General features: G+C 41.3%; 1 protein-coding gene across 1 annotated transcript; it reads right to left on the bottom strand.

Annotated features, from left to right (window-relative positions):
- Positions 1-67,488: 67,488 nt before the first annotated feature.
- On the bottom strand, positions 67,489-135,637 carry WIF1 (Wnt inhibitory factor 1). The gene is made up of 10 exons (XM_016199700.2): positions 135,475-135,637; positions 134,856-134,995; positions 95,238-95,346; positions 84,955-85,095; positions 83,897-83,992; positions 82,302-82,397; positions 77,833-77,928; positions 72,233-72,328; positions 71,662-71,757; positions 67,489-68,344 (listed from the first exon to the last, which is right to left on the bottom strand). Exons 1-10 carry the CDS (start codon positions 135,620-135,622, stop codon positions 68,223-68,225), a joined length of 1,140 nt encoding a protein of 379 aa, XP_016055186.1. The 5' UTR covers positions 135,623-135,637; the 3' UTR covers positions 67,489-68,222.
- Between the last annotated feature and the right edge of the window lie 8,542 nt (positions 135,638-144,179).

Here is a 144,179-nt window from a genome sequence, read left to right as displayed (position 1 = left end):
ACAAAGGAATAATTCTAGAAGGTTATTGAGAGAAGGGTCAGATGGCCTTAAGAGGAAAGGAAACAAATACTCATCACATTTCTCAACAGCAACACCAGATGCAAGGAGGCAGTGAAGCAATACTCTCAAAGCACCAGAATGTTGCTCCTGGGTTTTATACCCAGATAAATTATCATCGAAATGCAAGGGGTGAAATGAAGACATTAGATATATGAGGCCTGAGAATGTTTACCTTGCAAAGACATGCTTTGATATGCTGTTGGAGGATGAACAATCATTCTAGGAGGATGCTAAGAATATCAGTCAGTTCCCAGTGAGGAAAACAAATCACTTTAGATTGTTCAAGCTGAGAGGGATTTCATATAGGGAGTTGATTATAGAGAAGTCGGAAGGCTTGGAGGAGGAAAGGGGAAAGGGTATTCTCCTCAGGGCTCAGGGACCTGCACCTGGGGTGGAGCCTGAGTGCCCACACTTGCTGTGGCCACTGCACCGCCAGTGCTGCTGGGACCACGGAGCCACAGGCACTGATGCTACTGGAGCCATGGGGCTGACACTGAGCAGGAGCCACCACTACAGAATGGCTCCGACCTCTTCATCTGATAATTGAGTGCAGGGGCCTCTGGCAGACTGCATGGTGTTCTCTCATTATCAGCCAAAGGGGACAGAACATTTCCCACTGAATTAACTCTCAGAGTCACAGTGATGCCACTGCAGTCACTGGGTTAGACCTGCCTATATGTGGGCGGCAGCTCTTATCCAGTGCAAGCTCTCCCCACCTGCCCTTGGTCACATTTCATTTACTCCCTTTCTCCCTGGCCTCCTCTCTGGGTTCTATTAACAAAACCAACTGTACAAAACCCAAGAAAATCACTCCCATGCTGATCACTTGTTAGTGTTAGTTGCTCCTTCGTGAGGACCAGGGCCAACAAAGCAGACCCAACCCTGTTTTGTCCCAGCCTCTACCCACCTCACCCCTCATCAGGTCATTCTCAAAGTCCCATCTTTACCTGAGGCTAGATGCATATGAGTTATGTCCATTTGCAACACCACATTGTGAATGCTCCCATGGAAAATATCTCTGAAGCAGGAAATACACAGTATCTCTGAAGCAGGCTTTTTAACCTTTACTTTATAGATTTCTAAAGCTATAACATGAAGGTCTGCAGGGATAAGATAGGGGCCGCCGGAGGCTCTGTTGGTGAGCTGTGTGCTGTGCTCTTCTTTCAACGTCATCCCTATTTTCCCTTTAGAATCGGTCCTTACTATGTGTGTTAGTTAGTCATTGCTGGGTAACAAATCACCCAAGCCTCAGTAGCTAAAGCAAGATTTAGCTCATGGCTCTGTGGGTTAGGAATCTGCGTGGTGGGGCTTAGCTGATTCACCATCTCTTGTAAGGCTACAATCAAGGTGTTGGCCAGGGCTGGAGTCATCTCAGGATTCAGCTGGAGTAGGATCCGCTTTCAAGTTCACTTGTGTGGCTGTTGGCAGGACTCGGGTCCTCACTGGCCAGAGACATTAGTTCCTTGACTTATGGGCTCAGTAGGGCTGTTTATAGCATAGTAGCTTGTTTCTCCCAGTGTGAGAGATGAGACAGAGATACATAGACAGAGGCCAAGACAGAAGCCGTGATCTTTTATAAACTAATCTTGGATGTAATGTCCATCACTTCTGCCTGTTTTCTAGAAGCAAGTCACTAAATGCAGCCCACACTCAAGGGGGTTGCAGTGGGAGGGGGTTACACGAGGAAGTGGGGATCCCTGGAGGCCATCTTAGAAGCTGCTTGAAACACCCCAGAGGATGTTAGAGACACAGAGCACAACCTCCCAGTAGGGAGTGGGGTGCACATGAGTTGAGAGGGGTCACAGGAGTTCTTAAGAGAAAGCGTGTTGTAAGCAGAGTCACACATGCACTCATAGCACAACTCAGATGACTCCCTTCCTCCCTGGCTTCCTCTCCGTTCTATTTTATTTACCAAACCAACCGAACAGAGCCCAAGAAACTCACTCCCATGCTGATCACTTCTCCAAATTTCAAATTCCATCTCCCTCCACAACCCGTCTGCTGTTGTTTACTTTCTAAAATCTGCAGTAGTTACGTTTTATATTTTGTCCAGAGTTTACAGGAGCTAACAGTGGAAAGGTTGTTCTGTAAGTGGCTCACACTGCCACAATAGCCGTGGAACTCTGCATTATTTAAAGTGCATTGGCTAATGTTTGAAAATATGTTGCCCTGGTGACAGTGGGAGGGAAAGGAATTAAAAAGCCTGAGGAATCACTGGGTCAAAACAACTTGTTTGGACTTCAACAAAAGACTGTAAGGATTCGAAAATACATATTTCTTTTCTTGGAGTAGAAAGATCATGGACTACAGAGCTTGACAGGTCTGGTTTAAATTCTAGTTCTACCATTTACTAGCAGAGTGACCTAATGAAAAGGAATTAACCTGTGCTTCAGTTTCCTCATCTGTAAAAATCGGGTAATGGATTGTACAGGGTTAACTGAAGCAATACATGTGAACTACGTACAGTGTGTTGCGTGGTACACAGGCGGCCTTCCACAGAGCTCTGTACCCTTCCCTTCCCTTTATCATCCAGTTATCTGCTAAGTGAATGGTGCCAACATATTTTGGCATTTGCTGGACCATTATTCAGAACATCCCAGTGTGAACGGAAAGCAAACAGCTCAGCGAGAATGGCCATCTTTGTAGGGAGAGTGTTGGGGTGTGTGTAGGGCTGGCTCTTTGCCTGGGATGCAGGGGTCAGTGGGGCTGCCGCCAGCCGTCTGCAGTGTTAGCCAGGGAAATCTACTCACAGCCCTGCTGGCACCTACTGCTGGACTCGGGTAAACATAATTACAGCCTTTAAAGAGAGAAGAGGGAAAGCAACCAAGATCCCCACTCACCATGTAAACAGGATGTCCACTGAATGGCAGCCATGGAGATGTTTATGTTCTGTTCAGGGGACAATTGACAGAGGCCTCTGGGAGCCTTTATTGCTGCCTAGGGCAGTAGTCTGCCAGCCGGGCTGGTGGCTGGGTTCTTCCCAGCAGCTTTGTCTGCACTGTGAATGCTGAGCTTCAGCTGAGAGCTCTGGGTGGTGCTGTCTGGAGCCGGGATGCAGTCCTTTGAGGTGCTGAGTCTGCTTATCTGCTCAAGGCCCTTTATACATAGATAAGGGCCTTCTGGTGTCTGATGCTGTTTCTAGGTCGCCTCCTGTGACCCGGAGGCTGGCTGGTTGAGGCCTCTATGAAATAATAATCTTGACGATAACTACTGTTTACTCAGTGAAGGCAGAGGGCCAAAGACCTCACATGGGCTATTTCATCTGACCTTCACGATAAGCCTCTGTGGGTAATTTTATTGTCCTCATTTTACACTTGAGGAAATTCGGCAAAGATAAGCAACTAGATTTGAAGTCATATCAGTTACATCCTCAAACCTGTGCTTAAGTAATAATCTAGGTGAAGGCAGAGACTGTCCATTAAGTTTAGCAGTCTATCTCTATGGCCCAGCATTGTATCTGAGAAACCATTTGTTGAATGAGTGATTAAAAAAAAAATTCTAGCCCTAACTGGTTTGAGTCACTGGTTAGAGTGTCAGCCCGCAGACAGAAGGGTCCCGGGTTCAATTCTCGCCAAGGGCACGTACCTCAGTTGCAGTCTTGATCCCTGGCCCTGGTCGAGGAGTGTGTGGGAGGCAACCAATTGATGTGTCTCTCTCACATTGATGTTTCTCTCTCTCTCTCTCTCCCTCTCCCTCTCCCTCTCCCTCCCTCTCTCTCTCTCTCTCTCCTTTCCACTCTCTCTGAAAAGCAATGGAAAAAATATCCTCAGGTGAGGATTTAAAAAAATATTCTACCAAAATGACGTTCTCCACTGATTTTCTGGGGTGCACATTTTTCCCCGATGAAAAAAATAGCAGGAGTGTGTTGCATGGTTTACTCCACACATTCCTGCTTCTGTCCCAATGATCCAGGGCACTCACTGGTCAGTGCTGGCTGCAGTTGGGTCTTGGGTGCAGGCTGAGGCACCAAGGAAGTGACTAATTGGCCAAGTATCTAATTAAGAGGCCAAGTCCTGCTTTCGACCTGTCTTCTCTGGCATTCTGGGCAGGGAAAGCATCTCCTAAGGCCATCCAATCCAGCCCGCTCCCAAGGCAGTAGAAACCGTGAAAGCAGATGCTGTCTCACGCAGCAGGCTTTGTCTCTGGTGCACAATCCCCGGCCAGTGGTTTTGCCGCCCCTCCTCCAGGACACAGGTGGGTTTGCATGGAGTTGTGGAGATAGGCTGAGCAGATTTCCCAGGAATGCCAGGAGGTGGTCCCTCTACTTTATAATTCCAGGTAGAATTGGCAGAGACCCAGGAGCCCCTTAATCTTCTAATTCTTGAATAGCAGTGAGGGGACGTGCTTGCTCTGCAGCATAGGTTAGGACGTTGACATGCCCAGATTCAGAATAGAGAATGGCCTTTATCCAAAGTCTGATCCTTTACATTAGAGAGAGATACAGCCTTCTTCCTTGCTATTCAGGTCTCCTGCTGGGAAGGCACATGGGTGGTGGCAGGCCCTCTATGAAACTGATCATTTCCCTGCCTGGGGCTGGGGCCATAACCACCCCAGGACTGTTAGCCAGCTATTGTTAGCAAAAATGGGTTCTTTTCTTTGGGTCAGCACTTGTTAGTTTAAAAAACATGGGGCATGAAGATAATGGTCCAGGTTTGGAGAACTCCTTTCTCACTCTCAACATTTCTCCTTTCAGTTGCTGTTGGATTCATATTTTCCATCACATTTCAGAGCTGGCTCCAACTTTCCAGGTTGGGTTTGACTGAGCCTCTGCTGAGTGTCATGTTGGTCTGGCAGTAGGAGTCACAGAAGCTCCAGTTGAATGGACAGTATTTAAGCCATAGGCCTGGAATTTGGGATGTGGGAATATCAGTACTTACTTTTGGTGCAGGTGGCCTTCATGATCTGGAATAAAGCTGTATTAGTAGCAAAGTGATTTAGAGTCATATCCTCTCAAGTTACTCTTTTTTTTTTTTTTGCCCAGATCACATCAGCCACTGTCACACGTGGAACCCAACCCCTGATTACTTTTTATTATTGTGACTGGGAATTATGATCCCATCCACTGCACCAGCCCACTCTGCCTGCCTCATTGGCCTATTGCAGCCTACTCAGGTGTGTGGCCAGGAAGGGCTATGCCCCTTCCCTCTGGCTTCTCTTTCCCATAGTTTCCACATGGCTAATGCTGCTGCTGCTTCCACTGAGCTCTGCTGGGCTCTAACACCTTCCCTTTGGCTGGGGCCTGGCTTCCGCAGGGTTTCTGCTATTCTGGATGGCTCCAGAGAGCCCCATGCTCCTCCCGCTAAGCTTGGCCAAGAGCTGCAGTTCTCTCCAAATCAAATTGGAAGGACATTTTTGTCTACCAAAGTGACAGGTCTTTCAGCCAACTTTAGAGCAGAAATATTAGCTTGATAATTCAGTTGTATAACTAGAGAGACCTAAAGGAGCACTCTAAATGCAGAGTAAGCTCAGGTTCAGTAAACAAAGCGAGATCATTCAAGTGTCTTGGGTCTGAGGTCCTATTATCAGCCTCAAAGTTTCCTTTCCCTGTCTCTCAGGGACTCTGGAGCCCTTGTACAATCAAAACTTTCTTTGGTGGTCTTCCTGGACACTCCAAGTGCCCATACATATACACAGAACTCTCATTAGCAGCATTTTCATTCACGTGGACATCAGTTGGGGCCCATACAGATATTTTCTAGGCTAGACTCAGAAATATTACATCTTTTGAAAATAAAGGTATTAGCTGTAGTTATATTTGAGAGGCAGGAAACATTTAAAAAATGTTTTTCTGTGTTTTCCACTCTTTAAAAAAAAAGGTCAGAGTAAGATTCAAAGAACGCTGAAGATGTTTATACTGTTAAACCTGAAAACATTTCTCAATTCCATTTATTGTTACTTGTCTCACTTAAGAATCTGTATAGTGAGAGTCACATTTTCCAAGGGTCTAAAGTGTCTTAAAATTTTTCCTGTTGGTTATTGCTTAAATAAACACCCAGAGGTGCTATTTTACAGATCATAAGACATGTCAAATGGGGCCTTTCATTCTCTGTGTTCCACATGGCTCCTTGGCCCTGGCTTTTGGAGCTGAGCTCAAGTTCTTTGTCAACCTGAGTTATGGCAGACAGAGCTCTCAGTCCCTCTCTGCTAGAGGGAGCCAGTGACAGTTGTAGTTCATCTATGGGAGATTTTGCCAGGATCTGGACCTTGACCTGCTGGGCAATGGGTCAGGAAGGAAGGAAGTGCAGCCACACAGCTGGGAAGGCTATAGGTTCTGCTGACTTCACTTGGCTCATCAATAGAAGAACAAACATGATAATCAAATGGATGCTCTCATTTGATACGTATTGATAAAGAACCTTGGTGGAGGCTGTGGGAATCAAAGGAAAATGGACTAAGATCTGAATAGAAAGAGCTTGAAAACAGATTCAAATTCATAGGGTTGCTGCTGGAGACTTAATGATTCAAAGTGTTTCTTTGGATCAGAGTCACGAGGCTCTTTTAAATTGAGTGTTTCTTTATAAAAAAAATAAGCTAGCAGATTCTTAAAATATATATAAATTGGGCTTTGGCAGGAAACCTGCTTCTTCTTGCCATCAGAGAGTCATGCAAGTCTCAAGAATGGCAAACATCTGTTTGAAGGGCATCCCGACCTTGGCTTGGCAGAGAACGCAGAAGAAACAGCATTGGGATTTGATGTTTAGTTTTCATTCAAGATAGCAAGTGTGCTGGGTAGCAGTGTGGCCAAGTATTAAGAACAGAGCAACTATTGAATAGGTATTTACCAATCGCTCATTATATGCCAATTACTATGCTAGGTGCTTAGGATACAAGTTACTAGGACAAATCTAGGACCCAAATAGTTTATTACTTCACACAGATGCTGAGATAAAAGTTCACAGTGTCTTGTCATAAATATACTGTACCTTTACTGTGGTTCTTTCTTGTGCAGCTTAGAATTCTGTGGGCAATTATGATGCATGTAACATCCACTATTGGGAGGGGCTAAGCCAAGTTTGCTATCAGGCATGTGAATTGGATAGCTAGTCATTTTTTTCCTCTTGACCCATTTACTCATTAAAATATTGGCAGGTTGTGTTAATATTAAAATTATTCAAATAGCCTGAGATTCATAGTGCAAGTTTACTTTTGCAAACTTAGTGCCAGATATTTTTCAGAATTCATCATTTTTCTTACTGACTGTAGGTAAATGGTACATATATCATGTAATACTGCCAATGGGTTCTAGAGCAATGTCTTTTAATGATGCATTTTAATATCCCTGCCATTACATGGATATGTATGAATATTGACACTAATGTGGTAAAGACTATAAGTAACCTCCTATCACTTCAGGTCAGGAAATGAACCATGAAAAAAATACAGTTTTCAAAGATTTTTTTAAAATTTCACAGTTGTAAATAAGGAATGATGGACTTATAGTATTGATGAAGATCATTCAGTATGACCTAAATAGTTTACTGCTTCACGCAGACCTTGCAATAAAAGTTCATGAAATGTGTTGCCATGAATATATTATACCTCGGCTGTGATTATTTCATCAGATTTACCTGGAAAACAATTTTGACTTTTCCCTACAAACAAGTTCAATCAGAGGAAAAACGACCCTTCCACCCCCTGAGGATCTCCATGTGTGTTGGGGTGCTTTCCCCGGGCTTCGAAGCTGGCGTTCTGTTGGACTCACTCTGCTAGCTGGCTTCCCGTGAACTGTAAAGTGAAGTGGAAAATGGAATTCCACCAGCGCCACACTGGAGCCTCTGAATTGGAGCCAGGAAGTATTTTATTTGATGCACTAAACAACATAAAGCCAATATCCTGGCTCATGGCCCCCCCGTGGCATGGGCTTCAACGGCTGGCTGGAAAGCAGGGGCGGGCAGGATAGAAGGCTGGTGAGCGTAACCGCACTGGCCTCGTTTCTGCGTCTTGTGCACTCCAACTTCTTCCAAGCCCAGGACCTTTAAATTTCCTGTTCCCCTCCTTGGAACACACTTCCTTGCAACTTTTGTAAAACTAGATCCTGCTCATCACTTAGGCGCCCCCTTTAACGGCCCTCCTGAGGGGGGCACTCTTTGACCTCCCTGCTTAGGGTTGTCTCCTCCTGTCCCGCTATAACATTACCCCACTTTATTTTCTTCAAAGCACTCCTTACGAATGACCTCGATATTTGTTTTACTTACTCGCTTGCTTATTAGTTTTCTCCCTCACGAAGCAAAGACCTTTCTGACTTGTAGACAGACCCTTAGTCCCAAGAGCAGTGGCTGGCATGCTAAGGGACTCAATAAATATTTGTTGGATGCTTGAATGCCCTCTGCGCTACCACTAGTTCCCTTACTTTATAATGCCTCCTGCTTCTCCCATCCCCAAATTCCACTGTCCCTTTTGTGACAAATGTCCCAGAGGAAAAAATACTGCAAATGTGGGAAACGTGATAGAGCATGAAGCGTGGTAGAATATTAAATTAGCTTCATAAACTGTGAATCATAAATCATGGCTCCATCTGTTCTGCGACAGTGAAAACAGCAAAATTTTCCACAAGATAGAAACTAAAAACAAAGAGAAGCAGTGAGCTACGACTCATGGACAGCCTGTTACTCTCATTCTGGATCTTCTCTCTCCCCCTGCTCCCAGGCAACCATGTTAGTCAGGCGGTGCCTTCCCAGAACAGACCCAGAAACCTATTCAAAGGAGATACCGGCTTTCTCTGACCTAAAGGTTTCTGCCTGGCACACAGAAACCACTCAACAAATACTTGTTGACCATGAATGGTAAATTCCACCATTACAGATTTATTCTCGAGTCAACTATGTTTTTTCTAAACTAAAAATATCCTTTAGGGGAGGGAACCTATGATAGGAATCCCTTTCATTCACAATCTAGTATTAATTAGTGTATTTCATTGAAAGACTTGATGAGGTATAGAGTTTTTGAGCATGGGTCCTTACTTGGGCAGGAGAGGTCTGGGTGAGGCATGATAACAGGAAGAACAAGGCCGCTGCTTGTCCTGAGAAGTGATGGGACATGAGGGGGGGCCACAGCAACAAGGAGGAATTTCCAAGCCAGCGGTTCCCATTGGGATTCTGAGTAAGGCCAACAGGCTGGAGGACGCTGTGCTGAGAGAAGAGGTACCTTCAGACTGTGCCTGTTGGCTACGGTGGGAGGTCACCAGGACATCCGAGGATGGACCAAGCCAGTTTTGTTTAGGGAAACACAGATGACATTCCTAGACAGGCTTACTGAGAAACCGATAGCCGTGACTGCCTCTAGAAAATTAAAATTTTCTAGAGTTTTAATTTTTCCCCATGACAATGTATTGATTTCACAGTTAAAAAAGTAAAAAATCTAAATCTTTTAAAGAGTTTATAATATTAAAATGCTAGCTAAATAAAAATGAATATAATAGCAATTGTAATAAAATAAAGGAGACTGTCACAAGGCTCAAATTAATACATTGCTATAAGAAGAAAAACTTGGATCTGTAAAATACTGTTATTCATGTATATTTTTTGGTCTTCTCTGTAAAACATCATTCCTCTCAAGACATAAAAGCAGCTCCAGCAATGGTTCCAGAATACAGACCCTTAGACTTACTTCTTTGGCGTCCTGCCCCTTACTCTACTCACTCTACTGTCCCCATGACCCAGTTCCCTTCTCTCTCTCTCCCTCTCTCTCTCTCTCTCTCGATGGGAGTAGTTTTCTAGGCTGCTTTACTTCTCTTGCATCTTTATCACAAAATGCAGTCAACTGAGGGCATGTGCAAATGCACCTGATCTTTTCAACCGAACGTTTCCAACACACACCTTCTGCACTTACAAAACTCCCAGCGCTGCTTTCTTGCATTGATAGCGCACCCGAAAGACTGTCAAGCTCTCCTCTGCAGTCCTAGTTCGTTTCTATTCAAGAGAGGGACTCTTTTGTCGTGATCCCCTTCTAGAAGGAAGGCTGTCTAGGTCATAATCACACATAGGGGAAGAGGGTTTGCACCACAGGCATGAAGGTGCATGGTCTATTGCCGTCGGGGAGTGAAGGATTTCCCCGCTGCCCTCGCTTCTGGAGCAGTGCACCTCCTTTAGCCTAAGGCGCTGAGCGAGCGGGCACTGTGCTTTAGCCAAGCATTAGTCAAGCCCTTTTGATCATTGAGGCGTGTGCAGGAGAAGAACTTTGCAGAGCCTCAGTGATGTGGGAGTTGCATCCAACAATTTCGGAGGTTTTCTCTCATTCCCACCCTTCCAGGTGAGGGTCAGAGGGGAAGCCTCCCGTGCTCTGTTCTCGTGCCCACCCCCGCAGTCCAGACCCTCATGCGGCCTCACGTCTCTCTCCAGAGATCACCAAGGGGCTAGGTTGTGACTGTCCCCACACAGGTCCTCATTCTGTTCATGCACATGTGCGTGCATGTACACACGTGCTCCTTACTCTGCTAGGCATGTGGTTGCGCACAGCATTCATTTATTCAGCCAGTTAGCAAATTGCCCTGTACTCTGTGTCAGGCGTGACTCGAGTGCCTGGGTACACGAGAACCCAGGCAGGAAAGGTCCCTTCCCTCTTGGAGCAGACATTCCGCTGCGGATATAGACGTAAGCAAATGCACACATACTGTACTGTAGAGTGGCGGTAAGCGCCTTAAGGAAAATAAAGCCATGGGGGGCTAGTGACGTGGGTGGAAGATGCAATTAGATTGGTCAGAGAAGGCTTCTCTGTGGACGCTACTTTGGCAGAGATTTTGGTGAAGTGAGGGAAAGAGCTACGTGAAGTGTGGAGACAGGTGTTCTGGCTGAGGGGATAGTAAGTGCAAAGGTCCTGAGTCAGAAACTCGCCTGACTCCTGCCCTCAAGCTGCTCCCACTCTAGTGAAAGAGACAGATAAGTAAACAGGCAATTGCAATATTGTCATTTATCACTTAGTATTTATAACTGTCTAACCTTTATGGCATTTAAAAAAATGTGTGTTCTCTATTGTCTGTGTCCCCCAGTAGAAAATAAGCTCAATGAAGGCAGAGGTTTTTGCATTTTTTTGGTTTGTTTACCACAGTATCTCCAGGACCAAAAACAGTTTCGGGCACATAATAGGTGCTCAATATTATTTAAATGGATGAAAGAATCCCTCATCTGTCCCTCTGCTCTCAGTTCCTCTCCCCAGAGGCAGCCACTATTATTAGACCCTGGAAGACTGTGTTATTTAAACAGACCACCACACTCTCCACCCAGCTTTCACCTGGGGGCTACAGGCGAGTCTCTGAGTCTGCCAGGAGGTGGACCATGTTGTGCCCCCAGCTGTCAGGTGGGCTGCAGTGGACACTGGCCCTCTGAGGCTCATAGGGACCTGGGTGTCCTCCTGATTAGGGAGCAAAGGAGAAATCAGGCAACTTTGGCTAAACCTTGGATTCCACATTCAGGCTTTCATGGGGACTTGACACTTAGGAAAGTACATGCCCGCTGCTCCACACAATGAGGCCCACTCCTTCGGTGACGACACAGGGGATCTGGCAGCAAATATAGTTTCTGTATGTGAATGTGTAAAGCCAGAGCCACATACAGCCCTCAGTACCGCCACACATGTCGGGAGCCTTTACTTTTGCGGTGGACTTGACGTATGACCCTTAAGCAGGACCCTGTCCTGGGACCAAGTTGGGGTCAGGGACTTAGCTCCAATCGCAGAAGAGGCTTCTCAGAAATACTCATGGATAAAATCATCCACACAGTTAATCTGTGGGTTAAAAATGAGTTTCCCATCATTTCTTTCATAGACAAATAAGACAAAACTATCCCTGAGTTTTATACTTGGGGTAACTTACAACTTACAAGTATCAAGGAAGGAAGGAATGAATAATTACTGAAAAGCCATTATCCTTGATAGATTAATTAGAAAACTATGGTTCAGAAAACTTAAATGTGCCCAAGACCACACAACGAGTAAGAGGGTGGTTACTTTTTATTAGTTTTAGAAAATTAGAGCTGGATTCCTTGCCTCAAAGCCAATCTCCGGAAAGGCAGTTTCATTGTAAGTCCCCATTCAGGTTTCTCTCTGTTTCTTTAAATCTCTTGGGTCAAGACACCACATCTTTGGATTTTGAAACACTGACCACAAAGCCTAGCACATCACAGATGCACTAAATGTTTGTTAAGAAACAGAAGAAAATACTTAATCAGTCACTAACACTTTGTCTGAATTAGAATTAATCTATTAATTATTTTTCCTTCATATGGGAATAGCATATTCACTAATTGTAACAGTTACAATGGCTGCCCCAATTTCAGTTACAGGCCACTGAATTCTTACATTTTCTCAGTCCAAAATCCCCAGTGTCATCTTTGACTCTTCTCCTCTCACACCTTACCTCTGATGTGCCATCAAATCCTTTCTCCCTTCAGGAGATGTCTCGATCTGACTAATTCCTACTATCTCCCCTGCTACCAGCCTGGTGCAAACCACCATCAGCCCCTCTCTGGATTACTGCTTTGACTTTCTAACTGGCGTCTGGGCTTCTGCCCTTGCTCCCTCCAGTGTATGCCCCAAACAGCGGCCAGAGTGAACCCTATAAAAACGTGTCAAATCACATGACTCCTACATGACCTGTGCTCCTCTCCTCAGCTCCATCCCAGAACTCTTTATCCCCCCAGTGTTAATGAGATGTGATTGACATGTAACATTGTATATGTTTAGGATATACAGTACAATAATTTGATATGTGTATATATATTGTGAAATGATTATCACAGTAAGTTTAGTTAATATCCATCACTTCTCGAAGTTACAATTTTTCTCGCGATGAGAACTTTTAAGATCTACTCTCTTAGCAACTTTCAAGTATATAATACAGTATCTTAACTATAGTTATCATGCTGTACATGACATCCCCAGAGCTAATTTATCTTTTAGCTGAAAGTTTGTACATTTTAACCACCTTTACCCATTCCCCAGTCCCTTCACCTCTGGAAATCACCAATCTATTCTTTGATTCTACAAGTTCAGTGTGTGTGTGTGTGTGTGTGTGTGTGTGTGTGTGTTTAAAGATTCCACAGTATTTGTCTTCCTCTAACTTATTTCACTTAGCATAATACCCTCAAGGTTCATCCATGTTCTTCCAAATGGCAGGATTCCCCTTTTTAAAAATGGATGGAAAATATTTCATAAAGCACATTTTTTAATCCATGCATCCATTGATAGACACTTAGGTTGTTTCCACATCTTGGTCATTGTAAATAAAGCTGCAGTGACCATGGGGGTACAAATATCTCTATCACTTGCGAAAGTGATAGATACTAGAGAATAGTGTTCTAAGGAATATTTGGTGAGACCATATTTTTTAGGAGCAGAAGGAATTATACTGAAGAAGAGGGTTAGTAATTTTTTCCCCCTTGACTAAATTGACCCATAATGTCTTTCTCCTGGACTAAATTGACCCATAGTATATTTTAGAGAAAAAACAAAAACCTTTCTGTCAAAATCTTGTTTTATAGTAATTGAACCATAAGTCATTCCTAAAACAGCATAAATCTATGTTTCCCGAGATGAAAGTATATGCCACAAACCACAGCTTGACATTTCATATATTATAATGTGGTTAGCCTCTGCTTTTAAACTTTAGTCATCATAGTGATAGAGATTTTCCATAAAATACTATGGGTATGTCAATGTGGATGTTTGTATAAAAGAGAGAAAGATTACAGAAAAAAATGGGAAAGGGATTGTATAAAAAAATCTAATATCCAAATATTTTTTGTTATGGGCTTAATGTTCACGTCCCCTCAAAAGTTATATGTTGAATCCCTTATCCTCTGCGTGGCTGAATTTGGAGATGGGGCCTTTAAGGAAGTAATTAAGGTTAAATGAGGCCATAAAGTAGAATCCTGGTCCAGTAGGATTATATTCCTTATAAGCAGAGACACCAGAGACCTTGCCCTGTCGCCTCATGACTACCGACGGAGGAAAGGCCATGTGAGGGCATAGCAAGAAGGCGGCATCTGCAAGCCAGGAAGAGTTCTCACCAGAAACTGTGTTGGCTGGAACTTTGATCTTGGACTTCTTGTTCCTAGAACTGAGGGAAAATAAATTCCTGTTGCTTAAACCACCATTTTTGGTATTTAATTATGGCACCTCTAGCAGACTAAAATACACCTTTAGAAGAGTGTAGGTGACTGTAAAGACATGAAAATGTAATTTTTGTGTTAAAATTCCCAGTCTCTAATACTGTGCCAAAGCCTTTTATTGAAGCTCATCACCAGAATCTTAACTGGCGAAAAAGTTTAGAAAACAGGGTGGAATTAATATGAAACAAAATTTTTTTCTAGATAAAAAAGCAAATTAGTGCCATCCACATGTTAACCTATTAAGCTGGGTTATAATATTGCAGAAAGAAAATGGCTACACAGACGTATGGGAAGCTGTGGGTAGAATTGCTCCCCATGGCAGAGCAGATCCATGGTTGGTAGACCAATAAGACTTTTTGAATAATAAAATTAAAATAATTAGTATAGTACTTTTTGTTTATGCTTAAAGTAATATCACCTATACTACTTCTTCATTTATTTTAAATTTACTCGTCTTTCAACCTTTTTTGGTGAATATATTGTAATTCCTTTTGCTACCCTTCACAAATCTAATTTTCCAATTTTTTTTTTTTTTCATGTTTGGTAAATAGCTTAAAATAATGGTTAAAAATTCAGGCTTTGTGGGGGTTTCTGCCTCTGATTTTGGGGAGAATAGAAAAGGACATGAAAGACATCTCCCATTGAAATGAGAAAACCTAGAAAAAAATTGTTTTTCATGGGGCCGGGGAGGAGTGGTATTCACCCAAGGAAGCCTTGATTAGCTGAATTCCACAGAGAAAGAATCTGTTATAAGTGAGCAGAGAGCCAAGCCAGCTTCTATATGTCAGGTAGCTGCCTCATCTGGGTATGGGTAGGTCCGATAAAGAGATAGAGAAACTTTACAAGGTCAAGGGGAAATAAGTTGGGCTTTGGACCAAGTGAGACCATCAGGATAAATTAAGAGTCTGAAGAGCCCCAAATCCTGGACAGACTACTGAGATCAGCAATTCTTCCCCCTCTGCCAACCCTCCCCTGCCATGAGTTTTGTTAAGAAAGCAACAGCAGAGGAAGGGCTGGTAGGAGGAAATTGCTTAGGCCTATGAATATACGTGGTGTTTGGATTCCAAATCTCTGACTGGCGATGAATCTAAAGATTCAAAATATTCCAAAAATATCTGAAATTGCAGCCAATCTCACAGCTCAGCTACTGAAAAAACCTAAGAAAAATTGTGATTCAAGAGATTAGAAGTTGGGCTAATCACAAGTGATTTCAATCTAATTAAAGCTGTAACCCAGATCCAGCTCAACTGCACTCTAAAAGAAATATGAACGATAAGCTCCAAACACTACCTACCAAATAGAGAAAAGGGTTGTATTCACTGGAAAACAAAACAGAGTAAAACAAAACAAAATATTACACTTCAGTTATCACTATTTTTATACACAACTTCTGAAATATAATAAAAGAACTATTAAGCATGCACAGAAACAGGAAAATAAGATCTATAATCAAAAGAAAAGATAGTCAATAGAAACAGACCCATAGATTACTCAGTTATTGGAATTAATAGAACTTTAAAACACCTACTACATACATGTTTTTAAAATTCACAGGAAAAGATGAATGTAATGGGTAAAAATATTGGGTACTTTAGAACACATACGGAAAACTGAAAAAGAACCAAATAGAAATTCTAGAACTAAAAATTACAGTGTCTGACTCAAACACTCATTATATGGGCTTAACATTAGACTGAACTGCAGAAGTGAGCATCAGTGCACTTGAAGACATACAACTAATGTATCTATGTTAATATCATATAAAATAAACTTTAAGGCACTAAGCCTTAGCAAATGAAAGAAGGATATTTTATAATGATATCCTTAAAGGAAAAATCATCAAGGGGACAATAATGCTAAATGTGTGTGAAACTCAAAATATGTGAAGCCAAAATGGAAGGGAGAAATAGTCAAAGCCATAATTATAGCTGGAGATTTTAATACACTCCTCTCAGTAATTGATAGAATAAGTAGACAAAAAATAAGAAAGGATATAGAAAGTCTGGACCACCCTATCAACCATATTAACTTAATTCACATTTATAGAACACTGCATCAAACAACGGCAAAATACTTATTCTTTTCAATGGCACTTAGAATATTTACCAAGATAGAACTCATGATGGACCATAAAGAGAGGTCTCAATAGAATTCAAAAGACAGAACTTATACAGAGTATGTTCTTGGAACACATTAAAAAGCAACAACAACAAGATATCAAGAAAAATTCCCAAATATTTAGAAATTAAACAACATGCTTCAAAGAAGAAATCTCAAGGAAAAGAGGAATTTTTAAAAATATATATATATATCTTTTTTTATTGATTTCAGAGAGAGGAAGGGAGAGGGAGAGAGAGAGATAGAAACATCAATGATGAGAGAGTCACTGATCGAGCCCGCAACCCGGGCATGTGCCCTGACCGGGAATTGAACCCCAATCACCTGGATCCCAGGTCGACGCTCAACCGCTGAGCCACGCCCGGCTGGGCAAGAGGAAATATTTTGAACTGAATTATAACAAAAACATATCAGAATTTTTGGAATGCAGTGAAGTAGTGCTTAAAGGGAAATGTATAGCTTTAAAAACTACATTAGGAAATTAAAAGGGTTTACAAATCAATACTCTCATCTTCTACCTTAAGGAGCTACTAAAAGAAAAGACAAATTAAGCACAAAGTAGAAAGAAGGAAATAATAAAGAGCAGAAATAAGTGAAAGTGTTAAAAATGAAGAGAATCAACAAAGCCAGAAGTTGGTTCATTGAAACAATGGATAAAACTTATAAACCTTGAACAATACTGATCCAAACAAAAGAGAGAAATGCAAATTAGCAATGTTAGGAGTAAAAGAGGGGCATTGTTGGATACCCTGCAGACGTTAAAATGATAACAAGGGAATAACATGGTCAATGTATGGCAATAAATTCAGTGACTTAGACAAAATGAACAAACTCCTTGAAAATATGAATTAACAAATCTGACAGAAAAGAAATAGAAAATTTCTATATTTGCTACAGAAATTATATTCAAAATGAAAGACCTTCCCATAAAGAAAATCCCAGCCCAGATGACTTCACTGGTGAATTCTCCCAAACATTTAAGAAAGAAATAATGCCAACTTTACACAAACTTGATCAACATTAGAGGTTGTTATTATGATCAATATGGTTTTTACAAGTCTCCTCCCTCAGTTTTCATAGCTTCCTATGAAACAAAGAGTACAGAACTTTTTATGGTCTTTCAGAAGAAGTCTAAATTCAGTGGGAGCTTACTTTGTAAAGTAAATCCTACCTGTCTCTGTGTTCCTTTGGCTTAGAATGGCTGTGGTATTCACAAAACACTCTACATTGCTGTCGCCTCTGACTTTAATCTTTTCCAGCCTTTTTACACAAAACCAGTTGTTCCTCTGTAACTTACGAAGAAGGCCTGCCAAGCAGTGTGATCAAAAAACGTTCAGGATCCTATCGTGCCTGGGGTTCTGGTGATCTTTTAATAACAACTAAAACTCGGTTTACTTGTTTCTTCAGTTCTTTTGTGTAAGACCTTTCTGGAGAATGACAAAGAATTGTTAAGATCAAGTGTTTCCTGCCTTAATTTGGTTTCATGTAATGGGCTGAGATTAGAATTTGTATAGTGGGTGGAAAATTTGCAAGCAATCACAATAACGGCTGGAGGAAGCTTTCCTTTTTTCCTGTCCTTCCTCAGTAATACTAAGAGCCAGTTAGACTAAATCCTTCAGAGTCATTCTTTATCACTCTTGTTTGATGTAGTTCCAGCCACATCAAACACAGGAGGCATCCAAACTTCTCTGAGTTGAAATGGCCAAGGCTGCATTTTCCAAAGATCTCAGGGAACTAGTAGTATTGACTAAGGAGTAGTCACAGTAAGAATGTCTGAGTGACTAAGCATTTATGACTCACTCAGTGAGGAGGACCTGCTGCTCTAAATATCTCTTCTCCCTCCCCTACTGGTTTCTTTATTATTTCCCCCAGCAGTAGAAAATGGAATTATTTTAGATTTCCAGATATCTGATCTCAGCAAAGCTTACTTTTCTGATGGACTATGCTATTCCATTATATTAAATACAGACTAAGCTGCTGTAACAGAAAGATTCTAAAATACAGTACTTTTAGTAAGGTAGTAGTTACTTTTTTCTCTTATGTAACAGTTAAGAGGTAGGTTGGAAATCCATGGCAAGGGCCCTGCTCCACAAGGTCATCCTTTTTTATTATTTTTCCACCATTCCCAGGGCAAGGTCTTAACCTTAGATCCATGGGCCCTTGGGAGGCTGTGGACAGAATTTAGGGATTCTGTTGAACTTGGATGGAAAATGTTAAATCTTTATTTTCACTCAACTCTGAATAAGATTTAGTGTTTCTTTCACTTTTAAATATAGGTAACAAACAACAATGATTTTAGCAGTACCTATGACTTTGCCATCAATAGAAATTATAGGGAATTTTATATCATATCTGTTACAGTATCTTAAAATATTACACTACATCACTACTAACAGTAGGCCTGCCTCTAGAGCTTGCTATTTAAAAGGTTAATAAACACATACTTATTATATTAAAACTTTTAAAGATAATTTCTAGAAGTGTATTTTAATATATGTTCCTTTTTAACCTATGTATTTTATTTTATGCATTTATAATCATTATTCTATGAAGGGCTCCATAGGTTTTTACCAAACCACCTAAGAGCTCCACAGCAGAAAACAGGATAAAATCTCTGCTCTGAAATGTTTCCTTACCCTCAGTGTATAATCTTGCTTCTCTGCTCAGCATCATTCCATTCCAGTCAGAAGAAAGGGAGAAAGGGGAAGTGGGTTCAAGTTCTTATAAGAACATGACCCAGAAGTTGCATACATCCCTCTGCTCATAGTATGCTAGTGATAATATGGTCAATGGCCACATCCAGCGGCAAGGGATGCAGGGACTGTAGTATCTGACAAGAGGCCATGTACCCTGCTAAGTACGGTGGTGGTGGTGGTGGTGGTGTGCTCTAGCACTAAAATGAGAAGGAGAATATATACAGGTGAAAGCTAACAGTCTTTACTGTTCCCACATAATTTCTATTTGGATTCTGAAATCTGTTTCATTGATGCTTTAGCAAAACCTATAATTTCTCCTGATCTGGAGAGTCAGGAACATTTATATTTAGGGTGCCTTTACACACTCTCTCTCCAAAAAGTTCAGATCACCTTCTAGACACTTTTATAAGGAATCGGTCGGCAAGGTTTTCAGACTGATGCGTGTGTAGGCTAGAAAAGCATTATAAACATAGAAGGTGCTTTTCTTGCCCCAAAATGGTTAAATGGGAAGATCATACAAATGCAGATAATTGCATCCAATATTAGTTTTAAAAAAGCATGGTTCTAGATAATCCATCTGTTTGTGAAAGACCTTTATATAGAGTTAAAAGCTTTATTCAAATTCTGGGTTCTTTTGTTTTGTTTTTGTATTTTTGAGTAAACATACTTTGAATGTTTATTCTGGTCCAGGCAGGATACTGGGGATTCAGCACCAAAATAAATAAGGCAGTTTTCTTATTCTCTAGAAGCTCAGGGTCATGGTTGAATGTGGAGAGGAGAATGGCACAGGTAAACAAATAAATTGTAAGTGTGATCGTTGGTAAAAGAAAGAGAGAATAAAGGTGTAGTGGAGATAGAGGACAGATAGAAGAAAGTGAATGTCAAGAAAGGGATGGAAGATTAATCTTCAAAGAGATGAAAGTACTGTTTTTACTCTTACACATGTAACCAATAAGCATCTGTCCCTGAGATGTATCTCTGTTTCCACCCTCTCTGACTTGAAATATTTCTTTGCAGTCATCTTAAAGAATTTTCTACCATCAAAACACAAGCCAGCAATATTAATTTTGCTGAATATTTTATAAGGGATGAGGGTAATTGACATTGCTCAGTTCTATGTTAGTTCACTCCAAATTAGTATTTCAGTTCAATATTACTTCACTTCAGAAAGTCCCTTTAGACCTTCCTCTTTTTCAGTCCCTCCAACGCTGAAGTCAAATAGGCTTTATATTTGCTCTATCGCCAGGCATCATCTATTTTTTCTGTTCCCATTTCCCTTATACCCTCTCCCTGCCCCACAACCAGCCTTATTTCTTCAGAGCAACTTAGTTCTGCCCAGCAACTACAAACCGGTTCCTCTATATCCATAGTTCAGTAGTGTCTTTTACGTATAGAAAAGGTCATTCATTTCACAAAGAATTAAGATGCTTAATTTAAAAAAATGTATTGCTACACCCAGAACAGTTTAGAGCATTGCTTGCTTTAGTTAAGGGAGTGAAGCAAGATGCAGTGGCATAGTGCTGAGGGAGTAAGATTGGGTATAAAGTGGCTCATTTTAATGATTTTGTTCCTTGTGGTTGCCTATAATTGTACACATCAGCAACTCACATTGATAGAAGCCTCCAAAGGGGCTCCTGAAGGCCTGTTTCTTCCCTATTCCTTAATGCAGTGCACTATTTCCTGGAGAAATTAAATATGGGGCACAATTTGGAAGGAAAGGAAAGGCATGAACAGGGAGGAGGCAGGAAAACATTATAGGTTGGGGAAAATGGCAGAAATAATACCAGGACACTGGGGTGGCAGTGGCGATGGGAAGAATCCAGAATCTCTTCATCCAACACCATGCTCCTAGCTCCCTAAAGTTAATACAGCCAAACATGAGCTGCTCATTTCTAGTTCAGAAGGGTAGGATGGGTCTGGCTTCCCAGCTGCCTCTTGCAGGGTGAGCTCCTGCAGGACACGTGAGCGAGCAGTCACCCAGAGGCTCCATGTCCCCCAGGCTGCATGCTGAGGGGGGCACCCAAAGGGCACCCTGGAGGGAGGTAAGCTTCGGGGGAGCTACAGGCCAGAGCGGGGCAGTGCCCTGGGAAGGGGTGGGTGCGAGTTGGAAAAAATGGGTGAATTGAACTGGAATCAATGAAAGAGAAAAAGGCTGGAGAGAGCACGTTATGACAGGGGGGAGAGATACTAAATATTTCTTCCGGTGCAGAGAGCGGTGTGGAGAGGGCTGTGTCATTATATCTTCATCAGTTAGTTCACTTTACGGTGCAAGTATTTACTAACCTAACACGAGCTTCCTTAAACAGAGATTTTAAAAAAATCCTCACCTAAGGATATGTGTTTTTAAAATTGATTTTTAGAGAGAGAGGAAGGGAGAGAGAGACATTGATCTGTTGCCTCCTGGATATGAGGGGGCATTGAACCCTCAACGTGGGCATGTGCCCTGAGCGGGAATCAAACCTGCGACCTTCTAGTGTCCAGGATGACGCTCCAGCCAACCACGCCCCCAGCCAGGACTGAAAAACAATAGGATTTTTATTAGAACATGGTTAGATAATAGGCTTTGGGCTGAGACTGCTTGGGTTTGAACTCTGGCTCTAACATTTGTGATCTTGAGTATGTTACTTAACCCTGGTTTTATCAGTTTCTTCATTTTCATTAAATAAATTCCTGCAAATGAAATTAAACGTATTAATAGATGTAAAGTACGTAGAAGAGGGCTTGCTTTCTGACACACTTTCAATAAAGGTAACTGTCGTCTGTTATGATTATGTTGGTAAAACCAACCTCCCAAGCCCATGAAGTCAGTTTATGGAAGCCTGTCAGGCAAAAATAAGTAATAAGATTCTTTACGTTGCTGTAGTTCGGTATACTTAGTATTTAAATCATTAGATTCACAGTGCCCACTACGCCATTGTTTATAGGAATTAGGGCTCTAATCTGAAACTGAGTTGACTGCGTGTGTAGTCACTTTCGTGGTACAACAAACCTAAAACTATTTAAGTGTAAATTAGGATGATGACTAAACACAGAAAAGCTGTAGTTACCGGCGTCTCCACCCAAACTGAGTGCACGGGATGAATAACTGGGTAGCCGTGTAACGGACGTTCCTGAGGAACAGGCCGCTGCTGCTGAGACCTCCCGTGCTAACTAAGTGCCCTCCCAGCTGGAACGCAGAGCGGCGCTTGGACATTGGCCTCGTGGCTTTGGGGGGCAACCCACAGCTGGTCACTGCGGGAGTGGGGTGAGCAGCAGGGAACTTCCCTCAGACTGCTGGTTAACATACTGCCATTTTCATCCCTTCAATCAATAAACGGGGGAGAGAAAAAGAAGTCCAAACTGCAACTGGAGGAAAGAGAGAAATAAAGGAAAAATAGGAGAAAGGATAATATTTATAAAATGCCTTCTTTGGACCAGGTACTTTCCAGGGACTTTTGAATATAATTCTCATGTCCACCCTGTGGGAAAGATATTCCTATCCTATTTGTAACAGACATTGTTGGTTGCCTATATAATAACTATTTCTCCCCACCCCTTTCTTGGTGATAAAGCTTCAATTTTTTTGAGTGTTCATCTCCCTCACATGACTTAGGTCTTCACATGTCCCTGTCCCTCAGCAGCAGGGATAATCCTGATAGGTCACGGTTTCCCCATTACCCAAGCAGGAATTGTCTAGCCATGGGTAAGAGAAACAATTCGAGTCTATAAGAGGTGATGAGAAGGCTGCTGGGAAAATTCTGAGATTTCTTAATTCTTTAAAAGAGATCCCAGAAGTAGAGAGTTTTCTTTTGCGGCTGTACATGGTTGTGTCTACACAGGACGCGTGAAAGCGTGGGGAGCTACGTCATGTTCATGAGAGTAGCTAGCTTGAGGGGAAAGGAGACGTACCGAAGTGCCTCCTATCTTTGGACTTCTGTGCAGTTTAATCCTCTCTGGGGATGGGCTTCTATTACTTGTAAAAAAAGGCATCCTGATTACCATTTTCCATACTGTGAGAAAACTGAGGCACAGAAAGATGAAGAGAATTGCCTACGTTAAATGCATAATAAGGAATAGAGGGAGCAGGTTATGCGTTCTCGGAGGGAGGTTTGTCTCTTCTAAACAGTGTGTGCATGTGTGTGTGCGCGCCCACACACAGACACACTCCAATCGGACAGTTTCTATATTTGAAGTGTCAATCTTGTCCATTTACACTTATTGTAGTTACTGATATATAGATCTGCTTTCTATTGCTTTGGTCATTTTTAAAATTTGCTCCACCTTTTCTGTATTTCTTGAAAATCTCTTTTTTACTTAAGAAAATAGACACCTATATCTTCCCCCAACAGGTTGAGAAGTCTACATATGCTTATGCTCTTAAAATTTCATTTCTCCACCTTGATCTCACTATCTCTACATTATCTAGCAATCTAATAAGGGGTTATTATGTATATATTTTTCCTTTTTTAAAATTTAACTGTTTTAAATAACAAAAATTCTATTAAGATATTTATTCATCTGTCTATAAATTTATCCTATATCAGATTTCATAATATTTATTCTGAGCCAATCAATGGGCTGATGAGTGGCTTAATGTTGGTGTCCAGTATGTTAAAATTTGGAATATCACACTTTGTAGTGTGTATGATGGTTGTTTAACTGCAAATTTTTAATTCCTTTTAAAATTTGTGAAGTTTGAATCAAGCATTTGTGTATCCTTTGGAGTACTCAGTAGAATATCTTATTTTTTCTTACCTAAGATTTAGAAATACCTTTACTTCATATATGTCTAATCTAAAGTAAGCTAAGCTAATTTATTCTGCCTTTTGCTACAGTTTTGTAGGTTGGCTGGGCAGTTCTCTTACAAGCGTCCTTCATTCTCCTTAGTCTGGTGGGCCAGTCTGGGTAAATTCTTCCCATGGTAATGGAGAATGCACTAGGAGACCAGTGGAAATATATGAGGCTTCTTAAGGCCTAGGCTCAGAACTGGCACACAATCACTTCTGTCCATATTTCTTTGCCAAAGTAAGTTCCATGGCCAAGTCCAAAGCCCAGGGTGGGGAGGCATACTCTGCATTTTGTGAGAATTACAAACGTAAATTCGGAGGGAGTGAAAAATGTTAGTTCTCCACAGCAACAAATGTTAGTTTAGGCACTATCAATGTCTTTTTCACCAATAGAAATTATGGATATTCTGATATTTAATTACAGTAGTTTCAGATATTTCTAAGTATTATGTATCACTACCCTAAAATTGTGATTGTTATTAAATCTGCCAGTAGATTGCACAGGATCAAAGTCTTCCTATCTGCAAATGTTCCGGTGATATAGTTGGCCAACAATTGGGCAGATCTCTATGTAGTGGTCATTCAGCCACCAAACACTGTTGGCTGAATGACCACTAGACATCCATGTTGCAGAAAGAGTTAAGATAAGGACCACCCCAAAGTTTAATATTCCAAATAAAATAAAGACCTACAGTCTTCACACTATTATGTCATTAAAAAAATTAAACTTAAGATTAACTTGCCTACATTTAAATGTATTGTCTTTTTATTTAATTTATTAATAAAGAAGCCCATCTATTACTAAATCATTTGTTTCATGTTAATGTTTTGCTGACTATATTTCAATGTATTAGGTTTCCTTTGCAATCCTTTATTTTATATATCTGAAAACATTATTCTGACAAGGGGTTTCACAGACTTTACCAAAGTGCCAAAGAGTTCCATGACACAAAAAATTTAAGTCTATATATATATATACGCTTAACATCTAGCTCCTCTCAAAGTTGTCATCTTCAAACAAACAGATCTGTTCCAACTGTGCTACAGGCTGTTGAGGGAAGGGTGACTTGTGTACATATGAGCCAGAATATTTATTAAATGGGCAGGAACATGGCCTGACTCCTCACTGGTCACCACGGTGTGAGACATCCCCAAGGGGAAAGTAAGTTTGAAAGAAGAGTGCATAGTAGAGGCTTTCTGGTCTTCTGCCACAGCCACACAGAAAGATTCTCTTGCAGAAATAAACTTAAAAAATTTGGATATTTATTATGAAATGGGACAGTTTTCACTTTATATTTCTACTCTCTCAGCAGCTCACCAGGGCCAGTTTTCATAGCAGGGCCCTGTAGCTCTTCCTTCTTTACTATCTGTCCTCCAACAAGGCAGATATCACTAAGACACTGGAGTTCTCCTTGCTGCAGAGCTCAGACTCTTTGCCTCCAGCTCCTTCTCAAAACACAGCTCCAGGCAGCCGCCAACACTGTTGTGGAGGGCTGATGCACTAGATAAAGCCTGTATGTTACCCCTGCTCCAGGCATTTCCTAACTTCCCTCCAGAAGGAAACATACTAGTGCCCTGCTCATTTTCTGAGGTGCTCCCTTCCCTAAGGTGTGATGCTTCTTAATGGGTTGGCGTGTTGTCCTTCTAGGTAATATATTTCTATTTAAAGTGTCAAGAATGTATCAATGTGAAGGAATGACCCTGACGCTAGAAGTGTCAGTCAAGTGAACAAGACCGCATACTATGACAAAAAGAGTTTTGCCTTTAGAGGCACTCAATAAATGTTAGTTCCAGTTTTTTTCTCGTGCTGTGTGCTTCCTGATTACCTAATGTGTCAAAAACCCACAGAGTTTAAGATATGGACCTTATTTTTTTTTTTAAAGAGAGAGAGAGAAACATCGATGTGAGAGAGACACATCAATTGGTTGCCTCTTGCAAGCACCCTGACCGGGGCTGGGGATCCAGCCTGAAACCCAGGTACATGCCCTTGAATGGAATCGAACCTGAGACACTTCAGTCCACAGGCCGATGTGCTAACCACTGAGCCAAACTGGCTAGGGTGATATGGGCCTTTTTTTAAAGAAGGTTTTATTTATATTGATAAGATGGTATGGGACCTTTTATTTCTTTTCAGCTACTATTATGTTGTAGGCAGTAGCCTGGCCAATACAATTGGTTTTAAATTTAGAAAGAAAAGGAAAAGACCATCAGTCATCTGCTGTGCTGTCTACATAATCTCAAATCAGCAGCTGAGGTTTTTTTGCTTAACTCTTTTGGGTATTGTAAGGCATACGAAATACTTTACTCGCTGCCCAGCAACTTGAAGATGGAAAACACATCTTTTGATTAATTAAAAGCAAACTGTTGGAACTCCTTACCTTTCCATTCTTTAATTAACGAAGCCCACAGGCCACATGAGGAAGTAATAACACTCATTATGCTGTGATGAAGGACTGTGATGATGAGTTAAGTCAGACGGGACTCCAGGCACATTCTCTTCAAGGCTTCCCCAAGATGTTGCCCCAGTGTAGACAGATCCTTACTTGCAGAAGAATTCTATTTCACCAGTCCCAGCACATGCTTCTTGGGGGAGTGCATTTCCTTTTGTAAGGGTAAGAGCCCTTGAAACAAAGGGTTATATTTTAATTAAGCCTAGGCATCCTTTCTGGAATTTCCTTTATTGAAAGAACACCTCCTTTGATTTGTATCTGTTTGTGTGAGGCTTTGGAACAAAAAAAAAAGATTGATCCCTTCCAGGCAGAACTGTCCCATCTGAATGATCAAAAGCTGTGTCAGCTGACTTACAAACCAACAAATTATTTTCTTTTTGTCCTTCAAGTCTCCCAGGAAGCCCTTTTTGAAGATGGTCTCTATTTCTCATGCTTTCCTCATCCTTCATGCCTGTGGGTGGTCTCCAGGAGTCTGAGGAACTGACAAACACCCATTCTACTAGTAGGTGGGAGCCCCAACCCCACCCTCCAACTTCCTGCAGAGCCCTTGGCTTCAGTGCTCAGACTCTGAGACGTTTCCCTTGCTGTGTCACCAAGGCACTACTGAAATTTTTAGTCAAATGGCTCCCCTTTCATGGGGAAATTGGTCTTTAAAATATCCATGCTGCTCATTCAGCTACAGCAGAGTCAGTTAAGATGCTGCCTCCACATGATCATGAAAAGAGAGTGAAATAGCCCCCCAGGCGTGGCTCAGCAGTGGAGCAACGACCTAGGATCCAGGAGATCACAGTTCAGGGCACATGCCCGGGTTGCGGGCTGGATCCCCAGCAGGGGGCGTGCAGGAGGCCGCTGATCAATGACTCTCCCATCGTTGATGTTTCTATCTCTCTCTCTCCCTCTCCCTTCCTCTCTCTGAAATCAATAAAAATATATATATATATTTTAAATATATCTTTATTGATTTCAGAGAGAGGAAAGGAGAGGGAGAGAGAGAGAGAAACATCAATGATGAGAGTCATTGATCGAGCCCGCAACCCGGGCATGTGCCCTGACCGGGAATCGAACTCCAATTGCCTGGATCGTAGGTCGATGCTCAACCGCTGAGCCACGCCCAGCTGGGCAATAAAAATATATTTTAAGAAAGAGAGTGAAATAGACTCACTTTCTCAAGTATCCTTTTTTTCAGTCACTCTGATGGGACACCTATAGACAATCCTTCTTCACAGATTTTTCATTCACCTGTTTGATTGTGTAACAGAAGTCACCATTTTAAGTTAAATGGATTCTAAACTAGAATCCATTTACTTACATTTCCATTTTTGCTTTTCAAGACCTGAGTGATGGGGTCTATGAGGGAAATTTAGAAATTTTTTTGTGGCTAAGTTTGCATTACAATATTTCAGCAAGTTGTAAATTTTATGACTCTGGAAATACAATGTTAGCAATGGAAATGCTGACACCCTCTCTGATTATAGTGGCACAAATAGCAATGTTATATCTTTCTGTCACTGAAAAAAATCTCATAACACTAAAACCTTGAATGTGATCTGAATTATAGAATATTTTAAAACTAGCTGAGGGAAACCATCCCAAATTCCATGCCAGTGCTCATTTTCACCAAGTTGGTTTAGCTACAGGTACGGAAGCCCTCCAAATATACTCTCTTCTTCTTTTAGATCTTGAGGTACTCTTAGGATATGAGGAGCCCATCTCCACAAATGGGCAGGTGGGATCTGAAACTTGAAATCCTTCATTAAATCTGGTATCTGTCATAACTACTGTGAATGTGAGTTGACACCACCCTTCTATAAGACACCACTAACTCTTGCCTGGCTTATTGATATTATCTCTTATCTGGTCTACCCACATCTACTCTGACACTCCTCCAGTCCATTCACACAGCATGTGAGAGTGATCTTTCCAAAATGGCAATCTGATTATGAGTTGTGTTAGTTTGGGTCCTCTGAGAAGCATATGCCAAGATGTGCAAGGGATTTACTGGGGGAAAAGGAGAGGAAGATGAAAGAGATGGGTTCGTCTCAGCCTATTGATAGTGATGCTGTTGGCTTGAAATGCCTGGCGTCCCTCAGCTGGGCCTGTACTACTTGTGGTGAGGCCCACAGACATTTCCCCAATAGCAGCTAGCATTCCGGCTGGACTGGCCCCATGGTTCTTATTATGATTGCTAGATGCACATCAGCAACAACTATCAGGAAACTGTGAAAAAACAAGATTTATAACTCACAGGTCCTGGAGTGCGGCACATGGCAAAATCAAGCTGTCGGTCAAATGGTCAGTTTTCTAAGTCAACTAGAGCTTTCAAAAACAGGGAACTTCATGGGAGGGGAGGCCTGGTTCTTTATTTATTTGTGTAGCTGGCAATGTGTTTATTTGAGATGGTTGTCTTTGAAGTGTATGCCTAGGCAATCCAAAGTTTAATGTTAGGTACTTACGGTAATATCAAAAAGGCTGACAGTTGCTTACACTAAGAGATGCTGGCCTGATCCCTCTGAAGGAGAGAGGGAAGGAAGAAAGGTTGGGTAGGTAGAGTCTCAGACTGCAGTGTAGTTCTAAAAAAGTTTCTCCCTGGCTGATAAGCAGTCTGTGAGTCAAAACTGCCATCATGTCCCATGTCTCACAGGAATGGGCCTGTATTAGTATCACTACTATACTCTGTCGTTGGCTGGGAGCAACTGTGGGAAGTGTGGCCTCAGAGTAGACACAGTAACAGATTCAGAGCATAGCATGTGGGACCATCTGTCAATTACTGTCCCCACAGCAGGCAATCTGAGAGTGGCATTTTCATGACAGCCACCATAGGTGTACTCTGGAGACCTCTGGCTCCTTCCCAATACCATCCCCAGAGCTGTATCAAAGAAGTAGTCTTAACAGAGTTCAATCTCTGCAAATTGAACTCAAACATTGGCCTTCCTTTTCAATCAGATTGTCACCACCCAGCATTTCTGAAGAGAAATTCTGAAACCATCTCTGGTGTCTCCTTTGTTGGGATGGTTAATTTTATGTGTCAACCCGACAGGGCCGTGAGGTACCTGGATGTTAGTTAGATGTGATTTCTGGGTGTGTCTGTGTGGGTGATTTTTGCTGAAATTAGCATTTGGATCGGTAGACTGAGTAAGGCAGATTGCCCCCTCTAATGTGGGAGGGCCTCACTGGATCTATTGAGGGCTGAATAGAACAAAAAGGTGGAGTAAGAGAGAATGTGATCTCTCTCCCTGACTGGTGAGTTGCAACATCAGTCCTCTCTTGCCCTTGAACTGGGATATACACCATTGGTGCTCCAATTCTTGGGCCTTTGGACTCAAACTAGGACTACACACTCGCTTTCCTGGATCTTCAGCTTGCAGGTGGTAGACTGGCAGATTGCGGGACTTATGTAATATATAATATATGTAATTATATATAATTATTTATACAAATTATATATCATATATGTGATTATCTATCTATGCATCTACCTACCTACCTACCTACCTATATCCTATTGGTTTAGGAGAACCCTACCTAATACACTCATGCTAAAAACAGTGGTTTTCTGTTCTTAAAATAAAGCTTAGCATTCTTTTAAAAATCTGTAAGGACTTCATATTCCTGTATCTAGTTTCATCTCAAGTCTCCCCCTCCCCCTCTGTGCTCCAGCTACAGTGGGAATCTTTCAGTTCTTGGAACTCTCTAAATTTCCTTTCACCTCAGGGTCTTTGCACAGCATGTTTTCTTTGACTCAAATACTTCCCTCTTCATTCTCCAAAGACAAATAACTAGTCCCTGCCTTCAGTGAGCTTTCAGTCTATACAATTGGTCTCAACCTTGGCTGCATGTTAGAACTACATGGAGAGCTTTTAAAAATCTTGATGTCTAGGCAACACCCCAAATAAATTAAATCAGATACTCTAAGGGTGTCAGGATTTAGTAGTTTTTAAAGCTCAACAGGGACATCACAAGGAAAAGCATGATTAGGAGTCAAATGAATGACACACCCATTAGTTGAGAATAGAGAGATTGCTTTGATACAAATTATGATTGGTACGTTTTTCTGAGGCCCTGAAATTTAAGGTGCAGGAAAGGGATTGACAGGTTTGGAATAAGTGAATGAATGACCAGCCAATGTCCTGGATGGAAACACTTTCTCTCTTGATTCTGCGACAAATCATTTGACTCAATGTGATGAGTAGCAATAATAGCCAGGATATATTCATTGTTTACCAGGCGCTGTTCTATGCTCTTAAATAGTATTATCTCATCTAACCCTCATATCCAAGGTGACAAAACTGAGGCACAAAGTGGTTAGGTAGCTTACCCAGGTCATCACAGCCGGTGAAGGGTAGAGCCAGGCTTGAACCAGGAAGCCGAACTCTGAGCTGAGCTTTATGTTCTGATGAAGGTCAGAGCATTGTGCCGTCAAGCACATAGTAACTGTTCAAACATGCTGCCGCCTCCCCCCCCCCCCCTTCGGCTTCATTCCTCTCCCCTTTTCTCTTCTTTTTCTCAGTCTCATTCTAACAAGGGCTCTACTCTGCACCCAATTTCAGAATTGAGTGTTCCCGTGGTGTAACCTTCTTGTACTTCCGACGGGAAAGGTGTGTGAGATCTGATATTCTTCCTCACATCCACTTTGGCTATGCCATGAGCGTGTGTCAAGGGATGGTGCTGAAGAGTCACATGAAACGGCGTGCATTCCAGAGTCCATGTTTTAGATCAGACCAAACTAAATGTTTATTATTTCTATGCTAAGTTGAAATGAAGTGTGCTGGTCTGTCAGTTGTTCCCTGGTCTCCTTCTGTTTTCAAGTATTCCCTGTGAACGTTAGAGGGATTCCCACCGTTTGAGAGCCACCATCTTCAGCTTGCCAGATGTAAATTTGGGAAGAGGAAAGAGTGGAAGTTGAGGGGTGGAGACAATGTAGAAGAGAAATAAAAACTTAAAATAAGTCTCAAAATTTTGGTCCAGGAAATTTACAAATCTTAAACAAGTTATGGAAATCAAAAGAAAGAAAACATTGTTTCAGTACATAATAAACTGATTGAAAGAAAAAGCCAAACCAATTGAATGTCAAGACATTTTATAAAACTTGTCTTCACCGAGGCCACTCTAAAGAGACTGTGTGGCTCCCTCATTCTCCAGGTAGCAAAGCTCTGCCAACAGGCAGTTACTCTGTCCAAAGCCCTGAGCCCAGATCAGCTTCCTGCCATCTAACAACCATTTGATTTCACACTCTGTTGGAATGGAATCTAGAAAAGAGAAACCATAAAATTCTGTATTCTCCAGTGTAATGGCAATGTTTGAGTCTATAGCAATGAAATCATTGCCTTGGGTTATCTGTTAATTCCCCTGGCTAAACATTAAGCCTGGAAAGTCATCAATTACAAAAGAGAGGGGGCTTGAGTAAGACATAAAAATAAACAGAAAAGCAGCAGCTGGACAGGCATGAGGCAAAGCTCTCCAGAGCTTAAGATGCTTGCTTCTATGTAGTAGCCAACTCTGGTCTGTAAAACCCAGTAATCAATTGTATGAGACTTAGAGGAAATGACAGGCCAAGGATTCATCAATGCCATGTGTGTATTGCCATGCCACAGTCAATGGTTTGGGAACTGTGTGAGGCTGTTTTCTAGCTGAACTGGTTTATGGATTGAAAAACTCTTTTTTGTTTGTTGCAATATCCAAGGAGGAAAAGACCACCTTTTAGACTTCCCCTTGTGATGATGGACTGAGAAAGCCTGTGAAGTTGTTGGATTTGGTCCATGGGACTCTCACCTTTCATGCCTTTCCAACATCTACCCTCAAGATAATGCACTCCCCAGTCTCAGCTATAGAACCAGGGAGACACAAACACTTCCTAGCAGGGACAACTTCTAGGCTTTTTCAAAGTCGCCAAAGATCACGAGAAGAAGGGAACATGAGAGAGTAGTATAACTATCTAATAGTGTGTTTAAAAAGCCACAAAGTTCATCATGAAAGAAAATAAATGTTAGAGATGACAATTAACTAAGGGGAAAATGAGTTGCAGAATAACTGCACTACTTGTGGAATTGAAAGTAGTTTGCTGTCTTGGAGCTAATGGACAGAGGATGATCTAGGAAATCAGGCTATATTATGAGTTTAGATCTACTGTTGATAGAAATTATTATATAGAATTTTAGTTTGAATTCTCTCCTATGCTATTGCTTTTTCTGTGTAGTTAGCCAAAGCAGCTGTGATAAGGACCAGTGAGGTAACTATGAAACTGTCTCCTCTAGAAGATGATTTGTTCATCGAAGCCATGGTGCATGTGTGCTGGAAGGAACATTAGAGTTTCTCCAGCACACTGTTCATATGAGTGAGATCCAGAGGGAATAATGACTTGCCTAAGTCACACAGGTAAAGATTAATGAAACAGGATTCTGGATTCTGTGTACAGTGTAGGAAGCTGGAAAGAGCATCATTCTCACTCTAACAACCATAAAAAATTCCAATATGCAAATTTAAAACTTTCTTGAACCCATCAGAGCACTGAGGTCACTGGGCAATCAATTAACCTGAAATCTAAAGAGAGACAGGTACCTTCGAGGAGCAATGAGATTCAAGCACTTGTTTACAGGGGCAGACCCCACTGGTGAGTAGAATTTGGATAAGATTTTTAACAGATTGCTAAAGACTGAATGTAGGCTAGTTAGAGAATATATAACCTCATGGGGCCACAGACACAAGAGGAATTCATAGCTACTTTGGGGCTTTTCTCTGTGGACCTCACTAAGCGCTCACAAAGAAGACTGGGGCGAGGATGAGAATCCTGAGAAAGTCTCCATCATGGTGCAGACCTGGGGATGAGGGACAGCTGCCATTGTGAGAACGGCACCAGTCCTCCCCTATCCCTCATATGGAGCACATACTTAAACCACTACACAGATGTTATTAGGACACTGAAGAAACTCATGGTAACTGTGGGAAGGGGACTGCAGAAAACCTCTACTCCTGGGGAAGGGGCAGGAATATGACCTGATCCCATACCCATAACCGAGAGTGGAGTAGGGTCATTGAGATGGCCCTGCCCTGGAGATCCAGAGGACATAATGCCTGTCTGAGACTGAGGATTAAGTGAAACAGCGGAGATATTCTGCTCTTGCCCCCCCTAACCAGGCTTAAAAATCCAATTGTATAATTAAGTAAAATTGTACTTGTACAATTAACATGTAACAGCACTGAGGTGTAGACATTCAGGAAAAACCCTCTTATAATCCAGCACCCACCCTAAACACTAGGTAATGATGACTGTAGCAACAACAAATGACAAATTCAATCCTGCATAGATTGATTCTACTTCCCCACACTGGAGATCTTGCAGAATGAAATGCACATCCATATGCAGGCATAATAACTAGTATCCTTAGTGTCTACTGACCTACGTAAGATGTCTGGCCTTCAACAAAAAATTACAAGGCAGACAAAAGCAAGAACACACACACACACACACACACACAGTCAGGAGGCAAAGCATTTAACAGAACCAGACTCACATATGACACAGGTGTTGGGACTATCTCACAGGGAATTTAAAATAGTGATGACTACTGGTGAAAGATGGTGGCAGACTGAGTGGAAGCTACACTGACATGCTCCCAGGAACCAAACAGGAATTACAACTAAAATATAGAAAAATCATCCTGAATAATAAACTGCAACTGAAGACGAGCCGGAGAGCACCCTCATAACCAAGGAGGATAAGTGGAGACCACAGAGACTGGTAGGAAGTGCGGAGGCGAGAGAGGGCTGGCTGGGCTCCCACAGGCAGCAGCTGAAGGTCCAGGAGGGTATCTCAGCTGTGGGAGGTTCCCACTGAGGACCCTGGGGCCTAAAGACCAGGCTGGGCTTCCCAGCCAAGAGTACCAGAACTGAGAAAGTTGCCCACATAACACTTGACTGTGAAAAGCAGCCAGATTTCTGTCTGCCAGTGAGAGATGGCTAGAACTACAGGCACCCTCTTAAAGACCCAACACACAAAGTTTTGTGTGCAGCCACTCACGCTGGGCTCTGGTAGAGGTAGGGCAGAGTGGACTGGAGCGGTGTGAGGAGAATCTAGAGTTGTGGGCTCTGGAGATAGAGCTCAGAGGGCACCCCCTGGATTCTTGTGCTGAGTCATTCCTCCATACTGTAGAGGACTTCTTTCACACGCAGATGTTTACCTTCCAAGCAGCTTTTGCCTGAGAGGGAAACAATTGCCCCACCCTGCTGAAAAACCTCTTGCCCTGCCCAGAGGAGTTTCTACAGCCGGAGGCTCATTAAGAGGCTGATAACAATCAACTGCCCCACCCTACGGAGTTTCTACAGCCTGCAGGCAGAGGCAGACCTCAGAGTGCTTTGAGTCTTTGCCTGATCTGCTTCTGGGCACCGGCCTTGGAAAAGCAAACTTTGGTGGGCATCTTGGTCCTGCCCAAACCACCTGAGCCCCAACAGAGAGGACCTCAAGCCGTGGGTTGTTGATAGCTCCGAACAGAGTATTCAAGGCAAGTCACAAACAGCATCTGACATTGGCCTGCACCAGAGACCTTCCAAAAAGACTGAGAGTCCTAGCAGGCCTTCCTAATACATAGAAACAAACCCAAATAGGCTGCCAAAATGGGGAGATAAAAAAACAAACCCCAAATGAAAGAACAAGAGGAGTCTCCAGAAAAAGAGCTAAATGAAATGGAGATAAGCAATTTATCAGATAGAGAGTTCAGAATACTGATTGTAAGGATGCTCAACAGCATGAAAAAAGATGAAACTATGAAAAATGACCATTCAGAAATGAAGAATGACATGGCAGAAATAAAAAATACATTGGAAGGAATAAACAGCAGATTAGAAGAAGCTGAGGATGGGATCGGCAAATTAGAAGACAGGGTAGAAAAATCACTCAATCAAGACCCAAAAAGAAAAAAAAATTTAAAAATAGGAGGATAGTCTAAGGGAGCTGTGGTACAACATGAAATGTAACAATATTTGCATCATAGGGAAGTCCAGAAGAGGTTGAAAGTGAGCAAGGGTTAGAGAACCTGTTTGAGGAAATAATGGCAGAAAACTTCCCTAACCTGGTCAAGAAAAAAGTCACTCAAGTTCAGGAGGCACAGAGAGTCCCAAGCAAGAAGAATCCAAAGAGGTCCACACCCAGACATATCATAATTAAAATGCCAAAAATTCAAGGCAAAGAGACTATTAAAGGCAGCAAGAGAAAAGCAATGTTACCTACAAAGCAGCCCCCATAAGGCTTATGCTGACTTCTCATCAGAAACTCTACAGACCAGAAGGGAATGGTATGAAATATTCAAGGTAATGCAAAACAAAGATCTGAAACCAAGGCTACTCTATCCAGCAAGGCTATCATTCAAAATAGATGGTAAAATAAAGAGCTCCCCAGACAAAGAAAGGCTAAAGGAGCATTGCAGGAAATGTTAAAGGAACTGCTGTAATTAGTAGAAATAGAAGCACTGCAAGAAATGTTAATAATAAGAAGAAACAGGGAGAGAAACATAGGCATAAAGAATTAAAAAGGCAGTAAATAAGAACCTATCAATAATAACCTTAAGCACTTTAAGGGAGAGATCAACAGCAATACAATCATAGTCATGGACTTTAACACCCCACTGACTTCACTGGGTAGATCTTCCAGACAAAAAGTCAACGTAGAAACACTGACTCTAAATGGCACACTAGATCAGATGGATTAAATTGATATTTACAGAACATTTCACCCCAAAGCTGCAGAACATACATTCCTTTCAAGTGCACATGGGTCATTCTCAAAGATAGACCACATGTTGGGACACAAAGCAAGTCTCTGTAAGTTCAAGAAGATTGAATCATATCAAGCATCTCAGATCACAATGGCATGAAATTAGGAATCAACTACAGTAAAAACACTCAAAAACATTCAAACACATAGAGGCTAAATAGCATGTTATGAAACAATGAATGGGTTACCAATAAGATCAAGAAAGAAATAAAAAACTTCCTGGAAACAAATGAAAATGAACACACAACAACCCAAAATCTATGGGACACAGCAAAAGCAGTCCTAAGAGGGAAGTTCATAACAGCACTACAGCCCGACCTCAAAAAGCAGGAAAAACTTTTAGTAAATTATCTATTCCTACAACTTAAAGAATTAGAAAGCTCCCCTGTGAAGCCATCCGGACCAGGGCTTTTGTTTACTGGGCGTTTTTTTATTACTGCTTTGCTTTCATGGGTTGTTATTAGCCTATTCAGGTTTTCTGATTCTTACTGATTCAATTTTACATGATCTCATTAATATGTGGAATCTAATAAACAAAATAAACTGAGGAACAAAATAGATCCAGAGACATAGAAGCATGGAACAGACTGATGAATCTCAGTGGAAAGGTGGGGGTGGGAGAGTGGGTGGGGAGAGATTAATCAAAGAACTTATATGCATATATGCACAACCCATGGACACAGACAAAAGCCTGGTTGGAGAGGATGGAAGGTGGAAGGATCAATGCGGGAAAAAAGGGGATATCTGTAATACTTTCAACAATAAAGTTAAATTTAAAAAATAAATAAAATAGCGATGACTAATATGCTAAGAGCTCTAATGAAAAAGGTGGACAACATGCATGAAATGATGGCTAAATTCAGCATAGCAATGGAAACTAGGAAAAGAATCAGTGGAAATACATAAATGGAAAACAGCAACGGAGGTGAGGAATTCCTTCAACAGGCTCATCCATAAACTCAGAACAGCTGGGGAGAAAATGGTCTTGCTTAGATTAAAAAGGATCTGAACATTGACTTTCATTAGCACTTGACACAGTGGCTTCTTCTTTTCCTTGACAAATGTCCTTCCTTTGGTTTCAAGGTCCCAATACTCCCTTCATTTCCTTTGTACTTCACTGGCTGCTGCTTCTCAGTTTCCTTTTCGGGTTCCTCTTTGCTTTTAATCCTAATGTTGGAGTGATCTAGTGCTCAACCCTTGGTCTCTTCTCCCTTCTACAGTCACTCCATTGCTGATCTCATCTAGTCTTATGGCTTTAAATACCACTTATGTTCGGCACCTCAAGTTTTATGTCTCATCTTAAGCTCTTATCTCTGTCTTCAGAAGGTTATTCCTCTTGTAGCCTTCCCAAAGCCAGCTGTAGCAGTTCCATTCTTCAAATTGCTCAGGCCGAAAGCTTTGGCATCGTCCTTGATGCTACCCTTTGTCTTACATTCCACATCCTAATCACCAGGAAATCCCATCAACTACCTTAGCGATATATCCTGAGTATGACTCTTTTCATCACCTCTACTGCTACCACTCTGGACCTAGTCACCACCACTTTCCACTTGAATTATTGATATTTCATATTGAAATGTCATCCTACTCAATCTCTTTGTTTCAAGTCTTATCCTCATTCCACTTTAGCCTAAGCTCTGAAGAGCAGCCAGATTGGACATTTATAACATAAATCAGATTATACCACTTGTCTCTTCAAAACCATCCAGTGGCTCTCTATATTCAGAGTAAAAGCCTGTTATGGGCTGAATTATGCACCCCCCAAATCCACATGTTGATGTCCTAACCCCCAGTACCTCAGAGTATGTCTGTAGTTGGAGATAGGGCCTTTAAAGAGGTAATTAAAGTAAAATGAGACCATATGGGTAGCCCTCATCCAATATGACTGGTGTCCTTAACAGAACTCAGACAGCACACAGACCAAGGGATGACCATGTGAACATACAGTGAGAAGGCAGCCATCTGCAAGTCAAAAAGAGAGGCCTCAGGAGAAAACAACCCTCTTGACACCTTGATCTTGGACGTCCAGCCTCCAGAACTGCGAGAAAAGAAATTTCTCTTGTTTAAGCCAACCAGTGTGTGGCACTTTGTTATGGAATCACTAGCAAACTAATACAAAGCCAGATTCTTTCAATAGCCTATGAGGACCTACATGATTTGATTTCCAATTTCATCTCTTACCTCATTTCCTACTCTTCTCCCCTCGCCCATGCTACTCCAGCCATGCTGTTTTGGAACATGCAGGCATACTCTTGTTGGGCCTTTGCCCAAGCTGTTCCTGCTGCCTGGACTAGTCTCCCCTCAAATATAAATAGCTAATTCCTTCTCTTCTCTCAAGTCTTTGCTCAAATGTGACTTTTGTGATGAAATCTACCCTGAAAACCCTATATAAAACTGATCTTTCCCCCTCTCTTCCCCACAATCCTACTTTCTCTGTTTTTTACCTTCTAATTTATTATATAATTTACTTATTTGTTATGTTTGTTATTGTGCTAGATGTTTCCTTTGCTCTTTCAGATCCACTCTTTACCTTTATCTACCCTGTTCTGTGCCCTGGGAAGCTGACATCTGTGGGTGGGATCAACAGATCTCCTTTGCTCTCTGGCTTCTAGTTGAGTTCAGCCACAGAAGGCACTGCCAAAACATTGTATGTGGGGAAGAGAGAGAGTTCAGGGTATGTCTAAACTGGTCAGCACAGTGTCCCCAGACAGAGCAAACTACTGGTCTCACACAGGGTTTTGGAGAAGCAAGGAGGTGAGGGATGGGAGGACTTTCAGAGGCTCCAGTGGGTTGGTTTCATCTGCAGAGTATTGTTACTCAGCAAGACTGTTATTGATTAGCTGACTCTCAGAGGCCTGAGAGTCAACTAATCAAATTATTGGAGTGTGTCTGTCCCTGTTTGGCTAACTTTCAGAATGAGGGCCTGACAGTAGTTGGCTTGCAAAAGCATGTTCACTGAAGGGAGTTTTTGATCATTTGAATTGGTTTAAAACTGGTTTTGATGGTTACTTATTTCTGTGGCTATAACAATCAGTCTTTTTCTAAGATTGTGGGAACTTTTGAATTCTCACCTCTGCCATGATGTGCTTTGCTCTTTTCAAGCCCCTGGTAGTGGCTTCCTCGTGTTGCTAGCCTTGGAGTGCTTTATCACACCCAAGAGTCATTGAACTATACGGGCATTCACCCCTTTGGAGCGGGCCATCTGTTTCCTGAAGGGATCCTGATACACCATTTGTCTTTCTCCCCCTGCTAGAATGTAAACTTCACGAGGGCAGGGATTTTCCTCCTGTTTTGTTCACTTATGTATCCCAGTGTCTGAAAAGTGTTTGTAATGTAATAGGTGCTCAATAAATACTCTTTGTTTGCTTGATGGGCTGATACTAGAATTCTTATTGGATATAGGTTGATACCTCTCAATCCATACTCTGTATCTCTTAATTACTCTTTAATATTTATTCCTCTTTTTGTTGTTCTCTGTGTAAATTTTTCAGTGTGTGTATTATATGCCATTGAATCGGCTCCAACTCCTGGTGACCCCATGAATGAGTGATGTCCACACCGTCCTGTCCTCAACAGCCCTGCTTAGCTCCTGTGGACTCACATCTATAGCTTCTTTTATGGAGTCAGTCCATCTCGTATTTGTTCTTCCTCTTTTCCAGCTGCCTTCTATTTTCCACAACATTACTGTCTTTTGCAAAGAACCCTGCCTTCTCATAATGTTTCCGAAGTAGGAGAGCTTTAGTTCTGTCATTTTTGCCTCCAGCAATGTTCCAGGCTTAATTCGCTCTAGGACACACTTGTTTATCTTTCTGGTGGCCCAGGGTATCCACAGTGCTCTCCTCCAACAGCATATTTCAAATGAATCATTTTTTTTTTCCTTTCAGCCTTCTTCACTGTCCAACTTTTACATTTGTACATAGTATTTGGGAATGTGAAGGTGTGGATGATCTTAGCCTTGGTCTCTAATGACATATATTTGCTCTTGCTGATCTTTCCTAATTCTTTCATTGCTGCCCTTCTGAGTTTCAGCCTTCTCTTGATTTTTTTTGGCTGCAGCCTCCATTTGAATTGATGTCTGAACCAAGCTAAGCGAAATCTTTCACAATTTCAATGTCTCCATTGTCTGTGTTAAAGCTGTATATTTCTTCTGTAGTCATGATTTTTGTCTTCTGGATGTTCAGATGCAGTCCTGCTTTGGCACTTTCTTCTTTCACTTTCATCAGAAGTAGATTCAAATCATTGCTACTTTCTGCCAGTAAGATGGTGTCATCCACATACCTTAATTTCTCAGTACTATCTCCCAATTTATGTTTCGCTCTTCATCTCTGTCCAGCGCAGAATTTATGTCATCTATTGGATTATCTTATTTCAATGACTATATATTTCATTTATTTCTAATTGTTCTTTGTCTTATCCATCTGTTCTGATTTCATTTCTGGCTGTTTTTGCTACACGATTCTTTGTTCTTTTTGTAGTTATTATGGCTTCTTTTATTTCTTTGAGGGCCATAAACAGACTTATATTAAAGTTGTTTTTATATAGTTCAATTTTATTTTACTTGGATAGATTTTATCTCTCAAGTGTAGAGTTTATTGACTGTTTTTCTTAGTTTTGCTCATATGTTTAAAAATGTTAGGGTATAGGTTCATCTTGAGTTGGAGTTGTTGTTTTTTAATTTTTTTTCTTCCTTGGTTTTGCTTTCTCTCTCTGGGCTCACCCCACCCATGGCAGTCATGCTGTGGTTGCCTCTGTCCAGCTCCCAGGGATTCTTACTATAGAACCAGGTCTTATGTTGGAGATTTGGGCTCCAGCCCTGTGGTGATACTAAAGAGAGAGTAAATCCTATCAACAAGCAAAAGGCCTACTCGGTCCTGCATTCTCCTATTGTCACAGATAAGCGGGTATAAGTATGGCATAGCCTCGGGAACTGGTTAATTAAAGCATTTGCAGTCTCTTTAAGGGCAGACTCAAAACCCTGGATTTGAGCAGTGAACCTGGCTCAGGTCCCAGACTGTCTATAGCTTCAGCTTACTTTCTGGTTTGTGTTTATGTTGTCTGTGGTTCGCAAAACGATGATCTTCTAATTTCACCTGGCTAGGCTGTCTCTGTTTTCTCATTTTATATTTTATTTCTCATTTCTGTGTGATTAGAATAGGGAGGGTGCCTTAAAGCATAGACTTCTGGAAGTCAAATAGTCTTCCATAACTTTATTTTTAATGGGTGCATGATATTTCCCTGGGACAGTTGCAGATTAAACACTGCAGACTGAACGTATACATTTATTTTTAGCTCCTTCTCAAGTCTCACTCAATGACAAGCATGATCCTATTTAAAAATGCACATGCTCAGCATTCCCTATTCCACTTCCCTGCTTTATTTCCTTCATAGGATTTATGACCTTTGAGAAACCATACAGTTTACTCATATGTTTCGTTTATTTTTGTTTATCTCCTTCCACTACGATCTGCACCCCCAAGGAGAGGGATTTTGACAATCTTATCTATATCTGTATTCTCAGTACCTCGCGCAGGGCAACACGCTAGTAGGTGTGTAAACTGTTGTATAAGTGGGTGTATGAATAAAGGAATAAAGGGGATAAGCCACAGCAATGAAAATGGGAACAGAAACAACTTGGATGCTAAAAAAACTGATCCATCAGAGGTACCTGTGATGGATGGAGTGCAATACAGCCCTTTATTTCCTTTACTTATGCCCATTGCAATGCGACTTTGTAGATCCTTCCATCAAAAGCTACAGTTTGTTTCCCTGTTTCTTGAATGGGAACTGGCCTTGTCACTGGCTTTGACCAATAAAAAGGGACAGAGAAATTTTACCAGTTTCAGCCTAGACCTCAGAAGGCCTGCACGTTTCTGCTCTGAACTGCCTCCCAAGCTTGCACCCGACTGCAGAGGCCTAGGAAGCTCGGCTGAGAGCAAAAGGATCATGCAGTTGGTTAGTAGACTCATGTGATCATGAATGATTGTTGCATTAAATCACTAAATTTGGGGGGTAGTTTGTTACCAACAATAGCTAACTGATATAATAACTCACTTAACAAACCAGAAAAGGCTGAAAACTAAGCCCACAGTGGGGAAGCCAGCTAAAAGCAAGCTGATTCCTCCTGCCAAATTCCCCTGTGATATCAGAGCATCATTTTCCCCGGAAGATAGAGGTCTATGGTTTAAAGTCTTTAAAAAGGGCAGTTAGAACCCTAGATCTTCTTCCCCAACCACACAGCCAAATAACTATTCCTCCCTTATTTTGGCATAAGATGGGTCATTTACTTTGGGGAGAGGTCTTTAGATTCAGGCACACTGGGGACCAGGGGTGGTGAAGAATCATACTAAAAACGGGACAATTAAAAGTCATCAAGGTTAATGGTAAAATTCTGAGCTTGCAATGTGGTTCCCAGGACAATAACAGCTGGGCTTAAACCTCTAAACAGCAGGTTGGAGGGAAATCTGACCTGTCCATGGAAAAGAATTGACACATGACCAGAATCCAATGACCCTTCAACAAAATCTGCCAGCTGGCAAACTCCGTCTGCACACACAGAGGGCTTCTAACCCGTGTTTAAATACGAACTTTTCAGTCAAGGATCATCAGTTGTGTGAGAAAAGTCTTTTGTGTGACAGTCACAGTCTAAAACAGTTTAAAGGAACAGACAAAATAGAAATAACGAAGGGAGCAAAAGAAAACTTAAAAAAACCCTAAAATTAATCTCTAAGGGAGATGAGAAAATATTGTACCCTTGAAACAAGACAATGACACTATTTTTAAAAGAATAATAAGAGAATAAGAACAAGTTTTGGAAATAAAATATCTGACAATAGAAATAAAAAATTTAACAAGAGAGTTGGAGAGGTTGAAGAAATCTTCCCAAAAGTAGAACAAAAAGACAAAAAGATGAAGTAATGAGAAAAAATGGTATTTAGAAGAGAATCCAGGAAGCTTAAGATGGCATTCTATAGCATCAAAATTTATTCAATCAGCAGTTTTACAGCTTACTATTAAAACTGTTTCTGATTTTTGCAGATATTGACAGTTCTTGCAGCGAACATTTTTGAAACTAAATTTTTGTCAGTGCTATAATTATTTCCTTGGAATAAAATTACAAAATGAAATTACTAGACTAAAATATGTAAACATGTTAAGGCTTTTTATATGTATTGCCAACCAGAAAGATTTTTTTCTCCAATTTATAATGCCAGGATTTGAGAAAAATATTTGTGACTTTTTCCTAAATTCAATCATTCTTGTCTCAGTCTATCTCGTAATGGGTTTCCAGTGTATAAACAATAGATATGGAAATTGGCAGTTGCGATTTACTTTTATTTCCCAACAGGATTGAACAAATTATCATTGTATAAAATCCTGAATTGTCTCAGTACATTCTGCTTTGTTCTATAGATCAAAAACCCTGAATGAAAGTTCAGAGGAATTTAGTATTGCTTAGAAAAAACCTCTGTGGTAGTCAGCTTGCTTACTTTCATCATTGCTGATTTAGTGTTTGTTTATTTTTATATTTCTTTAAAAAGCACACATTTTGGACTTCTCATCAGGTTGGTGCCACAAGTATCTCGGTTCACATAAAAGCGATTGAGCTCTGACCAGCCTAGGTTAGGCAAAAGAAAAAAGATGACTCAGTGATGAGAAAGATCCTCCCTGCATTTACATACAGGTATTTAGTTTCGCTGGTATCTTTCGAGGTGGGGGCAAAACAAAAAAAAAGATTAGACATGAAAGATGCAGCTTACCGATTGGTCTCTGTAACATCCACAACCAGAAACTTTTAACCCAGTAAATTTAAGAAAAGACCTGAAAGTGCTAATATTGATGGCCTGTTCAGATGAGAAAATTGAAGCCCTCACCCTACCCCCAAGATAAAGTGACTTTTGTCAGCAGTTTACAGATACAGAAATAGTTGCCGTATAAATCCCATGTTGGTTCTTGTGTTTGAGCTCCAAAACAAATTTCTACGATGTCAAATTTTTCCAGGAAAGAGAGATAGGATATACATAAGAGGCTATATTAATATGGCTGGGCGTGGCTCAACCATTGAGCATTGACCTAGGGTCCAGGAGATCGGGGTTCGATTCCCGGTCAGGGCACATGCCCGGGTTGGGGGCTCAATCCCCAGTCAGGGGGTGTGCAGGAGGCAGCCGATCGATGACTCTCTCATCATGGATGTTTCTATCTCTCTCTCTCTCTCCCTTCCTCTCTCTGAAATCAATAAAGATATATTTATTTTTTTTAAAAAAGAGGCTATACTGAGTTTCTCAGTGGACAAACTTGAACATAACTTCCTGTTACTATTAGAGCAGATGGTGACTTTAAGGCAACGAAAACAAAACAACCAAACCTCCCAAAACAACACACATTAAAAAATAAACAAAAGACCTCATCAGCATAACATAGTATCAAACTATTCCTCTTGCTCAGGATATACCACTCATTGAGATTTGGTGTGTTTAGGCAAACTCTTCCACCTTAACATTCTTCTTCCAGTTGATTTCAATCAACTTCCATTTCCACCTTCCAGTCAGAGCTGCTTTCATCAAAATCGTCATTGATTTCCATGTTGCCAAATGCTACCTATTCCTGTCTCAACTTAGGAAATAAATGGGTTACTTTTTGTTAGTTTTTCTTCAATCTTATACCCTTTAAAAATAGTATAGTTTAATTGTGCACACTAATGAATCTCTTCAAAATTAAAAAAAAATTATTTACTTATTTATTTTTATTAAAGTATAGTTGACATACAATATTACCTTAGTTTCAGCTGTACAACACAGTGATTAGATATTTATATACCTTATGCTGTGGTTACCATGGTAAGCCTAGTAACCTTTGTCACCATACAGAGTTACTATGATATTATTGACTATATTCCCTGTGACTTATTTATAACCAGAAGTTTGTACCTCTTGGTCCCCTTCACCTTTTTGGCCCTTCCCCACTGACACCCTCCATTCTGGCAACCATCAGTTTGTTCTCTGTATCTATGAGTCTGTTTCTATTTTGGTTTTTCGATTCCACATGTAAGTGAAATCATATGGTACTTACCTTCCTTTGTCTGACATATTTCACTTAGGAAAATACCCTCTAGGTCCGCCCATGTTGTCCAAATGGCAAGATTTCACTCTTACTTATTGCTGAGTGGCATTCCATTTGGTATATATTTGCCGATTCAAGCTTGTGGGATATGGTTTTGGTTGTTCCTAGGTAATGGCATTTTGTCTTCTAACTTAGTCTCAATAACTTAGATAAAAACTTTCCTTCTTTTCCTCTCTTCCCTTCTCCCTTCCTTCCTCTTGTTTCAAGGGCACAATATCATCTCATCTCTTTTAGATATTAATTTTAGGATTTTTAAAACAGTTTTCTTTTGCTCCCTTCATTGTCTGTATATTTTGACTCTTCCTTTTTTCTGTTTATTTGTCATAAACTCTAGCTTTCACACGAAAGACTTTCCTCACGTAGCTGATGACCTTTGACTGAAAGTTTGTATTTAAACACTGGTTACAAGCCCTCTGTGTGTGAAGATGGAGCTTGCCAACTGGTAGATTTTGTTGAAGGATCATTGGGTGGCACCTCGTTATCTGTGTCAGTTCTTCTCCATGGACAAGTCAGATTTCCTTCCAATAGGCTGTTTAGAGGTTTAAGCCTGGCTGCTATTGTCCTGGGTACCAAGCTGGGGGCTAAGCCCACAGTGGGGAAGCCCACTAAAAGTAAGCTCATTCCCCCTGCCAAATTCTCATGTAGAATCAGAGCTCTCACGTCCCATTGAAGGTAGAGGTGCATGGTTCAAAATCTTTAAAAGGAGTGTTAAAACCCTATAGCCCATCCCCACCCGCCCAGCCCTGTGGAGAGCAGGAGCCCCCTGGTTTGACCTCTTTGCCTTGCTCACTTTCTTTCCCTCAAAAGCTTTCCCCAGCAAGGGAGGAGTCATACTTCTTGTTGGATGCAAGAGGTATTCTTCCCTCTTCTATGATCGTCTTTGATATGCTCTGCTTCCTTGGGCCATTTGCTTATATATTCAACAAATATTTAAGGGACACCTAAAATGTACCAGACACTAGTGTAGACATGCAGGATATACCCGTGATCAGAACAAAGACTCCTGTCTTTGTGAAGTTTACATTCTAGTGGGAGGGGTGGGGAAGAAGAACCAGTAGTCATAGAAAATAAGTAAATCATATAGAATAGTTGAAGATCATAAATGATACTGAGAAAGAGAAGGGCAGAAAAGGGCAGGGGAGGCGGAATGAGGAGCGTGGCCTGGAGGGCAGGTGGCAGTTTTAAACAGAGTGGTCAGGGTAGGCCCCATTCAAAGGGCTGAAGGAGGTGCCCGAGCTGGCCAACTGGCCATCTGGGGGTGAGCGTTCTGGGCAGAGGGAGTAGCAATTGCCCAAGGGGGGAGTGTGACTAACACACAGCAAGGAGACCAGCATAGAGTGAGATGCGGAGAAGGAACACTAGTAACTTCAGTGAGAGGGCTTACACAATGGAGCAGGGCCCGTAATCATCTGTAATCATTTTATATAGCTCATCTTACCATCAAATTTTTAGTTCCTTTAGCCAAGATGTGTTTAATACTTCTTTTTTGCCAGCCCTGGAAGCACTCAATAATTACTGAGTCTTTCTCTTGTTAAATTTTAAAAACTTTGGGGGGATTATTTGGGCATGGTTCTATCTAGCGACAAGGTGATGAGCTAAATTCCCATTTGCAGTTCTCCGTATCTCTAAATTTCAGGCAGGGGTGGCACTTAGTTCTGAATTATGGTGAAACATTTCCAGTTTAAATTCAGCTCTATGCTTGTTTTGTTGGCAGAGCCTCAATGAGTCCGATCCTAGCAAGAAGATACTCATTCAGTGCTGCACCTTGATTCAATAACACACTCGGAGATCACATTCCAGGCGAGGAAAAGTCTGCAGGTTAACAATGGCATTTAGCTCAAAGCACAGGGGTTCATGGGTAACAGATGTTTTTGAGTAAAAAAAGAGTGGCATTCTTATTTAATATTTAGGTAAAGGAGACAGCTATAAATGGTCAACCCTGAAAATTCATTGCAGGAATTTGCCTGGTCTGCCCTGCAAAGGTGCTTCAACCTGGTGATATATGTTTTATATCTTTGAAATGAAGTTTGCAGCAAATCTAACAAAGAGAAATTAACAGATGCCGCTCCTGTCCAATCAGTTAATATGTCTGCCCCTGAGTCCCATCTTATGCAAACTTTGTTTAAGAGGAATTTAGTTGTTTTCTGAAGGGGCTCTGGATACAAAGCCAGGAGCTGAGCATCTATCTAATACGTTACTTCTCTGTGTTGGAGTAACTAGAGAAATGTGAGGAGCATGTTGCAGAGCGAGGGCTTGCTCTTCGGTGTCTGGTAAGAATTAGCTGTCTTTGTAGTGTGTACAAGTACAATCTGTAAAATATCACATTCCTAGAAGGTGGGTTAATGAAATTCTGAAACTTTCTAAATATGATACACCTCTTGGGTAATCTCACATATGTTAAAATTGCTACAGACATTTCCCCATCACCACAACTACAAAATACTTTTGTGTGGGGTAGGGGGGAGGAAAGAATTCATGAAATTAAAGTAAGTCCTCAACATGTGGCAAGTCCAACACGTACGTGATGAATTCTTTTCAGAGCCGCGCTCTGTGGGGCGAGGGAGCCGTCCTTCCGCCACCGCCTGGCTTCAGAAACTCGGGCCTTCAGTGCAGAATTGAACTTTGCATCAGAACAAAGTCCCACGGGCCCCCCTGGGCAGTTTGTTTCTTGCTGAGCGCATTTTAAAGTTGTATTTTGTGTTGTTTGTCTTTCCCCCTTGAATGCCATGAAGCAGTTTACCAGAGCTGAATCGCTTTTATGTGTCCTTTCCCTTTCATGTCCATTGCTGGCTGTTTCTTCAATAGTGTGGCCGTTGGCATGAGCTGTGGTGCTGGGGTAACTGGGCAAGCAGTTAGTGGAGCCAGACAGATCTTCCTTCTTCAGCCAGGCTTTCCTGGCTTCTCCAAGCACAGCGGGCCAAGCAAAGACCCTGGGAAGAAACCAAACAGTAAGTCACTTCTTTCTTTAAAAGAAGCAAACTCAAAACATTATAAATAGTTGCCATTTTGCAGTTGAGGACAAGATGCTTCTGGAACCAATGCCATAGGAATATGTTGGGGTGGGCGGCTGGATGCCATCCTTGCCCAGCATTTCCTGTGCTTGCTCTTTCGTGCTTCCTTGCCTGCGTTGTAGCACATCACCTTGGGAAACATTCAGACTCTAGATCAACGCACAGCTCATGGAAGAAGCCCCTGGAAATCTCCACTGACATTCTGAGAAACCAGCTTACAGTGGAAGAGCGCAGTGAGACAACTCTTCCAACATCTTGGAAACAAATGACAGATCAGTGCTGGAGCTGTAATTAGAGTCTGAGATGAGATTTCTTCCATCCTGGAAACTAAACAAACTAGAGGAAAGAAGAAAAAAAAAAATCCAAATATAATTTATAGACACAAAAGGAACAATTGAATTAGTAAAAATAGGCAAGAGCTCAAAGGTAAATTGGAGCATGAATTCTGTAGGCACGGGATCAGATGAAATATATTTTTGTATGCCTTTCAAACCTCTGAATTCTGTTGCTCTTGAAACGGAGTTGAAGAAATGAAAAAAGCATGGCTGGAAACTCTATTGAAGCCAGGGGAGTAGAAATTCTTGGTTCTAGCAGGCTGAGCTCATCCCAGGGATGGGGAATGAAGAGCAAAAGGAGTTGTGTTCCCACATTGTCCCGGTGGAGTACACAAGAGCTGTAGCCTCACCCTTCATCTGACACCGTATGGGATTAATCTTAGTGATGATAAGTCCTTAGTGACTGTGATATTTCTCTTTAAGATCCTTCAGATTTGACATGGGACTGGGGTGGGGTGGAAGGGTGGAGAAGGGGGAGAAAGAGAGAGGGATCTAGGGGATGAAAGGGGGTAATGAATTTCAAACAAACCACAGGAAGACAAAAAGATTGGACTCCTCAGAAAAGTTTCAACACTTCCAAAACAAGTAAGTTAGGGAAACCTCACTAAATGTGCTGCCCATAATTTAAGGTAGTAAGGGAGACGATTCCTTTGTATTGTGCTTCTGAAGGCTGGAATAAGTTCTGATGGATGCTTCTGCAAATAATACTATAATTCTTAATTTCTCAACTTGCTGGAGCTTGCCAAGGCAGGACACCTAGGATGAAGTTGGTTTATGTTTTTTCCAATTTGCAAGAAGAATCATGAAGGAAAGAGCACTGTTTTGGGAGACGGCAGATGTGGGTTTCCGCCACTGACTACTTGTGCGACCTTAGGCAAAGCAGACAGCATCTCTGGATCTGCTTTCTAATCCATAAAATGAAGGCGCTGGACCGGATGACCTTTCAGAACCCTCTGAATTATGTAAATGGCCTCCAAATTAACCATTCTACAGCACTACATTTATCTTACCCTCCCCATGTGCATAACTTCTAGTCATCCCTTCTGGCAACTTTCTCAAAATTCTCTTACAAGGAAAAGCTTCATGTAGAATATTTCCTGTAAAGTGAAAAACTTCAGAATATACCACCAAAATACACTGCTCAGGCACATTAATTATCATGAGTTAAAAGCCTTTGGAAAACAGCAGATGCAAGAAGGGCCCTCTGACCTTTTTTCTTTCTGAAAGAAAGAGTTGAAATTCCCATAAGGAAGATATTCTCCATATACCCTCAGGAAAGAGCCACTCTTATCACCAGGGATGAGGAGTTGATGCCAAGAGAAATTGGTGCAAACAAACCTTGTTACACTAATTCTTATCTTCCTAGTGACTTCACGACTACCCCCCTAGCCCAAGCCCCTTTGCCTGCCACACTTTCATAATTTACTACTCCCCGTTTAACTTAATGTATAAGCATTCGACTCTAGCTGCTTCTTTGGGTCTTCATTTTTCTTATGAGGGCTCCAACGTACATGTAAAAAATAATTAAAACTTGTGTGTTTTCCCCATTAGTCTACAGTTTATTTCTTAGACCCAGCTGGAGTCCCTAAGAGCGCAGAGGAGATGCTTTCCTTTCCTTACACTAGTAATAGGTGTCTCTAGTTTCTATTTGCTCAATGCATGTGACATTCGTTGCCCTCTAGATGAGTGTGCTCCTTCCTGCCTTTCTTCTGAGGGAAAGCCTTCCTTTCTTTCTGTTTTTTACACGATTGCAAGTGATGAGACCCAAGTAATATCCTTAAAATAGCGTGAGAGGAAAAAGGAAAGAAAGGGAGAGAAAAGTGAAAAGGAAGGTCAAAATGGGAGGAAAAAAGGGAGGACATGAGCAAAGGATGGGTGAGGCAAGAAACTATAGCCACATTAGGAATAGCCTTTGTCCTGGGCAACCCCCGGGAGGAGAGGACTCACCTCCTGGGTTCAAGAGCCCTCCTATTGTTCAGAATTTCTTAAAAAACAAACAAACTAGACATGCTTTAACTGGCCTCACTGAGAACATACACCAGCTTCCCCTTGAGCTCCACGGGGCTTCATGTTACAGAAATAAAAGAGCCCTCGAACTTAACAATCTCTGACGCAGAGTGGGATCTATTGACACAGAAGTGAGCAGTCCCAGGGGAGCAGTGCCACCATGGAAATTTGGGGAGCATCCCTTATGGCCTCCTGTTAAAGAAGCAGGGACTGGGCTTCTTTGGGAACACCCAAGAATCACACAAGCCCACGAGTGGCCCATTGGATCCATGGATAAAGCTCATTACACCTCCCCACTCACTTTCCCATCCCAAACGGCTCGCACACTCGGAATTGCCACAAGGCCTTTGTGGGAGAGAGACAAGCGCAGTATCCCACCATTTGCATTTGGTCTGACAAAGGGACCAGGCTGGATTTCAGCAGGGCCCCTGCTGGCAACCGAATTCAGCGGCTCTGCTCAGACTTTCATGTGGGAATTATTGTTCAGGTCCATACCTGGCAAGGCTCAGATTGTCACCCATGAATCAGCAACTTCAGCACTATGGAGGAGCAGAACAGGTCACTGCCCAGGGAAACGACGTCAGCGCCGTGTGACCCTGGTCCCCAGCATGAGAAGCTCTGTTCTAGAAGAGTTTTCCTCCTTCATTTAAAGTTGTGTTTTTTTTTAATTTTTAAATAACTTTTATATTTCACTTACATTTGATGTGCAATATTATATTAGTTTCAGGCGTACAACCCAGGGATTAGACATTTGTATAACTTACAAAGTGATCAGCCAGATAGATTTCCTCCTTTAAATCTCTTTTAAAAGTGAACAGCTTCTGGCAAAACCAGCCCCGGGGGTCGGGAGGAGTGGTAGTGATTGGAAAGGGCAATGTGCCTTCTGGATGCTGGTAATGTTCCTTTTCTTGATTTGGGTGCTGGTTACACAGGTGTACTTGGTCCATGAAAATTCACTGAGCAGGACAGCTGGGATTTGTGTGCTTTGTGTGTGTGTATGTATGTTACTGTTCAATTTTTATTTTTTATATTTTTATTGATTTCAGAGAGAGGAAGGGAGAGGGAGAGAGAGAGAGATTGAAACATCAATGATGAGAATTGTCATTGATCGGCTGCCTCCTGCACGCCCCCTACTGGGAACTGAGCCCACAAACCAGGCCTGTGCCCTGACCGGGAATCGAAGCTCGATCTCCTGGATCCTAGGTCGATGCTCAACAGCTGAGCCACGCCCGGCTGGGCTTACTGTTCAATTTTTAAAAGTTGTCTTTAAAAGGGGCCCTTGTGCTTTCATTGAGGAGAGAGATTGTGTCTTTATTCACAGCTCTGTCCCCTACTTTGGGTACAATGTCTGCCTCATAATAAATACTTAATATTTGTTCAATAACAAAAGGAAGGAATGGCTTTCCTCTGAAATCCTGGCACCAAGCATTTGTCTTCCTTCAGAAGTGGGAAACTGCACCCACAGTTTACAGACGTCAGCTGGTGACATCTCATGCTGCTCTCACAAGGAAACTCAGTGGACAGAGGCCTGGCCTTTTTGTCTCTTAAGCTCTCTTAAGCATCAGATGGATTTTCAAGCCTGGGGAACCATGCTAATAAAAATGTGACTCATCCGGAATAAAAGCTCTACGATGGAGAGAAAACCAAACAGGTATAAAAGCCCAGCTGCCCTTGGGAGAAACAAAAGAACTGCCCCCGAGATTCTGTCTTGCCCGCAGTTGACAGAACAGCCAGGTACCCTGACATTTGCAGGAGAGCCTGCTGTCAGGGATTCCATCGTCACCACAGGATATATTTGTCCTGGTATTAAAAAAATACTTAAAATTTCTCTTATACAATCACAAACTTACAGAAAGGTGGCAACTGTGGTATAAAAACATTTCTTCTGAACTATTTGAGGGTGAGTTGCCCATCCGATGGCCCTCATCGCTGAGTATTCCCATGTGTACTGTACACAAGGCCTTTCTCCTGCATGGCACAGTGCAGCCAACAGATTCCGGAAATTAACAGAGAGGCATCACCGCCATCAAACGTCAGCCTCCATTGTAGTTTTACCAACTGTCTCAATAACGTTCATCGTGCAAAGACCCAGTTCACAATCATGTGCTGCATTAGTGATCGTGTCTCTTTGGTTTCCTCCGGTCGGCAGAAGTGCTTCCATCTTTTCTTGACCTTCACACTTGGATAGACGATAGGCCAGTTATTTGGTAGACTCTCCCTCAGTTTGGGTTTCTCTGTTGTTGTCTCGTGCTTCGAGTTTGGTTATTTGTTTTCGGCAGCAAAACCACAGAAGTGAGGCTGTGTTCCTCCCGTTGCCTCCTGTTAGCTGCACAGGATTTTAATTCATCCCAGGACTGGTAATGTTCACTTTGATTTTTTGATTAAGGTGGTGTGTGCTGGTTTCTCCACTGTATAGTTACTTATAATTATAGTTATTTGGGGGGAAGGCAATTTGAAACTATGTAAATATTCTATTCGTCATCAAACTTTTAGTTTATTCATTTATTAAGTCTGTATGGACTCATGGTTTCCTTCCTGTTTATTTAGTGGGCTACATCTGACGCATTACTGTCATTATTTCTTTAGATGCTCTAATTGGCCCTCCATTTGGTCAGTGGACCCCTTTCAAGTTGGCTTCTGTGTCCTTCTGACAAATCTTCATCATTCTTTGAGTACTTCTTTATTCCTGGCATAAGATATTCCAGGCTCATCTTGTACTTTCTCTACTCCGGCCGAGAATAAGCCATTTCTTCAAGGATCAACACACACACATGAACACACACCCCTTTATTTCTATGACTAGCTTTGTACAGGGAAAATTATGAGTTCTCATCCATACCTTTGATTCTTGTTCAACATCACAGGGCTCATATATGTAGCTTCCTTTTTTGACAACCAGAGACGATCTTATCCCTAATATATTTGCTTGTTTCATCTATCTTCTTGAACATAACTGATCTCCCTTCTCCTCTGCCATCCCTTCCTCTGTACGGTCACCCTCCACATCTTCACACCCTGCTGGGGCTCACCCTCCATTGGGGGGCCCCTCCGTGTGGCCTTTCCTCACCCTGGTTAGGCTCTGACATCCACACTGAAACACTGCCTGTTGGGTGCCCTGCTCACCTGCTCTGTCTCTGGCCACCCTGTGCTGTCCACCCTTCACGAGGCTCTGACACTCTGTATGCTGGACATCCCCACATGTGGCTCCCTCCTTACCTCATCTGGGCTCTGACATCCTGGCATAGCTGACTCCATGTGGGGACCCCTTCTTATCCCACTTGGACTCCGGCACTCTGCTCTGGGTCCTACAGCTCCCTTCCCTCTCCTAATGCCAGTGTGGAAGCCCATCTTGGTCCGCCCCACCCAATGGTTTTAAGACTAAATTCTTCAGGAAAGAAAGAAAAGAGAAAGGAGGGGGAAGGAGAGCTTTCTCCTAACTTTTGGCCCAGAAAATGTGTTCAGCATAATTGTTTTAAGGGCTTATGGTATACTATTTAGATAGTTCACCCATAGCTTTTGACTTATAACTGAGAAAGACATACTTTCAGATCAGTAAGCAGAAATACCTGATTTTTTGTATCATAGTTTTCAGAAAAGTGTTTACCATGTAAATCTTATTACACTTTCAAGGAACCCTGGGCTAATCCATGAGACTGAAGATGTGGGTAACAATTTCAGTGAGAATGGAAGGCTGTCTTTAATTTGTAGCTGCCAATCAAGAGAATCACTGGAACCCAAGTTGCCATCCTTCCTTCTACCAAAGGGTTCCTGGTCACACCTAAGAACCTGTCTGTATTTTTGTTGTGGAGAGGGATGGGATGAGGAAGGGGTTGGATTCTATTTTCATTAACCCCCAGGGCTGGCCTAGAGGGCCTTCCAGTAGCACTGCCTTCCCATCAAGCCCACACTATTGCCACTGTTTTTTCCAGGATCCTTGATCTTTTTTCCACTCAGAAAAACCCTACCCACCTAAAGGCACTCCTAGGAGTTTGAGGAGAGCTTTTGGTCTTCTTTTCCTAGTTGAGATGCTTAATCCAGGCTCCTAAAACAGAAACATCAGCTGTAATGTCATTATCAACATTTTCCAGAGGCCCAAAGTTCTCTTGGAGCTTGTGCTGGTAAGCCAGAGGATCCCACTGTTTTTTGTAATTTTTCCTATATTTAAAATAATTGCTTATTAACCAATGTCACCCCAGTAAATTTAATTAAAAAAAATAATTGGTAATATAAATCCTATTTTTAAAAGGTTCAGAAATGAGATAATATTTTGGACTTCACTTAAGCATTGCTATGGATCATCCCCCTCTGAACAAGGTTGAGTCCATCACCCTGGACTTGTTACATAGAGTTTCCCCAGTAATAGTTAATTATTCATACAATTGCTTATTTATGGCTCTTTTCCACTAGACTTTAGGCAACTTGAAGACATGAATTTTATCTATGTGCTTTGCATATAGAGCTTAAAAATATCTTAATGAATGAATTAATATTTCCTGAGCACCTATTATGATGTCATTGACCTCACATTATTTAATCTTAATAACAACCACTTTTACTGATTGGAAGGCAGGTTCTGAGAAACTAAGGAACTTGTGAAAGTATGCGTAGATTTAAAGGGCAGAATCTGATTTCTTGCCATTTAGAGAAAGAATAACCTGTAATGGTTAAGAGCATAGGTTCTGAAGCCAACTGCCTGAATTCAGTAGTTTTATAGACTGTTGTGAGGACTGAGCAAGTTCATGAAAGCAAAACATTTAGATTAGAACTTGTCACAGAATCACCACTTAGGCAACGTTACGGATTAGTATTATTTATGCCTCGCAACCTGTGTCCTTCCTATTCTATCATGTTGACTCCTCTCTTATTAACTAAACCTCTTCCCCTCATTATTTAAAAAACTAATCAAAATGAATATAAATCAATATACCACTGTGGACTATGACTGAAAAAATATCAAAGTCCAGAGACAGAGCTAGAAGATGGAAGGAGCCTGGGCCCATGAGTCATTGTGGAGGAAAGCTGCTCAGGCACCAGGTGGGCACCCACCAGAAATTAACTTGTTTGGATAATGAGGGTTTTCATTACAGTAGCTAGTGATACCATAAATAATATATCTTTTTTGAAGAAAAAGCTGGGCAGGTAAACCAGTTAACAATTGCTTTGTAGAATTTATAATTTCTATCTGTTTCTCTCTCTCCCTCACTATCTTTGTCTCAGCTTCTTTCTTTTGAAAATCACACTTGAATATTATTTAGATTTTGGAGAAGATGGACAAAGAAAACAAGAAATCCTATTTAAACTTCCACATCCAAACAAGCCTTATGCTAGGGTATTGGCACTTGCATGAATGCTAATAAAGTGGGATTTTGTTCCAGTTTGTTTATTATTTCCTATGAGTACTGAAATTCTGTGATGAGGAAGGTGGTGGTGAGGGAAGGATTTGGAATTCCTGGATCTGTGTTACTAACATGATCATAGTAGCTCTGAAAGCTCACCTCTAAGTTCTGCAGGAAGAGAATTTATTGCCTCTTTATTCAAAAGAGGGAATTTAATATAAAAGCTTGCTGTTTTCTGTTTCAATTAACCTTTCCTATAAGAATGCTGGCTGTCTGAAAAAAAAAGTGAGATGATCGTACTTGCAGGCTAAAAACCCAGATTAAGACCTTTGGAGTGTAAGATTTATTATCTCCAACTAGTGAAATACAAGAACTTCATGCTTAGCATGCATTATATTTATAATTAGAGGGAAAAGCTGTTTTCATAAAAATAAAACAACACCAATAACAATAAAAACCAGCAGTTTCAGGCTTATTTGTGGAATGTTTTATGTCAGACACTATAAAAACTATCCCATCACCCTCCTTTCCACCTGTCTAACTTGTTTAGGAATTAACTTGAGGCATTTCCTGTAGAAGGAAACTTACCCACCCTAGTTCACCCCTCTTCATTGTGTTCCCACAGCACCCTCTGCTCTACAAAAGGCTAATAAAGTAATCTGCTTTCCCTCCTAAATGATTCACTTCTTAATGCAAGTACTCATTCATCTTTAAACTTGGCACATGATAGAAACTTAATGAGTATCTGTTACATGATTAAATAAATGAGCAACAATTTAATTCTGCAGCCACCTTTGCTAGGGATGACACGTTGGATGAAGATTAGGTTATACAAGGAAGGGAGTTGTGCCAGCTCCTCAGGAAACAGTAGACATGGAACCATCCCTTTAGGGAGGGAAAGCAAATTTCTGGGAGCTTGTCAAATGTTTTGTGGGAATCCTGCTTTTGGTTCTCTTTAGGACTCTTTTTGTTTATCACTCCATATACCTCATGAACCAAATTACTACAGTTTTTTCTGGTGGTTCAACATGTTTTTGGCTACAGATGGCTGAAATCCTGCTGAAAATTAAGTCTTGTAGGGACTTATTTTTTCTTTTAATTTATCTTTATTGTTGAAAGTATTACAGATGTCCCCTTTTTTCCCCATCGACCCTTTCCACTTTGCACCCACTCCCCACCCCAGGCCTTCACCACGCTACTGTCTGTGTCCCTGGGTTATGCATATATGCATATAAATTCTTTGATTAATCTCTCCCCACCCACCTACCCCCACCTTCCCTCCGAGATCCCTCAGTCTGTTCCATGCTTCTATGTCACTGAATCTATTTTGTTCATCAGTTTATTATGTTCTTTAGATTCCACATATAAGGAGATTATGTGATTTTTGTCTTTCTCTGCCTGGCTTATTTCGCTCAGCATAGTATTCTCCAGGTCCATCCATACTGTCCCAAAGGGTAGGAGATCCTGTGAAGAGCCTTGTAGGAACTTAAAAGGAGATGCCTCTCACGGAAACCTGTCTTTGGGGTGCCTGCAGTGAGACTCAGGCATCTGAAGACATCACACCCAGACACCAAAGTGAAATTAACCAGAAGGAGCTCCCAGAGGGGGATGGGATGCCTCAGATCCCAGTGAGCAGTCAATTGAGCCCAATGAAGGTGCTAATGAGCTGTTTTACACGGTTCTGGCAAACTCACCCCGCACCTCTAATTTTCTCTCAAGGTATCATTAAAATCAAATGATTCCCTTATTTGGGGTATCCATTTACACTGTAATTATTTTGGCCTTTTGTAGTGACTTTCGTGATTAAATTAGGCAATTCTCCTGCCTGTGTAGATAATGTAATGACTTTTTAATCATTTGTTTTTTACCAGCCAAATTGTTTCCATGATCCCATTAGAAATTCTTCTGTAGTGATTCCAGTGGATTTATTGAACTACTGGTGACAGCCACACTGATGAACTGCAGGCTGCCTGCTGCTAAATTCAGCCAATGAATAGCAAATACCTTCTATTTTCCCAGAAACCCAGATCATATCTAATAATTTTGATCAATGGACATATTTTCCAACATTTATTATAAAAGTCATAAAGAATATTATGTGGTTATGGTAGGCATTTAAAAATTACATATTACATTTATTGTTTTGATTATAAGAGTCATACATTATTATTCTAGAAAATTCAAAAGTACACAAATACTATTAAAACACTTATAATTTTACCACTTACTTAAAACCATTTCATATTTGATGGTACTTAATTATGGTTTTTATCTATTTCTTTTTCTATTATCTCTGTCTATCTATCCAAAATTGGAGCCATAACTTGCATGTCATTTTTTAATCAGGTTCTTTTTATTTACTATGTATGACAAGCATTTTTCCTTGTCACTGAATAGTCTTTGAAGTTATTACTTTAATAGTTGTATAATATTCCATTATATTCATTTATTTTAAAAATATTTTCTGAGCTTCTACCATGAACAAGCACAGGATTTACTGTAACTTATTTCATTATTTCCCTATTGTTTGAACATCTGGATCCTTTAAAATTATGTCACATCATGGCCCTCTGCTCAAAACCCTGCAAGGGGTCCCTGTTTTGTTAAGAGTAAAAGCTTAAGTCCTTTGAGGCCCTTCACAGCTGCCCCCAACCCTTACCTCTCTGGTCTCTGGATTCATCTCTTATTCCTTTCACTGCTCAGGCCACTTCAGAAACACTAGACTCCCTACTGTTGCTCTAATTGCCAGATAGGTTTATACCCCTGGGCCTTTGCACCAACTGTCCCCTCTGCCTGAAATGCCCAAGGCTCCACTACCCAGATATCTCACCTCGTTCAAATCTTTGCTCAGGTGTTACCTGCTTAATGAAGAAACACGCTTCTCTCCACCTTGCCTCCAGTCACTTCTGATCTCCATTATTTTGTTCTGCTTTTGCTTTAATTTTTTCACAGAACCTATTATTTTCTCATGTACTATTTTACTTTAGTTATTTACTAAGTTTACTATTTATTATCTGTTCTCCCCTCTATAATGTAAATTCCATGAGGGTAGAGATTTTTGTTAATTTTGTTCACCAATGTATTGCAAGTGCCCCAAACACTATGTGGCACGTAATAGGTGCTTAACAAATATTTGTCAAATGAATGGATAAATGCTTTGCATTTTGGCTGCTGTGAACAATGCTGCATTGAGTCCAAACCTTTGACTAAATGTTTTGTGATTTTTTTTTGATAACCGAGTCAAAAGAACAAATGTGTAGGTTTCCTGATATGTATCATTAAATAGCTTTTTAGAAAGTTGTCTGACTTAACACTTTTAGCTGTAGAGTATAACCATGTCCATCTCACTGCATTAACACTAGGCATTCGGTATTATTTTAAAAATGTATTTGCCAATCTGATGAAAATGCTGCTCATTTAAAAAATCACAGTAAAAAATTTTAACAACCATTTGATTACTAGTAAATTTGAAGATTTAAAAATCAGTTTATTAATCTTTGACATCTCTTCTTTTGGGGATTACCTGGTCATATTCCTTATTGATTTTTCTGTTGTGAATATTAGGATTTATTTTCATTTTTATTAGAAATAATTTGTACATGCCAGAGAATTTATTTAGAGAAATAAAATAGACACTCTTAAACCTACCACCCAGCTTCAGAAATAGGATGTCGCCAAACCTTTTGAAACTCCAATGAGTGTCTCCAAACTCATTCCAGCATCTTCACAAGGAAACCATTGTGTATGGTTTTTGCTGTGTGTGTCCCCAAATGGCATGAAAATGGAGTCACACTGTGTGTAGTCCTCTGCACTTCAACATTGTATTCCTAAAATTCACCAGTATTTCATGTCTACAGCTGTAGCTCATTGGTTTTTACTGCTGTACATATCTTCGTATGTTTATATACCACCATTTATTCATCCAGAGTCTGTTGATGGACAGTTGGGTTGTTTCTAACTCCTTGGTATTATAAATGACACAGCAACAGACATCCTTGCTCATGATTCCTGAGGCATTATATGCAAAATCTTTCTAGAATGTGTACCTGGGGGCGGAATTGCTGGGTCAGAGAGGACGTGTATGCTCAAGGTTTCAAGACAATGTGAAGCTCTTTTCCGACTTGGTGGTATCCATTTACGTCCCACCAGCAGTGGATATGCATCCCTGTTGCTTCACATTTTGTATAACTCTTGGTACTGTGCTGGAGTAACTAAAAAATGGCATTCCATTTTGGTTTAAATTCACATTTACCTGATTGCTAACTAAAGGATTGACTGTCCTTTCAAATGATTAGTGGCTATTTACCTTTCCTCCTCTTTTTCTTTATATTTAAAGAGTGATAACCACCATTAATTACCACAATCATATATTGGGCACTACTTGGTGGGTGCCAATCCCTGCACGTTACATGTTATCCTGTCATCAACCTTATGAAGTAGTTACCATCATATTTTGGGGGCCCCAGAGAGGTTGTTATCAGAGTATATGTTACAAACTGTGTTTCTCCAAATGATGGCCTTTACGTCTTTATAACATGTGACTTGAGACCCAAGACTAACCTGTAATCTTGTTATTCTGCAATTTGACAGTAGATACCTAGTTTCTGAAGTCTGCCCCAAGGTCTTTCAGCTATTAAAAAAAATCACTAATAGTTGTGTGAAAGAAAAATTTTTAGAGTTTATTTCCATGGCCATTTCCTTCTTACCTTAGCAGAAAGGCCAAGGCCAGTGGTATTTTGGCTCATGAAGAAACCATTCACATGTGAAAGTGTCAGCTGGAGCAAGGTACACACCTCCTCTCAGAAAGGTTGTCTCTCGAGGAAACCCAATAGCATTTGTTCAATACATGATTTTCTCTGTTGGATTTCAGAATCCAAGGAGAGTTGGCCAGTGATTATATGAGTCTGGAATTTTAGGAAAAGGGAATGTAGTTATTAGTTTTTTGAATGAACCAATCTAATAAGCATCTATTTTGAGTTTGCTTTGTACAAGACCCCAAGACACAGATTTATGAGAGAAAAAGAGCATATCATTTCCATCTCCACTCTGTTTCCTATTAAGTTGGAAGCTTTCAAACTTACTCCTTTTTACTTATTACAAGTAAATTTTCTTCATTTATGTGTACCCTGGTGTATATGGTCATTAAGCTGAGGTTAGGTTAGAGTGCCTGATCGATCTCTAAATACATGGAAAGTCATCATTTTAAGAAATGTTTTCAAAAATGTTAATACACGGGAAAATAAGCTTATTACCTACAGCCAACTGACCTACTATTTAAAAATGGAAGTTCTTTGGCTTGCCAATGACAAGCTTCCATTTTCCTTGAACTGGCTTCAGATAGGATAACATTAGAAATTTTGAAGAGAAAAAAAAAGAATGTAGTAAAAACCCAGCTTCAGAGACTTAAATCTATGCTGGGGCTGTGTTCCCCAAGGTGTGCTGTGCGGAATTTTATTCCTGGGAAATGCTTTAGGGGAAAAAGTTCTCTTTGATGGAGTAAGTTTGGGGGCTGCTGCAGGTCAGTGCCCTCTTTGAGATGCCCACACGCAGCAGCACAGCAAAGGCTCCGAGGGGTGCGGCTGTAAGCACGTCCCCCTCACTCGGGGTAACTCCCCATCTCTTAGACTCATTCCACCCCACAATCTTGTTTTCATGTAACACCTATCAACATCTTGAGCAACTAGTATGCTCCAGGACGGGCTTTTGGAATCCGCGCCCCAGGGCTATGACTGCTTCTAAGTTGTCCTGTGATCCTCACATCCTGCGCTCGGTGTCTCCTGTGAATGAACCACCCCCTCGCAGAGATGCTGTGGCCCAGAATTTCCGCAGGACGGCTCTCTGAAAGCTCTGGAAGGCTGCTCCTGTGCGGGGCGAATGCTCCCCGCCCGAAAGCCACCTCCCCGCTCTCCGGCTACTGCACTGTGCTGGGACTGTCGTGGCCCTCCCGGGACTCCGCCTGCGGGCTGGCACACCCGCAAAAGCGCGGGCGCTTGGCAGGGCCAGGGGAGCTGCGGCTTGCTTCAATTTCAGCCTGATGGTCTGTTTCAAAGGTCATTTTTTCCCTTCTACAGGCGCATCTGCGGTAGGAATGTCCTTCAGTGTGCTTTTAGCCATTTCGACGGAGACACGTTGTCACGGAACAACCTGAGCCTCTTCGTTTCAAGGGTGGCTTGCCCTGGAGCCGGGCGGCTGGCCTTCAGGCTCACCTCCTAGCACCCCCAGCTGCCTCCCCAAGTCTGGTTTTGGTTTAGAAACAAAGTAGTACGTAATCCAAATAAACAAGCCGGGGCAGACTATCCAAATGACTGAAAAGCAAAGCGGCTTTAAAACTCCAGGAAGGTTTAGCTCTTGCGACACAAGCCAAGGATCCATTATTCAACAAGGTGCCCGGTGGCCGAGGCCCCGGCTGGCTGGCGTCTGCAGAGGCTACATCTGCTCCTTCCCAAAGCGAGTCGTGTCGCAGGCGCGAACGCAAACTTTGTAGAAGTAGAAAAAAGATCCCAGATTTGCTTTTTAGTATGGGGTGTTTCCTCGAAGTGAGACAAAACTCATTTGGATTTGGGGACGTTTGTCTTTGGGGTTTCTGGAGAGTGTCATAAGGCTCTTCATTAAATCAAGCTTCTATGGGTGGAGATGAACTTAATTTCTGTCAGAAGGTTTAAGATCCCAGCTCCAGCCAGGTTTCTGCCTTTCTGTCTCCTAATAAAAAACAGCAGTTATAAGTTGGAATGACCCAAGATTATCTTTTTTGGTTAAAATGGATTGTTCACAGAATTCTGAAAATTATCTTTCCCTTGTGAGCTATAAACTTAAAGCTACAATTTCTTTCTTTCTTAAGCAGGAACTGAGGTTCAAAGAACCTGACTGGATTGAAGCATAAAGCAATAAATTGTGTCCCCTTAATTTGCCCTCTACTTTCTTTCCCCATTTTTGTGTTTGCGATGTTAATAACAGGAGAAATTCAGTAAATGGTCACTGACTTAGCTGGTCGGATGGCTAATGATGCCTCCGTTCCCGAGGCCTGGATTGTGACGGTCTTCCATGAGGTTGGAGTCGAGAGAGGGAAGGCAAGGGGAGAGCTCATCTGGCCAGTGCCTGCAGGGAGGCAGATGCTGTTACCTAAGCTGCCTTGTGTATGGACCTGAGAGCTTGCTCCTGGACAAGGCCGACTTCATGGGTATGTGACCTGTGCCGTTGCACCGGGCCTGGCACTAGGAAGACCTCCAGGCTTGGTTTAACGCTCTGCTGCCAACATTTGAAATTCTTAATATTGTTTGAACAAGGGGTCCCACATTTAAACTTTTTCTGGGCCTCTCAAATTATATAGCTGGCCATTCCCCTGGGCTATGGCTGACCAAGGCTCCCTGTTCTCCTCTCGCTCTTCTCTCTCAGTCACGGCCCCAGATCTAGCCCCAGGACCATGCTCAAGGCTGGACTGTCCAGCATCCTGTCCACTGGAGCAGGATGCAGGGTTTTCAGCCCACAGTGAGTGAAGTTTGATTGATCCTCGGTGGATTTGATGGATTGTTTGTCATCTCAGAGTAGCTTTTTCTTGGTTTGGACTTTCAAGAAGTGCCAGGTAATTTCAACAGTTGTACAAATTGAACACGATTAGAAAGGGAAATGTGTCACTAAGGGAAAACCGTGCAATGCCAATGCTTAATACAAATTATTTTTCATTTGCAATGTGTATACTCGTTATTGACAATAAACCAGTAAATAGGTGCGAAATCTATTTACATTTGGAGTTCACAGAATTTTAAGAAATCTTACTGAGCACCTGAATACTTTGTTTTATGATGTCAGTTTCCTGAATATGGTTTCTATTTTTTATAGTAAGCCATATGGAGGACATTTATTCAATATGCTTATTAAATTTTTATATTTGTACCACTTGCATAAACAGTCTAAAAATTATGACAACAACACTCCTGTCCTTAGACAGTCATTTCTTTTCTTTCTCTTTTATTCCTCACGAAATTCCTCTGAAATGGCCATGTTTCTCATTTACCCAATTTAAAAACTGCTCACCTCATGATATCCCCTTCTCCTCCCCTACTTTGATAGGAGTGTTTTCTTTAAAATGCACTTCATTGTGATGATTTGCGCCTTCTTCAAGAATATGGGCTAAGTGAAATAAGCCAGGCAGAGAAAGACAAATATCACATGATCTCACTTATACGTGGAATCTAAAGAACATCAGAAACTGATGAACAAAATAGATTCAGTGACACAGAAGCATGGAACAGGCTGACGAATCTCAGAGGGTAGGCAGGGGTGGGTGGGTGGGGAGAGATTAACCAATGAATTTATATGCATAACCCATGGACACAGGCAATAGTGTGGTAAAGGCCTGGGGGAGGGGGTACAGGATAGAAGGGGTTAATGGAGAAAAAAGGGGACATATGCAATATTTTCAACAATAAAGATAAATTAAAGAAAAGAAAAAGAATATGGGGACAGTCCTATCTGTTATTACTCTGTGTTACTGAGAGCACTGTGTATTACACGGTGGTCTTACCTCTTTACCAGAACCCACAGGGGACATTGCTCTTTACTCTCAATTAGTGCAGAGGAGGGCCAGCTCATCTGCGGCTATGCCTAAGCTTATCAAGCTAAAATTGTGTTATAAGGCTCACTGGACTTGGAATGAGATGGGGGGAAATTTAGTTCCCCAAACTCTTTTTTTTTTTTTAGAAGGAGTACTGCATACAGCTGAAGGGAATACTTTGAGAAGCCACTTGGGGAGGCATTAAGAATTTCAAGGAGCATGCTCAAGTAACAATATGCTTAATGAACCTCCCTCTGAGTTGCTGGGCTGGATTTCACTGGAGAGTTTTTGTTTGCTGGGTGGGGAATAGAGTTTTGGGGTCAGAGACAAATTGTCTGAGACGGTGGATGAGCAGCTTAATTCTGTCAGCCACCCTTTTTCACTCTTAACCTCTTACTGATGTAGCTCCTCTATAAATAAATGTGGAAGGGATATTTTAAAGACTATCAAATGGAAGGGATGCCAAAAAGTAGCTTTCTCACTGACCTCTATGTCTTTTTAAAAAATTTATCTTTATTGTCGAAAGTATTATAGATGCCCCCTCCCCCCAAAATGTAAGTTCTTTATATAGTTTAACTTCTCCTGAGCAACTAGTTAGTTTTTGTGTTTACGGTCTTTGGGATTTCTAATGAGTCATGGTTTCCCATTTGAGGTGCCTGGAGCCGAGCTTGGAGCTAAGTACACACGGCCCACAGCTCACAAGAGCGCAGGGCTCCCCGCCTGGGCCTATTTTATGGTCTCACCTTCGTTTCCTTTAACTTCAGTTCTCCTACTTATTTTATCTTACCAAATGGTCCATGTCTTTTCAGACGCCTTCACTCCTTACTACTTTAACTTTTAAATGATCGTTTGGAGGTGTTTTATATAAATGTCCCCTTCTCCTCCCCTTCATTCCTCTTCCTCTGCTGCGGTAACTTCATGTGAATAGTAGTAACAGTATTTCACATCCCACATTAGTGCCCTTAGTTTCAAGGGCTGGCCTCCACTGTTATGATTCTCCATAAACTGACCAAGTAACTAAAGGGTGTATCTTAGATGAAAACTCCTACTACATATGGCTATGGGCGGAGGGGAGGGACAAAGTGCTCAATCAATTTGCCAAAGAGTAGAGGCCGTCCTGCTATACAAATAGAGAGATACACAGGTGAGCGGCAAGGGATGTTCCCTGTGCGTGGAGTCTAAAAACACAACACAACACAAGGGAATCCTACTGCACTCACCAAAGCTATTATATATATATAATTAAAAAGTAATCCAATACATAATTAGTATTATTCATTCATAATGTAACTAATACTTAATAAATTATTGGCCTAACCTCCTAACTATATTTCCAAGACATTTTCCACCAAGATGTCTTAAAGGCACTTTAAATAACATCTTCAAAACTGAACTCACATCTCTGGAAACCCACAGTTCCTCCCTAGTCACTAGCATCGCTGTCCAGGTTCCTCTCTCTTCTTAACTCCTGTGTTCGCCAGTCATCTAGTCTCCTGCTTAGATGTGAACTCTCTCTTGAGTCCAACCTCTCCTCTCTGACACTACATCATTTCAGATTCTATTATCTCTCCCCTTTACCTGAGGTCTCCTATGGGGGGGAGGGGTGCTCCAGGGCGTACACCAAACCATCTTTTGGGTTAGTGAAGAAAATATTAGAGCTTCTATTTATATTTGTATCTCTGTTTTAACATTTCTGGCTTTATAATGCATATATTGGTAGTTGTGCATGTAAGTAAGTAATTGTCATATATACATAGGACTGTGTGCTCAACTAGTTTTAATGGGGTGTACAATCAGAATGGTCTGGGGGTGGCCAACCTAGTCTATTGTAAGCTGTCACCCTGCCTCCAGTCTAACTTCCCACCATCCTATTTTTCATCTATGAGTTAATACAAGTAAAATGCTTAAAATAAACTAAACACTATATAAATGTTAGCTATTATTATTATTATTACTACTGTTATCCTATCCCCAAATTTACCTTTCTGCCACTTAGATGCAATTGGATTTTTATTTAAAAGTCTTAAATAAGTAAGTTGGTTCTCCTGTTAGGATCCCAAGGTTAGCTCCCTGGCTCCTGGTCTGCTTTGCGAGCTCTGTGGGACCACAGGCTGACACTCAGGGCTCTGGCTGGCCAGAGGAGGAAGACTGAGAGGTCTCGCCCCATAACAAGGTGTGTTCACTCTGCTTCCAGCCTCTCCCTAGATCACCTCCAATAACAGACACTTCCCTAAATCCACACAACTGATCATTGCCACTCCCTAGCATAGGAAAACTTGTAGACTTCAGAATATTTACGAAATAAAGTTCACATTTCCTTAAGAGAATGAAGAGAATAAAATACATTGGAAAGCTGCTACCTAGGATTTGTGGAGTTTTGCCTTCTGCTGAGAAAAAGGAAGGAGAAAGGACAGCAGAGCATAGGGCTTCAGAGTCAGACGCTGTGGATTGAAACCTGTCCCTGCTATTGGAAACCATCCCTTATCAGGTGGGATCTGGGGTAAATTGCTTCTTGTCACCATGACTCAGTGTTCTTGTCTGTAAAAGTGCACAATGCTACTGCCTCATAGGACTGTATGATAATACATATAACGTTCGTGGGAATCAATAGGATTTTAATAAATGATAGCACTTCCCGTTCGTGACATTCTGACACCTTTAGAAAGTCTTCCACGAGTGGTTATTAGACACATTCTAGTTAGAGAAAGCGCCTCGAAGGACCCAAGAGCTGAGCTGAGAGCTGACATAAATAGGGTGCTGTGTGGCACGGCCGGAGGAGAGACAGAGCTGGGAGGGAGAGAGGAGGCTGGAGAGCTCGGACAGGCTCTGAGGATCAAATAGCTTCTCTTTTTTTTTATTAAAAAAATGTTTTTGTTGATTTTTAGAGAGAAAGGAAGGGAGAGGAATAGAAAGATAGAAACATTGATGAGAGAGAAACATCATTAATCAGCTGCCTCCTGCACACCCCCCACCGGGGATCAAGCCCACAACCTGGGCATGTGCCCTGACCGGAATCAAACGGTGACCTCTTCGTTCATGAGTTGACGCTCAACCGCTGAGCCACACCAGCCGGGCTACCTTCTCTTTTTAAGGGTGCTGCAGTTTCAACCACTGCTCAACTGCAAACAACTGTTTCCATAAGGTAGCACATGCAAAGACCACTCCATACAACAGTCTGAAAACTAAAGCAGCACCTTTATTTTATACATACAAACAGTATAAAATGTTTATTATGTAAGAGCTGTGTTTTGTTTACAATATATTATATTGCTTCAAGCCAATGCCAAAAGTTCATACATTATATTCCCTATTTTATTGTGTTTACAATATATTATATTGTTTAAATGCCACTACCACAGTGTTATTTCTTTTCTTTTTTTAATAGTGAATTCTCTGGAATCATGGTAAGCTCAAAATATATTGTATGGAGAGTTTAAAAAGAAGGGCAATTAAAAAATGTGACAAATGTCTAAATACATGACAATAAAATTTGAAATGCTGTAGTTTCAGCACAATTAACTGCTTCATCCAAACCCTTGTGATTTATGCTTATTTGCTCCATTTACCTTCTCTAATGTACCCCCAGCCCTTCGACACTACGAATGCATTGTGATTTTGGAAATTACCTGTCGACTATACATTGAAAAGACAAAATGTTAACCTGATCAACTGCCATAATATAAAACCTGTCCCAAAGCACTGAAACTAGAAAATCTATACCATCATGCTACAGACGTACTTAGAAAACTTAAAAGGAAGAGTAAATATCAGCTCAGTGATTTATAATGAAGCTAATAAAATTCAGGCCAGTATTCTTAACTGTAATGAACATTATTTGAACATTCAACACATGAAAGGTTAACAAAGGCTATGAACTTGGTGTAACTTAAAACGTTTCAGATGTCGGAGTTCACCAGACGTAATTGGATTCAGGTGGATCCCGCCGCTCCTCGGCCTTTTTAGGTGAAGGCGTGTGCTGCCGGAGCCCGGCGCCTGCTGGCCTCAGGGCATGCATGAGGCTGGCTCCGTACCCTGCAAAATTATTCACAGCTTAAAAGAAAAGAAACTACAAAAACAGGCTCTTCAGATTCATTATTAACCATTCAAATGAAATCCATTTTCCCTTTTCAACCCACAGCAACCACAAAAAGCTACCTGCAGGAAGAGATGTTACAAGTTCAAAATCTCTGATAAAAGAAACCCATTTTACTAACTCCATCAAATCCGGCTTCCAGGGAATGTCTGACTCACTGTGTATTTTGGCCAGGCAGAAACTCTTGATGCAAAGTTTGGACTGATGGGGTCGAATGGAAGGATCTTCTCCACCCAAGGGCTAGGAAGGATCTAGCCCTGAGGTCTCAAATGCAAGGATACTTCCACAGAGGATTGGATCACTGACGCTTTTCACTGCATTGCAGAACTAGCCTCAACTATACTGTTCAATATAACCACCTCCACTCTTCATATAGACCATACAGTCAGGTGTGGTTGTTCCCCTTACACAAAATAGGAATCTTGTAAGAATTAAGGAGTTCCACTGTACATTTAGAGAAAGGGTTATGATATGAACTGACTCCTTATCAACAGGGATTTGTGAATTTAGTCAAGGTGGGCATCTATCTATTTCCAGCTCGGTTGTGGTTAAGCAGAGTGTAGCACTTGAGACCTCCTTTCCTCTTCCTTGTGAACTTTTGGAGCTGCTCCGAGAACAGACTCATGTCTACTGATTTCCTAAAACTGATCCAAGACAGCAATCACACTGTAAAAATCTGCCTCCATCTTCCTGTGCATTAGAGTCAAGTTCGGCATTTCATTGGTTCCTCGAGGTTTTAAATGTAAGCATGCCATTAAACAAGCACTGGGAACAGAATGCTTTGTGCCTGAATGTGTGTCTTTGAATTGTCACTGTGTAGGTTAGTAGCTCATGGAACAGCCAAAACATGAGCCAACAATGCGCTGGAGGAAATCCCTACCCTGCTGCTGGCCCTGCCACCCATGAAGCCCACACCTCCCTGCTGGTGGGCGTGAGCCTAAGCAGAGACGGCTGCCTCCAGACTCTCCTCCCCACTGAGACGCCTGGGTGCCTGGGACCTCCCAATGTGTCACCCACTGGGAATCTGTTCATAGAAGAACACGGTCCCTTGTTACCTCCCTCTACTCTAAATAAACCTCATTCTTTCAGCCTGATTCTCTTAGCTAATGTGCAAAATGGCTGGGTGGCCTCTCTTGGAAACAAGTTTGCATTTCAGTCAAGCCCCAGGGCATCTTCTGCACAATGCCTTGATCGGAAGGATGTGCACTGATATGGAGCTTTCGGCAGGGTAGTCTGCAGGGTTGGCAGACCTGTCAGAATTGCTCATCTATACTCCACGATGGCCCCCAACTTGTCTTCTTTTTGGAAGAGAGACCGGGAGTGTCAGCAGGGACAGCGCCCCTCGTGCTGTCCTCCTGTCACGCTCAGGGGCCGCCCAGCTGCAGCTATGGGTCCCAGAGGACCTTTGTAGTTGAATCCTGGGGTGTATGATCTGACCTCATCCCTAGGACTTCTGAAAAGGTACTCCGACTTGGCGACAAGCTTCACTGTTTGTATTCAGTTGAGGGTAGAACAAAGGGTTTGGTTTACTCTTTTCCAAAACAGCTCTAGAAATGGTTAGTTTTCTAGAGGTCTTTTAGTCTAAAGAGGGTTTCCTGGTACGTATGTCCTAACAGGGATACTATTCAGCTGTTACCACCTGGGTAAAGGGCTATTTTCCAAAGGAGCCACATTTCTTGTTAAGCTGTGTCCACCTGAAGCCATTCAATCTACCATCTAATCAATTCAGTAGGTGAAAAAGAATGAAATCTATGCATTAGTGTAGCCTAGACCAGACCCAACTACTTTAAAATAAGTAAGTAAACATGTACACCTACATACAAATATATATATATAAGAATAATATAATGTGAGCATTTTAAAATATGCACAATAAAAAATTTGAGATTGAAAAATATAAATGTAAATATTTATGTTACCTATGTATTTATACTAATATAAGTAAAATAATATAAAATGTATTTTAAAACTAATATTTTTCCTCCACACCCCAGCTGATCATTTCCACATTCACTAGGCTACAGGCATCACCCTTTGGAGACCCTCGATCTAGAAAACCATCTGATATGTAAATAATGTGTTCAATTGTATCCATTATTTTGGAGACACAATATGATAGACCAGCAATTTTCAAACCGGTGCGCTGCAAGAATTTTTAAAACATGCAGCACCCGACTATTTAGTCAGGGGCACTGACCTCTTTTCCCTTAGACTGTCAAAAAAAAAGACAACCACCAACACAACAATAGCCATCTGGTGCGAATGAATCACAGTTATAGCTACTTTTTTTCCATCAGATTGGCAAAAAATATATTTTTGGTGTGCTGCAGAATTTTAGCAGTTTATGTGTGCCATGAGATGAAAAAGGTTGAAAATCGCTGTGCTAGACACAATCTGGGCGTCTGTTATTGCAGGGTGTTGTATGACTGAAGTCTTCCTTTCCCCAGCTTCGGAGACTGACTGGGTTCTAGCTGCCAGCTGCACTGAAGCTGCATTGTTTCTTTGGTTCACTTGCAAATCGCCCGTCCCTCCCACTAGAACCTGGGCTCCACCTGGCAGAGCCTTTCCTGTCTGTTCACTGGTGTGTCCCCAGTGCCCAGATTCATGCTTAGCACAAAGATATCAATCAAAATGAAACGGCTGCATTTAGCCAGTCTCATTTTGTGCATAAAACAGGCCAGTGCTTTATTATCTCAATACCTAGTTCGTTTTTGATAGTCAGTAAATTAAAAAAAATGCAACTCCTTCATTAGCATCTCTCCCATACTCCATAGATCCTTTCTTTCCCTCAAAATAATTCATTTAAAACATACCATACCAGTACAATTTAAAAATTTTAGAGAGCAAAACTCTTCACGTTTTATATGCTAGTCGATAAACCTTAAATGAAAAAATCAGAGCCACATAGATACTAATTCCACATTTGATTTAAAATCTTACTTTTACTTGTCATTGCTTTCATCCTTAATAGACTGTGTCATCACTCAACCTGTTTTACTAATTTAATCTAGGAAATATTTGTGGTGATATTTTACAGATGGCATATTTTGCAATGAGGCATTCTCTCTACACTCTGAAGCTCAGGCTCTGCAGCGTAGAGAGCTGTGAGCAGCCGCAGGGAGCGCGGGGGAGAAGAGGCAGAGGAGAGGTTGCTTTTAATGAAATGGAAAGCAGGCTCAGTTACGAGTTGTCTTTTAGTCTTGGGAGCCAAGAAACAGACGTGAAAGAGGCCGCCTCTGCCGATGCGCCCACTCACTTTTATTGCAGTGTCTTCCATGCCAGCCTTCCTGACACTGGCACTTGTTGGGCTCGTGGCAGGTTCCGTGTGTCCCGCAGCCAGGCTCGCAGACAGCTAGAATCAAAGGAGATAAAAAGAATGTCTCCTGAGCTTTCATTTTTCAACAGGATGACACAGCTGTTTTTCTAGCAGTTCTTTAGAATGTGTTAGTTTTGGCTTCATCCCCTGCTTTTTTTTGGCTTTTTTTCCCCTAAGCCAATTGTCAGCTACAAGTTGGTTTGTGACTTATGAAGAAAGGCCTGAGAGTGACCTTAAACTAAGCGTCACCGTCTCATTCACAGAAGACGCTCAGCCGGACTTTGAAAAGCTGGGCAAGGGAAGTGTATTTCCCTTAGAGAACTCCTAAGGGTTAAAAAGTCGAGTTGTGTGTATGCAAGCGTCTAACTTCTTGCGCATGTGTGGGCTGCATACGGTGCCTGCGGTCTACATGAAGGAAGCACATGTGTCCGCGGAGGAAGGTGAAGCGCGATGCCGGGCACCGCCCGGGCCGCCGCCTCCCCTTCCCCGGGCCCGGGCCGCGGGTACTTACGCTTTGAACAGAGGTCTCCTTGGTAACCTTTGGAGCACTTACATTTGCTTTTGCCAATGCATTTACCTCCATTTCGACAGGGTTGTGGGCATTTGCCTGAAACAGAGAAGGCAAATAAGCAGGGAACTCCGTGCTCCGTTCAGGGGTGGTCACATTTTCTCAAAGGGACTGAAAGGCTCTGGGACCATAGCTCGTAAGTGGCAGCTCTTTCCGCTCATCCCAGGGCTAGTCTGGCTTTGACTCTGTTCGAACTTCGTTTTTGGAACACACAGGCTAATATTCTTATAATTTTGAACACGTATCTTCTACAATATATGTGTTGCCCAAATGCTATATTTACATTACTTTCTAACAAACAGAATCATATTGTAACTGATGCGTAAGCACTTGTCATTTAAGATGCACTAGAAGCTGAGATACGACGACCCTATAAAGGATCTTTCCTCTGAGCTCTGATTTTGAGCGTCACTCTCTGAAAGCAGGCCTGCACCTGCACCTGACAACATCTGTCTTAGCCCAGGATTCTCCAGAAATCCTAGGAAACAGGAATGGGGGGATGGGAAGGGTGAAACGGGAGGAGGGAAGGCCGACACAAAAGTGTGTGGGGTGGCTCATGGCTCTGGCGGTGGCGCTCTCCTGCTGCGTCCTTCTGAGGACCCTGCCGATGGCACCCTCAAGTCTTCTCAGGGAAGGGAGGGGCAGCACTTACGCACCAGCACCTGCCTGCCACTGGCCAAGGGTCGCCCCATGGGATGACCTCCTGTGCTTCCATTCTGCAACAGTGCGAGCACAGGCTGTGCTTTCTTAGGACTCAGGAGTCTCTTAGTGGAAAGCAAGGGAAGTGCGGAGCAGCTAAGTGGAGGTTCAGTCAGGCTAAACCCGTGCCCCCCAATTGTAGCGGTGGCTGGAGTGAAAGGCTGGCTGAGAAGGGTGTCAGGTGGGGCACAAAATGGGCCTAATACCACACCTATGCATTTTTCTGAAATGTCTCAGATCCTAGTAATAGCCACATGAGTATTGCTAATGTTTCCACAGATCTTTGAATCACAGGATTTTAAAGCTGGAATGGGGCCTTAGATGTAAAAACTAATAATTTTCTTCTTATTCCAGAAGCTATTTACTCTCCCTCTGCAATCTAGAATTTGCCACCCGAAGGCTGATATTTTTGAAGAAGTAGAAGAGAAAGGTTTGTCCACCCAGAGCTGAAACCACATCCTGTAGCTGGCACAATGGTGCCGCAAAGAGAACAAACAGCCAATAGATTGGGTAGCGGAGGAGTTTGGATTTTTTGGTTTTGTTATTGTTGTTCTTTGTCTTTTCCACGTTAGCAGAATACTCATCACAAGGGCCCAATGCATAAGGAGAAGAAATGAAATCTTTATCCTAAAGCAAAGCACCTTTCATTCCTTAAGCTCTTCTTTTTATGGTCAAATGAAGCTTTGAGAGAAGTGAACTATTATATATTTTACCGGCAAGCAGGCAAGCACTATGCTTGACAAACATGAAATGAATTCCATTATGAAAATCATTTTGCTAAAAATACACATTATTTTTCCTTTTATTTATCCAAATGGACTTTCTTTGTATATAAATCAAATTAAGCAGTATTTGGTTGGTGGAGATAATATAGACTTAATATTGAGATGTTAGAGACTCTCAAAAAGGTAGAATGCCATGAGACCTTTAGGTTTTCCTGATGCATGGGGTGTTCCAGAAACAGGAACAACCTTAATTATTAAAACAACCTTAATAATAGAATACCGCCTTTTTGTTGACCATTAAAAATCCAAAAGGGTCCTTTTTGCTAGGTTTGGATACAAAGAATAGCATTTACTATGTGGTCAAGATCCCAACCCTTACCTAAAGAAAAGGAGTACTTACCTCTGAATTTCTATTTGCATTAAAAAAAAATCTGACTCCATCATAAACACAAAATTGAATCATATCCCATTCTCAGTGTTCTGCAATGCACTGAGGTTTTTCAAGTAAGCAAGATGTGGGACAATAATTATAGGGCAGAAAAGACAGGGTACTTATTGTGAAATACTTGGTGAGCCCAAATTTCCCCATGTTCTATGAGAAGTAAACTTCGTCACCAAGGACAACACAGAGAATGACTGGTGGAGAGAACTTTTTCATCGGCTTCATGGCTCTTTATGTTTTCTTGGCAAGAGGGAAGTGAGCCCCCTTAGGTTCACTGTTGCCTGGAAGGAGAACATTCTCTCCTGGTTGTCACGCAACAGAAATATGACTGCAGGCAACCAGTAGAAGGCCATTCCTGGAACAAACTTCCCAAAGCCAAAATCTCATGAAGATGGATTGTTTTAAAAATTCAGAGTCTCATAAGTATCTTTAATATTGACTTCCTTTTCCTGAAAATATTTTATAACCAAATTCTATCCATTAGACAGTGGGAAACTGAGTCAACTTGAGAGATGGCCTAAAAGAGGCCAAGAATTGCTGGAAGACAGATTTGACTAAGTTTAAACAATTAGCATTATTATTATAATTGGTGGATGAGTCCAGTGAGAACAATGAGATAAGATATTGACAAAATAAAGACATTAAACTTTCTCCACCCACTGGATTGTGGGATACCTTCAGTTCGCTACTCATCTTCACGTAGAAAAGGATTTAAAAGGTTTACCATCAGTACCAACAACCATCACCTCTGGGTCTTAGGGTTATGGGTGATTTGTAATTGTTTCATTCAATATTCTAAATTTTTTACAGAGAACTTTTATAATACTAAGAACCCATTCAGTTATTTGAAAAACCCATTTACCATACAGTATAAATAATTTGTGTGGTCTTGTTAATTGAAGGTTCATTAAAAAATTTTAGGGAAATCTATAAACCTTAAATAACAATAAATGTATATTATATCCCAACACATCTAATCACAGTCTTATTGGTTAATCCACAAGTGTATCATAATCAAGTCAGAATGAAGTTTGAGAAGATATCAATCCTAATAGAGGCCAGAAAAACTGAAAATATAAATGACATCAAAATACATATTTTCATTAAGAGAGGACAATAAGTAACAAGGATTGGCAAGGCTGTGGAGAAACTGGGACCCTTGTACATTACTGGTGGGAATGTAAAATGCTACGGCCTCTTTGGAAAATAGTTTATCAGTTCTTCAAAAACTTAAATACAGAGTTAACATATGGTTTGGCAGGTCCACTCCTAGGTGTAGACCCAAGAGACCTGAAAACATGTTCACACAAAAATTTGTACACAAATGTTCATAGCAGCATTATTCATAATAGCCCCAAAGTGGAAACAACCAAATGTCCACCAACTGATGCATGGGTAAACAAAATGAGGTTGGTATAGCCATACAATGGAATATTATCCAGCAATTAAAAGGAAGCAATGATAAATGCTACCACATGCACGAACCTTGAAAAGATCATGCTAAGTGAAAGCAGTTGGACAAAAATGGCTCTATGTTATATGATTCTATTTATAGGAATAGGAATAGGAAAGTCTAGAGACAGAATAGGAAAATCTAAAGAACAAGAAAGTAGATTAGTGGTTTTCAGGATCTTAAAAAAGAGGAAATAAGGACTGACTCCTAATAGGTACAGGGTCTCTTTTGGGGGTAATGACATGTTTTGGTATCACATAAAAGTGCTGCATGAAAATATACTGGATCGCATACTTTATAATAGTAAATTTATGGTATGTGAATTATATCTCAATTTAAAAATAAGAGTACATAAAATAATGAGCTTTACATAGCTCAAGGAACTGTTTCATCGTTGGTCCAACTATGAGAGAATATTCCAGAATTCAAAGTATTACAAAGACTGTAAAGCAGTTATTATAGTTGGAAGTTATTTCTTTTGTCTGCTTTTAAAATTTCTCCTTTATTTTCTGATGTATCCTATAAAAGCACAGGTTGTCATTAAAAAAAACCACAACATAATTCAACTTTTTGTGTCTATTACACCAGAGGTACTTTTCTACCCGAGACCCATTCCCATCTTTTTCTGGTAATGTGGCTCCTGTAATGGAAGCAGAAAATTTCCTAAAAGGATTTGAGTATGACGTGTGATAGGGATAATCCGGAGCTTTCAAAGGCCCACATTTTTGGTGCAGTCAGGAAAAAAACCACACAGAAAAAGAAAACACTGTCTCTGCCAATGGAAAGGCTGTAAACCTAAGGGCATGAAAGGGCACACTTACATGAAGAGGAATGAGCCCATAAACAAAGATTCATAAACATGAACCAACTAACTACGCACAATCTGAGAGTAAGCACAGGGAGAAAATTGAGGGGAGTGAGTTCGCAGATACCTTTATCAGGTCTGGGTAACTAATAAGAACAGAAACCACATCCTGACAATTAATTACATGTCCTATGGAAACTTCAGAGGTATTTCATTTGAACTCTATAAAAAATGGTTACTTCATCTAGTACTCATTAAAGTACAAAAACCCACAAATAAATTAGAGGTTGAAAGTTAAAATAGGAAGTCGGTATTATTCAATTTTGAACCCACAACTTCAGAAACTATGGCTGTACCAGACACAGTGGTGTTTTACAGATATAACGCGGCTGGAAATGAAAATGCCATGTTCCGGGCCCTCCGGAAGGCAGGCGCAGGGCCCGCAGCGCCTCCCTGAGCGAGCGGCGCTCCTGCCTCTGGATCACGAAGCGCCCCGACCGGCTGGCTCAGTTCTGCCTTTAGCAGAGCACTTCAGTGATTTGCTGAGGGCCACATGGTGGCAAAGCCAGGACGAGCAGTTTGATGTCCGGATTCCCAAAACAATGATATCTACCACATTCCACCTGTAAATTTTCACTTTTCTGTATTGGAGCAGGACAAACATGTGGTGAAGGCGTACCATGCCCCAATCTTAAGTTGAACAGCTCAACTGTTTTTTACATAAATAAAACACTCCCGTGACGCTTCATCAATCAAGATATAGAGCATTTTTGGCAGCCCATCAAGTTCCTTTGTGCCCCCAACCGCTGTTCTGGTTTCTGCCTGTCCTTGACCTTCCCAAAGGCGGAATCATGCGCATGCGCGTTTTTGGGTCTGGCTCCTTGGACTTGACCTAACACTGGTGCGGTTCGTTCACGTCGCTGTGTGCTATCATTTGTTCTTCTCTGCGGCCGTGCGCCCCTTTTCCCTTCTCCTTGGGTCTGTCATTTTTTCTTAGGTGGGTTGCTCGGCTCGGCCTAGTTTGGAATGTGCAGCGAGCAGCGGAGGGAAAGCTGAGTGCAGGGAGTGAGCACATTCCAGCCGCCCCAAAGCTCTGGTCTACAGCTCCGGGCCGAAACCATGGCTCGGAACAAGGAGAAGGGCCCAAAGTCACCAAGCGGGACGCAGCGCGCTGAATAACCCACATGCAGGGTCGGAGGGCGTGAGCTCCGAGTCCTCTGAGCTGAGCTATGTCCCTCCATCCCACCTTTAGCCAAATGAACAGGGGCTGAGTCCCGTGGAAAGAAACCACTGGCCTGAGGCCTTGGACAAGCGACCATTGTCCCTGGGCTTCAGATTGCTCATTGATAAAATGAAGGGGTTAGATGGAGTTTCTAAGGTCCCTAAAAATCAAAGAGAATGCAGAAGGTCAATACTCACTTATTTCACACTGTTCCCCCTCTAGTCCTGGAGGGCAAATGCACTTTCCAGGATAGAAGCAGGTCCCTCCATTAAAGCAGGTAGTCGAGCAGTTTGCTGTTAGAATAAATAACAGGGTATTGCATTAGACAGTGGGTTAAATCTAAAAAAAAGAAAAAACTTCACTTACAGTTAGGTGGTACTTTGGAAGCATCTGCTTCTCGCCCATTTACTTATGCAGTAAAGTAAGTCTCTTTATAAATACAGGGATTGGAACCAACTGCCTGACATTTGCAGACTCCAACAACATAATAGGATACCATACACGTTACATAGTACCCTCCCAGAGGGGTTTCGTCTTAGTGTAAAGAGGCATGGTGTATAAAAAATTATTTTTAAAAATTTCTTAGAAATTTCTATGCCCTTAAAAGAAGAAAATCACTATAAACCCCCCATTTTTTTTTTTTTTTTTAGAAATTAAAACATCATTTTTATATAAAACAAACATGAAGCTATATGGATACAATAGACATTTTGCATGATTTTAAAAGATAAAGCATAACCCTTTGAAGGAATTTGTTTGCACCCCACCCAAACCCAATTCATGTCGCCTCCCCTCCAGTTAAGGTGACACTCAGTGGACGCTTTGTAAAGCTCCTCACTTTTATTCTTAAGCCAGATTCGCCTTAAAAGCTGTTTGCAATCGTGAAACCGGGAAATACAATGTCTAAAGGGAAGGAAGGTCCTACTTCACATAATGCTGCATGGAAACATACCCCCCACCCCAATTTTTTAAGCTAAAGGAAGAGGGAAATGGGGAAAACTTTCAAAGTCAAAATGGGTAAAAAGAAGAGAAGTCCTAAGTATTAGGATCCGGCAAAGGAGAAAGCAACTTTTTTTCAAAAGAAGAACAGAGATCCATCTTATGTAAAAGAAATTTTTTTTTTTTTTTAAATGGACTTTTATGATGTTTGGAAGAAGGGATGCCTGGACTCAGGGAAAGACATCCTGCCGACCCTCGTGAGACCCCATAGGCAGGGAAGGGGCAAGAGCATGCGCCAGAGGGCTGAAAGCTTGGGTATGTTATTGTGGGAGCGCAAGTCACTGGGTCACCAGGTAAAAGTCGACGGTGTGTGATTCACACTAAACCCTCTCTCTTGGTGTCAACTTCTGGAATTTGACTACTTATTGGCACCTAAAATGAGAGAGGACAGAAATGGGGATGGGGGACCTAAAAATAGACAAGTCGGCTCATTTTATAAAGGAGACTAAAATTAAAGCTTGGATTCTCAGATTCTCAGCAATTCCAGGTATATGGCCTATTTGTTCTTGTCCTATATAAAACGGGCCAAAGTTGGCTATAGATGAACAAAAGCTGAAGTAAGCTTCCAGTAAGAAAATCAGAAAGGAAATCCAAAGGTTATGTGTGTGTGCTTTTCTTTGTGGAAAAGAAGTCCAACTAGAATGTTCTATGAATATCATGCTTCTTAAGTGAGAAAGCTTTAAAAAAAAAAAAATCCTAAGTATCTCCCAGCTTAAGACAATGATGTACTCATCTTGGCAAAAGCCTCCTGATGTAGAGGGGGGAACAGCAGCATTGGGTATAGGATTTAGGATTTAGAATTTGGGTTTAAGAGAACAGGCTCTTTGAGTTTCCTAACTTTGCTACTTGGTGCTAGTATTGTTAGGACTGGACAGTTGTATCTGTGAGTGTGTCCTGTCTCCCCACTTGTCCCCGTTTCTCTTCGGGATAATAAGATGTGAAAACACCCAGGACCAGTGCCCACTTGGCCGCAGCCCTCTGGGCACTACCCCTTATTAACCTGTAGAATGCAATGAACCTGGGAGCTTATTTGAAAGTTATGAAATATGACAAAGCTGGTTATAGAATCTGGCCACACTCTTAGTATTTGTATAATATTTTACCATCCAGACCAAAGTCATCTACGTTTCTTCTGTGCGATCATTCTTGACCAGAAAAATGAGCTACAGACATTAAGTATCTTTCACAGGCACTGAGGGTCTGCTAGGCCAATGCTTATCGACTCAGTTCCTGAAGTTTGTGCCTGATGTCCCAAGAGCCAACAAAAGTTAATCTTTAATGTTTCTTTCAGTATGTAGAGCTAAGGTCTAGCTCCATGCCAGCAATTAAACCATTTTTCAGAAGCTCTATACACCCTCCTGGACAATAAAAGCATTTTTTGTTAAGGTAGTAAAAAAAATTGTTTTTAAATGTTCCCAGGTCTCCAGTAAGATCAAATGAAATTTCAACAGACTTTCTAAAAGAATTTTAAAAATAATTTGGCATCTAACAAGGAGAAAAAATTTTCATCTGAAAGGTAAAATATTGCCAAATGTAAAACATACTGGAATGCAGATAGATATTTTCCTTCAACAGGGATCAGGTAGCATTTGTGAACCCACATCAACAGGAAAACAATGCCGCTGACCCTCCACTGTGCAACCTACGCCAGGAACAGCCACATCCACGTAAGCGGCCTCGCAAATGTTCTCGTTAAACCTGCTAATACCTGAGTTCTTTATCCAGATCTCTGAAGGATTTGCTTTACTTCCTAATCGTTTTGATATAACATAAACTTAATTCTGCTTCAAGAAATGCCCAATTCTGAAATGGCAGAGATGCTGACTGTGAAATTTAGACAAGTACAAAAAAGATTCACAACGGAGAATTTTACCCACTGGCTGTTAATTATTATCAGTGTCGCTGGTGCTTACTTTTTATAAATCTAAATTTTAAAAATTGTCTTTGACCCAATGCTCTACTTTTAAAGATCATTTAAAAATAAAAGGTAGAGAGGGTCTTACGTATTGTCTCAGGTAGCAGTGGGGTATGGGGACCAGGGTTCAATGGTTAATTTCCATTTAGAAATGTGAAAAGCAGGACCCACGTCAAGGTATTTGCCCAGATCCGGAGTGACTCACGGAGGAACCAGGACCTGAAACAGGCAGCCTGGGCGTCAGGGCACAGGGCAGATGTGAATGTGGACCAAGCTACTCAAGTTCTATGGCCTCATTTATCTGAGAACGTGATGCATAAAAGTTTACATTTCTCAAAGGTTGTTGAGAATAAAATCAGATAATTGTATGAAGTACTTGCACCACAAAATAGCAGGCAACTGAAATTATTATTCTGCAACTCATGCTACGGGCTCTTTCCTTTAGCTCCCCTTTCTTTCTTTAAAGCTGCTCATTCCAGTCTTAACTGGTGCTAAATGCATTGTCACTAAAGAGACATCTCGCAAAAATAACACTTATTTTATTTCAAGCATATATTTCTTTTAAAAAATAGTGCTCTGCCCGGCCAGGGTGGCTTAGCAGTTAAGTATGGACCTATGATCCGGGAGATCTCAGCTCGATTCCCTGTCAGGGCACGTGCCCGGGCTGCGGGCTCGATCCCCAGCAGGGGGCGTGCAGGAGGCAGTGGATCAATGACTCATCATTGATGTTTCTATCTCTCTCTCCCTCTCCCTTCCTCTCTCTGAAATCAATAAAATATTTTTTTAAAAAAAATTTTAAATAGTGCTCTACTCATGCAACTACCACTTTTGGCACAAGGACAATTTCATTAAATGCACACACTCTGCAGGATATTACTTATTTTTTTTCCGTAAAAGATGTGAACTGGGCAAAATAGAGAGGTATCTTGTAAAGAGTATGAATCATTCAATAATAGTTTAGGGCCAAGTCTGAATCCACTTTCTAAGAGTAGAATCTGGCTGTGATGCTGCATTACAGGAAGGAGGAACCCGGTGTCTCAGGGATGTGATCTGTAAACAGGGCTTTGAATTGGGGGACAGTGAACTTCTAGGTCAGGCAATCTGGAGCATGTTGTTTCATTTCTGTCTTAGAAGTTCACCCATAAAGCTGATTAGGACCTACCAAAACTCATGTGGCAAGGACACCTAGTTGCTCACAAAAATCCAGGCTCCCCTTCCATAAAGTTGTCAGTGGAAGACAGCTGTCCAGCCAGGGACAGCATTTTTCCTGCCTGCTTCCAAGTAGACATGGGTTAATTCCTACCTATGGAATAAGTGTGGAAGTTTTGTGGGTCACTTCTGAGCCAGGTTTTTGTGTGTGTGTGTGTGTGTCTTTGTTTTGTTTTTAAGCAGTGCTTGCTCCAATCTCTCTTTCTCTGCTTATTGGATGGATCCAAAGAGCTCCAAAATTCTATGCAGGACCACAGATGGAAGGTCCCTGGGTCCCTAAGTCACTACATGGAGCAAAGTTGCCCTGCCCACTGACCAGGTAGGTAATTCCTGCACAGGAGCATTCTGTGAGTGAAAATAAACTTCTACTTTGTTAAGCTCCACTAAAAGGTGGGGTTAAAGTTACTACAGTGGCCAGCAAAGTGATACACCCTATTTACAGTGCTGTTATGAAGAGTGACGATATATTAAATACATATCTTTTATCAAACATTTAAAAAGTAAAAAGAACCTTGTTCTTAAAAAAACAAACAAACCTGTTACCTTTATCACAGTTGACTCCATAGAATCCAGGTGGGCAGATGCAGAAACCAGGAGTAACACAAAGCCCGCCATTCATACATCGCGGTGTGCAAAGCGCTGGTAGGGAGAGAGAGAGCTCTGATTAAGGCCACAGAGGGTTTGCGGCAGGAGCACTTTAGAAATGTCAATAATATAACAGGTCTACATTTTCAAGCTTTGTGGTTGACTAAAAAATTGTCACTCTTAAGGGATACAAGTTCTCCATATTAAAAATTATTTTTGTGCTGTAAGTCAGACTTTTTTCTCATATTATTTTTTAACCAATTTCATGGAAGAGAATTTTGGAACTGTTCCATCTGAATGGTGATCAAAATTTGCTCAGAATCATTATTTCAACTAAGATAATGGTATTAGGACTGTAAATAATTTTTCCTGCCCTATTTCCTTGATCTTCTAATTCCAAAATAGATGCAAACAAAAAAAATCCTTATTTCTTAAAGATGAAAAATATTGCCCAGCCGGGCGTGGCTCAGCAGTTGAGCGTCGACCTAGGATCCAGGCGATCAGGGTTCGATACCCGGTCAGGGCACATGCCCGGGTTGTGGGCTCGATCAATGACTCTCTCATCATTGATGTTTCTCTCTCTCTCTCCCTCTCCCTTCCTCTCTCTGAAGTCAATAAAGATATATTTGAAAAAGAAAAAAAAAGATGAAAAGTATTTTGATTATTTTGGTCAAATAAGCTCTTAGTATTTAAGTATCTTGGGGTTAATACACATTTTCTTGTTTATCTTTTTTTTTCATATAACTTCCTTAATAGTGATTTCACTTAACCGGATGTGCTCACTACACAAATTATATTCATTGTTTTGTTTTTTTTTTTGCCTTATAGCAACTTTATAACTTAGGTATAGACTCAATCGTGAATTAAACTACTTTAAAAAATCTTTATTGATTTCAGAGAGAGAAAAGGAGAGGGAGAGAGAGAGATAGAAACATCAATGATGAGAGAGTCATTGGTCGGCTGCCTCCTGCACGCCCCTTACCAGGGATTGAGCCCGCAACCCGGGCATGTGCCCTGACTGGGAATTGAACCACAATCTCCTGGATCCTAGGTCAGTGCTCAACCTCTGAGCCACGCCAGCCAGGCTAACCTACTTTTTTTTTCTTTTAATTTATCTTTATTGTTGAAAATATTACAGATGTCCCCTTTTTCCCCTGACTAAACTTCTTTTAATTGGAGTAGAAACTTTCAAATCAATCATAATACTAGCTTTTAAATGCAATTTAAGTAGAGGGGAAGAAACCTCAAAACTTTTATAAGATTATGTCGAAGCATAGTATATATAATAGTTAATATTTGGTGGGGGGAGTTGCCACAAAGAATGTAGACATTGTGCCAAAGTTCTCTGACCCTGTCACCGCATATTTGGATTGAACAGAAAACCACTCCTAGAAGAAATACTTTCCAATAGCTCTTCTGTGGCTTTTTAAAGATTTCACCAATCCTTATAATGTGACCAGAAAAATAATTTCAGGGGATGTGTTAAAAACTCATGTGGGGCTCCTGCGTGACATGCATTTCACCGGGGCGCAAGCAGGGGACGTCACCTTTACCTTTCTCACAGTGAGGCCCGTAGAACCCGTCAGGACACTCACAGACGCGTCTTTCGTTACAAAACCCTCCATTTCGGCACCCTCCTGGGCATTCGGCTTCACCAAAGAGAAACAGGATTAAATGGACACCTTTGAGATCATGTTGGGCAAATTACCGCGAGCGTGACGAGGTAGTGGCCGTTTTCCCCTGGTGCACCAATGACCCTCATTTATCCAACACCGACGCTTCTACCGCTTTCTCTCTATCCCACTTGTATTTCACTAAGTCTTCAAAGTAAGATTTTGTGTCTCTCAGTCTCACTTCCAACAGTATGGGGCTCGTGGAAGGAGGCAAAGCAAGCCTTATTGCGCCTTCATTCCCACCTGTTAACCTGCTGTGCCCCCTTAAAGTCACGCTGAAACAGGATCAACGACGCGCCCTCCATAATTCACTTTAAGAGGGCGGAATGACCCCTTGGTACATCTTCACAGCACTGAAAGCTTCCAGAGATAAATTCTGTGCTGGAAAAGCTTGTGTGAGGACGGGAAAGGAGCCAGGCCTTCACGCTGAGGTGGGCATCCGGGGCGTGGTGGCGAGGGCCTCTGCCGGGCAGAGATCGCCAGCGTGATGGTGGCACCCTGGCCGCCAGAGGTCAGCAGCACCAAGCCCTGGACAGGGGGAGGGAGTGTTGCTCTGGCAGGTGGCAGTTGCTGGTATGACTGCCAACCTTGCTATGCCTGAGGATCCAGAACAAGAAAAGGGGGAAATCCATGACCATAGGTAAGATACCCCTGGGGACTCCCAAAGACCCCGCTGGGCAAGGCGAAGGAGAGAGGCAGGAGACAGGGAATTCTGAAGGAGGTATCAGAGCTCCTACAATTGAGAATGGGCAAAGCAAAGAAAGTCTGCCTTAGTGCTGTCACTGGCCCGTGTGTATCACCCTCTCCTCCCACTGGTGTGATTATACAAAAACTTATCTACCTGCGTACCTACCTACCTACCTACCTACCTATGATTTTTACCCAGATCACACCTGGAGGCCTTATGAGCTTTCTCTTGAGTCACCGTTGGCAGTTACCTTGTTGACACGTTTTAAAGAAGATCGCATTCTGAGGCGTCTGTAGGATGGTGTTGCCCTCAGAATTCATTACGATCACATTCACTTCAAATGCTGCCACTCCGTCTTGTTTCCCAAGGCAAGGGAAGCCAACTTGAACAACTAAAGAAAAAGAAAGTATTGAGAAACAGTTTACCCGGTCCATTCTGGTTTTACAGACATCTTGGTAAGGCAGACCAAGAACAAAGCAGCAATGTTCACATTTCATTATCTGACATCCTTGTATCTCCACTGGAGTAGGGAGTGTATTGCGATCATCTGGGCGTTCTCCACAGAATTGGACATGATGCTGGATGGAGAAAGAATGGATTACCCTACTAGCACGGAACTGGGGATATTTTGTTTGTAGTCTGGCTTGTACTATCCTGGAAAGATTTTCTCTGAAAATTAAAGGTACAAATAGGTAGCATAGATTAATTAATCAGGGGAAGAAACGTTGTGGGCATCTTCACCAGCCTCCATATAATCCAAAACACAGTTAAATATCAACATTTCAGAATCTATTAAATAAAGCCCTATGAGCTCGTTTATTTTTATTCTGTGTGCTTGAAAGTGACAAAATACCTTCTTCGGAAATATTCTATAACTCAGACTAGACTCCAGTCATTGGACTGAGTTAACAAAGTTATTATTTCCTCAGGCTATTTGTTACTATTAGGAAGTGTCCATATCTTGGGGAATTAAGAAGACAGTTTGGTGTGATAAAATAATCTCACGATAGCCTTATATCTCACGGTTTAAGTTCCTAAAGAGGAGGCCACTTCTGTTTTGTGAGTCTAGTGATCACTTGGGGTGTGCATACATTGACTTAGGAACCAGCAATGTTACTATACCTAGAGGGCAAGGCGGCCACCAATTGCGGAATAACCATGTCACCAGGTGGGAATTGGCTCAAGTCATTGGCTGAGAGACTGATTATGTAAATTTCTAAAATCTACTTGATTGTCATAACATATCTACTGGGACTGACCCAGCTGATCCACTAGACTTTAGTTCTTCCTTAGAAATAGGAAAAAATATTGCTAATAGGTATTCACATGAAATTTTGCTTCATTTTGTTTCTGTATGGCAGGTAATAATTACTGCCAAGTCTGGGAAAATTATACCAAGCCAAGAAAAGTCCTTTTCCTTTAGGGTTTTCATAAACCTTTCCCCTAGGTTTATAAGAAAAAATGAGCTGGAAATTGGTCTGCTCTTTTCCATAAGGCACTGCACACAAGCTTCATACAATCTTCTTAATGTGCTTTGGCAATCAAACACTCCTCTCGAGGTTTTGGCATTGTCAGTGTTCATTACTGTGCTGGCCTCAAAATAACATGGATTTCCAGTTCTCCTGAACCTTAAAATGTTAGCACTGCAAATAATCAATTCGACATGATGAGAAGGATATATAGGTATTTTAACAGAAATCAAAAGAGAGAGAAAGTCAAAGTGGTGACTGAAGTTTCAAAGTAAAATTGTCCCCGTTGAAAGCCTTGGCTTAATGAAATCTTATATATGAAAATGCCAACTTAGAAAACACAAAAATTCATCGTAGGGATTTCTACTTCAGAGGGAAGCAAAGGAACTGACAAATAATTTCTTTCCATTGTTAACTCTTTTATAATTTTCACTTTGTTCAATTATAAAAGTTTATTTATCTTTCTCATGAGTCTTTTTTTGGTTTGCTTGATGATTATTATTAATTGAATTTATTGGGGTGACATTGGTTAATAAAATTATACAGTTTTCAAGTGTATAATTCTATGATATATCATCTGTATTTTGCATTGTGTGCCTACCACCCAAAGTCAAGCCTGTTCTCATGAATCTTTTGCATGGATGGGAGGCCAATAATTGCCCCAAGGTATAAAAAGATGGGAGAACCTGAAAGGATACTTAAAGATAGAACTTTCAGAATCTTCCTCACCACATGTCATCCTCCAAACTGTTACGTTCCAGGTGTATCTTCTTCCTGGACCTTATTCAGCCTCCACTTGGCAGCCCTCCTAACTCTTTTAAAAAGGCTCTTAAGTTTTATTTTAGCTTTCAGAATCCTGGTAGGAAAGAGATGTTTGTAGGTAAATGCTCAGTTTCTGTTTATCAGCACTGTTAAGAACAGTTACTATTTCATCCATATTTTGAGATGTGCTAAAAGCAAACCATTTACGAATCGGGTTAAGGTCCGACTGCATGTTCACGTGCTCCAGTCATCCGGGGCCGCGTCTAGAGGGTTGGAGAGCTCGGGGAAAGCGTGGGACTTGCTAACACGGCCTCTAAGTCAGTCAGTCAACGTGAGAGATGCACAGAGGGTTCCTGGCCTGGGGTATAAAAAATATGGCCCTGAACAATCCCAGGGGAGAAAAACCAGGATGCAAAATCCAATAGAAACCTCAAGGGGGGAAACACACCGTAAGTAACTTTCTTTAGGGTTTTCCCAAGATGAGTTTTTCCCTCTAAGTTCAAAGGGTTCATCCATTCAATGAATATTTACTGAGTGATTACTATGTGCCAGTCACTGTTCTAAGCACTTTAGTAAAGAAGCCAAATAAAAACCCCTGCTCATTTTGGTACTTATGTTTCAGTGATTTATTTTGAAGACATTTTGTGATAGTAAAATATTTTAATCATTTAAACATCTAGAAAAGTCTCCATTCATTGATGGATAGTTAGGTTGTTTCTGTGGCTTGGCGATGGTAAATAATGCTGCGGGTGTAGATATTTTTTGAGTTAGTGTTTTCATTTCCTTTGGATATATTCCTAGAAGTCAAATTGCTGGATCATATGGTAGTTCTATTTTTAATTTTTTGAGGAACCTCCATACTGTTTTCCATAGTAGCTGTACCAATTTACATTCCTACCAACAGTGTAGAGATGAGCCCTTTTCCCCACACCCACACCAGCATTTATTACCTCCTGTCTTTTGATGGTAGCCATTCTAACAGGCATGAGGTGATAGCTCATTGTGGTTTTAATTTGCATTTACCTAATAACTAGTGATGTTGAGCATCTTCTCATGTACCTGTTGGCCTTTCATATATCTTCTTTGGAGAAACGTCTACTCAGGTTCTTAACCCACTTTAAAATTACTTTCTTTTTGCTATTGAGTTGTATGAGCTCTTTATATATTTTGGATATTAACCCCTTATCAGATATATGGTTTGCAAATATTTATTCCCACTCCATAGGTTTTCTTTTCACTTTGAGGACGGTTTCTTTTGCTGTGCAGAAGCTTTTTAGTTTGATGTAGTCCCACTCATTTATTTTTTATTTTGTTGCTTGTGCTTTAGGAGTCATATCCAAAAAGTCACTGCCAAGACTGATGTCGAGGAGCTTTATTCCTGTTTTCTTCTAGGAGGTTCATGGTTTCAGGCTGTACATTTAAGTCTTTAGTCCATTTTGAGTTAATTTCTGTGAGTGGTGTATATGTTAGCCTCATTTCAGTAAGTGACTTTTGTGAAACCTGTGCTCTACCCAGACTTGATTGCTTTCAGCTCCCAAAATGTGGCACACGCCCAGAGCGCCCCGACTCTGTACACCCACCCTGAGTGTGGGTGTTCTTTCCCCTTCTTTCTGTCCAGTGTCCTTCCACTCACCTATCAAAATGCAAATCAGACCACACTTGCTCTCTGTAGCCTTTCCCAACACCCCCTCTGGCTATGTCATTTCACTTATATATGTCACAGACACCTCTCTCAATGATTGCATTACAATATATGATTTAATTATGGTTCTGCATCCTTTGCTAGACATAACATCTTCAAAGGCAAGGACCACGCCTTATTTGTTTTTGTAATCTCAGCATCTAGTATTTGTCTGTCACAACCTAAGCACTGACATACACAAAGATATACCTTATGGGAGACACACCCATATACCTTTAACACACAGGCACGCACTTGCACATATACACATGCACACTCACACGCATACACAGAAAGAGACAAAAACTCACCGTAGACAGCGGGAGATACAGAGTATAAAATATTAACAATGTGCACTCTGAAAAACACGTGTACAAAGAAAAAGAGACACTGAAAGCAGAAAAAGCGTAGTCTCTCTACTTCCAAGGAATAATAGAAATGCGAAAGTTACGTTGTGCTTTTGCAACAAGCACATGCGTGGAGAGCCACTTTTACCAAAAGCTAGATGAAACTGGGCCAGATGCTGTAAAATCCAGTGTGGTCTAGGCTGTATAATCGAAACCGAGGTAAATTAAAACAACTCAGAAAAACTAAAGCAGATTGAACACAACTCACATGGCACTGGAGCACACGCTGATGTGCAACTGATTGCATGTAAACGAACTCTCCCACAGAAGTAAACAACAGCGTATTCTAACTAAATACCTCTTCCCACCGAGATGGGCACGGTGCTCGCACAGCCTCAGGCCCCGGTCGCCCGAGCCTCTGGCCTCTCAAGGGAAAGGGGGGCAGGGGGGAGAGAGCTCATTCTGCACCCCGCGGATTACACGCTGCCCCGTGATTAGAATCACCCCACGCAGAGTCATCAGCGCCCCAAGCCGAGCCGGCGGCCCCTCATTCTCTCACAAACCTGCGCACCCGCCCTGGGCCTCACTTTCTGGCGAGGGCTGGGTCACCAAGAAGGTGGCCCTTCCAGCCCTAGCGCCTATTTAAAAGTTTCTAGACACTGGATTCCTGAAAGTCTCGATGGAGACACACCACCGCTCTGTCGCTTTCACGGTATGACAGAGACGGAGTGTTCGAAGAGGCAAAGCCTGGGCTTTATGGAAACTGTGTTTTCTGTTACCCAGCTCAGTCACTTTACGGAACCACCCTGCAGTTTGTATTTCCTGTGTTTGTTCTCTTCAGATGCCAGGAGGCAGGCCCTTCGCAACTGTTAAAGATCAAGAGTTTGCTTTTTCAATGTTTAGGCGTAGAAGGAGTCTGTGGGATGAAAGAACAGCTTAGCAGCTCGGGGGGATAAAACAGGCCCGTAGAATAATGAACACTACCTGAATCCTTAGGAGCAAAGACACACTGATTTGGTTACTTTTTAATAATTCCAGGTACCCTCCGCTGCTCCCACTGTGGGGACCGAGCTAATGAGGCTAATGAATGCCCGCCCTGCAATGGGCTACAATTCCCATAAACTTCTTGCACCTGCATTTTTTGCAAAGAAATCCTACATCTGCCTCCAAAACCTATTGTGTGGGGGAGGAGTTGTACATGCAAAGTGTGTGTGTGTGTGTGTGTGTGAGTGCGCCTACACAAGTCACCTGGTACTGGAAGGCTTGTTCTTTTTCAAGTCTCCTTGCCCAAAGCATCACCCATTTTCCCCTCTAAATTTTATTACTTATAAAGATTCTAAATTATTAGAACATGATGTTATATCTAAACATGATCTATTAAAATAATCTCACATCATATGTTCAAACTCTTATTGGTTCAATATCCTAAGAAGTAGAATTTCAGTAAGCTTTTTTAACTACACACAGTAAGTGAATAAAGCTGGCAAGCATTAAATTAGAAATTCAAAAATTCAAGACTTATTGGAAGTTGAGCAGCTGTAACTGGGTAATTAATTTAATTGTGCATTTTAATGGGCTACAATGAGCTTGTATTCTTTTAATAATCAGAAAAAGACAAAGGGAAAATATCAAAACTAGAAATAGCAATTAAGAGACATGTTATGTACTTATTTTATTATGGACAGTTTCTATTAAGCCCTCACTGGTGGTTCACTTGGTTGGAGAATCATCCCATACACCGAAAGGCTGCGGGTTCAGTTTCCAGTCAGGGCACGTACCCAGGCAGTGGGTTTGATTCCCAGTCAGGGCGAGTGAGGGAGGTGACCGATCCATGTATTTCTCACCCTCCCCGTCAGATCAATAAAAGCATATCCTCAGGTGAAGATTAAAAAAAAAAAAAAAAAGAGCAAAATATTTGATCAAGAAAAATTTTATAGAAAATTATCTCTGACTAAAAAGGAACATGGCATGGGACATGTGACATGGCCATATTCTAAGAATTTGGTGTCCAGAGTGTCTTTCTTGTCTCTGTCATGTAGTAAATCCCAAGCAATGGCATCTGAGTAGAACTGGAATATCTATGTCTCGGGATGGGATGGGATGGGATGGGATGGGATGGGATGGGATGGGATGGGATGGGATGGGATGGGATGGGGTGGGGTGGGGTGGGGTGGGGTGGGGTGGGGTGGGATGGGATGGGATGGGATGGGATGGGATGGGATGGGATGTCCCTGTCTCTGGGATAGGATAGCCCTATCTCTGGGATGGGATATCCATATCCTTGAGGCTACAAATCACAGGCTAATGAATCTCCAGAACCTCAGGCCTCATTCATTCATATGGGCTCCTTAGAATCTCAAGCCCATGTGGATTGGAAGCAGATCCTCTGGGAGGGCTGCTAGTCATACCTGCAGCACTGGGATGACCCAAGAGAAACTCAAATTCACTCTTCCATTCTACATCCACACTAGCACTTATGCCAGGAAATTAGGAAAGGTCTGTGCTCATTCAGTCCCCAACTCTTATGCTGGAAAGTGGCAATACTGAGCCATTGGAAGAAGTAAGTAACTGTAAACTGAAAATGGACTTTCTAAGGGTGCCTGATTTCCTGATAATTTCATAGATTTATGTTAGTGCCTAATGAGATCCTCACTTGACACATGACAATTATTCTAACATTCCTCTAGAACGTGTGGCCTGTGGGCGACACATGGCCCAGGAAATCATTTGGTCTGGCCTTGACAAGGCCTCACTAAAGAGAAGCAGTTCCAGCCATCACTTTAGGGGTGAGTTAATTAAATGTTTGACCAAATATAGTAGGCTAATTTTTAAGTCGATAATTTTGTATGGCTCACTAATGATGTTATAAATATCCAAATGGCCTTTGGCAGAAAAAAGGTTCCCCATCCCTGGTCTAGAAGAATAAGACTAATTTTTTAAAAAAATATATCTTTATTGATATATTAAAGAGGAAAGGAGAGACAGAGACAGAGACAGAAACATCAATGATGAGAGAGTCACTGATCGAGCCCGCAACCCGGGCATGTGCCCTGACTGGGAACCGAACCCCGATCGCCTGGATCCTAGGCCGATGCTCAACCGCTGAGCCACGCCCGACCGGGCAAGACTAATTTTTTTAAAGAGGTTATGTTATCATTTAAAAAAATATTATAAAATTACAAATATTACAGTGTTAGAACAAACAGTACACTCTAAAACAACCGCTATGTATAAAGAAAGTTAATATGAAATAAAGTACATATCTTGAATCGATCCAACCTCTCATACTGGTAAAGTTAATGACTCAGAAAAATAATTAAGGTTAGAGCCTTACCTCATACTATTGCCAAAATAAATTTTTATAAAACACTAGAAGCATGTGTAAGTTATCACTTAGCTACTCTTTAGAATAGGAATTAATTTACAAGCCTAAAAGTAATAAAAAATATTTTTAAGCCCCTGCAAATTCCACCTCCCTCAAAGAAATATAAATAATAAATTGACAAGAACTGCACTAATTTGAAAGCATGTATGTACCCCTGTGTTCATTGCTGTGTTATTTATGATAGCCAAGATTTGGAAGCAGCCCATGTTCATCATAAATAAAAAAGCTGTGGTACATTTACACAATGGGATACTACTCGGCCAAAAAAGGAAGAAATCTTACCTTTTGTGACAGCATGGATGGACCTGGAGAGCATTATACTAAGTGAAATAAGCCAGTCAGAGAAAGACAAACACCATATGATCTCACTCATATGTGGAATCTAATGAACAAACTAAACTAACAAACAAAATGGAAACAGACTCATAGATAGAGGATAGAATGACAGGTGTCAGAGGGGAAGGGAGTTGCAGGGCTGGGTGAGAAAGGTGAAGGGATTAAGCAAAACTAAAACAAAACTCCTAGACAGACAATAGTATGGTGATTACCAGAGGGAAAGGGGAGTGGGGAAGGTAGAAGAGGGTAAAGGGGGTAAATGGTGATGGAAGGAGACATGATTTGAGGTGGTGACCACACAATACAATACACAGATGATGTACTATAGAACTGTACTCCTGAAACCTATATAATTTTATTAACCAATGTCACCCCAATAAATTCAATAAAAAAGCAAAGCATTGCATTAAAGGGTAAACATACTTAACATATAGAGGGCTTTGCAAATCAATAAGAGCACTATTATTTCAATATAAAAATGAGCGTGGTACACAGGCATTTTACATTGTCTAGTAAATAAAAGAAAATGTCCTCCCTCAATAGGAATTTTAAAAAGTCAAACTAAAAGAACACTGAGAAACTACTTTTCACTTTTTATGTCAGCAAAATAGTTAACATGATTAATAACCCACGTTGATGAGGCTGCATTCAGTGAGCCAGGCACTCCCCCACACTGCCAGCCAGGGTACAAATGGGTGCAAGCTTTGTGGAAAGCAATTGCATTTTGACAATTTGTTCTAAGAGCCTTTTAAAAAGTGCACAGTTCACATCCTTTGACACAATAATTCTACTTTTAAGAATCTATTTTACCAAAATAATGAGATGAGCACCAAGATTTTGACATACACATTAATCAACAAGTACTTTCTGAATGCCTGCGCTGTGCTGGGCCCTGTGTTGGCAGCTGTGGTGAATAAAGAAACAGACCTCCTGCCCAGTAACCATCTCTTACGTAAAAAGGATGGGTATTGTGCTATTTCTAGGTTCAAACCCTGAAAACAATCTAAGGAACATATAATAAAGGAATGAGTACATTAATTATGGTATGTTCATACAATGGAACATTATAAGGGCATTAAAAACAATTTTTGGAAAAATCTATGACACAGGAAAATGCTTATGTTAAAATGTTAAACGCAAAAAAAGTCATGATGCAAAACCAAATACATAATTTTACCACAATTATAAAAAAATACATGTTCATAGAAAAAAGACTAGATGGAAATATTTGAACATGTTAACATAAGTGACCTGTATTTTTCTAAAAGTCATAAAACCTGGGCCCTAGTCTCAGCTCCACTGCTTATTAGTAATATATGACTCTGAGAAAGTCAGTTAAACTTCATAAGCCTTAATTTTCTAATTTGTAAAATGGAGCTGTGATTCTGGCCTTGACTGCCTCCCAGAAATCAATTAGATAATGCATGAATGGGTGCTTTGTAAACTAAAAACTCTAACGAAATATCACATACTATTATTATTTTCTTAGCAAAGAAGAATGATTAGATCTGAGAGGCCAAACCCCTTTCTTCCATTTTTTCATAAGGGAAATTCTTACTTAATCCAGCAGCCTGCCCTTATCTGTGCGGGATATGTTCCAAGACCCCCCGGGGATCTGAAACCACAGATAGTACCAAACCCTATATCTACTGTTTTCCATATGCATACATACCTATGATAAAATTTAATTTTTAAGTTAGCCCCAGTAAGAGGTTAACAATAAATATAATACAATAGAACAATTATTACAATATACTGTAATAATAGTTATGTAAATGTAGTTTCTCTGTCAAAATAACTTACTGTACTGTGCTCATCTTTTCACTTAAAGGAAGCACGTTATGGCTTCTCGCTGGCATTTCTGAACTGCCAGCATCACCACGCTTGTGCTTCGGGGCCCGTATTGAGTAAAATAAGAGTGACTTGAGCACACGCACTGTGACAGGCAATCTGATATCCACGGTGGGTGGCGTATACAGCGTGGCTATGCTGGACAAAGGGGTGATTCACATCCCGGGCTAGACAGAGGGCGCAGCGTGAGATTGCATCGCACCACTCAGGGCAGCGCACGATTTAAAATGGTTTATTTCTGGAATTTTCCATTTAACATTTTTGGACCACCGTTGTCCAAGGGTAGCTGAAACCACAGAAAGTGAAACAGCAGATAAGGAGGGGACTGCTGTGCAATGCTCACTTACCCCACTGGCTCCCAATCACTTACCTGCACCTTTGCCATATTTCTGTGCCCTTCCTTAATCCACAATCACTGGCCAGATATATGTCACCTGGCCACTTTCTTTCTTTTTTTACATTTGGAATTATATGAACTGGGGCTACCTAGAGCTTTTTAGGAATTTCTAAAACTGCCATGTCTTCACTCCCATCCTAATTTTTTGCCCATAAGACATAACAACTGAGCTGCCCTAAAATCAAGCCATCTCTCAGGAAAATATTCCATATCGCTCTAATGGGTGACATCTGGATCTTAAATATTATTCCCATCATCATTCCATTTTAAGGGCAAAGCCTTCCTCTGAGGCAAAGACCACCCACCTGAGGCCTTGTGAGGCACTGTTCCCAGCAGAGGGACGTTGACGGTTGGATCTGCCATGATGCCTTTATCCAGAGAGCGCAAGGACAGGAATTCATAGAAGTATTCTGCCTGCAACAAAAGGCATCGACAGTCAGCATCGTGGAAGCCTTAGGGGGCGAGAAGGCGCCCCTCACCTCATCATCACGATGGGAGAGACACTTCACTCCGAGAACTTTGAGCACAGGCTGGCTGAGATGTTGCATTCACCCTTCTGGGTCTCAGAGCTCTAGAATGAGACTCTCTGTTTGAAGAGAAGTCATCTTTTAAAAACATTAATAACATTTATCCAAAATATCCACAAGGTAGACTCTTAGCTTAAACAATATTAGTTAGTTGTTTCTTAAAGGACTGAAAAAATGCTCTTAAGGAAAGAAGTGGTGTCAAAACAATCAAGTAGCCCTTAGAAAAATTCATCTCAGCTTCTTGGGCAATTCTTTAATTCTTTTCAAATCTGCAGTGAGTCTTTTGATCAGAATTTGGAAAGCTGTAATGAGGAATAATTAAAGTAGAAATCTATTGGCAAAAGAAGATATTAAAGTCCAAAATGTAATGAGCTTGCTGTTAATATTTTTCAGCGCCAGTCCCTTTCAGAGGTATAAGGTCTCAACTTAATTATGGAGAGGAAAGCCTAAAAATGCAAAATTCACCACCATAAAACAACAAGCCATAAAACATTACATTGTAAACATTTTCATTTTCCCACTAAATCTAGTTTTAAAAAAAAGGTTCCTGCTACTTGAACGACCATGAAATATTGGAAGCAGTGATGCATAATCTCACTGTAGAGCTTTATCTTTGATTTTTAACTGATTCTCAACTGGGTTATTAAGAGAGTTTGGAATGGGAACAATGTGTTCTTACTTAGGAATACAGAACAATCAATATAGAGGGCAGGTGGTAAAATGAGAGTTAGATAAGTCGACTGATTCTGCAGTTATCTGTAGAGATAACCGGAATTTGGATGGATTAGTAGGTGAAATCAATTACGTAAACTTGGCCTAGAAAGAGATTAAAAAAATATTGCCTTTCTTGTGTGCGGGATAAAATTTATTTTCCAACACAGATAATATTAAGAGATACATAGACATTCACACAGCTCTCTGCTTTAAGTGACAGCATCAAATGTGTTACGCTTTAAGGACATCATATGAGAATGACAACGCAAAGGGGTGATCTCGGTTGCTGTAGGGACACTGTCTACACTGGCACTGAGGTGGAAACACTTGCTGGTTTCACGGGGCCAAACGGAGCACTTTCATTGACCAAATTCTCACTGCAGCCCCATCTCTGAGTTGTGGCCCTGGTTCCAGAAGACCACTCTGAAGGGTTCCCTAGGAGGGTAAGAGTTTCATGAATTAATTTTTTACGTTTCTTCACTAGGAGGGCTCTGAGAATTAAGGCCTAGAAAGAGATTAAAATAAGCCAGTCAGTTCCTACCCTAAGGGAAGGCAGAAGACTGGAAGAAGTCTGATGAAAGAGTGTTGTCAGGAAGGGTAATTCAATTTGGAATGAATTCCTTCAAAAGCAAAAAAACAAAACATCATTTCTGTCCCTGAAGGAAAATGAATGGCTATTAAAAATGGACTACTATTTAGTGCTTCATGAATCCTGGTATTTTAAATGACTTCTCCCAGCTACACTTCCCTTTACACTTTACTGATAATATTTATCATTTAAGATTTTGTTCCAAAACATAGTTTAGCTGATATTAGGAACAGATTGAGTGCTGGATGCACTTGTAATTAATAACTTTGGATTATTTATATTACCAAGTACAGTAATAACAACCATCCATGTATACATACCATGTGCCAAGACTTATTCTAAAGATTTGTATTAACAGTGCATATAACAATGGAAAAACATTACATAGATAGAGTGCAAACACTTTGAAAATAAAGCATTATTTTGGCTATAGTGCTTCCAATACCCTCTAATAAGTTATCATTTGCTGCTCCACAATTATGTCCTCTAGCTTTATCACATTATAAATTAGATCTATGTTTATATGGGTGGTATACTTAAAATTACATTTATAAGAACTAATATAATTTCAATAAGTTTTAAAAATTAAATGTATTGGGGTGACAGTCATTAATAAGATTATATAAGTTTCAAGTGTACGATTCTGTAATACATCACCTGCATATTGCATTGTGTGCTCACCACCCAAAGTCTAGTCTCCTTTTGTCCCCATATATTGGACCCCCCTTTACTCTCTTCAACCCCTGCCCCCGTCCCCCTCACCCTCTGGTAACCTTTATATTGTTGTCTGTGTCTTTGAGGTTGTTTTGTTTTGTTTGTTCGTTGCTTTCTGTTTTCTATCCCACAGATGAGTGAAATCATGATTCTTGTCCTTTGCCATCTGACTTATTTCGCGGAGCATAACATTCTCAAGATGTATCCACCCTGTCGCAAATGGCAGTATTCCATCTTTTCTTACGGCTGAGTAGTATTCCATTATATACTAAGTTTTAAAAATCATTTTATGTATTACTAAGAAAAGGGATGAAAGATTAGGCAAAGATTAAAACAATGATTGTGTAGGTCTGATAACTGTTTTTTTTCCCTTTTCTTTTTCAAATTTTTATACCTTTTATAGTGAAATAAATACGTTTATTTAAAAAACAAACATTAATCATGAACTGTTCAGTTCCAAGTGCCTGGTGATATTTGCATAATTCTCTGATCACAGATAAACTATTCTTCTTGGACTTCTATTTAGTGTGGCTGTGCTCATGTAACAATTTCATTTAAAATTCTTGAATGTCTCCTTGAAAGTGTGCTTCAAGAAAACAATACTCACTCATTGTTAAAGTAGCTTCTGAATGTCTATTCCAAAAACTTTTGATGATGTTCACAGAATGTGGAACTGAGAGAATTTCGCTCAGAGTCCAGAAACCACTCCAGAGAGCAGCGATTTTCAACCTTTTCCATCTCAGGGCACACATAAACTAATCACTAAAATTCTATGGCACACCAAAAATTGTATTTTTTGCTGATCTGACAAAAATAGGTATAATTTTGATTCATTCACACCAGACAGCTATTGTTGTGTTGGCTGTTGTCATTTCTATTTAACAATCTAAGGGAAAAGAGGTCGGTGCCCCTGACAAATAGTCAGGTATTGCATGTTTTAAAAATTCTTGCAGTGCACCAGTACGCCATGGCACACCGGTTGAAAATCGCTGCCATATAGCATTTGGTCTCCTGTTGCAGCTTTTGAGTATGGCCATGTTAAGTAGGCTGGGAAGTACAGAATCCGCTATATTCAGTATCAGAGAGTTTATAATTAGTGTTGGCATGACTGCTCAACATGATGCACTGAGGCTATGGACTTCTCTGGACAGCCAGTACTCTGATCTTGTCAACAACAAATTTCACTTTACAGAGGTCTTAAGGTTTCCCTTGGATTTCTTTGAGAATCAGTAAACATCATGGTTTTTCTACTGCTGTTCTAAGAGTGTATCTCAGGTCAAGAACTGGCTCTAACAGTTTCTTACTTGGATCTTATCAGCAAAAAGCAGTTGCCAGAGTCAACTTTGTTTGTTTGTTTGTCTTTCTTGTAGAAGATGATAGTGTTTCTATAATCTCTGAAATATGTAATTTTCTTTATACTTGGCACATTTTTAAAAGTAGGGGGTTTGCTCATGTATTGTTTTCATTGCCGTATTAAAAATTCCAACTTGAAAACCACTTAGAAATTGACCAACCCTTTGTCTCTGATCTTGACACTGATTTCTTTCAGTTTCACTTAGTCATTATAAAGAGAGATCTACCAAAACCACCAATACCATATAAATATTTCTATAGATAATCATCAACATGAGGCAGAGATAAAATATATTCCTCATTTAACTTAAAAATTTAAATATTTCCCTCAAAGTCATAGAAAATGGCTGATGAAATAAGCAATAGATTTGTAATGTCATATTTTAACTTCTAGACAGGACTCTCTGTTTTTACTTTATTTATAATATAATATTCTTAGTCCCAAACCTCTCCACTGGAAAAAATTATTTGGGGTCAAAGACAACCTAACTTCCATGCCAAAGAGAACAGAGAGCCAGCCTTAAAGTTTCGGAACAAGTTTCACAAATTGTAGATTTATTACTTAGATAAAAGGAAGTCAGAGCAGGAACTGTAATAGGGAGGTGGCATATTGGAGAGCATGCAACCTCTATTAGGGAAAAGGACATTTTGTTTCATTAAGTGACACTAGTGGAAATTCAGGTAGAGGCAAGGAGGGTGCTTATTTGGGAAACACATGAAAGATTGCCTTGTATTCAAACAAAGAATGGGTCTATTCAGGGGAATAATTCACTTCTAAATTAAATTGCTGAAAAATCTTGCTGGCCTGGTTTGCATGCAAAATTTTCTTTTCATGTAGAAGTATAAAAGACACACAATTTTTACCAAGAGAGGAGTGCTGGAGGCCATTTAACTTCCTTCTGAAAGACTTGGCTGAATATTGGGATTGTTCCTTCCAGAAATGGGGGAGATATCACTTAAACAGCAAAATGGGACAACTTACAAGGCCTTCACTCGGGCACTCTTTCTTTGGGTAGACATGGAGAAAGAGAGCAAAGAATTGCATTACCCATTGGGAGGAATGGAGAAAATCCAGTATTTCTTTTCCACCTTTGAAGGTCTGGGTTTATGGTATAGGCTTAATCTAATAAGCACAATAATTGCAGGATCCTCTGAGTTAAGAATCAAAGGTTCTTCATAAAGCCATGACGGCTCTCAAAGAGGCTCTCAAACCTCTTTTAGCTTCATGTATCCTGATGCTGACCTAAGTGCTCATAGGAAAACACTATAACAAGAAAGGTATCGTATTTATCCCAAAGAAAATTTCAGGCGGCTTAGAGATACAAAACACACGGAGGCCTTAAGGTTTGAAACTTTAGAAGTAACTTTTGTTGAGTGTTTACTATACTCCAGTAAACGTTCATTGCATTCTCACAACAACCTACTGCGCTTGTAGCATAGATGTGCGTTCTGATTAGCAGGGCGTGGAGTATGAGAATTACCAAAGGGATATAAAATATCTCCTACACAGTATGTGAAGGGCAAGGAGAAATGGACTGAAATAACCAAGAAAGGAAAATGTTGAAGTCTCAGAATGTGTGAGCATGCCCAATGCTTAAAATAATCTGATGCCTCACTGTCTAGACCAAAAGTTGCCAGATCTCACATTCTTCCTTGACATTCTTCTTGTCACCTTTCTGCAATTTCATCCTTCAGACTCAAAGCTCATTATCCTTGGATTCTGTGACACTCTGCTGACTCTCCTCCCTGGCCTTGATTTTGTTACATTTCCTCATTAGCTCTCCACCTCTCAGCTCTTGCTCGGAGGAGATCACTAGGACTCCTGCCTCAGCTCCCCTCTTTATGTTCTGGCATAAAGTCATGCGCGCCCACAGATGGAACTGTCTCCTTTCGGCAGCGACGCGCAACAGGGACCATTCGCGCTGCCTCGTGGCCGTGCTTGCCTCATGGAGCCCAATTCGTTATCTTTCCAAACCAGCTTCTCCTGATTTCTTTATATCTGTCAAGTGTATTACCATTTTTCCAATAGCAAAAGTACTGAACCTCAGAGTTGTCACTGTTTCTTGCTTCTACCTCATCTCCCGATAGCCAGACACCAAAATCATATCCTTTCTCATGATCTATCTTTTGATTCTGTCCCTTCCTTTCATTCCCACTGTTTCCATCCTAACCCAGCCTTTATTTCCTCATATTGGCATTATTATAACACTTTCTGAAATATCCGTATTGCCTTCCTCTTTAAAATACCTGCTATAATATAAATCAATATATCTAAGACATAACTGTTGCCGGATCCCAAGTCTTTCCTGTCTCCCCCCCATCTCCAAGATAAGGCCTTTGGCCTGTTAAGTGTTCTCCAGTCTAGCTCCAAATTTTCTTTTTCTTTTTTTATTTTAATTTTTCAATTACAGTTTACTTTCAATATTATTTTGTATTAGTTTCAGGTGTACAGATAGTGGGTTAGACAATCATATACATTGCAAAGTGTTCCCCCGATATTTCCAGTACCCACTTGGCACCATCCATAGTTATTACGATATTATTGACTCTATTCCCTAGGCTGTGCTTCACATCCCCATGACTATTCTGTAACTACCACTTTGTACTTCTTTTTTTTATATATATCTTTATTGATTTCAGAGAGAGGAAGGGAGAGGGAGAGGAAGAAATAAAAACATCAAGGATGAGTCATCCTTGATCGGCTGCCTCCTGCACGCCCCCAACTAGAGGTTGAGCCCACAAGCCGGGCATGTGCCCTGACGGGGAATCGAACCTCAATCTCCTGGATCCTAGGTCGATGCTCAACCGCTGAGCCACACCCAGCAGGGCCCAATTTGTACTTCTTAATCCCTTCACCTCTTTCACTCAGTCCCGAAATCCCCCTCCCCTCTGGCAACCACTAGTCCACTCTCAGTGTCTATGAGTCTGCTTCAGTTTTGTTTGTTCGTTTATTTTGTTCCTTAGACTACTACTCTCTAGGGGTCCACTTCTTCAGCTCAGCTCGCCACGCCTCTGTCCCAGTGTTTTCACCTGTGATAGGACTTAAATCAGCTCAGCCCTTAAATATACACCACCATGCTTTAGTATTCAACTTTTCACAGGTGTAGGCCATATATCATCATACACATTTTGAATTCTTTGTGGTTAAGGGTGAGGCTGCATTTTTTCCAACACTGTACTGGGGAGTCATGTAGCACTGGGCACAAGAAAGGTATTAAATAGGTATTTGCTGGATGAATGAATGATCTATGGAGAAGCATCCAGATGCTTAAGCCAGGGCATTCCTGAGCACACTGTTGTGGCGAAATGGCATTAGCCTCTGATTCCACTGACAGACAGTAGCTTTTCTGTTTTGGCAATTGCTAAATTACTTTTATGGGCCAAAAGATTCTCTTTATACATATATGGAATTTATTGGGGTGATATTGGTTAATAAAAAAAAAATACAGGTTTCACGTCTACAGCTCTAAAACACATCATCTGCACGCTGCATCAGGCACTCACCACCCAAAGTAAAGCCTCTTTCTGCCACCGTTTTCCCCCTTTGCGCTCTCCCACCCCCACAAAGCCCCTTTCCCTCCGGCAATCACCGTACTGTTGTGTCCATGTGTGTGTTTGTTTTCTTCATTCCTTCACCTTTTTCACACAACCCTTAACCCCTCTCCTTTCTGACAGCTGACAGGCTATTCCATGTATCTGTGATTCTATTTTGTTCGTTAGTTTATTTTGTTCCTGAGATTTCACATACAAGTGAGATCGTGTGATACTTGTCTTTCTCTGCCTGGCTTATTTCACTTCGCATAATACTCTCCAGGTCCCTCCATGCTGCCCCAAAGGGTACGAGATCCTTCTTTTTTACAGCCGAGGAGCATTCCATGATGTGAATGTCCCACAGCGTTTTTATCCACTCGTCTACTGATGGGCGCTTGGGCTGCTTCCAGACCTTAGCTATTGTAAATTGCGCTGCTATGAACAGAGGGGTGCATAAGTTCTTCCTGACTGGTGTTTTGGGGTTCTTAGGATACATTCCCACAAGTGGAATCTCTGGGTCATAAGGCAGTTCTATCTCTTGTACTTTACTGTGTGGCTAGTCACCACAGCATACATAGAGAATAGAGAACTTTTGGGGGGAAAAAGAGCAATCAAAGGAACACTGACATTTGATATCCAGCCAATCTGTGTGTAGTTTGTAACTGTTTTATGCTTGTTCTGGGACAAAACCTAGGCAACGAGGCTCCCAGAATATAAGCAGCTGGTGTAAAAAAGGCCTAGTTGTGAAACACGACTTTGTCCAATGCTCTTCAGGGTCATATTACCCACTTGAGTCCCCTTCCATAAGTTACATATAATTGTAATTTTGTGTAATTTATATAATTTTAAAAGTTTACAAGATTTATAAAATTTTATAAATTTCTATAGATTTTGCCTTCTGTAAGTTACAATATGTAATTGCAACATCACTCAGAAACTGTGAAATATCAACAATGACATTTTATCCCTGACTTCTTTTAAAACTGGCTCTAAGAAGAACTTGTTTCAGAAACCAAAAGGAACAGTACCTTCTCTTGCAGAGTAGTTATTTAATTTTTTCACTGGCCTTGGCTTGAGTTGACATTTAAATGAAGATTGCTTAAAGCAAAAATCTCAATGGCCTAGAATCTCCTGTTCTAGTCATCTTTTTTACCCACATTAGACCACAATCAGGGGGCTGGGTGGAGGCAGTGAAGTTATTGGAATATAATGGTGAGATTAAAACCTAAAATCCAAGTAAACACATCCAGGACTAGAGTTTTGTAAACTAAAACTGGCAGGAGATCACATGGTTTGGCTTCACATAAATCTGAAATATCTGAAACATTTCCATTTTTCCTCCTACGGTTTGGAATCACCATTGCTCATGCAAACCAGAAACAGACCAGGAGATCTGACAAATCACTGGCTAGTCACCCTCTTTTAAGATATGAGAGCAATGCACTCATATTAGGTATGAATTCAAAATTAGATAAAACCCAAAGCTACAGTTTTTAATGTTTAAATGGTGAGGGAGGGGTCACAAGGAAATAGAAGAGCAAAGCATTGGGGAATGGAAAAGTTTTTTTTTAAGTTCTTATAAGACTGGAAAGAAAAAAAAAAGAGAGATCAATATAAACACAAAGTAAGCTCTAAACAAAATACAGTCCCCATTCAGCACCCTGCTTTCACCAGATTGCCAAAATTTTCCATGGAAAGGGCAATGTAGGCAGAGGTGGGGTTTCTGAAAACGTTATTCCTCATTATTCTTGAAGGCTTCTGGGACAAGTGGCTCCCTCTCACAGTAAGCTTGCCCTTATTCAGGCATTTACAAAGTTATGGGTCAATGCCAACCTAAAAACTGAGCACCGAGAAGGATACTATTGGGTGATATTGGTTGGAGTAGGGTAAGAGGCCAAGAAAAGAAAACTTCATTACAAGTGGCATAGCTGGCACTTTGGGGACCAGGGGCAATCCAAACAGAAGGTGTGGGAAAAGAAACAGTGCAGAGGGTCTCGGGAGCACAGCTCTAAGTTTCTCCTGGTTACCAGGATGGAATAATTATTGGAGAATATGAGAGAGCTAGTGAGTGCAGGTGTTCTAGAGGAGATGACAGAGGAAGGCTTCCATTCTGAGAAAGGAAAAGGGATACCTTTTCTATTTTTTCTTGTCATATCAAGATTTATATTTGAATATTTCTTATGTCTTCAGAAGCAGCAGTCATTGGGTATTCATTTATACCAGGGCTGGAGGTGGGTGGTTGGAGAGAATGTGCCCAGAGCTATTCCTTTAACAATAATTTAAAGACTGAGCAATTATTCTCACAGCTCATGCACATTTAGTCTTCATCAGTATTTCATCCCATTGTTCCCTCTCCTTCATGCAAGTCATATGGTGGTGTATTTCAGCACATCACATTTTAAAACACAGGATAACACTTATAAAATGTACAAATAAATTTGGGTAGGACATAGGTGTAGCTCAAAAGAGGCAAAATTAATGTCCCATTTCTTTCAGAGTTCTTTATAATGTATCATTACCTTTAAGGGTATAATTTTACTCTATTGATAAAAAAGTAAGTGAAAAATTTTAACTACCTTAGAAATGTCAGGAAATATTCCCAGTGATGGCTTTCAACTGATTTAACATTAGGTCATATTTTTCTTAGTTTTAGATTCAGGTAATTTTCTGAAATTCCTTGATATATTTTTTTATTGAACCCACATGGACAGTATTACTTTTTTGATGAAAACCAGAAAAAAACAAACTTTTCCCCTTAACTTTATATTTTGAAAAAATGTATTGAACTACTTTGGTAAAGGTTACTACATATACCTTAATTTGACTTCTTTGTTTATATGTTGCAATTTCATATATTGGAATATTACATTATAAGACATACCCAGTCAACAGTTGTTCTGTTCCTATCCAAGAGCCAAGTAGAAAAAAATAAGTCTGTAACTTCCTAGTTACAGATTTTTAAAGTCCAAAATTTAGGGAACAAGTCTTGCTAGCAGAAGATTCAGCTAATAGTCATCGCTATAAATTGTTTTACTTCAGAAAAAGCTATTGCCTAGAGCATATAGCACAATTAACCTTTTTAATTTTCTAAGCGCCTCTAGATATTTGCACCATGCATCCTCCTTAAAGAAAAAGAGAAACTGAGGCAGAATTGAAGCAATTCCCTGGAGAACACTGATGATGAAAATCCATAATCCGAGAGCTAGTTAAATCTATGTGGCCAACTTTAATTGCCACCTAATACCCCTGAGCAATTTTTATCATCACTAGTCTCTCCCTTCTCCTACACACAACAGTTCCATAGATTCCCCGAAGTCCTCTGCCCCATTCTTGCTATCTTTACTCAACCGATGCCCTCACAGGAAACCGAGATTGCTAGATGTGAACTCTCTCAAGTTTTCTTCCATCCACCTACAAAAAACCCATACCCACACTCAATCCTGCTTCCTTCCCATATCCTCTGAGATTGGCTCCTTAAGTGATGTCATCTTTCCTCATATACATTAACGTGATGAAAAGGTTAAGAACCCAACTCTGTCACTACCAGGCTATCTTCCTTCCTTCCTGACATTACAGTGCTTCCAGAGGAGTCTATAATCATGGCCTCATGCCCTGGCCAGTGTGGCTCAGTTGATTGGAGCACCATCCTATACACCCAAAGGGGGTGAGTTCAATTCCTGATCAGGGCACATACCCAGGTTGCGGGTTCGATCCCCAGTTGGGGCAAGTGCAGGAGAGAGCTGATCAATGTTTCTTTCTCTCTCTCTCCCTTCCTCTCTAAAAAATATGTGTGTGTGTGTGTGTGTATACATATGTATATATGTATAGGGAATAGAGTCAATAATATTATAATAACTATGTATGGTGCCAGGTGGGTACTGGAAATATCAGGGTGAGGGGACACTATATAAAGTATATGATTGTTTAACCACTATGCTGCATACCTGAAACTAAAACAAAATAATATTGAATGTAAACTGTAATCGAAAAGTTAAAAAAAGATGTATCCCCTCCAATCTACCACATCATCCAGTTTTTCTTCCTAAATTCCCACTAGACCATATCACTGCTTCCCCTTATGACCCTTAATAGTTTCTAATCACACACAAGAGTCTAGCTAAGCTTTATATCTGGCTCTGCTACCTACCTGCTGCTTCTCTCATGTCTTCCATGCCGAGTCCTTGATCCATCCATAGCAAGCTTTGAGTCCAGTGGACCACCGTGCTCTCATGAACCCCGATCCTTACTCTGGGCCTGGAATGTCTACTCCCTGCAAAGCTGACTTCCCTCTCCAGGCTCAGGTGAAATGCCACAGCTTTGCAAAGCTTTCCTGCTCCAGATGCTTCTTTCCTACATGTTTCCTTATCTTTACTATTATACTTATGGTTACAATCTTTTTACTTGTTTTCCCCATTAAACTTTCCTCTATGGAAGAGACTTTATTTTTTTTTTAAACTTTCTAATTTGATTTCTCTTTATTTTTGTAGGGGTTTTTTGTTTGTTTTGTTTGTTTTAATCCTAACCCGAGGATATTTTTTCCCCCACTGCTTTTCAGAAAGAGTGGAAGGGAGAGAGAGAAAGAAACATCAATTAGTTGCCTCCTGCACCCGCCCCGAGGGGGGCCTGGGGATGGAGCCTGCAACCGAGGTACGTGCCCTTTACTGGAATCGAACCGGGGACCCTTCAGTCTGCGGGCCGACGCTCTAACCACTGAGCCAAACCAGCTAAGGCGAGACTTTATTTTTATTTGAAACCCCAGTGACTAACATATTCTTTGTGGCTCAAAAACTGTTTATAAAAAGTGAATACAAGTTTTAAGACGAAGGAGTCATATCCTCCCCCAAATGGATAAATCATGTCTTACCATGTCCAGTCCAAGCCATGAAATTTCTGATATTGAATGAAAAAGAAACCCAAGCACACTTGTGAAGCCTTGATTGAGAGGGGTGGGCATCGGGATCCCACTCACAAGCGGGCAGGAAACGGACGATAACAGGCCGCGCAGGAGACTGAGCTGGCCCTGAGCCGGCCCTGAGCCCGCCCGGAGCCCGCCCGGAGCCCGCCCGGAGCCCGCCCGGAGCCCGCCCGGAGCTCGCCCTGAGCCCGCCCTGAGCCTCTCCACCGAGAAGCTAAAGTCCCTGTAACAACAGCTACGGGCGCGGGGGAACTGGGGTGAAATCTGGGCCTTCGTCAGACCCACTTGGCTTGAATGCCAACTCCACCGCCTAGCCGGCCTTGGGCACAGCGCTAGTCTCTTATTCGTTCAACACACATGGACCGCGAGTGTCAGGCACTGGGCCTTGTGCATGCCCGCCACGCCGAGGAGGAGGGAAAACGTGTCCTTATGGAGAAATCTGTCTGGCTTGCAGGCTGGACAGAAGTTGATCATTAATCAAATAATGACACAGTTAAGACTGGGATAAAGTGCTCCAGGGAAGTATCATTTGACTTGGCCTGGGGGTCAGAAAGGCTTGCCTGAGGAAGAGCCGCACAGCTGGGACCTGCCCGGTGAAGTCCACGGGGAAAGGGGCAGCACTTTCAGGAGCAGCAGGGCAGGCTGAGAAGCTGGGGCAGGACCTGGGCAAGCGGGACCTGAAGGCAGGCCAGCACCTACTTGATAGCGCTGCTGCAGGATTAAGATGCATAAAGTGTAAAGTCGGCGGCAAATGCTGGCCCACGCGAGCACTGAACAAATGGTCGTCGTTATTAACAGGATCGATACACAAGAGAATGCCCACTCTGACTGGGGGGTGGCAGCAGAAGTTTCTAGACAGTGGGAGAACCTGTAGGTAGAAAGGCGCAGGCTGGGGATTTCTGGGCGTTCGGGGCTGGAGGAAGGTGGTCAAGGGGGTCCTCACAGCACTGAAGGACATCAGCCATCAGCCATGTGCCGTGCGCACAGGGAGACGAGTTCAAAAGAAGAGCAGGGGCTGTGAAAATAGTCTAAAAAGTCTTTTCCTTTTTTGCTTATTGCAGGTGTGAGTTTACAGTTCACCTCAGCTGTGGGTGGAGAGGAGTTTTAACTATGAATAAAGATCAGAATTTTAACCACCACACAGAGGTGGATATTTTAATTCGTGAAATGAGAATTAGCTTACCACTAAAGTAATCAGAAGACATTTTATAGTCTCCAGCCGACTAGAGAAGTTCCAGGATCTGCCTGAGGATTCATCCAAAGGTCCAGGGAGAAAGTAGCCTGCATGGTAGGTCTGTGGGGGCTGTTGTGAGAAACTAAAGATGCTCTGTGTGATTACACACGGTGGCATTTTGCTGACTTGTGTAATAGTTTTAAGCCTTATTAGGATTTTAAGAGCCAAAGACTGGGGCAGCATATTTTCCATTGTAATGTTAGCCAACCTCACTTAAAACATGCCAGAATATTAGGAAGAATCTGAACTCTCCTTTATTACTTTCTAATCATTGTATGTTACGTGCAGTTTTCTCATTTCTAAGAATTATTTTCTGTAAGTTTTTCAGTACTTGAATTCCCCTTCCTAGATGTAAACCTAGTTAATGATAATCACTCTTCCACGAGCACCGTGAATGACAGTACTTTATAGTTAAAATAAATGGTTACGGAGCAGATGTGAGCAGACACCATGGTTAGTCAGGCTGATTCATTTTTTTTTAAAAGGCACATTAAAGCTGAATCAACTGTCATCTTTTAGTGATGACTGTTGATCTGATGTGATGAGAGAAAGTTCACGCACGTGGATGGGTGGATTCAGCTCCCGGATGGTCTGAAACATCGTTAACTCATACAGACTGATTCTGCTCCTGGTTCAAACTTCTAAGCCTTTGTTCTTGGGGCTCAGAGGACAGCTTTGAAGTTCAGGATAAAACTCTTCTAACACACCATTACCAAAGAATAACCTTTTGATTATGATCTCATGAAAGTATAATCAATAACTTACATAAGTTAAAACCATGGCAAACAGTGACGGTCCTGTAATTGGACCTTTATGAATTCCATATGTAACAATCTCTGTATTAGCTAGCAGTCTTGCATAATGCATAGATCTCTTCCCCAAATAGCCGTTGAACTTTCTTAAAAGGCTATGAAACTTTTCACAGCTACTGTCAGCCTCGAACTGTTCAGGCCCTTAAGTTAGGGTGTGGGTACCTAATGGGCAGGATTTTTGGCAAGCTTAAAAGGATAAATATTTCCCCCAAATCCATTAGACAGTCATTTGTGTAAAGCAATTTAATCAAAGCCAGTAACTTTATTTAATTACATGGCTTGCGTGCTTTAAAAAAATGTATCAGGGAAAAGAAAAGACTTTTCCAACAAATAATTGTTAAGTGTAAAGTTCATTTAGCAAAGGCGTGCTCTTATGCGAAATTCTCAAATGACTGGGACCTGGGGAGGAAGCCATTATGTCATTATCTACATTGTCTAAAATTTATATTTACTTCTCTCTCTCTCTCCCCCCCCCCAGTTAAATTATATTATTACTCAATTAAAATGTAGGTGTTTAGTGTAACTTAATTGGCTTCACTTTGGGGAGAAGGGCAGTAAGCTTACAAGAGAATATTTGGGAAGAAAAGTACCCAACCCAGGCCCACAGCAGTTTAAAAAACAAAACAAAGCAAACAAACAAAACAAAACTCCCAGAGTTTTCTGATCTAAGAGGACAAAGAAAACTGAATTGAAGGAACACTTGATGACAGAATAAAAGATACCCAAAAGATTGGTCCCATTTTTTTGGACTAAACATCAGATCTTTAAAGTGAGGTGAGTAGACAAAGCCAAAACCCGTAAGTAATAAGGGGATGCATCAAAGCAGTTATTTTTACATTCTGGCCTCCCCCCTCACAACTATTACTACCCCACCCTAGTGTCACCTGATTCAGTTTTGTCACCTGTTATCATACTTTTTTTTCTTTTGTAACATATTTTAAAGTTGCCAGACCTCATTTCCAGCAAATTTATATACCTTTAGATTCCTTAGTTCAAAATATCACTGCTTAAGTAATCGATCGTGATGGCACTTCTGCCACTATATAGAACTTCTCCACATGAAAATATGTTACTACCTTTTAATCTAATGCACAAAATAAACCAATGAACAAAATAGATCCAGAGACATAGAAGCATGGAACAGATCTCAGTGAGGAGGCAGGAGTGGGTGGGTGGGTGGATGGGGAGAGATTAACATAAGAATTTATATGCATATGTGCATAACCCAAGGACACAGACAATAGTGGGGTGAAGGCCTGGGGTAGGGGGTACAGGGTGGAGGGGACCAATGAGGGGGAAAAGGGGACATTTGTAATACTTTCAACAATAAAGATAAATTTTTTAAAAAGAGAGGGGAAAAAAAGAAAGTATGTTACTAGCTTTCAAATTTAAATTTTAATTACTGGCCCAATTCATTCATTGTATCCATCTACATAACAAATGTAATATTTGGTCCCATATCTCCTCTATTTGATTGTAATTCCTAAAGGAAGAGACCTATACGTTGGTAAATAACAATTTACCAATCTGTTTTCAATTGTCCAATTTTATTTACTAAAAGTAATCTCAAATGTCTTGCACACACGCAAAAGAAGGGACGATCAAAGACCAATTACACCAATGGGGAGAAGGGTCAACTTGACTGTCTGACTGTTCTTAAGAAAATATCAGCAAGCTGGTTTTGGTCTCAGGTAGTGACAGAGGATAACAGGCTACATAAAGAGGAAAAGAAACAGACCAGTGGGAAAACTGGATGTGTGCAGATCAGCAGGGCTGATACCATCTGAATCATGGTTTGTGTGAAGGTGCGGAAGCTAAAAGGCACTGAGAAGTGTGTCTCCAGGAGCCATCTATTTTGTACTAAAAAAAAAAAAAAAAAAAATAGCTCTGGAAATTATAGACCAGACAGCCTCAGCATCTGTTTTCATGGCCCTTTTACTACCTAGAGGAATAACCTAGACATATCACAGAGTCACAAGAAGCAAGCAGTACCTGACTAAACTGCTCTTCCTCAAAAGACAGGACAGGAAGCAACAGAGAGAGTCCACCTCTGTTTCAAAATCACTACTGATTCTTCCCTCCACGGGAAGCCAGTCTCCACCAGTCTTTGGGATGGTGAAACACTCGATGGAAGAGCCACGCCCAGAGCCTAACCCGTGTCACCTGGTACACGCACTGGGGGGTGTTTCATTCACATTGGTCTTGGAAACCAATCTATTAGATATTCTTATTAGTGACTTTTATAAACAAAATGTGAAGGTGCCCATAAAAGCTGTAGACTTTCTTAAACTATTGAGGTTTTAATACTCTGAACAAAATATCCAAAAATTCTTAACTAATTAAATATGACATTAAAACTAGAATTAAAATGGTCAGGCTCAAAAAGCCAACCACAGAATGGGTCGCATAATGGGGCAACTGAGGCTAGGCAAATCAGATTAGGAAAATCATGGTTTACTGCAAACTGAATACAAGTTAGCAATTTTATGCTATATGGGAAAAGTCAACTTGATTATGAAACTTGTGTGTAAAATGCTTCCTTCATGCCATGCATTAGAGATAATACTAGTATCTATTTTAAGTGATATGAGTGAATTAGAAGGATTCAGAAAAGCATATCAAAGTATATAAAAACCACTTAAAAAGTCTATGAAAAAGTGTTTTCGAAAATTAAGTATTCAGATTGATCACTTTTCCAAGGTGGTGGTTGTCTATAGTTCTTGATGGGTTTCTTTTCTTTTCTATGTATCATTCTGGAGAATCAGTACTGCTTTGATACAAATGAATTTTTGTCTGTTGTTCTCAAGCCTTGAAAGGTATAACAAAAAGAAATAAGATTTCATTGCAGCCAGGAAGATTCTGGATGGAGATAAAGTGGGGGCCACCAAACACTGGGGAGAGCCCACGGGATGGCTGGTTTCTTCCAGAAGGTAGTTAAAGATCTGTCCTATATGCTTCCTGCTAGATGCCAAGATACCTTCCTGCTCTGCTCATCTATGGTTGGCCTTAAGACTCTTGCTGTTTCTGTTTTGTTTTATTTGTTCATTTTGTTTTTGAACAAATTGATGTTGCCAGAGGGGAGGGCAGTGGGAGAAATGGTGAAAAAGGTGAGGGGGATTGAAAGGCACAAACTTGTAGTTATAAAATATTTAAGTCATGGGGATGTAAAGAACAGCATAGGGAATATAGTCAATAATATTGTAATAACTTTGTATGGCGACACATGATTACTTGACTCATCATGGTGATCACCTCGTAAGGAATACTGTAGTCAAGTCACTGTGCTGTACACCTGAAAATAATATGGTGCTGTAATTCCTTTTCTACTTTTCCACTCCCAAGTTTTATCATTTGTTCCTGCTACTCTGCATTACTCTTCCCAATCCCAAATCACTTTGTTCCAAAAAGTCAAATCCTTCCTTAACAATTACTTCTAAATTATCTCCCTCCCAGAGAGTAAATATTTCCACAGAATTCTATTTTTAAATTTTATTTTTCAGTAACAGTTTACATCCAATATTGTTTTGTGTTAGTTTCAGTTGTACAGCAAAGTGTTAGATAATCATATACTTTACAAATTGGTCCCCTGATATTTCAAGTACCCATCTAGCACCATACATGGTTATTGCAATTTTATTGACTATATTCCCTATACTGTACTTTACATCCTCAGGACTATTTTGTGACTACCAATCTGTCACAAAATAATATCAATCCCTTATCTATCCTTCACCCAATCCCCCAACCTGCCTTCCCTCTGGCAACCGTCAGTTTGATCTCTGTATCTATTAGTATGTTTCTGTTTTGTTTGCTTGTTTATTTTGCTCTTTATATTTCACATATAAGTAAAAGCATATCATATTTGTATATCTCTGTATGATTTATTTCACTTAGCATAATACCATCTAGGTCCAACTATGCTGTCAAAAATGGTACTATTTCATTCTTTTTTATAGTCAAGTAATATTCTATTGTATATATGTATCACTACTTACTTTTTTATCCACTTGTATATTGGTGGGCACTTGACTTGCTTCCGTATCTTGGCTATTGTAAACAACACTACAATAAACATAAGGGTGCATATATTCTTTCAAAATAGTGTTTCGGGTTTCTTCAGTTATATACCCAGAAGTGGAATCTCTGGGTCATAAAGCAGTTTCATTTTTAATATTTTGAGGAACCTCCACACTGATATCCATAGTGTCTGCACCAGTCTGCCTTCCCACCAACAGTGCACGAGGGTTCTCTTTTCTCCACACCCTCACAAGCACTTGTTTGTTGGTTTATTGATGATTTTCCCATCAGCCTCTTTTAGAATCAACTTGGAATTATCTCTCATGTATTTCTGTCCTTAATGTTTTCCTTCAATTTTCTTTTGTGCCACATCAACCACATCCCTTTGGGTGAAATTATTAAAGGAAATTAAAGTAACAGAAGTTCTAGTACCATGGGAGAAGATCATGTTTACTAAATGGAAAAAGGAAGGAAAAGGAATGGAGTTATAATTCTAGGATTGGTAGAGTCTAAGAGAAAGAACTTATCTCCAAGAAAGAGCCAACATTCTAAAATGAATGAAGAGAAAGACAACAGGGTCAGCACACGTTGTGCTAACATACTGTCTTTTTCCTCCATAGGCAGAGCATAAAAGACAAAGTCGATCTACGAACACAGCTCTTAGAAACGGGTTAGCACAGGGTCAGGGCAACTTTTCAAAGTTATGTAAAAACAATGTTGTTTTAAAAGATATATATTATCTGACTATTCAACACTTTCCAACTCCCATTGAAAAATCTGTCTGGGTAGTTCCTTTTGATGCTGCTAGAATTTCCACATTAAGGGAGCTCAGAGGGCTCTGTGAACAAGTCAGTCTTCACCAAGACCCTCTAAGGTAAAATGGCAGAACAAGGCACCTTAGAGCTGGAAAAATTCTAGATCGTGTGGGGAAGCTGCAGGCCAGGGAAACCGCAGGCCGGGGGGCTGTTATATTTCCAAGTCCCACCCGTCAGGGCGGCTCAGCATGCTTTCCATCACACCACACTGCTACCCCACCAACATTTCCGTCATGCTAATGCTGAAATTAAAGGGAAAACCCAACGCTGGCATTAGCCTGAGATTTGCAGGACTCCCATTGTTAAATATCTGCCACGTGCTGGGTGAAATGTATCGTAGCTGAACTGCAGCGCCTGCCACCAGCCCAGCCAGCCACCACCTCAAAAGGGGACATTAAAAAGAGAGTGTGTGTTTATTAGACTGGATTACAGATCAACAGACTCCCTCATAGTCCGTTCTGGGAGAAAAACTGTAGGCAGTTCTTTCCTTCCACACTCTATAGGACCGTTGAATGGCGATGTAGTGATATTGTTTCAGACTGAAACGGAGGGGAAAGCTCGGCTCTGGCTGTTGGAAGATGTGCGCTCTTTTGCCAGCTCTGGTGCCAGTTCTCTGTGATCCTCAGAGAGTTGGTCATCCTCTCAGGTCCTCGTTTTTCTCACCTGAAAAATTAGGCGGCTGAAGGAATTTTCAAATGCCTTCCATTTTAAGAGTTTATGATTCTAAGTGGAGGTAGCCCTTGGCAAAGTCATCTAAGGTTGAACATAGAGTCCCGAGCATTTGTGAGGACTACAGTTCATTCTGCATAGAGAACTAGGTAGAGAATTGGGCTCAGTAAAGAGTTAGTCCTCAACATTAAAGTCTCAGAATATTCGTCCTGTGCTCTTAGTGATCTAAGGCCTAATGAGTAATCCTCTCAGAAGCATATGCAAACTTGGAAATTTGCTGCACAGACATCCTTGGGTGCACACTCTTATCTTTATCCATTTCTGATATTTTCAAAATGCAGAGATACGTTTTAATAACCAATTGCCGAGATCACTTCGAGTGAGCCCGCAGTATGGCTGAGAATGATTTCCCTCCGTCGGACCTGCCTGCTTCCCTTCTGTTTGCCTTGTGTTCACCACAGGAGACTTCGCTCAAAGAAGCACACGAGGCCTGCTGTCTTTGAAGTGGCTGCAGAAGATGCTCTGCAGCAGAGAAGCCAGCAGTTTATAAACAATAATTTGTGTCTACCTACCAGGCTTTTGCTACCCCCTGAAACACTGTATTCCACAGAGAGCAAATTCAGCAGAAGTTAACAGGCACTTCAAAGGCTAAAATGCGGAGTATTTATTCAGATACCAAGACTGCTGATTCAAGTGAAACCAGCTTGCAGGCTGCTGAGTCCTCTCTCTAAAGATTTCCCCATATCTATCTACTCTTCCCCCTTCCTCCACTTGGATATACAGCTCTGGGAGCTCTGATTAGCAGATGAATTTGTCTTCCCTTTTGCAAAACACCCAGAGGAGTATAATTATTTGCTCAGAACGCACTTATTTTGATAAATGTAGGAAATACACCATTCTTCCTCTTAGAAAGTGCTATGTTCTAGCCACTGATGACAATAACTCTCTACTTGTTAATCCATGTCTGCCTTGCACCTAGGAAAATCGAGGAAGTTACACCGCTGAGTGTTGGGAAAATAAATTACTTAATGTATAAAAAAACTTAAAGAATATATGTGCAAAAATAAACATTCTGATTACTGTTATTTCAAAATATTTCTGGATAAATATATCTATGTATGTGCATGAAACACATACACATAAACTAGTTAAAGAATATATGAGCAAAAATAAATGTTTCAATCACTTATTTCAAAATATATCTGAATAAATGCATCTACATATATGCAGAGAAACTCATATAAATATTTATTCATATTCACTTAAAATTATTAGAAAATGTGTATCCTTGCTATGTTAAAAAGAATTACCTATTATGTTTTTTTTTAGAAATCACTCATTATTTTTGTATTTGTAGCCTAGAAGTATAGTTTATAATTAACATCCACCTGAAGAGTCTTATGTTCACAATTAATAATCATCCTCATGCAGAACTTTTTACCTCGATGGACCTTAACATCCCTTTATGGAAAGGGAGAGGAGTCACTTACTGATCCCCCACTGCCCCCTACAGTATGAAATTCCCACTGAGATAAACTTGTCAGAACTTAAAAATGCAAGCACAAATCAACAATTGTCAGTACCATTTGGAAAGTTTCATTTGGAGGTTTAGAAATAAGCCACAAAAGAATACGAAAAAGGACATCCTTGTATAATTCTGTTGGGAGTACGGAGTAGCCATTACAAGCCATCCAGCAATAACATACGTGCCAAGAGCCTGTCCAATGATCAGACGCCTTGACTCAGAAATTCCACTTGTGGAACTCAGGCCTAAGGAAGTAGTAACGCTAATGTGGAAAAAGTTTTATGCGTCAAGTTGCTATTCGCAGTGTTATTTATACCAGTGAAAAAGTATCCAAAGACATCATCTAAATAAGCGAATGTTTAAATAAACTACAGAATATGGTGCAGCCGTTAAGAAATTATTTATAGGGTATGTAATAACATGGAAAACTGCTCCACTGTCTTTGAGAAAACAACAACAAAAAAAGGACACAGATTCTTACTTCAATGGAAAAACAGTAGAAGGAAAAACACCAAAATATTAAAATTTTCTTACATGAGTTAACTATACAGTCTGCTTTCTCTTTTTCTGTATTTTTCAAAAAGTTTTAGAGGGTATACTAGTTTACGATGGAAAAAAGTAATGAACTTAAAATACAACTCTGTAAGGATTCATAAAAAAAAAATAGTTATACCCAGGAAATTAAGTATTGCAAACTCTAATGAAGTCCAGTTCATGTTCCTGAGTGAGTAATGGGTTTCGCAAGTTATAATTACTACAAAGACAGCTCAAAATGTGAACAACTTCAGTTTGCAACAGAGAGACCAAACCTCAGAGTTGACTCCTCAGTTCTCATAAAGAGCCATGCCAGGAATAACTGCTGTAAGTATCTACAAAAGAGCTACTATTTGGAGGCGGTCTTAAAGGGTAAACAGTAGTCACACAGCTGTCCTGCTTCCCTGCCTCAGAGTATAACTCCTAAAGTCAGTTTATCAGTCAAATGGAATGGACTGAAACCAAGCTAATAGCAAAACCAAGTAAAAGTTGCCTAAAATAGATTTTAGTAGCTTTTGTTAGCATTATTTGAGCAAAGAGGATTTTGAAAAGCGAATTCTGCCCCAAGTTTGTTTTATTTTTTGGTTACAATTAACCCCATTGTCCAAGTTGTTTTTCTTCCTGTGATTTGAATCCAAACACAAAACGAAGGACAATGTGGAAATGATAGTGACTAATAATAAATCACAGACCTTTTAGAATCAAAAGGAACCCCCTTATTTTACAGATGAGAAAGAGAATGAAATGCTTGTCTGAGCTCCCAGATAGATGGTGTGGGAGCCGGGCCGGAAGCCAGGTCTCCTCAGGCCAGCTCAGTGTGACACGGAGTTCAGAGAGCGGGACGCCGTCGCTTACACGGAATTTGGGCATCCTGCCAGCATCGTCCCCAGCCTGGGGTCTGGCAGACTCCGTTTCTTTGGCCTCATGGCTCCCACTTAGCACTAACAGCTCATTAATACAAAGGGAAGAAAAGACCCTACTTTTTCAGTGTCTATTATGTGTCAAGTACTTTGTACACATTATGAGACTGCATTCTGCTGCTGCTGTAAACAGCAAATTAATTATTTCCTTTTAGTACTTGAAGAAACCAAGGCCCCCAAGAGTTTAAGTTGATCAAGATTTGGTCCCTTGTTGCCATTTTCCCCTTTGATAGTAACTTCTCCCACTGTTAGGCAGCTAAGACAGAAAACATGATATATTAGTCAGAGTTCTCCAGAGAAAGGGAACCAATAGGACAGATGATGATGATGATGATGAAGATGATAGATAGATAGATAGATAGATAGATAGATAGATAGATAGATAGATGATAGATAGATAGATAGATAGATAGATAGATAGATAGATAGATAGATAGATAGATAGGATAGGTAGATGATAGATAGAGATGATAGATAGATGATAGATAGATAGATAGATAGATAGATAGATAGATAGATAGATAGATAGATAGATGATAGATAGATAGATGATAGATAGATAGATAGATAGATAGATAGATGATAGATAGAGATAATAGATAGATAGATGATAGATAGATAGATGATAGATAGATAGATAGATAGATAGATAGATAGATAGATAGATAGATAGATAGATAATAGACAGAAAGTAGATTTATTATAAGGAATTGCTTCATGTGATTACGGAACCTGACAGGTCCCAAGATCTGAAGTTGGCAAGCTAGAGACTGAGCGCCAGTAGCTCAGAGTCCAAAGGCCTGGGAACGAGGAGAGCCAATGGTATAAGTTCCAGTCTGAGAGCAGACAGGCTCGAGGCCCAAGAGGAGCCAGTGTTCCAGTCTGTAGGCGGTCAGACAGGAGCTCTCTCTTATCCCTGGGAGGGTCTGCCTTTTTGTTCTATTCAAGCCTTCAACTGATTGGATGAGGGCCATCCAAGTCAAATGTTAATCCCTTCCAAAATGCCTTCTCAGATGCATCAAGAATAATGTTTGACCAAATGTCTGGACGAACAAAATTACCCATCACATATCGTGTTCTCCAGTATGTTCAGGGCCTGGACTAGGGGGAGGCAAGCAAGGCACCCAAAGCACAAACTTACAGAGGCGCCTACTCCTTGGTTCACAAAAGCACCCTGAGTGCCTCGCTTGTCTCACTCTAGTCCTGGCGCCATGTCCCACTCAAAAGGGCAGATTCAATCACCTCTCTTAACTTGAAGTGTTTTATACTGGGGCAGGGAGAAGTGGAACTTTCTACAGTCATGTAAATACCATTCTAGAAGAGTTTTGGGTATGCAGTTTCTCAAGGAATTGATGGCAAAAAATATCTGAAATACAGAATATGAAAACAGACTCAGGGCAATTATTTCTATGCTTACTATGGAATGGAAGGATAATCCACTTATATTTTCCATTGAAAGTTTCCTTATAATTTAAACAGTATTTATTGAATGGGTCCTTATGTATTTTTATTGAAAGTCAAAAGTAAAATCACAAACACACAAATCTTTTGTGTATTACAGAAAAAAATGCACAGCTATTAAAGATCGGGTTTGAATTATTTTACTTTTAGCAAAGAGCCATTCAATGCAAATTATACAGTCATTCCTCAGTTATCTACAGCTTCATTTATCCATGATTTTTCATAGTATTCTGAGGACTAAATGAACCTTATGAGGTAATATAATTGAAAGCATGTTTTAAACTATTACGTGCAATACAGAAGGGTGTCACTGCTATTAGCAGAATATAGGACAACTCTTACTTCAGTTCAAGAGAGCTGTACCAATTTATACTCTCTCCTTCAGTTCACAAGTAAATGTCCCCTCAGGTCCTGGGTAACATAGGACATGCAATGATAACTGCAAACTCAAGTCTGCAGATATCCAAGAAATCAGGTATGTTTAATGATCCAACTTTGGGAACCAAAGACATTCAGCCCGTCTGGAGTCGCATGGATTTTGTATTCTATCTGGCTTCTGAACTGTCTCTTGACTTAGATGATTTGATGTTTACCTTGTAAGGTGGGACTCTTTAATGAAACTGTTCTTTAAAATTGATTTGGATAGACAGATTGGCTACTCTTGTATATCATATATGCCTACTTTGCCATAGGACTGCCAGGGTTCACACCCAGGCTCTGCAGGTGACTAAGGTATGATCTTGGGCAAGTTACTTAATTTCTCTGCATCTCAGCCTTCTGACATGTTTTAGTGGAGATAAACACAGTACCTTCAGCTCATAGAATTCCAAATATTAAATGAGATGATCTCTGTAAATTACTAAGAACTGCTGGCACACAGTAAATGTCCAATAAATGTCAGTTCTTATTAGGTTAAATCACATGAAATTCAACCATTTCGACCTACTAAAAATGACAATTTCAAGTGAGTCAGCCTAATATTTACTAAAGTCATGCTATTTTAACCTCATCGAACAGTGTGAGCTCATATCAATCAGGGTCCTTACCTAATCATGCTCCACGGCACGCAGTATGCATGAAATAAAATGTCTCTACAATATAGGTACAGGTCCAGGAAAATCCCAATTTCAAAGAGATCAAGTTGCAGTTGCATCACAGATTCTGGGGTCAGACCACCTAAGTTTAAATCCTGGCTCCACTACCCATTAGTTGTGTGACCTTAGGCAAGTTGCTTCACCTCTTTGTGACAGTTGCCATTTTTGTAAAATGAGAATATTAGCAGTGCTTATCTCAAAGGGTTACTGTGAGGATTAAACTAGATAGTGATGAAAAGTGATTAACACGATGACTGGCAAGTAGAATATACTTAATAAGTGTTAGCTGGTCTCCTCTTTTTATCTCTACCTGTTTTCTTCTCCTTCATCTTTACCACTCAAGATTTATAGACCAGCCACTGATCTCACAATTCCAGAAGTAAGAAAGTTCATCTCTAATTTAGCAATGAACTCTTTTCTTATCAGAGCATAAGGCATAAAGTACCAGTGCATTTCACCTCTGATAATTTTATACTTTAATAAGTATTTAGGAGTCAAGTTTGAAGAAATACAAAACTGCTTCTGCAAAGGAGCTGAAGAAATTGGGGGTGTTGGCACAGAGAAAAGACAGTGTGAAGGGGATGTGAGTTGTCCTCAAATGCCTGTGGGTTGGCTGCCAGTCAGAGAGGCCCCGGAGCTCAGCGAGAGCCCCAAGGCCAGGAATTAGAGATGTGAGAAGGCATTCCAGTGGAGCCCCAACTGGGATGTGGGGTTCAGCGGTGTCTCGGGTGGTCTGCGGCACCCGTTGGCATTCATGGCGTTCAGGGGATCTGCTGATAGGACATCTGTTTATGCAGTTGCCTGGGGAGCAAGGGGACTGGAGGCAGAGATGCGCATTTGTACTGAGAGATTCTAAGGCCTGGCCCTAAGGACAAGGCTTATCTTCTATGGGGACATGGGCTGCAGGAAGTTAATGTTGGTGGCTTCAATTGGGGTCAGGGTCGTAAGCCATGCGGCTTTAGGTACCAAGTGACAAAGTTCAATGCCAAACTGAGGAAAGGGCCACACTCCTCACTTCTGCACCGAACACCAAGCTGCTCTGAGGCCTAAGGCCTGTGGACAACACAGGCAGCTTGGCCCCTGGAGTCTTTACAGCTCAGGCGGCTGGAGATGCCGCACCTGGACCTGGGAAGCAGCCTCTTGCCGGGGCCCCACTGCAGGGCCGAGGTGAAGACATCTCCCTCCAGGATGGCGTGTGTAGAACCGCTCTAAGAGCTCACAGAAACAGCTGGCCTTTGCTGGAGGAGCAGCAGGAGTGAATGAACCGAGGCCCTACATCAGCAATGGAGGTGACCAGTCAGCCAACTGTAGGGTATAAGTGCAAGGTAGGACTCTCCAAGTGTGAGTCCACACACTGGTAGTCTTGTGATATTCCAGTTACATGGGGAAGGCAGGCTCTGACCCATGACAGAGAACAACTTTCTATGGTTAACACAAACAAGGTTATGAAATAAATTCTGTTTTAGTAAGTTCCCTGCCACTGAGCATGTTCATCTAGAGGTTGAGAGACCATAACTCATGTATGCTTTAGAGAAAGGTTGGATTGGATGAGGCAGATGAACTCTGGCATCTCTTCCAACTCTGCTATTCTATCTAAAAATACAGCCAGAGGAGGCAAAGAAAAAATTGGATGAACATGTGGCGATAACTCAAAGCTTGACTCCTGCATGAAATCAAGTGATTGTTTAATAGGAAGAAACAGGTGATTGGTGTATAGTGAAATCATTCACATTTTTAGTTATTTAGGGCAAGCTCTCAAACATATGATGCATCGTAATGCTTTCAGTGGCACTGAATTGAGAAAGTTTATTTTCTGACTTACTAGATATATTAATGGTCTATTGAAATGAGTTACATAAAGATCACAGTACCCCACAAATGGGTCTCTTAGAGAACACCCCCACAGCCTTAAAAAATGTTGAGTTGGAAAATTTCACAAAGAAATAACTTTTAGGTTGCCACCTGCTGGCTACTGCTATAAGCAACAGAAATACACATATAATCTCACATCCTAATCAAGTTCCAAATGGAAATAGGAATGTTGACTGAACTTCCAAATGACAGGAAATAAATCGCTTCACTAAGTACTCAAAAGCCAAATGACAGAGTAATTTTGCAAGTCTACTGGGGACCCATCTGGTTATTGCCTTAGGTAGGAGATGTCCTGCTTGGTCTTGTTTTCAGATGGGAAGCCTCCCAGTGGTGCATCCATGACTAATACTAAAATAGCCCCTGGAAACGGGGCACCCTAACAAGCCATACAATGTAGGTTTATTCAAGCGTGTCTTCAGCTCCCACAGACTGTTTCCTCAAGAGTAGCTCTAGACGTTTAATTTGGGAGAGCTGACTTGCTCTGTCACCTAGTGGTATAGTGTCACTCATCATATTCACTTCTAAAAAATGCAACTGAAAGGCAGAATACATTAGGCCAAACTATCTCAAGTACATAAAAGCCCTGAAGTTAAGGAAAGAAGTTGTTCCAAATGTGCATGTCTTAGGTGTACATTGCTCAGGCTAAGCCCTGAATACCACCAGGAACTCTGCAGATAATTCACTCCTCTCCCAACAGTTAATGCTCCCTCCTCACAGCACCTTGTTCATAGTGCAATGATAACACATTTAAAAATGCATTATTGTAATCTCCTGCAGGGCAAGCGTCATGCACAATTTATACTTGTTTTTTAGCAGTCAGCACAAGCTTTGGCATAAGGTGGGCCCCCAATAAATATTTATTGAGTTGAGGTCAAAAGAAGGAAGAGAGGAAGGAAGAGAAGGATCCAAAGTCTCCAAAGTCAGCACTTCTATTTTACACCTCGTGTCTTAGCTCTAGACTCATTTTCAAATGCATACGAGACTTTGCCATCTGAAGGCTGAGCAGAAATTCATGTTCCGCAATTTCCGAATGGACCCCACTATCTTTGAACCTCAAACTGTTAATCAGTTTCCTGTAATGAATTTCTCAGTTAAGACACTACTATCTGCCCAGCCATCTCCGAGTCATCCTGTTCTCTCATTTCCGTAACACCCACATTCACTAAGTCCTGTCAGCTACACTGACAGACAGACAGCTCTAGTCTGTTCCTTCCTCTCCCCACCGCTTGCCTTAGCTCACACCCTTGTCATCTCTTGTGGTGTTTTAAATAACTTCCTACTTGGCTCCTAATCGTCAGCCAGGCACCTCACCCTTACCCTCCATCTGCCACCAAAGTTAGCCTTCACACAGATAGGATTTTATTATCTACTTTTCAACTTTCAGTGGCTCCCCATTTTCTAAAAGACAAGCCAACTATGGCATACAGAAGTCATCATAATCTTCCCAAACTTTTGACTTAAAAACAAATCGCAATTTAAAAAAAAAAAAAAAAATCTTTATTGATTTCAGAGAGAGGAAAGGAGAGAGAGATAGAAACATCAACGATGAGTCATTGATCAGCTGCCTTCTGCACGCCCCCGACTGGGGATCAATCCCACAACCCGGGCATGTGCCCTGCCCGGGAATCGAACCCTGATCGCCTGGATCCTAGGTCGACGCTCAACCGCTGAGCCACACTTTTTTAGATCTATATTATTCAGGTCTGTTCCACAAACCCCAGCCATTCTGAACTATCATTTTCCAACTACACCGGTGATTCTGAATCTTGTGTACCTCCCTGGGGATCATCAGTATGCCACGAATGCCCATTTCATCCCCACCTGCCTTGGTCACTCTCTGCCTACGGATCATCTTTTGTGACCCAGTTTAGATGTTACCTCTTCTGCTATATTTTCTCCAGAATATACATAATTGTAAATTTACCCAATCAATGGCAAATCCTCTCACTTTATGCTCCCATAGGATTTTTCTTAAGGTATTTAATGGGGGCCACAGCTGGCCCCTATGAAGGCCCTGTGCATATTAGGTAGAAGTGTTCCCTCTCGCCTCTGAAGCTCTGTGTCCAGCTATAAAACTTGACAAATGAAGTGTGGGCTGGATTTCAACTTGGTCGGGTCGAACTAGCTGCTTTGTTCAGCTTCTCTTATGCAACGAAAAGCCTTGTCCAACTGCACATGTCGGCCCTGAGAACTTATCACAATTATTATGATTGCCTTACTGACACCACAGTCTGCACCACTAGCTGGCGAACTCCCAGAAGGCAGGTCGGTCAATTATAATGTGTATTCTCAGAACCCAGGGCACAGTAAGCATTGACAAATGTCTTTGAATTGTTACTGTTTTGAAATGAGAAGACATTTAAAAAGTTGTCAAAGAAAGATCTCCGAAGTGTATAATAAATATGTACTTAAGTGCTCTTAGCTATAGGGTCTTGGGTGAGTAATCTGACTTCCTTATGTTCTAGTCTGCTCATCTATGAATTAGGGTAAGGACAGTGCCTACCTCAGGGCTGTTGTGAGGAGCTGATGAGATCATATCTGTAAGTGCTTAGAACAGTGTCTGGCCCAGAATAGGCATTATGTAAGTATTGATTACTACTATTAACATAGGATAAATAAGGAGTATCCTGAGATGAGTCTTTTTAAATATTTGACAAAACAATCTTGGAGGAAGAATCTTTCTGTCTTGATTTTTAAAAACATAGAAACAGATATTCCAGTTTGTATAAAGATATTACCATAAGTGTTAAATGACTGAGATGTTTTACTTAAAAATAGAATCATGCCCGGCCGGCGTGGCTCGGCGGTTGAGCATCGACCTGGGATCCAGGCGATCGGGGTTCGATTCCCGGTCAGAGCACATGCCCGGGTTTGTGGGCTGCAGCCAATCAATGACTCTCATCATTGGTGTTTCTGTCTCTCTCTCTCCATCTCCTTTCCTCTCTCTGAAATCAATAAAGATATATTTAAAAAAAAAATAGAATCATGCCCTAGCTGGTTTGGCCCAGTGGTTAGAGCATCGGCCTGTGGACTGAAGGGTCCTGGGTTTGATTCCAGCCAAGGGCACATACCTCAGTTGCAGGCTCGACCCCTGGTCCCCAGAGGGAGGCAACCAATCGATGTGTCTCTCACACTGATGTTTCTCCCTTTCCCTCCCTCCCTCTCTCTCTGAAAAGCAAAGGAAAAAATATCCTCGGGTGAGGATTTTTAAAAAAAGAAGAAATAGAATCATAATATTTAGAATTTGGAAGGAGTTTGGAGGTAATCCACACTGCTTTTCTTATAGATAAAAGAACTGAGTCGCGCGACCTCCCATGGTTTCTATCTGGTGTTCCTCCATCTGGCCTTACCAAATGTCCAGCTTCATCGTCTCTGCCCAGGCCCCAGTATTCTTCCTTCCACACATCAAGGCCCAGTCTCGGGCACCATTGGCCTCTCCCGGAACGCACTCTCACAACTCCCTCGCCTTTGTCTGTGATAACCTTCCTCCCGCCTCAGCTGATTAAACAGCTTCAAGTGCATCCTTCAAGTCCTAGTTCTATTATTACATCTTCTCCGGTGAAGCCTTCCCCCTACTTCCTCAGCCAAAATGAGCTGTTTTCTCCTCCGTGTTCCCAGAGATCGCTCTGTGTTCACACCCCTACTTAGCACTTATCAGAGAAAGGACTAGGTTTGAATCCCAACTCCTAGGTTGGAATCCCAGCTCTGAGTCCTGCCTGTGCTTCCATTGCTCCTCTGTCTCCACTGCTTTATCTATCAAATGGGAATAATAATGGGACCTACTTCAAGTATTCATTCAAAAAATAGTTACTGACTGCTTGTTGTGTGTGAGGAGTTGTTCCAGGAGCTGGAGTTATATGGTTAACAGGGCAAAGTCCTTGCTCTCATGAGCTTACATTGAATGGGAGAGTCAAACAATTAAAATAAAATATAATCAAGTATTATTATACTAAGTGCCATAAAAGATAGACAGTAGAGAAGGAAACTGAGAAGTGTTTATAGAGGGAAGTCAGGGAAAGTCTCTTAAAGGATCAAAATCCCCCATTTGATCAGTCATGGGGGAAACATGGGAGCAAGCCACACAGAAATAAGGCAGGAGTGCATTTAAGTGGAGGAAGCTTCATGTGCAAAGGCCCTGAGGCAGGAAGGATGGGCTTGGGGGATAGGAGAGAAAGGCTAACAGAGCTACTGCCAAGTTAGTAAAGCAGAGTGTGGAAGCAATGAGGGGTTCCTTCTTCCCAGCATCAAGACTTTCAGATTGTTATCTCCTAAATATTTCCCCGATCCATTTTCCCCTTCCCTTCTCCCCTGATTTTGTATCTCATATCCCTGATTTCTCCCCTTATAGTCAACTTCCCTTGAAGCTCTTTGCCATCCTGCTGACAAGATGATCTAAATATGTAACTCTGACCCTATTGCTCTCTGCTTTATACTTTTCCATGGATTGACTTAATATTGCTTAGAGAGTAAGTCCCAAGTGCTTTCATGCTGGACAAAGTCCTTTAGGACCTAGCCCCTGCCTATGTCTCCACTTCCCACCTTGCATGTACACTCCAGTCACACCAAAGGACTAGTTCCCCAAATAATGTATTTCTGGACTCTATGCCTTGCCTCAAGGTATTTCCGTTCCCTGAAATTCATTCCCTCTCCCAGGTTTTTGCTTGGCTAACTCAAATCAGTCTCAGCTCGGAGTTACTCCTCTGGGCACTCATTATAACCTGGAAATGTCTCAGAACTTCCACAATACCACTTAATAGGAATCATTAAGGTGATCTGTTTATATATATCCACCTCTCCAGTTAGCTTCTAATTTTCTCAAGGGCAGGGAATTGCTTCTCAGGCACGGTTTTCCCCCAGGGCATGATCTGAGTTCTGGCCCAGAGCAGCTAAGCAAGGGCTGGGTTTAGCTCCTCTCCAATGCTGCCAGCTAAGAACTGACTTCCTAGTCCATCCCCTCTCCCAAGCCCGCAACACACAGCTGCCCTGTGATGCTCTGTTCAGGTAAATGGGTTTCAAAAGATGCCTGAACATTTCCAAGAGTCTTTAATCATATTCGTCCATAATATTGGGAAAAAAAGACAAAATGCACAGCTCAGAATGCTGACATCTATATATCTATCTGATATATATCTGAGAAAAACAGGGAAGAACAGAAATTGTTCTAGACTTTTGAATTTTAATAAGTTTTCAAAGAAAATAGAATACTTGAAGAAGCATGATTATTTTAAATAAATCCATTTCTAGTGTTCAACCTCTCATTATTTAAACTAAAGGATCCCCAATCAAATGTAATCCCGATACCTTTATTATACTTCTCATGATACTTTAAAGACTAGTATAAGAGTTGAAAATAGATGCTAAGTCAATTTTTTCAAAATAACATTATTTTCCTTATTTAAGCTTTGTTATACATTAAGTTCAAAGTTCTAGGTTCTACTAGAAAATTAAATTGCTTTTTTAAAAGTCCTATGCACTAAAAAAAAAAAAAGCAATTTTTTATAGGTTTTTTTTGTTTTTGTTTTATAGTTCCATGTCCTAGTCACTGAAAAAATTAGTCTGGAGCTAATCTAATCATCACAAACTCTTCCAAAAGTTTAGTTAAAAAGAAGAGCTAGCCCGGCCGGGCATGGCTCAGTGGTTGAACATGTGACCAAATTATGACCCAGGAGATTGAGGTTCGATTCCCAGTCAGGACACATGCCTGGATTTCGGGCTCGATCCCCAGTGGGGGGCGTGCAGGAGGCAGCCGATCAATGACTCTCTCATCATTGATGTTTCTCTCTCTCTCCCTCTCCCTCTCTCTGAAATCAATAAAGATACATTTTTTTAAAAAAAATTAAAAAAAGAAGAGCTAAATAATGGTTGTGGAAAAGCCATTGTCCCCCCAACACATAAACCAAAGACTGACTCAATACATCCTTGGGACAAAGTGGCAAAATGCTGAGACTGTTCTGTTCACAGCTGAGAAGAGAGGAGCCTCCCTGAATTGTTTCCATCTTCTTGTCTTCCCCCAGAATCTTTCTCCATCATCTGACCTTGAAGTCCCCTTCACTGAATTTCCTTTCCCTCTCAGACGGGATGGGAGGGCCCTCACGATGACCTAGAACGTGCCTTCCCTTTAAGGCCTCCAAGCGCTGGAACAATCTGAGCTCTCCACGTGAAGGCGTTTGCCTCCTTGCTGGTGTGATGAAGGCCCACCTGCCTTCAGGAATTACTGAGACAAGGCCGAGCAGCGAGCTCCTGGCTCCCTCCCTCCTCCAGGCAGGGAAAAGAGTGGCCTTCTTTGTGCTCTCAGCCAGTCCTCTACTGTCCAACCTCACTTCACCCAGTGTGATGAGTATTTGTTTCCCAGACTCTGCGCTCCCTGAGGGGAAGGGCCATGTTTACCCCTCTCTGTACGATCTGTGACTGACTCAGTGTCTGTGTTTGTTGACTGAGTGCTTGCTACAGACAGAAGCTGCTGCATGGGGAAAAAACTCCCCAGCCACTAAGGGAATGCGACCAAATGACTCCCATGTTGGCCAGTGGGGCAAGTTGGTTTAATTACGGCAGCCAAAGAAGCCCTGACCTGACAGAGCTCTGGCTACAGGATGAAGCATTTTCTCTGAACCCTTGATCGATTCCCAGTCTCTTCCCTTCACAACACCCCTCCTAGTCATCAGGGGCATTCAGGTTAAATGAATTTACTCCAAAACGAAATGCTTTATTGAATATCATACCTTTCGCTTCACCGTGACCACTTAAAAGATTTTTATTTGTGCAGGCATTTTAAAGTCGGGAATAAACACGGAGGATAGCGGTGAAGGATCTGTTTATGTGCCTTTACACCACTGTGTAAGGAAGACACCGCGGAGTTTACATTTATGCCATGTAAGTCGCTATAGAACCAGATGTTGCTTACAAGGTACCTTGTAACTCATCTCCTCTAAGCAATAAAGCCCCCCCTTTTTTTTTCTGGCAAAAGTTTGAGAAACTTACTGCTGTTTTCTATCAGCAGATACAACAGATGGCTGGCACATGCCTGCTTTGCTAAATGAAATGGGCTCTCTGCAGAATTACTCTTTGATCCCTAGTGGCATGTCCACAACACCACAATGCAAAACACCACCGCCGAGCAGAATCTAAACATTAAAGGTTTAAAGCTGCGCTTTTGATATGAGTACCTTCTTTAAAAAAAAAAAAAATCATGCCCACAGTATGTAAACATATTCACATTCCCACTTTGAAACCATGGAACAGAGGTCAAAAAACAAGGCATTTCCTCCATTTGGTGATATAAAACCACCGGGAAGGTATGAGGCAGACCCCAGGAGTGCGGAGGTATGCAGCCACTTGGGCTGTAACTACCAAAACAATCATAACTCCATTAGGAAAAAATGTGGACAGTATACATTAAGGGATTTAAATAATGCTACTAATAATAAGTGTTACCATAGCTTCAGAGTTGAAAGGAAGTGTTTAAGGGTATTTGGCAGCTCCTTTGAAGAGGGAGAAGAGGTACTTGAATTTAAATTCACTATTGTTTTTCTTTGATTTTTGTCATGGGGAGAAAGGAAGGGGGAAAAGTATTTTAATACAGGTCTCCTTAACCCAACCAGTCTAATGGGAAATTTGAGACTGCAAACTGCAGCCAGTTTAATGGGACCAGTGTTACATCATATCAAACCCTACATTGCAAAAACAAGCTATCTGGAGCTGTACAGGCATTTTAATGACAGAATTGGATTATCTAGTTGATGTTACAGAAACAATGGAGGGATTCTTTTTTTTTTTTTGTAAATCAGCAAAAAATGTGAGTCACCTGTCAGGAAAATAGCCTGTTTCTGACTTCTTCTTTCCCCAATGGAATTTTCCTCATTTTAAAGCTGAATGTGGGTGCTACTGACAGGAATTATTCACAAAGACACCGCTATCCAGGCAAAGTTCTCAAGCTTTCTTTAGACTTGGTTTCTTCTTATTGTTATTATTTTTGGCAGTATTCAATAATTCAAGAAGTTTTGTTTTTAATTGACAGGGAGCTAGCTAGGGTTATGAACACATTTATAATTAACCTTACATGTTGGAAAATATCTCACTGATACACTATCTTCAGCATATCTGATATTTCCCATTTTCGATGGTTATACATAAAACAAAGTAGCACATTTCTGCAGATCAATCCAATAAAATCAATTCTACAATATACACATGACCACCCACCTCCCAGGAGAACAGACAAAATTCTGCTCTTCCTCTCCTGTACCCACAGCAATACTTTTAATTTTTGTTTTAAACATTTTGAAATTGAGTAAAATGAAGCTATATCACTGACTTCTGGTGGTTATAAGAACTGTGGCTCCTATAAGACCCCAGAGCTTATTCTAAGATCTGGATCTGTTGGCACAAGTGATTAGAACTTGGTAGTAATCCAGGTGGTAGGTTTGAAGTTAATATTGGCCCATTACCTTCACCCAGAGAATTTCTATTCCATAGACACCAATTTCACCCCAGCCCGTTTGGTCACAAGGAGGTTGGAAAACTAGTATAGATGGCTCAGCATAAATCCATTACCACTGCTAAAAAAGCCAACATAAAAAGAGATGTCCTGTTAACTAGGTTCTAGATTCATAGTAACTTAGCATTGTAATGTAGGTCATAGAATATATTAGAGTTATTAAGATCAAGTCTATATGATCTTTACAAATGTTATAAGATTTTATTAAACACACATTTATTGTATAATCTATATAGATGAAAAATTTTGGCCTTATACAAAATTGGTTCATATGGAAATCTGTAACGGTGTCCTAATATGAGAATTCAGATTTGTCCAACAAAACTTCTCATTAAAATTTTATTTGAAAGCCATTAGGTTTAGGAAGGGTTATTTTCCAAATAAAATGTTTAATTAGTGAGTAGTTTAGAAAACTGAAATGGTTGCTCATGGCCTCTACCTGTCTCAAATTCAGGGGAATATTAGAATAAGGAATGCTTCATTGAAAAATATCAACTATTAAAAGTTATATACAGTAATAAAGAGTATTTTTCCTTAATTACTAAAAATCCTTTAAGACTAAGCCTCTTTAGTAGAAATTCTTCTCATCTAAAAGCCTTGAGAAGAAGCATGACAGAAAATGAGTATTTTATTATTTATTTATTTAACCCTCACCCGAGGATATTTTTTCCATTGCTTTTCAGAGAGAGTGGAAGGGAGAGAGAGAGAGATCGGCTGGTTGCCTCCTGCATGAGCCCTGACCAGGGCCAGGGATCAGGCCTGCAACTGAGGTAAGTGCTCTTGGCTAGAATCAAACCCAGGACCCTTCAGTCTGCAGGCCAATGCTCTAACCACTGAGCAAAAACAGCTAGGGCAAAAATGAGCATTTTAAATGGATAATAAAGTAGAGACAGGGTTTTCCATGGAAAATGAGGATTTCAGGAAGGGGAAGAGGTCAAGTAATTTGATTTCAGGCAGGAAAGCCTTCCAAAGCAGATTATTTGGGATCTCAAAAGATACTGGTGATGATCTGATATGCATTAGGGAATTCTTTGGGATCGATAGTTATGATCAGCCATGAAAATCATTTGTTTTACCATTTTGTTGAGTGACATGTAGTGATAATAGATAATAAACATATATAAACTATAGTACAGACATCATACAATTTTAAACGTACACCTTTTGACACACATGTAACATAAAATAATTTTTAAAATTATAAATCAATGCACATTCATTGTGGAAAAAACAAAATGTAATATACAAGGATGTAAACAATGTTTACACCTTGGAGGATCAGACATTTATCAAATGTTTTTTCCTACGTCTGCCTACATATTTTGTAATGCAAACAAAATATGCTGTTACGGACTACTGACAATTTGTCATGAACATCTTTCCATGGCATTGAGTAGGTGTCTAGAATATTCTCATGAATGCTTCATTGTATTCTCCTGACACTATCACTGGACCTCTGGGTTCCATCCATTTTTTTACTTTTATAAAAAGCATGGTGAGGAAAAGTCTTGCACTTAAATTTTTACTCAGATCTATGATTATTATTTCCTTAGGATAAACCTCTGGAAGTAAAATTTCCCGGCCTAGGGACCTAGATCAAAACTTCTGCCATCAGATTTGAATTGTCCTGCGAAAGAGCCAACATGCATCAGCCACATAAGAGTATGTATAATTCTCTACATACTAAAAACACCTTTTAAAAACCACCTTGACCAACCTGATGTAGAGAAATGAATATTACTGTAATTTTTATTTGTTTTTATTTGAAGTAGAACATGAAAGTTATTTTAAATGGTCCCAAGAACACCTTGGGTTATTGGAATGATCATTTATGGAAAGTAGATAACACCTATTATTGCCTCTATGAGGTCTTCAAGCCTAAAGTTATTTTAACTTTCTTCACATGTTACCAAAACACTTAAATGTTAAGTTTAAATTTTCATTAATCAGCTATGTGTTTTGCTTGTGTTGAAATCCCTAAATGTTTGATATTATTGGGATGAAATAACTAGGTCATGGAAAACTTTTCATTTTCCATGTAGATGTTTTGATGTGGTTTGGCTTTAGCCAGAGATGCCTTTCAAGATATTTAATTGGTATGGAAGTCATTATTTTTCCCACCTTCATAATTTCCATGCATTTCAAAAATTATGGTGCTGGAATCATATAACTTTATTGAGTAAAATGGGTCAAATTTAAATAATATTTTTAAGCATCTTGCTGTTTGGCATTGTAAAGATCCTATCCCCTCACTACCCTCCTCCCTAAGAACAACAGACACCACATTTCACAGGTGCCTGTGGTAACCTCTCCAGAGCAGACTGAGCACAGAGCCAGATAAGTTAACCGAGGTGCTAACCCTATCCTGCATGATGAGATAATCCACATGGGTAATCACACCCAAACAGGAGGAAAAAGATGCTTGGAGCTTCATCTCCATGCCAGTTCTACCATCTTCTCTAATCCCCTACAAGAAATATTCCTGAGGCTGTTTGATATGCAATCTATTTTGTACTCAACAACATGCCAATGTTTGCAAACACATACTATGCTATACAGCAACAAGGGAGATAACATGAAATTTAAGCCATTGCTTCAAATTCCATTATTTGGAAGATAAACTCAGATGAAAAATAAATAAGTAAATAATTAATACATAAAAGCTATTGACATTTTCTGCTTCTCCTACAGTTACCAAACCCTTTCATCTAGGGAGAGATGCAAGTCAAGCTACTTTTTAATGGTTCTTATGAACCCATAAAAGTATAGGTAAAGAAAAAGTTCTTTTTAAAAACATGGAATTAACATTGATCCCATTTGACACTGGTCAAACCCAAGTAAACATATTCAGGTGAAACAAAAAGATAATTAAAAGGCCATTTATTAATTTATTACTGGTTTAACAATATTTCAAAATTAATTGTCCATAAAGCATCTATAAAGAGGGAATTGTAGGAAGAAAATCAATAATCTCCCTATGAGCAGTAAGAGCCTCAGTGAACTTATCTGCAAAGTGGGGGTATCAGAATAGAAGGCCTTCTTGCTATGAATTCAATGGATATGAAACATCTTTGTCAGGTGTTTTTGTTTTTGTTGTTGTTGTTGTTTTGGTTGCATCAATGGAAGTGTCAAAGGGTTTATATTTGATCTACTTTAGAAAAGAAAGATGAGAGAACAGATCTGAGAGACAAGAGACAGCTAAAATGGTCATGCCCAAACTATAACAGGTAATTAAAGGGAATCAATGTGGTTTCTCAATTCAAAATAGTTACTTTTTATAAAGATTTTTTTCTGGATCACACTTCATGAAATATATCCATTTAAGTTATTTGAGAATTTAAAAACCCTGAAAATGTGATTTTAATTAAAATTACAATGCTTTTCACAGTAGACACATTTTACCAACCAATGAGCAAAAGAATTTATTACTTACCATTTGTCATTTAGAGGTCATGTATGTTATACTGAAACTGTACAAAAGGTAACATATAAAAGATGCTAATGTGCTAGGAAATAAAAGGAATACTTCTTTATAAAAATATATTGCAGTTTTCTTTTTCCATATAAAAATTATTTAAATGGTAACTTGAAAAAGTCAATAGCCTGCAATATTTTACAAATGTTCTTATATGACACTTTTTGCGTCTGTGAACTTCTACCAGAAATCTATAGCATTGACATCATTCCAGTAAATAACATTCAACATACCAATTTTTTCAAATGTACAATGTCAAAAATACTTATAGGCTTTAAAATGGATTGTAAAGTATACACGTCATATGCTATGGGGGAAAAGGAGCCTTTTAAATATTATGTTAAATTATAATGTCAATAATCACAGAATGAAGTGACGTTGATATTTGAGGTCTTTCTGTCCCAGCAGCCTGAAGACACTGAATCTTACCAAAAATAGTGAGTTTTTTGGCACAATGCTTACCCTTTTCTTTTGGGAATCCTTAATTTATATGACATGTTTAAATAAATGGGAGTTAATTCTTTATTTGCTTTGGAGATCAGATGAGAAACCGTTCTTACCAGACTACACACTATATACAGTATTATTTTTACCTGACATTAGTCAGTAGAAATATTAGAGGGTATTTTCTCTACCCTTTCTGGTTATCAGAACTTACCTGGCCTGCAGCTTGCCAGGTAAAATTCATGGAATGGATATTGACAGGAATCGCTGGCATTCTCTGTTGTGCTTTTCTGAAATCATGTGTGAAAGGGGCCATTTTCCCCTCTGAAACAATCAGGATATCTTCTTCAAATCCTGGTTTAAAAAATAAATAAATAAACAACACTATCAAACTAGGTGGACTTCAAAGAATCCAAATCAGCACTGCATGCAAGAGCACCACCAAAGAATGAGTAGGGGCCATTGCTCTTCACAAAGCACCTGCCTCGGTGCCCATTCATGCTCCCCTGCCTGTGGTAAGAAGGATGCCAACAGGCACATGCTTTCCGGGAGGAGTAGACGCGGAGTTAACCGGTGCTACCAAATGCTGGGTCCACCGAAAAGCGGAGGGTTGTAGGAACTCGCAACAGCCTCAGAACACCAGAACGGCTCAGGCTTCCCGAGAGAGAAGTTTACATGCTTTCAGATGGAAAATAGCTCATTCGAGGGGGGGCAGCAATCTTCCTCGGAAATTAAGTTTGGAAAACATACTAAATGCATGCACGTCTCCTTTCATGGAAGAGCTGGAAAGAGTGCAGACCGGGCCGAGGGAGGCGCGGGGCTTGGGGCCTTACCTATGAGCACCCTCGCCTGGTGGGCGTCGATCCACAGGTACAGGCTCTCCTCCCGCGGCGGCCCGACCTCGGCGCGCAGCACCAGCAGGCACGGGAGGATGCTGCAGAGCCCGAGCGCGGCGGCGGGGAGGGCGCTCCTGCGGGCCATGCTGCTCCGCTCCGGACCCCTCGCTGGCGGCTCCGGTGCTGACCTCCTCCCGCCGCACCGACCCCAACCTGCGGCGGTCCCGCCGCGCTCAGCCCGAGCTGTTCCCGCTTAGACGGCTGGGCGCGGAGCCCCCGCTCGCTGCGAGCGCGCCCGGGAGAGCTGGAGGAGGCGGGAGGGAAAGAGCCGGCGCGCGGGCCAGAGGAGGGGGCGCAGGAGCGACAGGGGACAGCAGAGACGCGAGGCTGGCGGGGCAGCCGATGCCGGCAAGCACGCGCGGCGAGACCCACAGCCAGAGGGTTAAATACGGCGAGAGAGGAAGAGCGGGAAGGGCGGGCGCCAGCGGGGTGCGTGCGAGGAGTGGCGAGAGCCAGCCAGTAGCCACTGGGGGGCGCTGCGGGGCGCGCGGGGCGGGGCGGGGTGGGCGGGGCGCGCGGGGGCGGGGCGGCGCGGTGCCCGCCAGGCTGCGTGGACGCGGCGGAGGGCCGAGCGCTAGCGGGCGCAAAGGGGGCGCGTGGTGGGGGCGGTTGTGGAAAAGGGTGTCCCGAGGGACCCCTGGGGACGACACTCGCCCGTGACTCCAGCGGGCGAGGCTTGGGTGGAGGGAAGTGAGGGGAGCTGAGGTCCCGGGACTTGATTGAGCGCCGAAGATGATGATGATGGTGATGATGATGACGAAGACTCCCGTTTCTACCCCGGTGCTAAATAAAGGCGCCTGTTCTCCCACTCTCCCTTTCCGCCTGTCATTTCTCTCTCTGCAAACCCTATCCTCTCCGATGCGCGCTACGCTGACATTTTGCGCGTTCCCGTGCGTTTAAACCCGAGACTCCAGCGTCCAGTGAGCCCTGGTTGCAGGCACTGGGCTCGACTCCGGGCAGGGCTCTCATTCAGGCGCCATGGAGGTGCGCTACCTCTCTGCTAACCCAGCAGCGCCAGGAAGAAGTCCCTGGGCTCTGGACAACGGGATTCCCCGACCCCTCAGGAGCAGGGCTCCCGAAAGTTGTGAATATCTTTCTATTTGCTGGTGTTTCACAAAAACTTGGAGGCGCGCGCTGGTACTGAAATCCCAGGCGCTTGAGCCCAAGACCCAGGGTCTGGCCTTGCCTGCGGGAAGAGTACTTGGCTGGCGGCCTGACACACCCACCCGACCCCAGCAGGAAGGACTTAACTTTCCCCCTACCGAGTCCCCTGGATGAGCAAAGAAAACAGAAGCAAAAGGTTTGGGCTATTTTTTTTTGTTTTACAGAAATATAACAGACTCAGGAAAGGGTTGTTTACTTCTCTTTGTTCTTTAGCACCCAGATGCTGCAGCAAATGCCCCAGGGACTGAGTGTCTGGCCTGGGCTGGTGTTTCACTCAGTGCTTTGTAGAGCAGTGGACACTTCAAGAAGGAAAAACAAACAGAAACAGAGGAGAAGCTGGATATGTGCATGCATTGAGTTACATAAATGTTAGGTCACGAGAAGTTATTAAATGATAGGTCATGAGAAGTGACTAAAAAGAGCAGAATTTGCGGTTCCAATTGTGAAATAGTTTCAGCTGTACAGTTGTTGATCTTTGAAGAGATTTAGATAAGCCTATGACTTTTTGAACTTTCAGTGTCTTCATTTTAAAAGTACTTTTATTTGAAGCGCTTACTTAAGCCTCACAGCTCTTTTAAGTACGTACTATAACTATTTCCATTTTATTGATGGGGAAACAAGGCTCAAAAAGGTCCAGTAAGTTGAGTGTGGTTACCTAGCTGGTAAGTGGCAGAGTCAGGGTTCAAATCCCAGGCTCCCTGATTTCAAAGCCCATGCTCTTAGCTGCTATACCTCATACTGGTAAGTAAGTCATAATTAAGTCTGTTTGAATCCAAAGCTTCACAGCTGTTCTCTCTTTAAAATAAAAACAGTTAACTTCTTTCCAAAATTTCATTAGTTTTTATTTCAGAGAATATTCATTTATATAAATATTCGTATATATTGGGCAATCTTTGAAGCACTTCAGCATTGTAATGCCAATTACCTCCCAGTTAAAGATAATTTCACAACACAATAGACATTTTCTTTGACTCCAGAAAGTGTGGTTTTAATTGAAATTTTTTTTCCCCTAGTATTGCTCAAACCCTATGGCTCTTGGTGCAAGGACGCCCTCTACAGGTTGTTCTAATCAAACACTAGTAATTGAAAAATATCCTTCATGAAATGTCCTTTTGGGTAGAGAAAAAGAAGTACTAAATTTCCTCCTAGTTCAAATTCCTCTAAGTGAGGTCCTTCTGCATCCATTGAATCTGGTGTTGATGATATGGTAATATGTATTGCTATTAGGAATTATTTTTCCTTCCAGAATGGTTGGCCTCTGTTCACTTCTCCCCAACAGTGGATAATTAGAAAACTTATATTTTATTATAGAGAAAAATGCTACTTAAAAAATCTTTGAACTCTTTTGGTCTTTAAAGGGAAGGAAGAAACATATGTTATGTTATACACCAGTCAGATATTTTCAAGATTAACAGGGTGTATCTTTGGGGGGAAAGGTCCATCTAAGAGATAAATCAGGCTTGACTCTCCTTACTGTTAAGGAACTGTGAAACTGGCCTTTGCTTTCATTTAGAATGCAGTCATTCTAGAATGTTTTTTTATTTCTCCACTCAAATAAAAATACAACTATTTATTTGCACATGATAAAAAGTTGGAAATAATGTGCTAGGAAATAATGTATCACCAATCAACTTTGTTTAGTTCGGAAATTCTGTCATTTATTTTCCAGTCCATTATCCTTCCTTTCCTTGTGTAATTTATTCTCATCAATTACATTTGCAGGTGGGTTCATTTATTTGCTCATAACTCACTCACTCCAAAAAGATTTATTAAACACCTATTTTGTGCAAGACTTTGTCCTAGAAAGTACATGAAAGACAAAGGCAGTAAGAAACATCATGAAACTACATGAAAAACAAAACAGGATCCCAACCCTTGAAGAGCATTGGAGTTATTAAAATGAGGAAGACAAGCACCCAAGTAACAGTAATACAAGGCAGAATATTGTGATTGTTGGCAAGACAGAAGGACTGGAAATTCAAAGAAATCTCATATCTGGGATTCTAAAAGTCTTTCAGTTCATTCATTCAAAAAACATTGACTAAGTGTCTGATGTGTGCACTGTACAGGCACAGAGCAAAGGCGAGTAAAAAGACAGCCCCTGCTCGCAGATTCTCAGTCTCACAGGCAAGAGTGTTAAGAAAGAATAGGAATGCATACCATGATGGGGCCATACACAGGGTATTTAGGGACTCGGAGGAAAGTCTCTTAATGCAGACTGAGTTCTGAGAGGACTTCCTCAGGGATCTGCAAGTAACGATCTGCAGTATGATGAGCCTGGGGGGGTGGGGGGGGGAGGCTGGATGAAGCCAAAAAGGTAAGTAGGAGTTGGTTGTGGAAGATGGTGCTGAGAAGAATCCCAAATAATTTATGGAGAGACATTGTCCTCAAAGAGGTGGAGCATAACTCCCCACTCCTTAAATGTGGGCTGTGCAGAGACACTTCCTTTTACAAGGGGAGAAAATAGTAACTGTACAATGGAGAGACCTGACAAACATTACATCATGTAGGTGATCAAGGTCACCATCAGCGGTGATAAGTTATGTTGACAGTATGTACCCTTGATATGATGTGATGAGAATGGTACTTTAGTTCTGTGGCATTCTCCTGAAAACCCATAACCTCTGTCTAATGAGAAAAATATCAGAAGAGCCAAATTGAGGGACATTCTACAAAGTATCTGACCAGTAATCCTCAAAACTGTCAAGGTTATTAAAAACAAGGGCAGTCACTCTGGCCGGTGTGACTCAGTGGTTAGAGTGGGTTCAATTCCAGGTCAAGGGCGTACCTGGGTTACAGGTTTGAATCCCAGCCCTGGTCAGGTGCATGCAGGAGACAACTAATCAATTTTTTTTTCTCTCTCTCCCCCTCCCCCTCCCTCCCATCCACTCTTTCTAAAAAAAATCAATGGAAAAATATCCTTGGGTGCGGATTAACAAACAAACATAAACCAAGGGAAGTCTGAGAAACTGTCACAGCCAAGAGGAGCCTGAGGACACTTGACAACTAAAGGTAACAGGCTATCCTGGATGGGATCTTGGAACAGAAAAGGGACATTAGATAAAAACTAAGGAAATTTGAATAAATTATTAATAATAATGTATTACTATTGGCCCATTAATTGTGACAAATATACCATACTAATGTAAAATGTTAATAATAGGAAAAACAGCCCATTCGGTGCGGCTCGGTAGTTGAGCATCAACCCATGAACCAAGAGGTCACGGGTTCGATTCCCGGTTAGGACACATGCCTGGGGTTTGGGCTCTGTCCCCAGTAGGGGGCATGCAGGAGGCAGTAGGTTGATGATATTTCTCTCTCATCGATGTTTTTATCTCTCTATCCTCCCTTTCTCTCTCTCTAAAAAAATCAATAAAATATTTTTAAAAATAATAATAATAGGGAAGACAGAGTACGGGGTACATGGGAACATCTATCCTTGCCATTTTTCTGTAAATCTAAAGCTATTCTAAAAAATAAAGGTTATTTAAAAAAATAAAAAGTAAATACCTAGATTACATTCAAAACACTTAGCTGCTAACATTTGAAAATCAGAAGATTTCTCATAAAAATTTGGATTTCTAGCTTCTCAAGGCTTTTTCTGCCTTCTCCTGGCTTTTTCAAGGAAAATTTAAAGCAATATCCCCTCTTTTTTAAAAAAAAATTATCTTTATTATTGAAAGTATTACAGGTGTCCCATTTTTTTCCCCCCAATTGACCCCCTCCACCCTGCTCTCACCCCCTCCCCAGGCCTTCACCCGTCATTGTCTGTGTCCATGGGTTACGCATATATGCATATAAATTCTTTGGTTAATCTCTTCCCACCTTCCACCCCCTTCCCTCTTCCCTCTGAAATATGATCGTTTGTTACACCTGTCAATGTCTCTGGATCTATTTAGTTCATCAGATTCTTTTGTTCATTAGCTTCTTGTTAAAGAAGACACTTCAACTTTTCCTGTAGTGCTGGTCTGGTGGTGATGAACTCCTTTAGCTTTTCCTTGTCTGAGAAGCTCTTTATCTGACCTTCAATTCTAAATGATAGCTTTGCTGGGTAGAGCAATCTTGGTTGTAGTTTCATGTTTTTCATCACTTTGAATATTTCTTGCCACTCCCTTCTGGCCTGCAAAGTTTCTGTTGAGAAATCAGCTGACAGTCATATGGGTGCTCCCTTGTAGGTAATTAATTGCTTTTCTCTTGCTGCTTTTAAGATTCTCTCTTTGTCTTTAACCTTAGGCATTTTAATTATGAGGTGTCTTGCTGTGAGCCTCTTTGGGTTCCTCTTGTTTGGGACCCTCTGTGCTTCCTGGACTTGTAAGTCTATTTCTTTCCCTAGGTAGGGGAAGTTTTCTGTAATTATTTTTTCAAATAGGCTTTCAATTTTTGCTCTATTTATTCTCCTTCTGGCACTCCAATAATATGAACGTTGGACCTCTTGAAGTTGTCCCAGAGGCTCCTTATGCTATCTTCATATTTCTGGATTCTTTTTTCTTTTTGCTCTTCTGGTTGGGTGGTTTTTGTTTCCTCATGTTCCAAATTGCTGATTTGATTCTCAGCATCCTCCACTCTACTGTTGATTCCCTGTAAATTATTCTTCATTTCAGTTTGCGTAGCCTTCATTTCAAATTGGTACTTTATTATGTCATTAATTTTCTCAATTATTTTCATCATACCCTTACTAATATCCTTGAGCATCCTTATAACCATTATTCTGAACTCTGTATCTGTTAGCTTGCTTGGATCTATTTCATTTAGTTCCTCTTCTAGAGATTTCTTCTGTTCTTTCCTTTGTGACATGTTTCTTTGCCTCCACATTTTGGCTCCTTCCAGGTGTTTGTTTCTATGTATTAGGTAGAGCTGCTGTGTCTCCTGGAATTTGTAGAGTGGCTTTGTGTAGTAGGTGTCCTGTAGGGTCCAGTGGCTCAGCCTCCCCAGTCACCTGAGCTGGGCCTTCTAGGTGCTCCCCTGTGTGGGCTGTGTGCACTGTCCTGTTGTAGTTGAGCCTTGGTTGCTATTGGTATCACTGGGAGGAACTGACCCCCAGGCCAATCAGCTGTGAGGACCAGCTGCAACTACAGCCAGAGAGCTGCTGTGCTGGAGACACCCCTATGGAGCAGGATTTACTTCAGTGGAGCTTTGGTGTTCACCAAGTGCGCCCCTTGAATGTGTCACTCATGGCTGTGGTAGGGTTGTGATCCAGCATGGTTGAGTCTGACCACCAGGTGCACTGTCTCTGAGGCCTCCTGGGAGGTGCAAAGTCAGCCTCTGCCAGTGCCTTGCCCAGGGCCACCCAGCATGAGCTACACAGCAAACCATAGTTGGCTGCTACTTGTGCTGGGCTTGGAGGTGCCCAGGAGAGGCCAAGCTATGAGCCAATGCAGCTGCCGCTAGTGCCAGGCCTGGGGCCACTTATCAAGCTGTATGGGGCCCGCTGCTGCTTGTTTGAGAGATTTTAGGAAAGTCCTAAGCATGGGGCTTGAGAGGCCACTGCACAGAAAAGCCACTGGAAATGGCCTGGATGAGCTGCAGGTGGGGAGGGGCGGGGCCTCCGGGAATCACGGGGCGGGGCCAAAGGTGGGAGTCAGGTGCTGGCGATTCAAACATGGCGCCTGCCTGCGGGCTGTGCGGGGAGGACTCGCCAAAGGAGCCATGGCCTCCGCCGGCCCTTCTGCCTGGGAGGAAGCCGCCCCTCCACCTCTCGCCTGGATTTCAGGCAGGTTAGTTCCTCCCCGAGGGTCCCGGGTCCTTTCAGGCTGCTGCCCGGCGCCGGGCTCAGAGGGAGCATCCGAGTGAGTCCGTGCCGGGCCCTTTACGAGGAGCTGCTGGGGCTCCCGCAGCCTCCGCGACCCTCAGCCACAGTCCCCGCTGGTTTCACAGCCTGGAGTTGTGGGGACGTCTCTTCCCGGACTGGAGCCCTGGGCTGGGCCCTGCTGTGGGGCTGGGACCCCTCTCTCCTCCGGGAAACCTCCACCACTGAGATTCCCTCCCGGGTTTCAACCACGGCACCGGGTGTGGGCCCGCGGCCGCGTCTCCAGGATCCAGCCCCAAGCCGCCCTCATCTCCGCCCCTCCTACCGCTCTCGTTGCTTCTTCAGCTCCCTGTTTGTAGGGCTTCTGTTCAGCCAGATTTCAGGAGGCTCTGAGGGATGGTGGTTCTGTATTTTAGTTGTCATTTTGATGTGGTTGCGGGAGGCGGCGGGTGCAGCTGTTACCTCCGCTGCCATCTTCTTTCTCCTCCCAATATCCCCTCTTACAAGGGGATGTGTGTGAGTGATGGTGTGAGTAGACACTGCCATTCAAACAGGGCAGTGCTTTCTACTTATAGTTACAATACTCCTCCACGGAGCCTTCTTCACTCATCTGCTTGGGTTGCCGGGCTGCAGTAAGCAGGCTTCTGAGTTGTGGCCTGAAAGAGAGGCAGTGGGACAGGCAGGGGCAAAGTACCTGAGGGGGCAGGACTGCGGTAGTGTGGGAACAAGGCAAAGCCTGCTGTAGAGGGGGGTCTTGTCAATGCCATTTCTGCAGGCCACTCTGCACCGTGGCCTCAGCCAAAGCTGCCTTGGTCACTACAGGTGTTGAGATTGAGACTGGGGCACATCTGCCGCACCCTGAGCTGTGTTTTGAGACGGAGGGCAGCTGGCCCCTCTGTAGCACGCTGGCATGGGCAGGGGGCCACAAGGTAGTAAGTGAAAAGAGCACGTAGCCAAGCATCATTTTTAACACAGTCCTGTTTTTAAAAAAAACACACACAATGTGTGTGTGTGTGTGTGTGTAGTTAATATGTATATAAAACTATGCATAGAAAATGTCTAAAAGGTTACGTGCCAAAATAGTTTCAGTATCTATGGGAAGTGGGACCTGGGACTACAGAATAAGTTTCACTTTATGCACAAATATTTTCTGATTTTAAAAAAAAAGTAATTAAAAGCCATTTTTAAGAAGAGGAAGGTCCTATCTTTCTTGCTTCAGTCAGTTCCTCCCAAAGTAGGCAGCTGTCACCACCCTAAGCCAGCACCTCTTCTCTGCTGCTCGCATACTTTATCACTTAAGACGGCACATCACAACACATGACAGCTCATTACTGAGGCATCGCAGAGCTTGAGACTCCTCATCACCCCGCGCAGCACTCTCTATTCTTTCCTCACATGATGGCATTGCCAAGCAACCTACCACATATCTTGTCTTCCACAAACCATATCCATTGTTTTCTGCTCATTCATGCTGTTGCATCCCTATGACACTTAACAGAGGTATTTTTTTACGATGGGGGAGAAAAGGGAAATTTTATTGCTCAATAATAGAGGAATGGAAAACAAATTAGAACACCATCATAGGATGAAATATATTGAACTATTAAAATTGTTGTTTTGTTATATATGTTTAACCATGAAACTATCATCGCAATCAAGATAATGCATGTGGCCCATCACTCCCCAAAGTCTAACAAATCATACACTTTAAATATGTGCAGTTTATTATGTG

Source organism: Miniopterus natalensis, chromosome 2, assembly GCF_054644295.1.
Source record: "Miniopterus natalensis isolate mMinNat1 chromosome 2, mMinNat1.hap1, whole genome shotgun sequence".
In the NCBI taxonomy this organism is placed as follows: domain Eukaryota; kingdom Metazoa; phylum Chordata; class Mammalia; order Chiroptera; family Miniopteridae; genus Miniopterus; species Miniopterus natalensis.
Note: the sequence above shows the minus strand (reverse complement) of the source record. Positions and strands in the feature narration are given on the sequence as shown.

What these genes read in the sequence shown, in the direction of transcription:
- WIF1 (XM_016199700.2), bottom strand. Translation starts at nt 135,622, where the DNA reads ATGGCCCGCAGGAGCGCCCTCCCCGCCGCCGCGCTCGGGCTCTGCAGC. An exon ending in CTTTAAAACGTGTCAACAAG is followed by an intron (nt 83,993 to 84,954) that starts GTAACTGCCAAC and finishes TCTTTGGTGAAG; the next exon opens with CCGAATGCCCAGGAGGGTGC. An exon ending in TGGAGTCAACTGTGATAAAG is followed by an intron (nt 77,929 to 82,301) that starts GTAACAGGTTTG and finishes TTATTCTAACAG; the next exon opens with CAAACTGCTCGACTACCTGC.